Raw genomic sequence first — 116,657 nt, 5'->3', positions numbered from 1 at the left:
TCAAGCCCATACTGATAGTTCATATCATACAACAGCTGATTAACTTAAAGCCAGTGTGTCTCTCTGTAGAATAACACAAAACCTCACCTCTAATTATTTACATAAAGCAACACTAGGTAGACACAGCAGAAAGTGAAGGGGGCTTGACCAGTAAGCAGAGGGCTTTCTTACTATCTCATCTGGCTGGTTCGCACTCAAAGGCAGCAGAGCTGTTGAAAGGACAGAGAAACCCTCCCCTTGAAGATGGCTCCATTTCAACTCTAGGCTCCTTTTTTTGCCAAGAATATATGTGCTATGATTGATATTTAGCTGCTTTTTTTTAGTTAGTTCTTTAGGGCAGAGACTGCCTGTGTTCTGCGTTCACACAGAGCCTAGCTCAATGGGGTCCTAGTCCATGTTTAGAATCCCTATACACGAACAGTCCAAATAAATAATAAGTGGCCTTTGCATACTGTTTCCCCAGAGCAGAGCCTTTAGCTGTGCTTTAAAAAGGTTATGTTACCTGATGAAGAACCAGCGAGCCTGCTTCTCCCAGCTTGATGTTGAAAGAGCCTGGCTCTAGGAACCCATCAGCCGCTCCCTGACCATTACTGCTATTAGGGCGGAGCCAGCCCAGCTGCAGCGCTTTTGAAGCACCTCAGGTGTGGCATGGCGCTCTGGAAATGAGGCCAGGATGACACCGGTACTACAATGATTTAGGGTCTATAACTATATCTATGATAAAGAGAACACTTTGATCAGATATGAATAAAAGCTATGGAGAAGTTACTTATTAGCTCTGACTAGCTTGTCTCCCATTTATTTTTGTATGTGACTTGGCCATCTGTCTGGTGTCATAAAAAAGGGATTATAAGTCAAACAATGATCTTCACTAACTTTTAAATGCCTATTTCTAGGTGATTGTTACCACTGGCACTCATATTCTGCACAACAGGAAACAAATATTAGTGCCATTGCATGCACTGTGCCCAAAAAGACCTGCTTCATTAGGCTCGCATTGAAAGTCAGGTGCCAAACTCCCCTAGGCCTCTTTGAAATCCTAGACTAAATGAGTTGGCCAAAATCACTCAGCAGATCAGAAAGTGCCCTGTCATTACACAAGGCTGCCGCCCCATCTCTTATCTGTCTGTATGCACCACACTTATCCTGTGGTATCTGTGCAGAAACAAAGAATATCGAGAACAGCATGAAAAAAGTGATATTTTGGATATAGTTCACTACTCAGGACTCAGTAGAGTCCTACATAATGGTTAATGCCTGCGTGGATAATTTTATTCTCCTTGTAAAGTGAGGCAAGTCCAGGGCTTTTGCTCAGCTCTACTTATGCAGTGGTACATTAAACCTAAAATAATTAAATTTGTGATTTAGGAAGCCATGGTTAGCAATATAGTTTTCTTTAACTATGTAGCATCATAATAATATGACAACACCTCGCTTAAATAGAGCTTTTCCGCCATATAGCTCATGGCCCTTTCTAACTGAGGGTACGTCTACACTTCCGGAGGGTCCGGCGGCAGGCAATCGATGTTCTGGGATCGATCCCGGAAGTGCTCGCCGTCGACGCCGGTACTCCAGCTCGGCAAGAGGAGTACGCGGCATCGACGGGGGAGCCTCCCTGCCGCGTCTGGACCCGCGGTAAGTTCGGACTAAGGTATTTCGAATTCAGCTACGTTATTAACGTAGCTGAATTTGCGTACCTTAGTCCGAAGTGGGGGCTTAGTGGGGACCAGGCCTGAGGTATGCATCATCATCCTCATTTTACAGAGGGGGAAACTGAGGCTCAGTGAAGTGACTTGCTTAAGCTTATTCAGCAGGCCAGTGGCCAAGCCAGGAATAGAATCTAGATCTCCTGAGTCCCACTCCAGTGCTCTATCCACTAGGCCTCACTGCACCAGTGAACAAATCCTCCATCACTGTATAATTTGGAAGCATATAGAACTTTTTTGGTGGGGAAAATGTCAACGTACTTAGAAGTTTTGAGTATTGAAGTGTGTAAACTAGGAAACAAAAATAATTGGTAACCAGCTGGAGAGTCTGTCAGGCCATCTCAATAAAAACCTATGGTGATATAATGAAAAGTTCCCCCAGAAGGTGTAGGATTTTCAGATTTTGTCAGTTATCACCACTTAAAATACATTTCAGTTACATTTCCCTGATGTTTATTTTTGTACTTTAGTAAGATTTCAAAATGTGTGGAAATTTCCAGAAATGAGAATTGCATCAGCTAAGCCCACCTGATGACAGTGCAACCCCCCTGCCAAAAAAAACAAAACAAAACAAAAAAAAAGCAGTGTTAAGTTTTCAGCCAGCACCTCATTCTAATAAGTAGCAAGAACTCTAGGTCTGTGTAATTCCACTTGGCTCTGCCACGAGGATACTTTAATGGATGGGAGCAGTTAAAGAGCAAGACAAAATTGTGAAGATTATTTATTATGGCAAATCAGTTGGGTGCATAGAAATCTTTTAGTGCAAGCTAAGAGGGGATCCATTTTTGAGCCTTTGGTTTTCTTTAGGTTAGTACAAACCTTTGAAGGGGGAATATTGCAGATGACTGAAGAGCACAGGGTCATGTATAAACATGATTATTTTATGCACTGTACAATGTATTTCACGCTGCTACACATGTAACAATCACTAAAGTTCTCGCTCAGCCAGACTTTGTTATTTCTGGTTTTAGGAACACAGAACTGGAAGGGACCTTTTGGGACATCAAGCCCACTCCCTGCCATCACATAATCAACTGAATGACAATAAAAGACATCTCAATCCTTTTTATCTGTTTCAGTCAGTCCATTTCAGGCTCTGGTCTAGTCTAATCGACTTAAGGTATGTCTAAAGCACCTAACAGTGTGGCATCTAAGTGCCAATCCAGAACCCCTTGATAATAAGAATTAGCAATTTTATAGGTTTACATGTTTGAACTATTTTAAAACTGTTAATTAAGTAATCCTCAGACTATCACTAGGAGGAGGTAGTTAAATATTGGGATGCATTCTATATGATTTTATGAAAATATGCTAATGAGTGTGAATATAAGTATGCTTCATGCAAAAGGTCTCTTGTAAGGTATCATTACACAGCTTATAATCTACTGAGTGCAGTTATCCTATTTGTATAAATGTACCACTCTTGTATCTGAAACTAGAAATATGAATTATAACTCTGAGGGCCTATTGTAATTATGCGAAGTGTGGGCCATTAATGTTGGTTTGGAATCTTGATGACTCCCATCAACCAGGACAATTGACTGCAGATGGCTCTGTTTTACAGTACTTGCAAGTCTTCCTGTATACATGTGTGCTGGCAAGTGGGGAAGTCTTACAGTGGCACGTGATCATATCACCTGAACTGGAATCCATCTTTAACCTGGTGTCTTTCCATTGAGAAGGAGGGGTGAGGGTGGGAACCCAGAGGGACAAAGGATTCCCGCCTTATGCAAAACATATATACATGGGAGGAACAGAACAAAGAGAAGCCATCATGAGGAATCCCCTAGCTCCCACCTGAACTGGAACAAGGGCTGTACCAGGGGGAAGACTATGCCCAGACTAGGAAGGCATCCAGTCTGTGAAAGAGACTTATGGAAACATCTTTCAGGGTGAGATTTTATTTGTATTCAGTTTCTTAGACATAGACTTGCGTGTTCTATTTTATTTTAGTTGGTAATACACTTTGTTCTGTCTGTTACTACTTGAAACCACTTAAATCCTACTTTCTGTATTTAATAAAATCACTTTTTACTTATTAACTCAGAGTGTGCTAATACCTGGGGGGGGGAGCAAACAGCTGTGCATCTCTCTCTATCAGTGTTATAGAGGGCAAACAATTTATGAGTTTACCCTGTATAAGCTTTATACAGGGTAAAATGGATTTATTTGGGTTTAGACCCCATTGGGAGCTGGGCACCTGAGTGTTAAAGACAAGAACACTTCTGTAAGCTGCTTTCAGTTAAGTCTGCAGCTTTAGGGCAAGTAATTCAGACCCTGGGTCTGTGTTGGAGAAGATGGGCGTGTCTGGCTCAGCAAGACAGGGTGCTGGGGTCCCAAGCTGGCAGGGAAAGCCAGGGCAGAAGTAGTCTTGGCATATCACTGGGCAGTTCTCAAGGGGGTTCCTGTGATCCAACCCATCACAAATATTATCATCATTTTACAGATGGAGAAACTGAGGCAGAAAGATGAAGGAACTCATCCCAGGGTGCAGAGCAAATTAATGGGTAAACCAGGATTAAGATTAATAGATTCCTAGGCCAGAAGGGACCATTGTGATCATCTCATCTGGACCTCCTGCATCACACAGGCCACGGAACTTCTTCAAAATAATTCCTAGAACAGATCTTTTAGAAAAACATCCCATTTGAACTCAGAACATCCTGATGCTCAGGCCCCTGATAGTTTCTTCAGAACACACTGTGACGGGTTGGATCACAGAAACCCCCTTGGGAGCTGCCACCCAATGTGCAAAGACTACCCCTGCTTCTGTTTTCCCTGCCAGCTCAGGACTCCAGCACCCCGTCTCGCTGAGTCAGACACTCCTGTCTGGCTCCAACACAGAACAAGGGTCCGAATCAGTTGTCCTGAAGCTGCAAGTTTACCCAAAACAGCTCACAGGAGTGTGCTTGTCTTTAGCACTCAGATGCCCAACTCCCAATGGGGTCTAAACCCAGATAAATCCGTTTTACCCTGCATAAAGCTTATGCAGGGCAAACTCATAAATTGTTCGCCCTCTATAACACTGATAGAGAGATATGCACAGTTGTTTGCTCCCCCAGGTATTAATACATACTCTGAGTAAATTACTAAATAAAAAGTGATTTTATTAAATACAGACAGTAGGATTTAAGTGGTTCAAAGTAGTAACAGACAGAACAAAGTAAGTCACAAGCAAAATAAAATAAAATGCGCAAATCTATGCCTAATCAAACTAAATACAGATAAGTTCCTCACCAGTTCCAGAATGCTCCCTTTTACAGGCTACTCTCCCTTTAGCCTGGGTCCAGCAATCTCTCACAACCCCTGTAGTCTCTGTTCAAGTATCCTGGGGGGGTGGAGAGGCTCCTTCTTTAGCCAGCTGAAGACAAGATGGAGGGGTCTCCCCCAGGCTTAAATAGACTCTCTTTTGTGGGAGGAGACCCCCCTCCCTCCTATGCAAAGTCCAGCTCCAAGATGGAGTTCTGGAGTTACCTGAACAAGTCACATGTCCCTGCATGACTCAGTCTTTACAGGCTGAAGCCATTGTCCACATGGTATCTTGCATGTCTCCAGGAAGACTTCTTATGTGGATTGGAGCATTCCAAGATGCATTGTTCCCCAAGTGTTTCCTGATTAGGTACTTAACCTGGCGAATTCCTTCCTAAAGAAGCTGACCAAATGCCTCCCAAAGCTTACTTAGAAACCAAGCAAGCATACAGCCCATATTCTTAACCTTAAGTAGAAAATGATATATATATATATATATATATATATATATATATATATATGTACAAATAGGATGAATAGATATAGTAGACCATAACCTTAACGGAGATATGTTACCTGGCACAGGCAGCACAAAACATATTCCAGTTATGTCATACATACATTTATCAGCACCCCCTCCCCATAAAGCCTTATGGGGTACACTGTCACACACACTGCCTGCTTCTGCAAAACCCAATGGAGTTCATTGGGAGTGCAGCCTGAGCAAGAACTTCAGAATTGAACCCCAAAAATGACCCCGTGCATGTCGTAGCTTCATGTCTTTTCTCATCTTGTGGGGGGTCAGAATCAGCTTTCAGTTGGTTTTCCTGCAAGAAAAAGGACACATGCAACTGACAAGAGACACCAAGGCCTGGTCTACACTAGGCGTTTATGTCGAATTTAGCGCCGTTAAATCGAATTAACCCTGCACCCGTCCACACCACGAGGCTATTTAGTTCGACATAGAGGGCTCTTAAATTCGACTTCTGTACTCCTCCCCAACGAGGGGAGTAGCGCTAAATTCGACATGGCCATATCGAATTAGGCTTGGTGTGGATGGAAATCGACGGTAATAGCTCCGGGAGCTATCCCACAGTGCACCACTCTGTTGACGCTCTGGACAGCAGTCCGAGCTCGGATGCTCTGACCAACCACACAGGAAAAGCCCCGGGAAAATTTGAATTCCTTTTCCTGTCTGGGCAGTTTGAATCTCATTTCCTGTTTGGACAGCGTGGCGAGCTCAGCAGCACTGGCAACGATGCAGAGCTCTCCAGCAGAGATGGCCGTGCAATCCCAGAATAGAAAGAGGGCCCCAGCATGGACTGATCGGGAAGTCTTGGATCTCATCGCTGTGTGGGGCGATGAGTCCGTGCTTTCCGAGCTGCGCTCCAAAAGACGGAACGCAAAGATCTAGGAGAAGATCTCTAAAGCCATGGCAGAGAGAGGATACAGCCGGGATGCAACGCAGTGCCGCGTGAAAATCAAGGAGCTGAGACAAGGCTACCAGAAGACCAAAGAGGCAAACGGACGATCCGGATCCCAGCCCCACACATCCCGTTTCTACGAGGCACTGCATTCCATCCTAGGTGCAGCCGCCACCACTACCCCACCACTGACCGTGGACTCTGAGGATGGGATATTGTCCACGGCCGCTTCCTCGGACATGTTAGCAGACGGGGGAGATGAGGAGGACGAGGCAGTCGACAGCGCTTTCCAAGCTGATTTCCCCGACAGCCAGGAGCTCTTCATCACCCTTACAGAGATCCCCTACCAACCCTCCCCAGCATGTAACCCGGACACAGATTCAGGGGAAGGATCAAGCGGTAAGTGCTTTAAACATATAAACCTTTATTTTTTACAAAACTGGAATATTAAGACTAAGAACAATGTGTGATTCATGATTTCTTCCCCCTGGGCGCTTAAGTAATCAGTAACAACTATTTAAAAAAAATCAAACAGTGTCCGGTTGTGCATGATTGTGCTGCCCAAGCTGCTCCACTCTTTAGTCCCTGCTACTGCAGCTACATTAGAATCCTGTCTATATGTCCGGGGATAGAGCAGTAATCCTCAACGGACATCTCCACAAAGCTCTCCTGCAGATAATGGGATAGCCTGTTCATCAGGTTCCTGGGGAGAGCGGCCTTACTGGGTCCTCCGAAGTACGAGACGTTCCCGCGCCAGGAGACAAGCAAGTACTCCGGTATCATTGCCTTGCATAGCATGGCGGCATAGGGCCCCGGTCTCTGCAGGCTTTCTCAAAGCATCCGTTGCTTCTCGGTGTCCGGGATCCTCATGAGAGTTATGTCGCTCATGATGACCTGCTTTGAATTAGGTAGGGGACTGTTAGTATTGGGACTGCTTGCAACAAGTTCCTTTACAGAACTGTGACCGCTGGTTTACAGCCACGCGGTGGGGGCGGGAGAGGGGCAGCATACAGGGATCTTTCCCTGGGACATCCGCGAGGGGGTGGGACAGGGCCAGAGTTCCTGCTTGGCCAACTGCTGGCAGCAGAGACTGGCAGTGCTTTCAGTGTGAAAGGAGGCCAGTGGTACTCCTAAAGTTTTAAGCAGCCACAAGTCTACGGCTTACCATGTTTGCCTGCTACAGAGATTACCGTGTCCTGCCCCGGTTCCCAGATCGGCAGTGCAAAAGCCCAGGCACTGAAGGCGAGGTCCGAAAATTCGACCTTGTCCTGAGTGCGCATGTGATAGGTGTAGTTCATGGTCTTGTTCACAGTGAAAGACTATGTTCTTTGTTCACAACTACATTTATCTGTCGGAGGAATTCACTGCCTTTTCCTCATTCCCACAGCCACATCTGCAACTGTCTCCCAATCCAGCCTGGCATCACACTCCCAGAGGCTAGCGCACATTAGGCGGAGGAAGAAGACGACGCGAGAGGACATGTTCTCAGAACTAATGGGTTGCTCCCGAGCCCAGGCAGCCCAGCAGAACCATTGGAGGGAGAATTTGTCCCAAATGCACCGGACACACATGGAACGTGAGGAGAGGTGGCGGCAGGAAGACCAGCAGGCGACTCAAACGCTGCTTGGACTTCTGAGGGAGCAAACGGACACACTCCGGCGCCTTGTTGATGTTCTGCAGGAACGGAGGCAGGAGGACAGAGCCCCGCTGCAGTCTATCAGTAACCGCACTCCCCCGCCACCAAGTCCCATACCCCCCTCGCCCAAAGTCCAAAGAAGGAGGGGCGGCAGAGTCCGTGAAAACTCTCACTCCACCCCTGCAGAGTGCTCAAGCACCAGAAGGCTGTCATTCCCCAAAATTTGAAAAGTCCTTTCCTGCCCGCCTCATCCAAGCCCCTGTCCAACTTTCACCCCCCAGTTTCCTGTCTGGTTGTTAATAAAAAATATGTTTCTGTTCATTACTGTTTCAGTCAGGTTCTTTTGAGGGAGAGTCTGTCTGAAGGGGGGGAAGGGGCTTGGTAATTGGACAGGACAGTCACCTTTAGCAGGGTACAGAGGCGGGGGCAGGTCCAGCAGCAGGGCACATACACAGTGCAGTGACTAGTTACCCTGGTCAGTCTGGGAGGTGGTTTTCATGTTCTGTGGGGGGCGGGGGTGGGGGGGGGTTGGTTGCTCTGTGACTTTGTGGCGGGGGAGGGCAGTTACAGATCTTATGCAGCGGTCCTTGTCCTGGATCACAGAGCCACGCAGCAGGGGATCTGTAACCCTCCTCCCCCTGCCATAAAGTCACATAGCCCCCACATACACGCAGTCCCGCTCAGGAGGGCTGGCAGGCTCCGTTGAAACAACCAGTCCGCCCCTGCGAATCCTGTCATTCCTGGAGTTTAGAAGGATCATTTGCATCAGTACACTACACCCGCTCCCCACCACAGTCTGCGTCCCAGGTTTCAAACATTCCCGCGAAAACAGTACTAAAGACAACGGTGTTCAATAACAAAATAAAACTGATTTTATTTTTTTGGAAGGGGGTGGAGGGGGTCTGTAACTGGAGAGGATAGTCATCCTTAACTGGGTAAAGAAACGGGGGCAGGTTCAGCTTCTCTGTACAGAAACTTAAAAGTCACTGGTTACCCTGCTCACTGTGGAACCTAGCTTTCAAAGCCTCCCGGATGCACAGCGCGTCCCGCTGGGCTCTTCTAATCTCCCGGCTGTCTGGCTGGGCGTAATCAGATGCCAGGCTATTTGCCTCAACCTCCCACCCCACCATAAAGGTCTCCCCCTTGCTCTCACACAGATTGTGGAGCACACAGCAAGCAGCTATAACAATGGGGATATTGGTTTCGCTGAGATCACAGCGAGTCAGTAAGCTTCTCCATCTCCCCTTGAGACGGCCAAAAGCACACTCCACCACCATTCTGCACTTGCTCAGCCGGTAGTTGAACAGTTCTTTTTCAGTGTCCAGGGCGCCAGTGTAGGGCTTCATGAGCCAGGGCATTAGCGGGTAGGCTGGGTCCCCAAGGATCACTGTAGGCATCTCCACATCCCCAAGACTTATTTTGTGGTCCGGGAAGTAAATACCTTCCTGCAGCCGTCTAAACAGACCAGAGTTCCTGAACACGCGAGCGTCATGAACCTTGCCCGGCCATCCGACGTTGATGTTTGTAAAACGTCCCCGATGGTCCACCAGTGCTTGCAGCACCATTGAAAAGTAGCCCTTTCTGTTAATGTACTGGCTGGCCTGGTGGTCCGGTCCCAGGATAGGGATGTGAGTTCCATCTATAGCCCCACCGCAGTTTGGGAATCCCATCGCGGCGAAGCCATCTATGATGACATCCACGTTTCCCAGGGTCACTACCTTTGAGAGCAGTACCTCAACGATTGCGTTGGCTACTTGCATCACAACAACCCCCACGGTAGATTTGCCCACGCCAAACTGGTTCGCGACAGACCGGTAGCTGTCCGGCGTTGCAAGCTTCCAGAGGGCTATGGCCACTCGCTTCTGGACAGTCAGGGCTGCTCGCATCCGGGTGTCATTGCGCTTCAGGGCAGGGGACAGCAACTCACAAAGTTCAAGGAAAGTCCCCTTCCGCATGCGAAAGTGTCGCAGCCACTGGGATTCGTCCCAGACCTGCAGCACTATGCGGTCCCACCAGTCCGTGCTTGTTTCCCGTGCCCAGAATCGCCGTTCCACAACATCCACATGACCCATTGTCACCGTGATGTCCTCGGAGCTGGGTCCCGTGCTTTCTGACAGGCCTGTGCTACTCTCAGACTTCAGGCCCTCACCGCGGTGCCGTAGCCTCCTCGCCTGGTTTATCTGCATCTGCCTCTGGGAAAGGTGGATGATAACCTGCGAGGCATTGAGAACGGCCACAACTGCAGCGATGGTCGCAGCGGGATCCATGCTCGCAGTGCTGTGGCGTCCGCGCTGTCACTGACCCGAAAAGTGCGCGAACTGATTTCCCGCCGGCGTTTTCAGGGAGGGAGGGAGGGCGGTAGTGACAGACGGATGACGACAATTATCCAAAAGCACCCTCGACCCTTTTTTTTTTTACCCAGAAGGCATTGGCGGCTCGACCCAGAATTCCAATGGGCAGCGGGGACTGCGGGAACTGTGGGATAGCTGCCCACAGTGCACCGCTTCCAATGTCGACACTTTCCCCGTTAGTGTGGACTCACAAAGTCGAATTACTGTCCTTAGTGTGGACACACACGTTCGAATTTGCAATATCGATTCCACATATTCGATTTAAGTGAAATCGAAATACCCTCGTAGTGTAGACATACCCCAAGATTGAATAATACCTTAAACCCTACAGTAAAGTATCAAAATGGAGATAAAACCGCTTAAAACTGTATAACTGTTTTACCCAGAATATTTGAAACATCTGATGTGATGGATAGTCTAAAGCCATGTTCTTACACATGGTAGTGAGCCTTAGTTTACAGTTAAAGCTACCTTATATCACTCACTGACAAAAAAAAAAATCCAGACTGAAGAGAATGTGGTATAGGTAATTTCTGTTACTTAATCAGGGCCTAATTCAATGTCCATTGAAATAAATGGAAAGACTCCCATTGTTTTCAGTGGGCACTGGATGTGCTCCTAGCCCAGGGGTGGGCAAACTACAGCCTGGGGGCCACATCTGACCCTTCAGACATTTTAATCTGGCCCTCGAGCTCCCGCCAGCCGGGGAGCAGGGCTGGGGCTCCGCGCGGCTCCCAGAAGCAGTGGCATGTTCCCCCTCTGCCTCCTATGCGTAGGGGCAGCCAGGGGGCTCCACACACTGTCCCCGCCCCAAGCGCCGCCCCCACAGCTCCCATTGGCTGGGAACCATGACCAATGGGAGCTTCAGGGGCAGCGCCTGCAAATGGGGCAGCGCGCCAAGCCTCTTGGCTGTGCCTCTACATAGGAGCTGGAGGGGGGACATGCTGCTGCTTCTGGGAGCTGCTCGAGGTAAGCACCACTGGGAGCCTGCACCCCTGATGCCCTCCCACCCTCCAAACCCCTTGGTCCCAGCCTGGAGCACCCTCCTGCACCCCCAACCCCTCATCCCCAGCCCCACCCCAGAGCCCATACCCTGAGCTGGAGCCCTCCCCCCCCCCCCCCGCACCCCAACCCCCTGCCCCAGCTCGGAGCCCCCTCCCACATCCTGAACTCATTTCTGGCCCCACCTGAGAGCCTGCACCCTCAGCCAGAGCCCTCACCCCCTCCCACAGCCCAACCCCCCAATTTTGTGAGCATTCATGGCCCGCCATACAATTTCCATACCAAGGTGTGGCCCTCAGGCCAAAAAGTTTGCCCACTCCTGTTCTAGCCTAACAATTTCAGCTGCCCCATTTTTATTTTAACTCAAGGGGGTGATTTTTGAAGCCTGTGAAAATGGAGAGAGAAGGCCGGTCATGTTATAGAGAGGACAAGCTTCCCCACAGAGATTTGAAGGATTTCAAAACACTTTAGTAACTTTATATATACACACCTCACCCATTGCCATTGCAATGGAGGGCAGCAGCTAGGCAGGTAAGGTATGAGGGCCGGGAGGGGAAATGCGGGCTTACATCCAAATAAGCAAAGTCAGCCATTTAAAAGGATGACTAAAAAAAGGATTTGGTCTCCTGTCCTTGGAAGGGAGAATGGGAGAGACACCATCCAAGTGCAGGAACAGTGCCCTTCATCAGATCATTCCATACTGCTTGCATTGGCATGGGCCTCCTTTGTTTGAATCTCTCTGAGGCAGAAAATCAATGTCAATAATGCCTGAAGATTTCTCTCCTCTTGAGTGTGCCTGGTGGTGCTCCCACAATACACACACAAGAAAAATGTTGGCATTTTCCACCAAATAATGTAGGGGAATTAAATGCAAACATCATAAAACCAGACAGGTTTCAACATGTCATGGTGTTCAATCTGCTGTATCGCCACCTTGGGCTTGTCTAGACTAGGATAAAAACAATATCTATTTTAAAACATGTTAGCTAACCTACGTTAACTCAACTCTAGTGCAGACAGGGCAAGTTGTTTTTTAACCTGTGTTGGCTGGTTGAGGTGAAGAGAAGGAGTTATAAGCAAGAGAGATGATGTTGGTCTTTGTGGCAAACACAGATTCCGCACAGGTGCGCAGAGTTGACAATCATTGCAACGGAGGCACCGTGATATATTGGAAACTATGCCTGTTTTTATTTTGCTTGGCTTACAGGATGAAAAGTGTACAAATAATAACCTTTTCTTTTTTGGGAGCCTAGAGTTCACCTCAGCCCATTAAAGTGTTAAGTTGCCCTCTCTGCTCTAGAGTTTTAAATCATCTAGCCAAAGGGGTTTTTAAAAATACCCCTTTTAGCTTAGTGTCGACAGGCCCCCTAGTCCTACTGCCAAAAACTTCAACAGTGTATATGGGAAAAAATATTCTTTCCTGACCAACTCTCCTCCAGCTGATCATTTTGTATCCTGAAGCATGTTGTTTAACTACCTGTATAATGTTAGAGACCCTGGTGTCTGGCACCCAACTCCATTTTGATATGTGAAAAAATGCTAAGTCAGCAATGAGCTACTCAAATGCATATAAAGTTCCTGAAAGGGAGGATTCCAGGGAGGCATAACTAAACTTCCTGACCCCTCCTTCCATGTCTTTTGCTCAGGATGCTCTGTGAACCGGGAATAATGTAAAATGACAACACTGTCAACTGTAATAAGTCACTTTGTTTTTTCTACATTCATTCCACAGCGGATTTACTCCTCCCTTCACCAGCACTTCCCCTTCCACATCTGCCACAGTTATTGCAATTCCTTTCCTTCCCCAAGCCACACATCACAAGTACCTGCCAATCCTGATGCATCAGCAACGAACAAAGCATGTCAAGTGTTACAGCCTGCAGGTTTTAGTATCTAAGCTGACAGATGTATTTACAGAGAGAATGGACAATATTAAATGCTCTTCTGTCTCTGGATTTCACAAGTATGCAGGCAAAACTCTTTCCTCCAATTGTGTATTTAGGCATCCGCAAATGCTTATGATATTTTTCTCACCTGTGATTTTTCTCTGAGGCCCTATTACCATTCACAGCCATACCACTTTGGGCTGCGCTTCTCATCAGGTCTCCAGAGCAGGACTAGGCCATGTCAGCAGCTGCATGAGGATTTTAACGGAACCCCTTATTTGAGGAAATAGTGTTGGTAAGCATAAAAGCCATGATGGGAGGTTCCTCCACTGACAGTACAGAATTTAGGAGAAGAGCATGAGTTTTGCATAGAACAAGGTAAACTTGAATCTATAGAGACTGGCAGACTGCCACAGTCAGGAACAGTTGAGAGCTACGCTTAAAGAGACTGCAGATGCTGCACATATGGGGAGAAATTAAAATAACAGTAGAGCTTCTCTTAATTTGTGAGACTAACTGCAACAACCAAAGAGGCAAACCACGTGAAGTGAAATTATGAAGTGGGATTCAATGGCATCACTATCGAAAGTGGAAAGATGTGGTTAGGAAATGTGTTAGCGACCACATGTGAGCATGTTTTTAACACCCAGTTTAGACAGAGACAGCATTTAAAAACATTATCTGGTTGGGGGTCCAACCATTGAGCATAACCAGTAAACACACACTTTTGAAGGTGTTAAGTCTGGCTACATTAGGCACTAGCAACACACATTTTAAACAGCACTTAATACATGCTAGCTAACATGTCTTCAAAATATATTTTGCCTAGTCTAGACAAGGCCATTAGATCCTGACCTCACACAGCTTAATGAAAGGGGGAGGGTCTGGGAAGGTATGAGAAAGTGGTCTTTTCTCTATAATGCTAATTAATCACTGACATTAAATAGCTATTAACAAAAAAAGACAAATTCCCCTTCCCATCTCAATGACTCAGGTTTCAGGCTTCTGTGATATCCTAATTTCATTAATTCTTCAATTATAGAGCTTTCCAAGGCCTGCGTTTCTATCCTTACATATCCATCTCCAAAAGTCAACCTAAAAATCCTTCCAAGTTTCCTTATTCCTCATAAAGAAACCCCATCCCCTTCCCCTTATGCAAGGGACCTTTAACATGGTCAGGGATAATGGTTGTAAATATTCCGTGCCTCAGTTTCCCCAGTTGTAAAATGGGGCTAATACACTCCACGTAGCTCCCAGGTAATCTTTAAAAACCAACACCCCTGCACTGCACTGCACGTCCCCGTGGTGGAACAACAAAGTGTGTGCCACGCATGTCTCTTGTGCTGCTGGCCGCTGCATCGAGCGAAGGCCCCTTTGCAAACAGCCTGGTTTCCATGCAAGGCGGTAGAGATCCCGGAGCTGCCTTGGCAAACAGCGCGGGGGTTCAGCTATCCCCACGCCTCGGCTGGGCTCTGCCCCCTGCTACGCCGCGCGACACCAGCGCTGCTCTCCTACCATACCACGCGCGCAGTTACACCTGCCCCGCACCCCGAGACGCCCTGGCGGCGGCACCGGCCCAGCCCCCGCGCCAGACGTGCAGCCGGGCACGTCCCACTTGGGCTCTGGTGGGCAGTCAGCTGGCCGAGCTCGCTCCGCCCCGCTGGCCGCACGTCAGCCGCGGAGCCCTATTTATATCCCCCCCGCGCCCCCCAGCAGCGGTACTGCAGTGGTGGCGGGGAGCGGGCCGGAGGATTAGTACCGTGCAGTCTTTGCTAGCTAGATCGCCCAGGTAAGCCGCAGGTGGGAGTAAAGCGCTGCAGCGTCCGCTTGGAGCAAGGGCAGTCCTGTGCAGAGACGCGGGGGGCCGCTAGGACGGGGTTTTTTTTGGGGGGGGGGGGCTGTTAGTTGCATAATCCGCTGAGTCATTTTTATTTTTTGTTGGGGGGGGTGAGTTATATACACCACTGGCTCATCGGTTTGTTTTGAGGGAGGGGTAGGAGGGCTCTGTGCTGCGATCCCTGAGTCACAGGGGTGGTGGGGTTTATATAACCCCCGGGGTCACTGATTGTTTTGTGCGGGAGCGTTGAATGGGTTATAATTCTTCAGTGCTCCCTGGGTCACTGCGATTTGGGTGTGAGGTATAGAGAAGGGCTACTAAACCTCTAGTAACTGAATTGCTTTTAGGGCTACATGAGTTACGGGTATATGATCCCTGGCCCACTGTAACTTTGGGGGGTGCAAGGGTTTGTTATACAACCCCTGTGCACTGGGAGGGTTATAGCAGCCCTAGGTAACAATATTTTTGGGGACGTTATGGTGATTTTGGCTGCAGTCTCTGGGTCACTGTGATTTACGAGGTGGATTGGGGCAGTGGGCACCGTGGCTACGTGCCCTGTGTTCTGAGTTCTTCCCCAAGCTGCAATATCCGCTTTAATCATAGATTGAGTCATTGCTGTGGAGCTGTTACATGCAATTATCGTTTTACTGTTGCTGACCTTTGAGCCCAGTCAGGATGCTTCCTTGCTGTGTGATGGGCATGCCCCTGGGGATGATAATGGTGCCCCACACAGATTGCAGGCTCTTGCTTAGTTGATCCCCTTTAGGGGCTTGCTTAGGGTCCCTGAGCTGCAAAGACCTGATCCTGTCTGGGGGGAGAATCCTGCGGTTGCTGGTGGCTTGGTCGCTTAGCGTGGAGGGTTGCAAAACATTCAGTGAGCCTCGTTGCTCCTCTCCAGATTACTGCACCCAGACACACCCGAGCACTTTCCCTTGGGCAACCCAGCATGATGAATTCTGGGGGGTGAAGGTGGGGCTAGCTTCTGCCTGGAGCTGGTGAGGGGAAGTGAAATCCATGTCCAGGATGGGAGTTAGCTTGGCTGGCGCTTGCAGTTCTTCCTGGCATAGGAGGCGGCTCGCCGGCAGATTAGGCATGCGAATGAAAGGAGGGTTACTCTTCCATGGGGCAGCAGACCCTGACCCCTAGTCAGGCAGAGTCAGAACTCAGCTGCTCCTTTAACACACTGTGAGGACTAATCCTCCTCTAGCCACCACCCCCTCTTCTAGTCACCACCCCCTTTTGCTGGAGCAGGACTGAGCACACACAGGACCTGAAACAGCACTGGGCTGCTTGAGGTGGTGCTCGGGCTGATCTTACCTAGATGAAACTAGGGAGCCCCCACCTTGATCAAGCAAAGCTCACTGCAGGCAGGAACACTGCAAGGGCTTGTAGGGAGCAGCCAGGGGGAGGGTGGATGGTGGTGTGTACCTACTCCTAAAATGTCAGAGACCTGTCCAACCTCTGAGCCTGTGCTGGGTGAAATTCGAGGACTCCCACCATCCCCATCTCTGCCTCTGCTCATAGAGCCCTTTGCCATGCTCTGCTTCAACAGCCTTGGCTGGCATTCCAGTTACTGCCCCTTGGTGGTGGTGTGGAGCCCAGCCATGGCCATTTGCACTTGGGTCTGGCAAGGCATTAGGCTCGGCAACCCGACAGCCCGTTCTGTGTTGGATTCCAGCTACAATACAACACCCCACTGTGTTAATCTGATGCTCTGTGAGGAAGAAGTACAGCTACGCAAACATGACACAGTGCAGGGGGAAAAACCCAATTAATATTTGTGGCAACATTTGTTTAAACAAACATGCCCAATGTTTCTACCATTGTGAAAAACAAAACCAAACCCCAACCACTGTGTTTTGGGTCAGTATCTGCTGTCTTAGATAGCTATTTCATTTGATCGGTGAAGAATGGAGCCAGTGCTGTTAGCGAAGTCTGAGTCATAGGAGTCCTCGGTTAGTTCTCTAGAGGTGGGCATTTTATAAATTACCACTGCTTTCTTATTACATGGCATCACTTTTTAAAAAAATTTTTAAACCTCGTGGTGATAGCTCTGCTTTTAGCTCCTAAATATGCCCTAACTTATAATTAATTTGCCTCGTGCTTAAGGAGACCCTTTGAAAAGCTTGTGGTTGTAAAGCACTTCCAGCAAAATCCATCTTGCAAAGCGCAAGTCCTAAAACACAACCTGGGTACAGAACCACATATTAAATAGATACAATCAAGTATTGATTTCACCTGACAATGGATCTATGCACTAGCTTTCATGCTGTGCACAGATGCTTGATTCTTCATGACTATCCCTAACTCCTTGGGTGGAATAATATCCCTGAAACGTATATTTTACAGTTGATGAAATACTTCTATTGGCTCTTGATCCAAACATGATGTATCATTTTCTATCTAAATTTTATCTTATGGAGGACTTGGCCCATGTGGAGATGCTTTAGAGCAGCAGTCCCAATCTTTACTGGTTCATGTACCACCTTTTAAAATTTTTTTTGTTGTGATGTGAAGGGATGGAACATAGCATGGTGTGGGAGCCCCTGCTTTAAAGGACAAATCTGGCCTATGGAGAAAATGTGGGTATCTCATGTTACAGTGCTCTGGGAAGCAGAGATGTTCCATGTCAAAGCCCATGACTCTGATCTCCTTGTCCACTGAGCCATACAGCTAGGGGCAAGAAATAGGAAAACTGGCATTCTTAACTTGTATTGTACTGCATAGAGGCCCTGAGGGGCCTTTCATGCTAGACTCTGTACCCCATGAACTAAAGACAGCCTGGCAGAGCTTACACTTATCATTTATCGAATGCCATAACTGTAACCTACTTTAGACAGAGGAGACAGTGAGACCCTGCTGCTTATGAGATGCAATGTGATAGGAAGATGAAGTGACTCATAGTCCCTGTGTATATGTCATACTCTAAAACACCTAAGTGATGGAGTCTGCTGTTTAGTTAAACAAAAACCCCATTATCTTTCCCTGTTCCTAGATTTCATTGGGCAAAACCTGTCCCACAGGCTTAACACAGCAAGTCCTGTTTTCCCTCCCCATACATCTGGGCAGCTATTTTTACTCACTCCCCTGGCTGCACAGAACTTGGCTACTGGGGCAAATGGCAACAGTGGCTCTCCTGGAACTTAGAGCCTGAAGACAAAGGCTGTTGGGCCACAGGGTGCCATTTCTGATTCTGCTGGGTGGTTCCTCACTCCCACTGGTAACTGCACCCTGCCTCTGTTAGAAGAGCAGCTGGAGCCTACCACACTGTTGGAGGAACTGGGAGCTGGAGTCAGTCCTTGTATCAACACCAGCAAGATTGGATGGGGTCTGAATTTGGGGGGAAAAACACTAAGGTGACTCCAGGCTAGAGTTTGAAGACCAGTACTCCCCACTGGGGTGCCTTCCTCCACAAAGACCAGTTATACTGACACCGAGTGGCAGGGGAGAATTTCCAGTGCCTATCTGTACATACTGAGAACCAGTGAAGTGCCTTTCACTTCACAGGGGTGGTCAGGATTGTCCTTCCTGTCTTTTCCTCCCCTTGGTGGGAGAGAGAAGCAGTTTATTTTGAAGTATATGTAAGTGCCTCTGAAAGGGGCCAGAATCATAGCCCCTAGCTACTGAATCCCTTCATCCACAGGACAAACAGAGCCGTAGCAGTGCAAAGTTGCACCTCTCAGTGCTGACCCTGAGGGACATGCTGTAGCTGGGGCAGGGCCGGCTCTGGCTTTTTGGCCGCCCCAAGCAAAAAAAAAAAAAAAGGGGGGGGGGGGCAGAACGGCAAAGCGCAAAAAAAAAAAAAAAAAAACCCCAAACCTGCGGTGCGGGTGCAGGGGGACTGGCGGGGGGGAGGGAGCGGGCGGTAGAGAGAGAGAGAGAAGGGGGCGGCCAGGGCTATAGCAGGGGCACTGCCATGCGGCCCCTCCCGCTGCACCGCCTCCTGCCACGAGGGCGCTCTGGTTCTCCGCTCTGCCGTCCCCTACAGGGCGGCCGGAGCGGAACAAAAAAAAAAGCGCCCTAGGATTGGGCGGAATGCCGCCTCGAACAATCTGCTGCCCCAAGCACCAGCTTGCTCAGCTGGTGCCTGGAGCCGGCCCTGAGCAGGGGGTTCATTGTTCTGGCCCGTTCTGTGTCCTGTCTTTGAGGGATGATAGTGGCTTTGTACAGCTCGTCAGAAGAAGCGGCACGTCTCTCAGATATCCATGAATAAACATGGGGGAGGGGAACACTTTCAAAAGCTTGTAGGTCACTTAAATGCTTTTGAAAAGCTTTTGCCCTATATGTTACTGCTTATGTCAGTGGAATTTGAAATTGTGTCCTAAGCCTCTTCTAGACTGAGTTCCCACATCCCAGCCAAAGTTATCCCCCATAGCCTTAAACTACTAGCAATTTGCCGGATTGGATTAAAAGTAATGGTAAACATTAAGGTTGTTTTCCAATGGGGATGTTTTACACACTTAAATAAAGGAACCAGCCCCCTAAGCTGTGGCTCAAATTAAGTAATATTTTAAAGACTTTCCCACCAAACAACTGACCATCTTTGTCAATCAAATGACATACGTGGACCATATAGTGCCAGGTACCTAACCAGCAGGTATGTGACTGAAGAACTGGATATATTACTAATGGCATATTTAAAACTCTGTTCATGAATATTCATGCTGCCTCACCAGACCCTAACTCCTATCTCCCTTGTGGTGCAACATGCAGCTGAAATAGTTATGAATGCAGAAGCCATAGCGAAACTATTCTGCTTGTACAGCCAGAGGTGCAGTGTATTCCTCGTGTAAGAATATTTTACCCAGGGGACAAAAATTAACTGGCTCATTAATGAAAATTCCTCAAATGCACCTTAAAACAAATTAACAAGAGAATTTAGGGAGTCTGGTCACCCACTCCCACTTAAATGACTGGGAAGTCTGAAGTGAGCTTTAAGTCTTTCCTGCTCATATCCTAGAACTTAAGATACGGAAAGGCCCTAGTAGGTCATTTAGGCTATGTCTACACTACAGCAGCTGCACCGATGCAACTGTGCCGCTGGAGCACTTCTGGTTAAGACGCCCTAAGCTGCTGGGAGAGAGCGCTCCTGTCAGCTTAACTCCTTCCTTCACAAGCAGCTGTAGCTATGGCTGCAGGAGAACCTCTCCCACCGACGTAACGCTGTCCCGACTGGCGCTTAGGTCGGTATACTTGCATCACTCAGGGGTGTGGATTATTCACACCCCTGAGTGCTGTAAGTTACACCAAAGTAATTTCTAGTGTAGACCTAGCTGGAGTCTAGCTCTAGTACTATGCCTGATCTACACTAGACAATTAGGTCAGCATAACTACGTTGCTCAGGGGTGGGAAAAATCCAGGAGTGGCATAGTTAAGAACTCTTCTGTCAACCTAGCTACTGCCTCCTGGGGAGGTGGATTACCTACGCCCTCCCATCTGCATAGGTAGTGGCAACACAGACCTGCTATTGCCACACAGCTGCAGTGGCACAGATGTAGCATTTTAAGTGAAGACCAGCCCCTTGCTGCTGGTGCAGTAGAATATCCGTTGCCAGACAGTGCTGTATTCTGAAACCCAGAGACGTGACTTTATTTAACTAAAAAATCGTCTATCCTAATATTGGAACATGTTACTGGAGCGCTACACCAACTGTATAATCATTGCTCATAACACCTTATTGGGGCAAATCCTAAACAGCTTGCTTTGTATATTTAAATCAATTTATAGTTATTCGTGACCCACAGGTTCTCAACGGGAATGTACACTTTGGGCCTCGCTCTTGCAAGCGGCATCAACAACTGTCTTAGTTATGTGGTCACTCCTAACTTCCTTGCTTGTGCTACATCTAGTAACAGGGTCCATGATTATATGCACATTGAGTTCACTTCAAAGCTACAGTAATAACTCATATGCTTAGAGAAATTACATGACACTTCAATTCTTTTCAGCACTACAAGATGTCTGTTAAGGAACTTCTCATTCAAAACGTTCACAAAGAGGAGCACAGTCATGCCCACAACAAGATCACTGTGGTTGGGGTTGGCGCAGTCGGCATGGCTTGTGCAATCAGCATCCTGATGAAGGTGAGTGTCAAGGTTTACCCATCCTCCATCTGGGACCAAAGAAAGCTGTGGAGAATAGCTAGAACTATTAATTTATCCGGCTGGCTTTTGCACCTTGTAAATGCCAATTGGAATATAGGTATTCACTCCTCTTTGCTATACATGAGCTAACAAATAACATTTACTATTAGAATGTTTCCCCAACAATTGCCAGCTTTCTGACTTTCATGTACAGAACCCATATTTCTGATCTAATTGGGACTGAGGCCAGATTGGATAATGAAAAAATATAATATGGAGAATAGGAAAGTGTGAGGCTGCAGTGCCGTCTAGTGGCCACAAAGATCACCCGCTTCTGGACCTGTGCGTGCTGATTGTTTGGTTAATACAGAGCCAGATAATGGAAGGTCTGATAAATGGGGTTCTACTGAAATTATCCACCCTGGGCAGATAGCTAGAATAGTTACAGAATAGATTATATCTGGATTCCAAACCTTTATTTGTACTGCTAGAATGCCTAAAGCTGTTTGGCTTTAAACAAGGAGAAAATTGAGCTGGTGAATTGTTTATTCCACTGTGTACTGGAAGTAATTCCAGCTTAGATATGAAAAATGCTGGACTGAATGTAAATGTATGTATTGCACGGAGTATGCAATGTCATTTCTAGAAAGTAATCTTTTCCTGGAACTTTTGGGGGTGGGGGACTGTGGTCTGTTCTAAATCTGAACTGCATTCTCCACACTGAATTACCAAACCATTTATTGATCATACTATGGATTACACCATGCTTGCTTTTCATTATTGTAATGTAGTCATCGTTTATAAACTGCTAGCTGTTGGAATATGCTTCATAAACCATTTGTCTTGTTCAGGTTAACATGCACGGAAACGTGTGCACTCCAGTCTAGTGACACTGTGTGAGGTGCAGTACAGATAAGAAAATTACTGCAAGTTTCAATACTCCTCCCCCCCCCCCCCCAAAAAAAGCTAGCACATTGATAGAAGTTCCAGCTAACTAAAATATTTGGTTTAGAATGAGTTTTCTGATCCTGACCAGCAACAGTTGGCTAACTACACTTAATTTATGCTGTTGCCATCTTTCTGAAGTCTGACTTCACAGATTAGTGAAACATTTTAATTCAGAAACCCAGCACACTGACTTGGTCTTTAATTGTGCTTCTGGCCTCCTGTAGGATTTGGCTGACGAACTTGCCCTTGTTGATGTCATAGAGGACAAGCTGAGAGGAGAGATGCTGGATCTCCAGCATGGCAGTCTCTTTCTTAGAACACCAAAAATTGTCTCTGGCAAAGGTTAGTGTGTTGGGGGTTTATTTTTTAAATATAGTTTCTAAATGGAGACCATCACTTCAGATACACAGTTGCTCATCCAAGTGTTACTCGATCTTCTAGTCCTAGTATTGAACAGCAGGTGTTAATCTGTTTCTGTTCATACAGAACATAAGAATGGCCATATTGGGTCAGACCAGAAGTGTCAGCTGCTTTAGAGGGAATAAGCAGAATAGGGCAACTTCAAGTGATTCTCACCCAGTCCTAGTTTCTGGCAGCTGAAGGCTTAGGCACACCCAGAGAATGGGGTGGTATCCCTAACCATCTTGGCTAATAGCCTCCGACGGACCTATCCTCCATTAACTTGTCTAGTTCTTTTTTTAACCTAATTATATTTTGGCCTTCACCATTCCATGACAACGAGTTCAAGAGGTTGACTCTGCATTGTGTGAAGTACTTTATGGATGTTAACGTGCTGCTTATTAATTAGGAAACAGGGCACAAACTCCAGATTGTGTATCGCAAATCTAAGTATAGCACTCACAACCAATCAAGTGTAAACTCCTCCAGCACCAGAACAGCCTAAACATGGAGTCTCCATTGAAGATCAGCCTTTCACACTAATTAATACGCCTCTCCTGTCTGGTGACTTACAGAGGCTCACAATACAACCACTCAAATATTACCTTACAATATGGACTACAGATGTTAATGCATGCAGCAACTCCCACCCATTTAATAAAGGCTAAACAAACACTCCTGTAATTCTAATACCTATTGTAACCACACTGGTGAGCCAGATTGATTCCAGCTATGCATTTGTCAGTATTCTGTTGACATGGGGACCTTGACACAAGATGCCCAGTCTTCCAGCATCGCGCACACCGGTCATGATTTTATAAACCTCTATCGTATTCCCCTGCCCTTACTTGTCTCTCTTCTTAATTTCTCCTCATAGGCAAGTTGTTCCATATCACTGATTGATTTGTTGCCCTTCACTGTAGCTTTTCGGGGGGAGGGAGAAATGGTTCATAGCTGCCAAATTTGAATTTGTAACTTCTCCTTAAAGCTTGTGGAGGTGAACACTCCTGTGTTCTGGAATTGGCCACTGGGGCTAGAACTTATGTTAAGAACCTTTTATTTAAAAAAAAAAAAAGTGTTTCAGCTTACCTGTATGATCCTCCTAGATCACTTTTTTTCTCTGCAGCTGGCTGATCACCACCATGACTTGTGTTCTTGTCTACCACTCCTATTGGCTATAAACAGCTCAGATCATGCCAGTTTAAATTTCACAGTAACTAGTGACTATGGCAAGTGTTAGTGCATAGTTTACTTATTTCTCAGCCAAGGAGTAATTCCTTCATCCATAGGCAGTCCCTATCAGAACAGAGGCACTTTTTTTTTTTTTTTTTTTAAATTGTAAGATGTCACCCCATACTGACACGAGCCAGAGACGCATGCAAGACCACTACCTAGACCGCCGCTATTGTCCAGATAGGCTTCTCTCTAGGGCTACCATGAGCAGCAGTGCACCCAGTATATTTCCTTTAAAGAAAACACACATTCCATGGGATGTAACATTTGAGTCTTTCCAACAGGGCTTTCTTCTCCCTCCTTCCATTGTTGGAGTCTCCAGTTACAGCTGACATGAGTCCTTGTTTCAGTGAGTGCTCTTGGGTGAATGTAAGCCAATTAAGGGAGCTGCAGACGTGGCCATATGTTTTTGCCACAGCCTGCTTTCTTCACTTGTGCTTCTTTAGCTTTTTGTGTATTGCTATTCTCACTGGCTTTTAACCAGAGACCAACAGGTCTGTCACTAGCCTGATCTATCCGCAGCAGCTTCCCATGTGTTAGGGTTGATTTGAACAGCTGTTAGAGAAGCTTTGGGAGTGTTTTAATATTTTTGTTGGCCTCCCAGTGTACATGCTCCCATTTTCAACCATCCATAAAATGTGGCTGTGAGGAGTTGTGTATCATCCGTCTGTATGAGGTGACCTGCCAAGCGAAGTTGTACATGTATTATCAGGGATTCAATGCTAGTCATTTAGCACTGGTCCAGGACCTTGTTTGGTATCTCATCTGCCCATTTGATGTTACATGGGAGAGACAGACCGGGCATGTGAAAGACAGACCGGGCATGTGAAAATGCTGTAGTTGCTTCAAGTGTCTGCTACAGTGTGTCCATGTTTCATAGCTGTAGAGAAGAGTGCTCAACACCCTCCGCACTCCAATAAAGAGCTAGTCAGGAGAAGTGGTTAGGGCACTAGCCTGAGGCTCAGGAGACCTGTGTTCAATTCTCTGCTCTGCCTCAGACATCCTGTGACCTTGGACAAGGCACTTAGTCTCTCTGCCATCTGTAGCATGGGTATAATGGTGCTTCCCTATCTCACAGGAGTGTTATGTTGATACATACTCATTTATCCCCCCATTACTATAGTATCAGAGAAACTTGTGCAGCAACAAATTGAAGCTGATGTAATTATCTCTGCTTAGCAGAAGATAACTGATTATCAGGAGAGCACTATATTCCATTAACTATGGCCTCTCAGCACCTTCAGACTTGTGAGCTCTAACTTGAGGATGGTAGTTCAGAACAAGCCTAGAGTTCCTATCTGTGGAAAGAATTAATGTTTGACACTTTCTTTGTAGACTACAGCGTGACTGCACACTCCAAGCTGGTTATCATCACAGCTGGCGCACGCCAGCAAGAAGGAGAGAGTCGTCTTAACTTGGTCCAGCGCAACGTGAACATCTTCAAATTCATCATTCCCAATGTTGTCAAGTACAGCCCTAACTGCATGCTGCTTGTCGTATCAAATCCAGGTCAGGCTTGTTAGGACTGCTTAATAAAACCCTCTCGGTTCCCTGGCTCTTATGGAATAGGGAAGCATGTTTCAGAGAGGGGAAAACTGATATAGTTTACTGGGCTGGGGATTTGAGACCACTTGCCTCAAGTTCCCAGTTCGGCCCAGAACTTAGGAAGAGGATGATGCAGTGACCTTCCCCCCCCCCCCCCCCCCCAAATCTTCACATTGCCTATTTGAGAATTAAGCCTCACCCTCCTGTTTAAACTTGCCTATAACTGCTTCTGTAAAGCTCTTGAAGCAGGACTGTGTGTAATGGAGGCTGATATTTCTTTTAGATCAATGAGTGTAATTTAAGCCTCTGTCATGCAGCTAAAAAGGTGGTTTTGCTAATAAGCAACTAGATAGATATTGGGAAGGTGTATCTCAGTTCTGTGCTCTATTCAGCATATTTAGAGTAAAAAACAAAACAACCTCCACTTGCAGATAGAACCCTCACAAGAATCAGTTGGAATAAACTGTTTGTCAAACAAGGCATTAGAATTTTTCATTAGTCTTTCATCACATCCTTTTACTAACCTGGCTATTGTATTAATAGTTGATATTTTGACCTACGTGGCCTGGAAGATCAGTGGCTTTCCTAAACACCGTGTTATTGGTAGCGGCTGCAATCTGGATTCTGCCCGTTTCCGCTACCTCATGGGAGAAAAACTGGGCATCCATTCTCTAAGCTGCCATGGGTGGATAATTGGAGAGCATGGAGATTCTAGTGGTACGTATGAAGCCCTACTTATCTTTAGCCTTATTCTATTAGTGGGTTGGGTTTTTTTTTATTTATTTATTTTTTTAATAAATCACAAATTGTGTAGTAGGGGCTCAAGACTAAAACTCTACCAAGTTCGCAGGAAACACCAATATTAAATTTTTTGCAAAGAATTGCTCATTCAGACCTTCACATGAGGCAATTTTAAGGAAACAAGCATTGCCTTCTTTAACTTAGCTGTGGAATGTGGTAACAGTAGATGATCTATATTTGACTTGGCCTGTTCTGTTAGAAAAGGTCATTACTGTAACCCAAGAAGGGCCAAAACCTGCAGACTCAATTCTCCCCAGAAGTCTCCAGCAGGGAGCTGAAGGAGTGGGAGGGTGAAGCTCTTCCTTGCAAGGGACTATTGAAAAATGCTGTTGTCAGACCGGCACTAGACTCAGTGACTGGAATTAAAATAAAGTCTTCACGTATTTTTTTGCCTCTCTCTCAAAACCTACGTTGAAGAACTTCAGTGCCGGTCTGGGCCAGGAGTACCTAGGAGTATTGTTTTTGTTCAACACACCTTCAAGTGATTGTTGAAACAGCATTGTCTGGGAAGGGGAGACTTCAAAATTCCTTTCCCTTCTCACCTCCCCAACCCCTCATGAAACTATCTAAATAGTCCCTTATTGACAATTCATTCCTTGACCAATAAAAAACCCAAACTGACCACCTTTAACCTTGAGATGCCAAATGTAAAGAAACGGGCTCAGACACTCAAACAGGACTAGGTTCACGAGACTTATTTTAATCCTGTAAGATATATAAACCTTAATTTTAACATTTTAAAAAAAGGAAATTCATACATCCAAGCTGCAATGGCACTTGTATGGCAACAGATTCACTCTACCAAGTGCTACGCTAATTGTCCATTTATATTTGGGTAGAGTGAAATTAGGATTTGTCTGGTGGATTGATAACTGCTCTATACTGTGAAGTAACTCGTTAATTTTGTGTATTTATCTTAGTACCTGTCTGGAGTGGAGTTAATGTTGCTGGTGTCTCCCTGAAGGCTCTGTACCCTGACCTAGGAACTGATGCAGACAAAGAGCATTGGAAAGAGGTCCACAAACAGGTGGTGGACAGGTAAAGAGCAATTTTACACTAGAACAAGTTGCTTTACTCTTAAATGGCACAGAATTATAGTACATAATGTCGAATGGAGCAAATATGTTGTCTCTAACCAGCTGTGCTCAGTTATGGTATAAGTATCTGCTGCAGTATCAGCATAACAGTAACAAATGTGAAGATACGGAAAAGATACAATTTAAAATAGGGATGCCTTGGTGGCTAACATTCACCAGTCTAATGGAGAAAACATGTTAATGATCTCTGGTGAGCTGCAATCTTGTATGCCCAAGAACTCTTACATAGATGGGAGTAATAATGAACCTCTAATTTTTTTTCAGTGCAGAGAACCCAATACTTTAAATCTGGTTAATAGGTACCTTGGTGCTTGACTGATTTTAAACAAAATGGGTGGAATTTTCAGAAGTGCTTAATCCTGTAGAAGGGCACAAGTCCTGCTAAAAGTCAGTGGGACCGGTGCAGCTGAGTTAGGTGATTTTTTTTAAATCATATCCATTGTCTTAAGATTCCATAATCCAAGTTATAACAAACTTCAGTTTAACCATTTTGTTTTTAGAAAATGTAAAGCAAGTTCTTTACCTTTGCAGTGCCTATGAGGTGATCAAGTTGAAGGGATACACATCATGGGCTATTGGTCTCTCTGTGGCAGATCTAGCTGAAACTATTATGAAGAACCTAAAGAGGGTGCACCCAATTTCTACTATGGTAAAGGTAAGCAGCAGCTTGTTAAAATAGAGAAACTTCCACCATTCTTGTGTTAAGAGGTAAACTAATTTACAGCTGTACATATTAATAGCCAGAGCTACCTAATTTCCTGTGAAATTTGGTTAACAGTTTAGACCACTGGCTTAAAGGAAGTAGTAACCTGATGGGCTAATACTTGAAAAAATAAAGTAAACCAAGGTTGTAAAAACCATGTAATCTAGTAATATCCTTCTGTTTCCTTTTCAGGGCATGTATGGAATACATGATGATGTCTTCCTAAGTGTTCCGTGTGTGTTGGGAAATAGTGGCATTACAGATGTAGTAAAGATGACTCTGAAGAGTGAGGAGGAAGAGAAGCTACGGAAGAGTGCAGATACACTTTGGGGAATCCAGAAGGAACTGCAGTTTTAATTCTTCTGTCCTAGCACTTCACTATACAACAGTATAGGGGATTTGTCTGTTGCACTTTTCAAGTAGATCAAGTCCTTTGATGTAGGTTACTGACTAGAAACATTTAAAGCTAAAATCTATGAACAACTCAGTTTCCTGAAATTAGAGTAGGAAACTGTTCTGTGGCTTTTCCTATTCACCAAAACCAGTATTTGTAGCCAGAGGTGGATCACAACCTATCATTTACAGTTACGTGGTGTAAAGTAGATCTAGCACTCCTTGTAAAACACTGCCTAGCAAAATCCTCTGCCTCTTTCTCAGCTTCATGTCAGTTCAGAAGAATATAATTGGTTTCACAACTGTGTAATAAATGTAGACACCAATGTATTTCTTGTATTACAAAAGATGGGGGGAAGAGGGGGGCAAACCAACTCTGACCAACTTTCTGACTGATAGATTAAAGATCTCAACTTGTTGCAGGTCCAAATGTATTTTCTTAACTGCTTTGGAATCTCTGTGCATACCTTTTCTGGAGAACTTAATTTTTGTGTACTATACTGGAATAGCTGTAAATCTGGTTCCTAGAAATGTAAAAACCAGGACTTCTGTATACAACAAGTAAAGGCCACTGCAAGCATTCAACTGTACCAGCCCTAACACCAAATAAACCATGAACTGCTACTTCTGTTTCCTTGTCTAATTTTACTTTAGGGCTCAAACATGGCTTTTGTAAAGGGAATGGATCACACAAAGTTGCCCTGTTCAGAGTTGTCCCTTTAAAACATGGAACTAGCCCCTTTCAGAGGCAGGATACTGGGCGAGATTTAAGTCAGCCTGATGCAGAGAGGAGTACACCTCCACAAAAGCTTGATATTTAAATCCAGCTTCTCAGTATGAACACAGCCTCTGTTTCTATAGCCCCATTATCTCAAACCTTAGCTAGTTAATATTCAGTTAAGGGGGGGGTTCTTTTTTACTAACTCATTAGTTATTACATAAAAAATCTCAGTAAATAGCTGAGCAGAGACTACAGGGGCTCAGTACTCTTGAATAGCATGTTTTCTATATTTTCACATGTAAAATATGGATTTAGTAGCTGAACTTTTGGCACTCGAGGTTAAGACTAAAACACACAAAATACTTCAAGTTTTAGCTTAAATAGCAAGGATACACTTCAAAAATAAACCAATGCAAACTACATTCTAAAAGAAAAACACGGGCATTTTTTCCTTACCTGAAAAACTGAACTGAGACTAATGCTGCAATCTGTGTTAATGGGATCCATCCTCTCTCCACAGGTGATTGACAGGCAAATGAATCAGAACAAAGGTATGCCATAATAGGAGTCTCTGCTGCTAGTGCATACATAGAAGCAGGCTAGCAGCTTCCCTAAAACTTAATGCACTAATAGAAGCTGTTAACAAACCATACAGAACAGCAATAAGAGGGGGGGAATGGATTACTATAGATACTCACTGAAAACCTTATTAAAGGTCGGGAGGGAAAAAGGTCACCTTTTTTGTAGGGAATACCTCCAAGTACTCTACTAATAAGGGCCCTAAATTCTAGTAGCAAGCTGACTTTAGTCAAGATGTATCTTTCTTCCTTCAAGAAAAAAATAAATTGGATTAGTGAGTTACAGCCCTTGGACTGTAATTTAAAGAAACAGACCACAAGTGCAGGATCCTTTGTCCCACTTTAGATCCAGAAAGAAAGTAGGGAGGTATACACAGCTCCTGATTAATGTGAAAGCTGGGCATGTTTCTCAGGACCAGTTAGTTGGAGGAAAAATAATTACTGGAGATTTGGGAAGGGGGGGGGGGGGGGAAAGAAAGCAGTTTCTTGTACTTACCTGACAGTAAAAAAACCTCAACCAAAACTGCAATCTTGAATGAAAGAAAACCTAAAGGACTAGTGGCCATAGATCCAACTCCAGAATAAGCAGCTCATGTCATCTGCATTAAACTCCTCATGGAGGTGTCTTCAGAGTCAGACTCCAATAAGGATGAGGCAATTTCCCTTCATCAGACTCTTTTGGAAGATACACATGGATTTCTTTGGCCTCTTACAAGAGGAAGGTTATTTCATTTAGCATGAAAACAGGGCAGTTTGCTTAGGGAAGTGTGAGTGCTCCTTGTTTTGGGCCCTTTAGAGTATATGACCTCTGCACTTCATCTGAATGAGAAAAGGACAGGGAAAATTTGGTTTCCATGAAGGATTTGTTGAGGTAGCCCACACCAGCCCTAATCTAAGGAAGCAAAGCTAATTAGACACATAGGAAAAGAGCAGGATCCATTAGTGTTGATTATAGAAAGCAATTTGCAGCATAAACAATTTAAAGGAAATAGATTTGTTTCAAGCTTCCATGAGGTGATTATGAGTAAAAGCGTTCTGTATCTCAGCTTAATTTTTCAGGTTAATGTTCCCTATTTTGTCTAGCTGTTTTTACAAACTGCAAGACTACCAGTGAGTGATATTTGATTGTAATATCTAGATAGAATGGAGGAAAAAATCACCACAGTTTTTGCTATGGTCACCCTGCTCTTTCATTAGTTTATATTAAACTTTAAAATGACATACCAGCCATACTTAAAGCAACTGTGTTTATTCTTCCTAGTTCTGGACATCAAAGAAAAGATGTTTCCAGGTCTCAGCAATATATTATTGATATGTATTTTTGTTAGTGAAATAAAAAGTTGCACAAACTAGGAAGATGTATCTGTTTGCAAAGGAAGTATATATTCTACATAAAAACATAAGAAAAAAAAACTATGCAACAAGTTTTATTTAGCATTAATCCACCAACACAATAAAGGTTACAGGGAATAGAAAGTGCATTAATAAAAGCTAGTCTTTACCAAAAAGAAAATATATTATTAATTCAAAATATCTTACACTTGAATGATGTAATAACTTATTCTGGGCACCTACTGATTAAAAGAAAGAGAGAGTGACTGTTTCATAAGAAGCCCTACTTCCCAGTTAAAGTCTGAGAGGTCAGTACAAATCACTGAGTCCAGCAGTCTTTCTTGCCTTCTGCATTAGCGCCCTCAGCTGGAATTGCTTGCGCGACAGAAGACGTACATGCTGGGGAAAGAGAAGATACAATTTAGTGTAGCCATCAACTTTATGCCCTTCATTACAATCAGAGATTATCTGCAATCCAAAATTTTAATACTTTGGATAATCTGAGAGCCAAATGTGATGTTTATTTTTGGAAATGAATATTTAGACTTTCAGGGCCAAATCCTGATTTGAGTAAACCTCAAGATATGTCCCAAAGTAAAATACTTTACACTTTCTGCAAACTGCAACACATAGTTCATTGCTATTTCTTAGCAAATAAATTGCTATCAAATTAAATTATCATTCACTATGGTTTATTTTTAGTGAATTAAGTATCCGGTAAAAATGTATTCAGATGTATGGAGAGTGTCAGAGAAAAACAGAGTTCTCACTCTCTTTGGTTGGGTGCAGCAAAGTCAGATACTTTATTCTCAAGCAATTGCGTAGAGGGAGAGAGTGCACTAGGACACAGGGTTTCCCCCTCCTAGGCAGGTCTCTCTCCAGGTAAACAATTACAGTAAGCATTTATACCTTTTGTTACATACAATAATGAGCAACAGCTGCATTTTGTTTATACATAGGTCATCCTGATATCTTATTTTCACATCTATTTAGACAGTCTACATTCCATACTTATCTACACAAGGTCACAGGAACTTCTCACACAGTTCTTTCCCATTCGCCTCACACAATCCTCGCTTCTACAAATCTCGCATTATTAGGCTAACAGCTAGCCCGACTCTTGCTCACAGAAGACACTGTTTGCATTGAAATCCCCTCAAATTCCTGTCAGTTCTTGCTCTACTTCCACAAGAGTATAACAAATTAAATTGAATCACTGGAGATTATCATTGTGCCTCCCATGAGACAATACTTGTCTGAAGCTGGGGTGAAGACCACACTGGTGAATGCAACAGCCAAGCTGCTCTCTCCATACATGGGATGCTAAAGATGAATCCCAGATTTGAAGTCTCAGCCCAAATTGGAATGTCAGTGAACTTCTATTATTAGAAAAAAGAACCAATAGTATTTATTTCCTGACTGATTGCCTAGGTGCACACTACTAGACTTTTGAGTCCCTTAGGCATTGTATTTGAGAAATATAAAAGGAGTATTAACTAAGATGGGTACACAACAATTAGCTTTAAAAGTTAAATAGTTTTATTGAATCAGTTTAATTTTAATACTTTGTTTCAAAATCACTGGATTTATTCACCTGCAAAATAAAGGTGGGGTATCTTTTTGCCCACCCCATGGCATTTTTTATCCTGATCCTTAATTAAACATTTCGCCTATCAACTTCCCTTTAAATGCTTTGACCTAGAAGTTAAGACAAGACTATGATCAGCAACTCCAAACCCTCTGCTTTTCCTTCCTGCACCCCAAGACAGTCATTAAGTGGGTTGGCAAAATGCCTGGTTGCTCAGTTAACTGGTCAAAATCAAGTCACTCTGAATATCTGCTATATGCCTCCCATCTAATTAGAAGGATTTCTTATGCACAGGGCCAAAAGATGTTTGAAATACTTGTGAATTATAATTCCAAAAAGTTTGGATCAATATTTCCATGCTACCTGTTAGGTTATAAATGAAAACAGACTCATAGGGATGAGGCCTTTTATTGCACTAGCCATTAAAAAATATCTATACTACCATTCCATGCTGGAGATACGTTTTTTAAAAGTAAATCAATGTGGTGTTAGCTACCTTTTTATGGAATGGAAAGCTGGTCAGATTTGTTACAATTCCTGTTTCTAAGTTGAGTGAAGGCTTAAAGGCATACCAAATGCAGAACACTACAATTTAGCGTGCCTTTACACCACTGGAAAGCAGAGAGATACTAAAAAAGAGAAATGACTTCAGTAAACTATTTCCTAGATTTAGGCTTCCCCAGGTATGCAACTGGTTCCACACAGGTGGACCCCTGCATCCTTCACAACTTCACGCCACCCTTCCTAACCTAGTAACTTACTGTGACATATATCACTTCCTTTGCTCTGCCAATGTCGCAAGCCCTTACTGCGAGCCTGTCAGCTTCTCCTGTAAAAAGCCTCCAGGCTTTCTCCCACATGCACCTTGTCTTCCTTCAAATGCCTCCCTTAAGACCCACCTCTGCTGTAATGCCTATAAAACCCAGCCTGATAACCACAGCTAAGCAGATGACAAGCTGCGACTGTCCTCTTCCCCTTCTTTCCCTTTTCTATACCCCACCTATAAAAATAGATCACTGCCACATTGAGCTAATAAGCTATGTCAAATCTTCACCATACTCATAAATAAACAAATCCATAGGCAGGCAGTGGTAATGAGCAGTTTCTCTTTTATAGAAGTGGCTTCTGGGTATCTCTTTGTCTATCCATACATATGGTTTGCTTGCCTCAGAATCAGACAACCTCCAATAGCCAACTGAAGTCAATGCCTAAAACAGTGTTTTTCATTCTGTCCTCTTACTCATCTTTTAGTATCCGGCTATGTCTTGATCCAAAGCCACCCAAGCATTTGAAACTCTGCTTGGAATAGAAAAATCCGATGTAAGGAAGAAAAAGATGAACACAGTGGAGTATTAGGCTATGGGAAATGAGTTGGTGGTCTGCGTCCATTTCTGTATCCACACTACCACAAACTCTTAGTTAGCTGTTTCAGCAAAGGCACCAAGTCTAGAATGAGGGTGGAGACTGACTGAATAACTGCTTACCTTTACACTTAGTTTCTCCACAATCAGGGTGAAGGTATATTGATAAAGCAAGGTGGGCACACTGGCACTGCCACCATTACACCTGGCCTATTAACACAGGACTTTAGTCTACAATGCTGTTAACTAGGGACATTTCACAAGCACTGACATTCCTTTTATTAACTGAAGTTCTCTTTTTAAAAAAATGCAGACATTTTTAGACCTACTGGTTCCCCTTTGGCCAAAAAAGCCCAGCAACACAATCTCGGGACAGACACAGGAATTTTCAGTGCCAAAACATTAGTCAAATACGTAACTTTCAATGCACATTCAAAAGTGTCTTGAGAAACCTACCTTTAGAAAGACATCTAGGTCAATAACCCCACGTCTCAATGCTTCTCCCAAGTAAAAGATGGTGTCTTCAATGGCATTTTCCTCTGCATATAAGTTCAGGATCTGTTTGTAAAGTGGTGCTGTTGGAATGATAACTTCATCTATGTCATTATTTTCTGACTGATTTTCCATTTTCTCCAGTGCAGAACTAAGTTCTTCATCTTTTTTCTTCAGAAGTTCAATGTTCTTATCGACTTCAGCCTAAAAAAATATTTAAAATACTTGTTCTGTTAAAGTTCTTGAGATCCAGAGGACCTCTTACATTTTACTTTGATACACATTTGAAGAACTCTAGTTGGCTCAGTTTCTTTGCTCACTTGTATTAGGGTTTTACTCTGTAAATTCTACCACCACATAGATTGGATATTTCCTCTAATTTAAAGCTGAATGCTTTTTTAAAATGTATAAATAGGAATAAGAGTGATTACTTATTTTATACTATACTGGCTACGGTTATGCCACGATTCATTTACCTGGTAGCAACCCCATAGTTAAGATTGTGTTTGTTTCATACTTAAACAGGACAGAAATTCCTCCATTTTGCACTTTAATGATTGAATTTGGTTTACAATTTTAGCACAATAATCCTTCAGAGGGCAACTGAATTTTTCATATACTTTTAAAGTTTATAATAACTATTACAAAGAAAACACTGAAAAATGCTCCTTCCTTTCTGTAATTTTGTCCTGCTTTCCTCACTTTTTCTTAGGTCCCTCTAGTTAAAGAAGCAAAATCCCCACAAGTTTCAAAATAGGGATTACACATAGATCTGGATAATATCTTGGACATAAGATACTTTTGATCTTGTAAAGTTAACCCACAAAAATAGTTATCCCCCTTCATTCAAGATAACCTACAGTTAAGTTTTGTCAAGATTAGCCTATAATTGTCCAGTTCTAACAGCTACTCCCATTCTCCAGTGCTGCAAGGCTCTCTTGCAGACTTATTGGCTCTGACTCAACACAGAGACCCCGTGGAGGCAAGATGGCAAGCAGGGGATGGGGAAGAGATGTAGTTCAGAAACCAAGATAGGATGAGCAAAAATGTGGGAGGCCAGAATGAGTGCTGCTTGTGGAGACATAATGAGATATTAGCAAGTATGAGGACTAGTTTAACAGGGATATGTGGGCATGAGGGATGGAAGAGGCTTTTTGTTGTTGGGGGTGGGGGCTGTTGGCTTGAGGGTCCAGGGCTATGCAGGGAGACTGAGGTAGGGATGGAGTCCAGTGCCTCTATGCCATGACACTGGAGACTGAAGTGCTTCCCAGTGCTGTTGCCACAGTGCACCAAAGAGCTGAGACAGGGGCAAGGATTGGGAAGTGACTGTTTTTATGCTGAGGTACTGGCACATGAATGGCTCCTTCTGGTGCTGCTGCTGCCACAGCTTCCTAGTATACCAATGCAGCAGTACCAGGAGGAGCCTCTGATGTGCAGAAGTCTCCATGCAGAGGTTCTAGGCCCCATCCCCCACCAGACTACTCTAATCCCCTCCCCTCCTGAAACTCCTGTTCAATCTCCCCGTGCACCATGGACGAGCGCCACAGGCAGTTGAAGGAAGGTGAGCAGCCACACACAGTGAGGGGCATAGTGTGAGTGAGGTTAAGAGCATAGGAACAGCCATACTTGGTCAGACCAATAGTCCATCTAGCCCAGTATCCTGTCTTCCAACAGTGGACAGTGCCTGGTGCTTCAGAGGGAATGAACAGCACAGGCAATTACCGAGTGATCCATCCCCCGTTGTCCACCCCCAGCTTCTGGCAGTCAAAGGCTAGGCGCACACAGAGCGTATGGCTGCATTTCTGACTATCTTTGCGAATAGCCATTGATGGACCTATCCTTCATGAACTTATTGAATTCTTCTTTGACCCCACTTATACTTTTGGCCTTCACAACATCGCTGGCAATGAGTTCCACAGTTGACTGTGCGTTTTGTGAAGAATTACTTCCTTTGGTTTGTTTTAAACTTGCTGCCTATTCATTTCATTGGGTGGCCCCTGCTTCTTGTGTTATGTGAAGGAGTAAATAACACTTATTCACTTTCTCCATACCATTCATGATTTTATAGACTCCCCTTAGTTGTCACTTTTCCAAGCAGCAAAGTCCCAGTCTTTTTAATCTTTCCTCACATAGAAGCTGTTCCATACTCCTAATCATTTTTGTTGCCCATCTCTGTACCTTTTCCAATTCTAATGTATCTTTTTTGAGATGGGGCAACCAGAACTGTGTGCAATATTCCAGGTGTGGATGTACCACGGATTTTTATAGTGGCATTTTTCTGTCTTTTCTATCCCTTTCCTAATGGTTCTTAACATTGTTAGCTTTTTTGACTGCTGCCACACATTGAGTGGTGCCACTTCCCGCAGCTCCCATTGGCTGGGAACGGCAAACCGTGGACACTGGGAGCTGAGGGGCTCCGTGCCTGCAGACGCTCCAAGTAAACAAAACGTCCCGACCCGCCAGCCGCTTACCCTGACGGGCCGGGAGCCAAAGTTTGCTGACCCCTGCTATATTTTAAAAGCTGGCATCACAAGAAATACTCAAAAGTTTTGCTAGAATTATTTTAATGTAATCTAACGAAAAACCTGTTATAATAATAACTGAACAAATATGTATTCACCTTCAAAATTACAGTCATTATTTAAAATCAGTAAATGGATATTTAAAACAAGTAACTTAGAACAATATGAGACTTTAAAAAGTCTTAAAATCCTTCAAAGTCTGAATCAGACTCTGATTCACCAAACAGTTCATTAAACTCGGCTTCAGTCACAGTTGCACCTGCATTGTCATCGTAGGTGTCGGGAGTGTCATCTTCAGAGTCAGATTCCTTCTCATCATCAGCCTCTGTTGTGTCATCGTCAAATATGGCATCATCTTCTGACCCCTCGAGTGCATTGCTGATACAGCATTTCCTAAATGATTTTTCTACCATTTCTGAGGGAATGGACACCCACGCGTCCTTGATCCACTGGATTACCAGATTGATTTTGGGCTTCGTAAGATTCCCGCCTTTTGTCAACTTCGCCATGCCTGAGCACATCCATTCAGACCACATTTTGCGTAGCCTATCTTTAAAGGGTTTGTTCAGGCAGACATCAAGCGGCTGTAGAACTGAAGTTAAGCCTCCAGGTATTACAGCCAAAGTAGTTTTCATATTTTTGGCCACATTTTTCACCTCATCCGTCTTGTGTGCGCTGAACATGTCCCAAACGAGCATAGCAGGTTTCTTGAAAAGTGCTCCTGGTCTCTTATTCCATACTTTTTCCAGCCATTCAATAGTCCCACTTTCATCCATCCAGCCCTTTTCGTGTGCACGTACAATGACACCAGCAGGAAATTTCATGTTTTTAGGCAAAGTTTTTCTTTTAAAAACAACAGGAGTGAGCTTTGATCCATTTGCCAAACACCGTAAAATGAATTTTTTCATGGCCAGTGGTTTTAATTAAAACTGTTTTTTTCATCAACACCAGTTACCATTCTGTTGCTCGGGAGATCAAATGTCACAGGTGTTTCGTCCATATTTCCTATTTGTGACAGTTCAAATGCATATTCCTTTCGATATTTTATAATAAACCTTTGGAAAGATTCGATTTTTTCTTCCAGATCTCTAGGCAGCTTTTGCGCTATCTTTGTTCGCTGACAAAGACAGAGACCATGACGGTTCATGAAGCGAGTACACCAATCCGCTGATGCAACAAACATTGACGGCTTTACTGACTTGTATTTGTCGTCTTTCGACATTTGCAGAGCACGCAGACGAATTCCAGTTCTAGTGACAATGTACCCATTTTGTCTAAATTCAACAACCCAATTATTGAGATCTTTCTCTAGCTCAGGAAATGAAGCGCACCTCATTGGACATTTTTTCTTGCTTCCTGGCATGTCTTTTAGTGTTTTATTTTTTTGCCATTCTCTTACTTGCTTCTCATTGATACAGAATTCACGAGCAGCGGCACAATTATTGTTTGCTTCTGCATATTCAACAACTTTAAGTTTGAACGCTGCATGATAAGAAGACCGTTCTCTTTTGATTTCACCGTTGTTCATTTTAAATACTAGTATGAAAATAGATTATTATTATTATTATTGTAGTTATAGATTTTGTAGGACTTTATACAGGAATGTTACCTGCTTTATCATTGTCAAATTATTATTGTTCTTTGTTTATTTCAAAGCAGCCCTGTAGATTGGCATGTCTGTAGGGATAACAGGCTATTTCAATTTTATTAGAGATTCCATCGATTCTGCACGTTGTATTTTCATATTGGCTCGAGACTTATGAGGTCCACTTCAAGCCAATATAGTCCACTAAACAAAGCCTTTGCAACTTTAAAAGGCGGCAGTATTTACATCAATAAACGGGTCGGCAAACTTTGCCTCCCGGCCTGTCAGGGTAAGCCACTGGCGGGACGTTTTGTTTACCTGGAGCGTCTGCAGGCCTGGAGCCCCTCAGCTCCCTGTAGCCGTGGTTCGCCGTTCCCAGCCGATGGGAGCGGCGAACCGCGGCTACAGGGAGCTGAGGGGCTCCAGGCCTGCAGACGCTCCAGGTAAACAAAGCGACAATGTATTAGATATTCAATTCAATGATTCCATAGAGTTTAAAATCATCAAATTTTGGTGTAGACCCATTTATAAGCCGACCCCCGCTCTTTGATGCATCACTTTTTTACCAAAAATATTTGGCTTATGAACGAGTATATACGATAAATTTTTATTTTTTTGTAATGTCACACACCTGCCAGTTTAGTTGACAAAAATAATAATGTCTTGTATAGCACCTGCTTATTGAAAATGCTATACTAATTAACTAATCTTCACATTCTCTTTGTAAAGATGCGTAAAGTAAAGCAGAAAGGCTAAAGTGACTTGCATAAGATCACGAGTCAGTGGTAGTACCAGGATATAGTAAAAATTGTCTCCATTACTGTTCAGAAGTTGGAGGCAGAAAGTTATACACATCCCTACATCAGCATCATCTTCAGGAGTACACATCCTTCAACAAAATGTATTACAGTTTCCCTACTGCTAAATAAAATAATAAAGTGGATATTCTGGACAGTGAGTTGAATAGTCTTAACTCCATTTCCATCTACTTTTCTTGCTCTCACCCCCATACCCCCTCAAAAAAGGTGACATTTTAAAACTGACATACTGGAAGCCTGGAAACATCCATTATACTCAAAACAGACTTTACACATACATGGTTCAGTTCACTATTGGAAATCAAGACATATGGCATTGCTTTCTCAATCAGCTTACCACTTCCTGATCTAAGCGAGTTACCATCTCTTCCAGCTTTTGGTGACCTTTTTTCAGGTCTTCTTCTGTCCGCTTCAAGGCATTGAGCTCAGCTTGCGCACGATCCATTTCCTCTTTCATCCGCCATCTCAGTTTATCACTCACTGCTGAAATGAGAGAAGCTCGAATGGTATCCTCGCTGATGGTACCATCTCTGCTGGGACCTGCAGAATAAAATTCACAGGCACAAAATTATCTCTCACTCTTTTGGATAGCTTTGTTACAGGGCCATTTGACAGAAAGTGGTTAAATACCTGCACCTTGCTTTAAGAATATAAGATAGGAACATAAAATGAATTTTTCCATGTTAGTTAATTTTCAGAAGCAATGCAGAGACCACAATGAAATGCAGAAAACCATATATGAATTAAATTTAAAGGTGTATCCATGCACTCAGCTCACATTCAAATCTAACCGTGCTTTCAATCCTAATTTTAAAAAGGGGCTGCCCATCTCATCACCAACAAGTGCAGTTGAGATCCACAAACAGTGAGTTTCAGTCTCTAACAGAAGGGTGAATTAATGGCAAACTCTGGAGGAGCTTAGTATAAAAGATAGACAATCATAATAATTACATATTTGAATGTTAACAGCTGGCCTATGAATGTGAATTGGTCTTCAGATATTCTGTAGTTTGAAACTTTCTATCAACAAGGATGGACAAACCTAGTAAACAGCCAGAAGTAAATGGATACACCCTACATGTGATATTTTAAACTTAATTCTGAACAACACACCAGACTGCTTTTCTATCAGAATATAACCTTTGATTGGTGCTTTCAACACTGAAATAAGGAAGAAAGAATGAATGAGCAATAATAGAATAACATCCAAGATAAATGTTGGTTTATTTTTGATACCTTAAATTATACACAGATCATTTCTTGAAACCTTTACGATTCTGTATCAGTCCTTTTAAATTTCCTATACCTGTTACATAGTAGATTCTCATCTCATTCAAATATAAATCCAAATATAACATTTCATTTATGCACAAAAATGTTCCCAATTGAAAAGTCTCTTTCCTTATAGGTAGGTAAAAAGCAGTCCTTAGAACATTAGTGTGACAAACTCCCAAAGTGCTTTCTAATCTGCAGTTTTCCACATTGTCTTCATGCAGGTTAGACGGTCTTGCACATGTCCTTTTGATTTAACATGGAATCTTTATACATACAAATTCTGACACTTGATTTAACTCAAACATTATTTCCATTAACACTACTAAAAATGTTGTTTTCATAAATATTTGTATGCCTTTAGCACCAATTATTCATGTCACACTAACATCAAAACCAACAAAAATTAGTAATAGTACTTTAGTATGAAAATTGTATTTTACCTTAAACATCAACTCAAAGTGCCCCACAGCTTTCATACGCAGCCATCCATCCTTTTTCTTTCTCCCTTGATCTTTAAAATTAAAACTCTTCTTTTTGAATTACAATCTTTTCCAGGTTACTAATCTTTTTTTTCTTTAAGATGATCTGTGTATGATTAACCTATTTGGGTGACAGTGAGCATCCATAAAAGACATCATGACTTTGGTGTGATTGGTCCATTCCCAAGTTCAGCTGTTTTTATAATCTCCAGTCCACTGAACAACAAAGTAAACTGTTGTAAATTTCTGTCTATTCTTCCTAAAGTCTCTCAGCTGTTTTGTTCTATCGGTTGTTGTTTTATTCACTGGTTAGGGTATCTAGTTCCACAATGTCCCTTTGGAACACAGTCTCTGGTCCCAGTCTCTCCTTCCAGTTTCCTCAGATTTCACTTTCTGGTTTCGTTGTCTCTTGTGAGGACATGACTATTTATTTTCTCTAGTGATATATTCGTTTTTCAGGAGTTTTGCATCCCACCTTCCATATTTCTTTACTTGTTCTAGTGGCTAAATCTGACTGAAGGCAGGTGCACACAAGCTTCTTTACTTCAAAACTTGACGGTCAGGTATTGATTCATTCTCTTTCCTCCAGACGATGGAAAAGTCCAGTATCGCTCTTCGACTCGTTGAAGTTTCCTGTTCACTACTGCAGCCAGTTTCTGACAAAGTTAAAATTTAACAGTCCAACATAACATTCACCATGTTCACAGCTCCTCTCCCAAGAGTCTCGCCTCTTCTCTCTAAAAATGTATAGCTGAGCACATGTAAGGAAGACTGGGTAACTACCAACCAGAGTATTCCCTCTGCATAATGAACTACATGTCAGTTAATACTCTTTGATCGATTCTTAACACGCACAGGCATATACACACTCTTCACAAAAGTCTGCACAGCACTGAGTTTTAAAAGTTTTCACAATTCATTTTGTTGATCACTCAAGTATATATCTGAACAAAACTTCCCAAACATTGGCTATATTTAGTTTTTCAAATATCTTAAAAGAAAGCTCTTGAAAATGAAAAAAACTTAATAAAGCAATAATGATTGAGAGAGAGTGTTTCTTTGGGATTACCGACCAGTTGGGAGATATGTTGAGGCACACTTTGACCTCTAAGATCAATGGGTTAATCTCCAGGAAATGCCCTGCATTCACATCATTGCTGTTATTTTATTAGTATTCTTTTCATTAACAATGTTTGTAAACTTAAGCACAAACATATTACAAAAGAGAAAAGCAAAAGCATAACTATATACAATTGTTTGGATTTGAATATAGTGCAAGATAAAAGTTTGTATGTTGCTCCCTCATATTCACCCCAAGCTAAAAGATCAAAACTATTTTAAGTAAATTCTAGAAAGCTACAAAGGGATAGTGAGAGTCAAAACAATAACAAGCAGGAACAAGATCCATAATGTATGGGATATAAAATAAGCAGTAGCCTTTCATAAACTATTAAGTTACTCAGACGTACAGAAGAAGAGGTACAATAGTTTCCTATTTACATAATGTAAAAAGGATTAAATCTTTCATAAAATGTGAATATATAGCTTGAAGTTTATACAGTATTCATTCAAAAGTTGCTATAATTGGAAAAGGATGAAAACAACTGGGCCTGGGATGTTACCTTTCTAACTGCAGGCAACAAATTTAGATATTGCATTAATGCTAGGACCCAGGATTAGACTATTGTTTTTTGTTATTACTGAATGCCATTTGTGTGTGTGGGAAGGGGAATTGTCCAAGATTTCCTTTACACCCTACAGAAATGTTGAGCATACGTGCATTGTGCAACTGCCTTTCAAGATAATTAATACTTAGTACGTGTTCCAGATGGTAGGAAAGCTTCCATTCATCTTAATTAAAAATATAGCTGATTAAAAAAGCCTCTGTTAATTCAGGATTTTGTTATTTAATAATCTTATGGAAGGACTGTTGCTCAGTCATAAGAAAAAAATCATTTTCCAACTGCAGAAGACTGTACAAAAATGTGAAATGTAAAACGTCAGTAGATCTTAGATGAACGTATTTGCAAAAAACAAACCCAAAAAACCTCTAAACCAAAAAACAACATATCATGAAGCACAACTGTACTTTTCATAGTTTCCTCTCATTTAAGTAACAAAAATGAGATGTTGACTGGCCTATTTTGTGTATTTGCAAACAAACATATATGTGAACAATAAACATATATGTGAACCTAGAAACAGGGCATTTGTTGATGACTAATTACTAGATGGGTTAAGAGCCTAAAGTTTTCTCTCAGGTCCTGCTCTTCCCAGGTGATTTCATGATTATTACCATTGTTCAGCTAAAAATGGGGGGGGGGGGGGGGGGAGAGCCTTGAGTCACAGAGGATGCATTTTTAGCTACAACTCTCCTTTGAAAAGCAGCAATTCTTACCGTAATTAACTGTTGTAGATCAGGAGTAATGTTAATCTTATATTTCAGTAGACTAAGAATATGTAGCAGTGTTATAATATGAAGTAACCACTCAGGGTCACACTAGGTATCTATATTAGGCATTTACTAATAATAAAATTACTTAATATCTAGGAAAAGTTTCAGAAGTTTTTCTCCTGGCTAAATTATTTTATTTGGCTTTAGCAGATAATCACTTTTGCTTTATACACACATTTAAAGAGATAAAGTCAGCCAACTGTAAGAAGATTCTGTATAAATTAATTATACAATTAACTTCTATTGTAATTCAGTTAAATGAACCTAACTAATCTGGGCAAACAAAAGAATATGGCTAGCTGCAGCTTGATTGCAGTTACTCTAACTCATAGGTTTCACCTGATACGTATAATGTAAGAAACATTTATAGACTCCTACAGATTACTGGGTAACTACACTCAATTAGATCCAAAACCAATTTCCATATACTTTCCAAAAAGGTTAGATGATATTACATAAAATATATTTTCCTTTGTAGCAAACTGGTAAGTGCTATGTAATAATCATGGTAATTAACTTGGGATGAATAATCAACGTTATTATTATTAAACAATATAAAATGAGATTACCACAGTAAAGTGGTTATTAGCTATGTGTGACTTGTTACAGTTACTAAGCAAATACTATTTTCACATGGGATTCAATACTAGCAAGTGTGATAGAAAAACTAAACAATCATGTAAATCAACTCTCTGCCAAGATTTTCTTAGTCACTTTCTTTGAATGTAACATTAATGCATTAGCCTTTAGGACGATTAATAGATTTTTTTTCTGCAGTTCACACTTTCAGAGTGAGTAGCTATATGTCCTCTGCTAGACTAATGTACATTTTTTTTAAAAAAAAAATGTAAAACCTTTCAATTAGTTGCAGCAAAGTGTTGCATGCCTACAATGCAGGAAACTTCAGTCTCTCCAATTTCATGTTGATATTCCTGCACTGAAAAAATAATCATTCCAGTCTCCATTATAAATCACTTTAATTGTTATCTATCAAAGAATAAAACACAGCTTTGCAATTTCTCTTATACTTCTGGTTTACACGTAATTACTTTGAGATACAGTAAACCTCAACTGCAGCAACAGGAATCACTGTAGTAACCTGCGTGACCAGACTCTGCAACCTTTATATGGCTGAACTTTGTACAGTTTTGAAGTCCTGTCGCTGCAAGGGAAACTTCAGAAAAGAGAGAATACCCAAGGAAGCCATGTACACAGGGATAAAGTCAAGTTGTCATAACATCATCCACATCATACTTTCAGTGTATAGCCAAACCAAATTCTCTCAAAAGCACGCAATCACAAAGCAGAAAGAATTTTGCGAATTAGGCTAACTCCCTCAAGAGTCACATACCTCTAAAGACTAAAACTGAGAATATGTTCGGAAAGAAAGGTATATCTTCAAGATCACTTCCTTTACTTTTTCACTATGGACCTCTTGACTGATGATTGTATATCCTTTCAGATTCAGTCAAGGGATTCCCTAATCAGCTGAAATTCATCTCAGGGAAGCAGTGCAAGGCACATACCTCTCCCTCCTCAGCATTCCCTGCCCCTGTTAGCCAAATCGAGCCAGTAACCAAGACCTAAAATTAAGCCTACTTTTCCAACACAGTGGTCCAGAGGGGAAAACACTGTTTTAAACGTGCAAACTATTAAAAAAACAAACCAATTAAATCTAGCATAAATAAAAATATAGGAAAAACATTAGTAATTTTAATTTGGGGTTAGTGCATATCAAGTTACATCAAAGAAGTTACTGGATTAGCCAACTATAAAATAATTCTTAAATAATTAAGTAAAAGGTGAATAGACTGCAAAAATTTCCATTCTAAAATGCATCAGAAAATTTCTTCCTAAGTGTGCAACACTTTCAATCCCGAATACTTTGTTGTACAGTAACTGCCCCACTCAATATTTCCTTACAGACATTTATTTTTAAAGGCAGAAGTGAAGAGAACATGAGTTCTCTGTGGATGGTCCTAAACTCTGGAATTCATTCTCAACTGTTCTGACAGAGCCTAAGATTGCGGACCTTGAAGGCACACAGCAAAGCCCATCTCCAGTTTCAGGCTTTTGCCTAAGGATAGGGTGGATACATCTGTGGTAGTTTCTTTGAAATTTGATCTATTTTGCATAAATAGTAATTTTTTAAAATTAAAAAACATGTGATTGTAGTCATGTAATTAAATATACTTTTTATGTTTTGATTCACAAGATGTAACAGAGAGACGATTAGGAGAACAAAGAATGGCTGAACTGAAAGGAAAGGAACTGACCCACCATAAAATTTCCAGGTGTTTGAGGAAGAACTGGAGTCAGGATCCTGGACCTACACTGGCAGCACCAAACAGCCACAATGCCATCTAAACTGATTGGTGAAGGATTCTTCCAACATCCCCCCGCTGACATGGAGTCACTGTGGAGTGTCCAATGCCACACACCCCCAGCCCTGCAGTAGGTGTGGGTCAGGGAAAAGGGGGAGTGGCCAGGATATATCTATGCCCCAGAGATCCCCAGCTGCCAGAATAACTGATTAGGGTCACCAGCAGCTGGACATAAATTAGAGCAGTCTTAAGGCTGCTCTAATGTATAACAGGGAATAGCCTGGTCCCTGACTGACCTCGGGTTCAGAGGAGCTGTAAAGGTGACATAAAACCAACTTTCTCTATCCCCAAGCTGTAACGATGGCTAAGTGCATCCTCTTGATTAACACGTTAAATTAATCAAAACATTCCAAACAAAGTTTTACAAGCAACTAAATGGGCTTTCTCTCATACCAGTTTCTAATCTTGACTATTTCTCAGAAGGCTTACCCTCCCATACAAAAACAGCCAATTCTTCCAATCAAGAATGCCATTATACTTCATGCAAATCAGCATGCAGGTTGTGTGCAAAAGGAGTACCATAAAATTATCTGATCTCCTTCATGAGCAAATCCTGTCTCTAAACAATCAGTCTTTGAACTAGTACTTTGTGCTGAACCTTTTAAAATCAGAACTCTTGAGCCTTTATTTCATTTGTCAGCATCTCAGACTTAATAAAATCCTCAAGATAGTGCACATCTTTGTTGCGCAACAGAATGGATCTGTTTCTGAACATATTATGTGTTCAGACTTATTTATTTTTAAAATAGTTGGGTTTTTATAGCATGGTTTTACTTGAAACTGTTTTGGCTATCTTCTCTGCGATAGCATGTGACAGTACCGGAAGAAAGTTTAAAAGCAGAAAATAAACCACACAATCACAAGCTAATAGTCAATGGGCCGATACTTCTGCTGTCAACCATGTACTCCAGATAACACAAGAACAGGAAAGATTGCCCAGATGCAAGATCAAACCTAATCTGAGATTTTGAACTCTGAAATCAAGAGCATCAGAAAATACTCTAAGATGGGTATATCCAGATATTATTTACATCAGGAATCTAATATATTTTTCACATTGGGTTTTGCAGTGCTATAAAGCTGTCTATGTTAACTCCAAATAAGAAGAGACCTGGGTTTAGACCAGCATTGATCTCTACAGCTTCTGTGTCTTAAAGTTATAGATTAATATCTGGAATGTTGTAGGTAAAGACAATGCCACAAGTAATGGGCCAAGAACACCTACTCTGCACCACAATGAATATATCCTGACCAAGTATTCAGTGTATCGCTACCTTTTTGATGCACAAGAGTCTTATAAGGGAATAACTGTAAAAGAAAGTCCTCTTCTGGGATGCATGTATTATTTAAACTTTTGGAAAAGGTTAAGACTGAGCTGCTACATCTGAAAATAACAAAGTTCTACTCTAAAAATGATATGAACTATTAAAATTTAAGCCAACAGAAGTTGGAAGGCTGTTACCACAGATTCTAGCCTTAACAGTGTATATATTAGCTATGCTTTAAATCAGGTATTTGCATCTTTGTGCCTGTGTTAGCTAGATTCATTTGGTTTATGACACTACATCTTCCATAACTGTACTCTAGCACACTTACTTTGAACTTCCTGGTTTTTCTAGTAATTTCAGCTTTAAAACAGCATGCTTTTTACAAGTACTCTGATGTTACTGATCAGTACATTTCTGGGGAGTAAATCAAGCTTAACTAAATTATTAGTATTGGAAATTGTTTTAGAATGTTTCCCGAGAGTTGCTCGATGAAAGTCTACATGGAATTTAGGAGCTCTTCATTAGTCTATGTTGGGCTTAGAAACTATACATTAGGCCTCTGCTGTCTGTCCCCCATTCTGCTGCTACCCTTGCTCCTGTAGATCTTAGAAGCTATAAACCAAAGCCCATGGCTCTCCCTCATCCTGTCCTTTCTTCTGCTCCGAACACAGAATGGCTCCTCCCATCCAGTTATTTCAAAGCCTGAAGCCACCCAACTGAAACAAGGATAACTGTGAAAAAACACATGCAGTACCTATATCGTCAACTCACCAAACTCTGCTAAATGAGCCAAAGGTACACACCCTCATCCACGTCAATGGAATAAAGATGAATCAAGTGTCTTTAAGCCAAGTAATTTTTAGTTACAACAAGCAACAAAAGAGAGTGTAGAAAACTTTTCAAGAAGTAAAAACTTCATTTTTAGAACTCTCTTCCCTTCAATGAATCACCTTATCTACCCTATAAATACTAGAAAGACGTATGGCATATTGTGATGTCTGTTTTACAATCACACAGAAAGTGGTTTAAAACTACTGAAAAACGTACCTTAAACATGTATCACCAGTATTTCTGATCATTAATTTTTCATGATACAAAAATTGTAACAGAACAATGACATATTTTATATTTTTCACCAAGTAGTAATGGACTCATTTAGCATGTGTTGCATGTTAATTGTTCTATGCAGGATATGCAGCACAAAGTTCTAAACCTAATGGCACCTATTCAGAGCCAATAAGTATTACTGTTTTATTTTATATATAAAATATATACAAGCTTCTTGTACAATTCATCTATTAATAGACTAAATACTCCTAGTGTAGAAGCCGATTGATAGATTATTAAAAATATTATGTTGTCTGGTTCATAAAAATGTATATACATTATCAATTTAGGTGTCATTTCTAGCTCATGCCACTCAGGCACTTTACTGGTCCATAAAGACATCTACAATATTTTGTTAAAAGTTGTAAACACTTATCACATGTGGCAATGAAAGCATGTGAAACGGCACATAAACCAAAAGGAATGTCTCAAGGATGCTTCAATGCTGAGGAGACAGGACTAGCACTTTCTATAGGAACACCACATAAACCACGGAGGAGAGGGGAACCAAATCCTTTAATTTACAGTAATTGAATATTAATATTATTTACTGAAGTAATGAGTTATATACATTGTTTTATTATATTGCAAAGATTTTACCATCACTTTTATGTTAAATTATTTGTGAGGTAAGGGATGGGCAGAAGGGGAAGAGAGAAAGCAATGGGTTATGGTAGCCAGGAGAGGTTTAAACATTCTTAGCCCTGTAAAGTTTCCTAAAGGAACAGAAGAGTATACTCACTACCAGACAACTGTAATTATGAGAAGTGAATTGTAACCATCCAGACACTCAGATCACGAATGTGAGAGTTCACAAGATTCTAGTCACTCCTTCTTTTATATACAATATACATTTATAAAGCAAAACCAAAGTCAGTGATCAATACTAGCTGTTTTCTGAAAATCCCTTATTTAGGACACTTTTGTACAAGACATTTTAATAATAAACCAGGAGGGAAATATCAGGGAAGACATCTTAATCTTAAAAATGGAAATTCAGATGACAAAAATGTTAATGCAAGACAGGAAATGGTGGATTTCTACTAACTCCTTGCACAAGTAAGGTTTCATTTTGAAACAATCTCAATGTAGCTCCTTACAGAGAATGAACCCTTAGCATTTTCTGTCACTTCTATAATTAGCCCATCTTTGGGAAGATTTTATGGCACATAGCCATTAATCCCTGGGAGCACTCAGATACTTAACCTTTACTATGCAGAGTCTGGTTTCACAAGTGACCTTACAGCAGCTTCAGACCCGTAACAGAATCAGAAGGATAATGAATGGGACAAGACTGAAAAAAAAAACTTTGAAGAAACAGAAATTAAGCTCACTAATCAAAAAGCCTATTTAAATGTCATGGTATAACAAATAAAATGCTGTACGCTTGATCCCTAATGACAAACTGTATGTTATGCTTATAAATGTGACCTAACAGGACATTTTAATAGTCTTTCATCTCTACAAGCCACAACACTGTAGCAGCAAGAAACAAAAAATTCTTTATGTAAAAACTTAAGATCCGCAGTTGAGAGGAATACCAGTTCCCTCCTAAAAATGACTTGGGACTATTTACTTGAGAGACCACCTCTGTTCCCCTGCCATTTGGCACAACTGTCCCCTCCGGCCTGTGAGAATAAGCTGAGTTAAGTGTTGCTTTGGTTGATATCCAAGCCAAGAGGGGGAAACAGGATGAGTTTAGCAGGGAGGAGCAGGCTACACTCCCTGCCCTGGCAGCTGTGTTCCAAACCCTCCTTAGAGAAGGTGAGGGCTGCAGTGGCCAGTCCCAGGGCAGAAAGCCCTCTTATCTGAGGAATGCAGGAAGAGATTCTTGTGGAATAAGCAACTCCTTTACAGGGAATGGTTTCCCCCAGGGGAGACAGAGACTTGGAGTATCAGAAGACAGTTAGTGGTATCCCAGAAGTATCACCTTAAGATGTTAAACTTCTCCGAAGATATCCCTTTTTCAGGGCATCTGGAGATCCAGCACACAAAACACAGGCTGTTGCATAATTTTTACTGGCCTGGAGTTTTTGAGGCAGTCAAAAAAATACTCAGAACATGTGATTCTTATCAGAAGGTGGAAAAAGCTCAAGAAAGAGTAAAGCAGCCAAGAGGCCACTACTTAGAGTAGAGGAACCTTTTTTGAAGCTGACCATGGATATTGTGGCACTCTGTAGTAAGGAGACCCAGACTGGAAAGAAATTCATAGTAGGGGTGGTAGATTATGCTACTTGCTATCCTGCAGGACTGCAGCTCTGTCTTCCATAGAGGCAGACACAGATGTGATGCTCTTTTGTCAATTTTCAGCTAGGTGGGCTTCCTCCCCAGCAAGTTCCTCAGGGACTCATTTTCATATCAACCCTTCACCAGGGCTTATGGGAGAAACATGGGGTCAGACACTTGTGGGCCTCTGCATATCACCCTCAAGCCAAAGGATTGGTGGAAAGATTTAATAGGACACTTAAAATAATGCTGGAAACTTTTCTAGATCACATGATCGGGACAAGTTACTGTATCTGCTGTTTGCCTATAGAGAAATTCACTAAGAATCCGGTTTTCCCCTTTTGCACTGCTCTTTGGAAGGAGGGTGTGGCACCCTAGAACCAAGTGAGGGATGAGTGGGAGCTTAAGACCTCTCCTGAGGGGGAAGCGGTGGAATATATATTGTCCTTTAGGGAAAGGCTCACAGAACTCCTGGATTTTGCTTAGGAGAACCTATTTAAAGCCTAAGAGAGACTGTCTGGTATGACCACATGGCACAGGCCAGGTCACATGGAATAGGGAACAAAGTTATGGCACTCATTCCAATGTGGCAGAATAAACTCCAAGCTGCCTGGGAGGGGCCCTTTAAAATCATCAAGCAGCTCAGTGAGATAAATTATGTTGTCAAGTTGGTCTATGGCAGGATGCATGCAAGTGATCTGACTGCTCAAAATATCCTACCACCTCATTAAATGGTGGTGCATGTACAGCTACTAGTAACCAATGTAAGTAGTTATCAGTTCATGCATAACCAAACCTGCAATAATCAATCTAGCATAACACCATTCCCATCTCTACTGGCATGAAACAGGCAGATTAACTGTGGATCTACTCAAACTATAGTGGAGCTGGCACTCCACTATAATACAGATGCTGTATAGAGAGTCTGAAAACCCCAGCCTTAAAATGAAGCGCTTTTTCAGCCATAACTATAATGCAGTTAGTACACTGCAATGAAGAGCAAAAATCAAGTGTGATTACTTTGAAGAGCAACGTGAACTAAACTTTTGAACCCTGCCAAAAAATATGATAGAAGATGGAGGGGAGGGCTCAAGGAACCTTTCCTCCCATGGCAAGTCTTGCACAAGTGTCAGGGCAATCTCAGTTCCCATGCTTGGGGAAGCTAAGGGATTGTTGCTTCCCTGCACCCCGGAGGGTGCTTATCACTCCAGAGGAGGTGCAAATCAATGCAACACCCCCTCTTTGCCATGTACTCCAATGGGGAACTTCCCCTTCCTCCCATTTATGCTTATCCCCATGTAGAAAAAACATTGTTCCACTGGGGTGGGCCATGTGGGCCACAGGCTGGGAGAGGAAAACTGGTCACACCATCCTATGGGATAGTGCAGCCTCTGCACTCCTCCCTCTCTGCACCAAGAAGAAACTGTGCATGCATTAGGCATAATCCCCTTCTGAGCTCTCCCTAGGATGGGGCAGCAATGCACTGTCCTGTCCCCTACTAGGGTTTGTGGCTAAATGCCAGAATCTAACTAGAAGGATGCTGTTATGAAGAAAGAACAGGAGTACTTGTGGTACCTTAGAGACTAACAAGAAAGCTTATGCTCAAATAAATTTGTTAGTCTCTAAGGTGCCACAAGTACTCCTGTTCTTTTTGCGGATACAGACTAACACGGCTGCTACTCTGAAACCTGTCGTTATGAAGAAACTATTTGATCACCCTTGGATACGAACATCTCCCAAGCAACAAAGGCTAATGCAAATCAAATGCAAAATTGCAAATACATGTTTCAGCATGTAAATGTCAGCAAATTTCCAATGACTATCTTCTATCCCCAGATCAGCTTCAAGGGTACACATTTACAAAAAGAATATATCAGAAAACAGACACTTATTGAGACAACTACATATCTTCATTAACATGAACAGAAAACTTAGACCACCTATTTTTGATAAAACCAATAAAAATAAGAAAATATGCTAAAGAAACTAATCCCAACAATCAATATATTAGCACCATCTTTTGAGATATTGTCTCCCTTGATTAGATAAAAGGGTTACTTACCTACAGACCAGAACAGGAACTCCAACAGAATTCTACAAACTAAAACTGATCCCGCAGAAGATGTTTACATGCAGTGTGCATACAAGCACTCTCAGGCAAACCTGAGCAAAAACACCCGACAAGACAATGGTTTCTGCAAACCAATCTCAGTAACTCCATGAATATCACCAAATGGAGAGAATACGAAAGAGAAGAAATCCTGACAACATACATTCACCACTGCTATCGCTTAACAGCAAACAACAAAATTTACAGTTAATGCTATGCACCTTAATTACTACATTTTGACCAAAGGTTGAAATATATAAACCAACAGATACTCAACCGCAGCGATTACCAAATACCGACTGACAGCCTTAACAAAAACTATAGCAACAAAGTCATATTCAGTCACAAATGTGTGTTGATCAGGCTGAACTATTTGTATTATGAGCTACTGCCTTTTTAAAAAAAAAAGTCTTAAGTGAGGTATTTAACTTTCATGTGCTTTTAAACTTTTTGAACTATACAGACTAAGTTAGAAACGGTTATGAAAGTATTTTTAGTATGTTTTAGTACCGACTAACATTTCAACAGGCTGGAGTTAATAGTCACAAAGACACTTTATCTCAAAAAGGAATTTGTAAACTCACATCCTTCCATGTCATGTGTTTATTAAAACACCACAAGATGACTAGAAAGTAAAGGCTACAACTTTATTTGTAAAACACAATCACCAAGTTATACAAATTAAATGCATTAATCATCAACATCGTCCAACATCAAAAAGGTATAAATATGACTGTAGACCTCGCCAGAGTGTAGGTATTTCCACCGGGGAACATTCTAATCCAAGTGTAGGGTACAAAATGTACCCATGCCATACGTGCTGGAAGTGCTTCTAAGTCCTTGATATGTACGTATTGAGCAGAACCTTTCCCAGTGCGTGAGGGAGTCAACCCCAGTTCCTCTAAAGGCTACAAATTTGCCCTGTACATGAGGGAAACCTTCAGAGGTATTCAAGAACAGAGATGAATACTCAAATAAATCTTTTCCAATGTCCCTACTGCAAGCTTCACCAAACTAACTTTTAGGCTGCACACGGTCCTATATTCTATTACTTTTGCCTTAGAGTCCTGTATACAGACTGTGGTGTTTTCTATTAAACTGCGGCTTCCTTATTCCGCCTCCAAAAAGTTGGCGAGGCTGGGAATTTGAGTAACGTAAGGCCAGAATAGTGGAGAATGAACACTCCTCTACTCCTAATACTCACCTCTCCCCTGCCTCTGACAAGTGTCCTTTTGCAGGCAGTTCCCTGCATAACCAATATCTTTCTGGATGAAGACTTGATTAAAGACAAAAGGGGGAGAAGGGGCACCTGGTAAGGTTAAAGCAGTTCCTTTCTCAAGTCCTGTCAAAAAGGGATTTCCAAATGAAAATTGCTGCATCAAGGAGCTATCAAAATACTGACAGGAGTCTTCATTTAAGAAAATAAAACTGGTTCCTTGAGTCCACTGACCAAAACTACTTTAAATTCAAATTAATGAACGTTATGTAACACATATCTTGACAATGGGAACTGAGACAGGAGAGAAGATGGAGATTTTTGAAATATTAAAATTCTTTTCTACAAAATTTAATTTTTTAAATCTTAACTACATGGAATAATAGATTTGCTAACACGTTTCACAATATTTTGATTTTTTGTAGCTCAGCACTCCCAACTAACAAAATTAAATTATAGTGCTAGTTGGCTATATGCAAAAAGTAAACTGTAAACCAGGCCCAAAGCTTTTTCCCTACAACAAAAATATAAATATACTGCAACAATTACTGGAAGGAAAATGCTGCAGTTTTCTACATGGTCACTAAGTTAAAGAGACACTGTCAAGTAGTTTATAGCAATTTAACGTTAGAAAAACCTGAGTTTCAAGTGAATCAGTAAAGCAGTTTCAAAGAAGAAGAAAATCCACAATATGAGAAAGTTTTAAAAGGCCTCAATTCTGAAAGAGCAAAATAAAAGCAAGAATGCCTCTTACTGGTTCTGGAGCATCAGACACTTTTGCCAGGGCTACGCTGAAAACATCAAAGACATTGGGGAAAGCACAAAATTGTTAATTTTATGCTCTGTTAGAAAGAGGAAAACTGTTGGAAAGATGGAAAAGGACAAAATTGGTAAGGAAAGGATGTGTTTTCAATCACCTTTAAAAAAACCAAAAATACTATAACAAATTCAAGTCTATAAAAATAGTGTGTTATTTAAAAAGGACATTATGTCAAGAGTCTATACCTTCACAGTAACAAGACTGAACTTCTATAGTAACTGTCATCAGAACTGTCAAATACCCCTCTGAGGTAATTATTATGTATTTTACAGACAGGTAAACAGAGGTATGGCGAAGTTAACTGACTTATTTCCATAATAAATCAGTGGCAGAGCTGGGAATAGAACCCAGAAGTCTCAACTCACAGCGTCCTGCTCTGCCAGACAACCTACCTTCCGATTTTACATACCTTTAAAGTTGCATACTGTGTCAGAAAATGTCATCGTGAATATGTCCATATAGTTCATATTACTGTATCTCTGATAATGAAATGCTTCAAAAAGTTCACCTATTATACGTTAGGTCCTATAACAAAGCTACCTACTATTGAATGATTTTACACAGAGAAGATAGTGTATTTAAAAAAGAGGTAAAAATTATTTGGCAGTGTCCCTTTAAACAAGTTACATAAATTAATCAAATTAAGCTCAAAATAAAATGTTAAATAGACCTTGCAGAACAACAAAGCTTAGCATCTGGGAATAACATTTCATTTTAATAGTGGGGTAACAAATATTATGTGCCAGAAACACTATTATCAACCTCCGAAATGTATTCAGCAACCAGTACTGCTTCCCCCACATGAGAGATGGCAACTCCAAACACTACCAAAGTATCCCCATATCATTGGGAATCCTCCTATGGTGTATTCCCTACCCCTGGTGAGGTTCCTACTTGTCAAAAACATGGCCAATAATGTCAAACTTCCTCCAAAGTCATATCAAAGTCTCCAAAACACTCAGTAAATCCAGGTTGAAGACATCAGTACCACTTTGAGATAAGAGGACACCATCTAGATGGAATAAACCCGGAGACTCCGGTACAAGGGAATCGTGTCTGATCACACACCCTCCGATAAACTTCATAAAGTTGCCAATTTCCCTATTGACTTTTTTTCTGTTCTTATCCATGAATCTATAGGTCTCTTCTTGGTTCCATGCCTTTCGGGGCACAATGTTTGACCAGACCAGAATGACATTCTTGAATGTGTGCTTGATAAATCCTAAATCTTTCTTAATTCGGATGATAAGATCCACAAATTTTGTTGTCCCCAGATCATTTCCTCCCAGGTGTATCACCAGCACATCAGGATCTGGCAGACGCCTTCGTGCATGAAACAGAGTGGGTATTAACTGATCCCACATCATGCCGCTCTTTCCTATCCAGTGCAATTTAGCATCCTCCACTCGAATGCCCAGTTGTGGGCCAAAGCTTCTTACGAGTGCCCGTTTTTCTGCCCAGAAAACATACGAATGACCACAAATCCATACCTGCTTCTGCTTTCTTCTGGCATCTGCTATTAAGAGAACACAAACAAATATTAATGCTTTGGTCTGGACTCCACCTTTATAAACTATGTGGCCTAACAGCCCCTCAGCTCCCTTAAACATGGCTCACTCTGCCATACTCCATACTTTGGAAAAGCCAAGACCACAAGTGAGGCAGATGCATAAATCCTAAATGTGTCATACTCAACCATAATCTGGGAGCCCAAGTCTTCTTCCAGTATCTGTTTAGACAAACATGTTCCCTCCACATGCATGAAGAAAAATTTACCTTCCTTCAGACGTCTTTGCTGGTAATTAGTGCCTGTACTGGATATAAAAATCTATAGAAGGTAATCCATGTTCATGTCTCTTTGGAATGGTCCCACAGTGGCAAATATATATTCTTTGTCTCCTATAGGGATGAAGTCCTGAAATACACTAGGTCAGAGGTTCTCAAACTGTGGTCCGTGGACCACCAGTGGTCCGCGAGCTCCATTCAGATGGTCCACGGATAGTTCCCTCTAAGATGCACGCCTGGGCAGCCACACACGAGAGACTGAAGGGCCACCCACCTAATTAGTGGAGCCGCAAGGCGTGGCTCCACTAATTAGGTGCCTGGACCCTGGAGAAGACGCACATGTAAGGCGAGGTGGTGGCCTTGGGGGACTAAGGGGTAGGTGGGAGGGGGCAGTGGGGTGAGAAGAGGGGGTGGGGGGAATTTGGGATGTGCAGAACTGCAGCGGCCAGAGAAAGAGGCAACTTTCCCCAGTTCCAGGGCTGTGGCTGCTGGGGAGAAACAGCCCTCCTTCCCAGCCCCAGCTCTGTGGCTGCTGTGGCAGGGGAGAGACCCCCCTCCTTCCCAGCCCCAGCTCGGGGGCTGCTGCGGCGGGGGAGAAAGGGCACATCCAACACATTAGAAAGGTAAAACTACTGACATGAAAATATGAGTTGTGTGCTTTTATTTGTAGAACAAAATTATTATTACGGTTTTTTTTTAATATAGCGTTTTTACCCAAAGCGCTTTACAATAGTTAGTTAATGGTACAAACAACATTTGGAAAGATCATTAAGTGGTCAGCCGAGACCCTCAGCAATTTTCAAGTGGTCCACGAAAAAAAAAATGTTTGAGAACCACTGCACTAGGTCTTGCCAGAGCTTGAGAACTTCGCAGACTTACTAAACCCCAGAACACCCTCCACCCCAAAATAAATACTAACTTCATTGTTATTTTGGGAATACTCTTGCAAACTTTCCCCACAACTAACAGAGCGCCCAAAACAACAGATGTAAGGCGACCACTCCTATCAGACAGCTCTCTTTTTCATGGAGCTCATCCCCTCTTGCTAACCTATGAGACTAATATCAAATACTGGAAGTCACTCAGCTTTTCAAAGAACTGTAGTCCAGATACCTGAGGAAGTACAAACATATAAGCATAAGAGCCAGCCTCCTGGGTACTGCTGCTCAAAAAGTGCAGTGCAAGAAAAGACAATCAAGTAGCCTGTGCATTAAATCCCATGCCGACTTGTACAGATCCACCCCACCCCCATCTCTCTCTTCATTCATTTGGCTGATGGACTGCATTACCTTCAGTTGCCACATCATCCCATAGTTTCTGAGTCTCCTGGTAACCAAAGTGAGCACTTTTGGTGCTGCCAATGCAGTCTGGCATTTAAAGCGGTAATTGCTAGATCTACTTCAGAGGCCAGCAATACTGCAACAAGGATGTAGATTGGCATATGGTGCCTTCGGAAAGAGATACAGTTTGAGCCCGCCATTTAAATGAAATATGCCCCCCCCAGAATGAGACTGCTGATTCTCAAAAAGTAGGCCTCAAAAACACCACAGTCCCAATCCTTCACCATGACTCATATAGTTCCCAAAACAAAGTGAAGAGCACAAAAGATTGTACAGTGCAAACAAATACACATCTTGTGTTGCAAGAAAATAAAGTCAATTGTTTACCCTGAGTTGTCAGATTAGATTTACATTTTCCTCAGGTACCTCATTCAAACCAGTTTCAAGATATAATTTTGTTTGCCCAATACATAATTAATATACTAGGGATATACTAAAAGATACTGCATTTCTAAATAAGAAAGAGCACAAACACACTTAAAACTTGTTTGTCGTTTCTTGTTTTTACTTATGGTACTTATTTTGCAGGAGACAAAGGCTGTAAACATATTACAAGTGATTGCTACTTCACACACAATGTTTGGAAGGGACTGCTATCAAATTAGAGTTATAGCTCTGTATCTCCATTTACTAGATGGTTCTCTTGGATCAAATTAAATGAATCCAACAGATAACTAAAATAAGGACAACAACAATTTTTTAAAACAAACAACAAATACACAGAGCAGTGCACATGCAATAAAAATGTCACATTTTATCAAATGGGGAAAGAAAAATGTAGGGTGGCTATATGCATTGTTCTTCAGAAAGTTCACAAATCAGAGACTATGGATAGAAGGAAGGCAATTTACCAAGTTCCTGATTGGAGGAAACAAAATACAACGGATATTTTTAAATACATGTTAAATGGTATCGCTGCTTAAAAGTTCAGGTTTTAACTACCATACGAGTACGATGCAATTTACATCTGCTTCATAAATGTGATTTTTTTCCCCTCTCTACTTACGGCTGGAACCTTCGCTTTCTCTAGAACTCAGAAAGAGAGATACTTTCAAAAGTTACTCACCAACAGTAGTCACAGGAGGCTGAGAAGGGTAGTGCTGACCACTTGTTGTTGCTGGAAATGGACCACCAGGTGGATAAGGATAGCCCGGGTAGCCACTTGGTAAAGAAAGTTATATTAAGATTACTCAAGAATTTGCAGAACATCCACGTACATCAACTTTACATTAAGTTTTCCAGTGCTAAACTTTTGATTCCAAAACTTTTTACAAAGTTATCATACTAAAAGAAAGAGCAAGTTTCCTTTTCAAATACAATAAGCCACTTTTACAAGTAAAGGTAACAAACTGCTTCAAACTACAGGCCAGTAGAGACTTTACTTTCTTCTTCTTCACAGGATACGCTACTAATTTAGCTTAAAGATGTCTTTCACAATTTCTTGTATAATTTAAAATTATATCATTATATTTGTATCTCTGACAAGTTATTTGCTGGTCAAATGTCCTGAATGTTTCAAGTTCCCTTCAATTGGATTAATTTATTTTATCATCTTGACGAACCACTCTTGGAACCATAAATATTTAAAGAAAAAGTATTTACATACTAAATTGCATTAGAGTTTTGATTGACACAATGATAGTAACTGACCATCGTACAGCTGTTAAACACAAAATAAAAAGTTAGTGTTTTTGTTGTGTAAAAAGCTAGTGTTAAAAGTTTATTTATCATGTAATAAAATTATTATTATAAGTAAGGTAAAAAAAGTCTTCTGTCACAGTACCATTAAGAATTTTTGTGGAAGGAGAGGGAGAGAATAAATACACAGATATTAACAAATTCATTCATCAAGGCAATTGACAGTTTGGGCAGATGCCATTTAATCTGTTTTCATTTACCCTCAAAATTGAAACTAACTATCATCATGGGAAGTGTAAATCTTATGCACTAACTGCCAGGATTAGGGCTTACAGTTACTATACTGATCTGTACCTATCACTTACTTGTAGTAAACAGTATATTAATTATAATTTAAAAAATAATATTAGAGACTATTTCCCCAAAATAATTTATGGCTGTTGACCAAGAGGGACTTTTAAAACTGGGTAATAAATGAACATTTAATAAAAAGAGGCACAAAAGATATTCATAATGATGTATTACAAGAGGAATTTAGCACATTTATTTTCTGAGACTGAATTATCTTTTAGGTCTTTTTAACATGCATTAAGCCAGGGGTGGCCAACCTGTGGCTCCGGAGTTAATGTGTGTCTCCTTGTATAGGCACCGACTCCGGGGCTGGAGCTACAGGCGCCAACTTTCCAATGTGCCAGGGGGTGATCGCTGCTCAACCCCTGGCTCTGCCACAGGCCCTGCCCTCACTCCACCCCTTCCCGCCCCCTCCCCTCAGCCTGCTGTGCCCTCGTTCCTCCCCCTCACCCCCAGAGCCTCCTGCACGCCACAAAACAGCTAATTGGGAGGTGCGAGGAGGGAGGGGGAGCCGCTGATTGGCGGGCTGCTGGTGGGCGGGAGGCACTGGGAGCTGATGATGGGGGACTGCTGACGTATTACTGTGGCTCTTTAGTAATGTACATTGGTAAATTCTGGCTCCTTTTCAGGCTCAGGTTGGCAACCCCATATTAAGCGCTCATTGGAGAAGAGCATTATATCAGTCAGAAAAATAAAAGTCCAGTCTGCCAGAAGCAGTGACACTTGTGCTGCTCCTCCTAACAAGACCCTACACTGTACTCTCTGCAGCACAATTTTTTTCATACAGCTATTCTATACTATAGGAGCCCATCACTTGCTCCAAGACAGAAGTGAAATATGAGCAGAGCAATAATAAAAATAAACAAGTATTTCCCACCCAAACAGATGCAAGATAAATGACTGCATGGCATACTTATCAAAAGGTTTACATACAGTGCCACCCCATGCTCAAAAAGGGAGTGAATGAAAGCCCTCTCAAGTCAAAGTGAGTCTAAATTTACTTCAATGGGCTTTGGATCATACCCAAAGTGCAGATTTTATATCAATACAATGAACTATTTCCTAGTCCCTGAATTTAATTAAAATATTTAAATATTTTAAAATGTTTTGCATAACAATGAATAATTAAAAAGAAAGTTCAATTCTGATAACAGTTTGGAATACAGAAATCGCAGCCCTTCATATGAAATCATGAGAAAGGCAGGAGACACTAAAAATTGTAAGGCTAGACTGTTAATTGTTTATCAAATATGTAAGTATTAGATTACAAATTTCAAACAATAAAATGGACTTTACAACAACTATGAAAGCCTCCTGTCTGTGTCATACCCTCACAATACTGAAATGCACTTATTGAATCAAACTTGACTTTCTACATTAAGTTTATTAATACCAGCACCATTCTCAATTAGGGACATATAGAAACACTGACATATTTCTTACAATGAATTGTCAAAACAATTTTAACACATACATTTATCTAGCTTAATATTTATTCTTTAGGTTAACAGAAGTAATCACTTCAATTTTCTTTTAAAATTCAGTAACCAAATCCCTCTGGTATCAAGTTTACTTATACTGGGTAGCAACATAACAAGAAAAAGGCACCATAAGATAGCCAGAGAGACCTCTGTTAGCAGAACTTTTAGAGTACAGATTGTGGCAGAGGTGATGTTAAACAGACTTACTTGAAAATTGGAATTTGACTGTTTAGCACATTTTCAGAATACTGAATTAATGTGCAAACTACTTTTTCCTCCAACACTTAAAAGTTATTAAAAACATTACAGACATTTCTTATCTGGAACAATGTTATTCATGGCTCATTTTGATTTTATATTGTTTGTGGATTGAGGGGAAAGAGAAGAGAACAAGGGGTATTCCATATTTGCCTAGAAGAGAGGTTTAAACAAAAAATGATTTCTTACTTGAGCAATCAATTGCATGAATTCATATTGGGCAATACCTTTAAAAAGAAATAGGGGGACCTATCCCGTAAAAACTGATCTTTTATATAGTGCAACAAGAGGAGCAATAATCCAGCAAGGAACACTTTGCAGTAAGCAAATTTTTCTAACCAAACCTAACAATTGTATATTGGGATCAATTAGCACTAAAAGGCTTAGCCCTATTCAAACTTTCCCTCTGCTATTGACAAGGATTGAATCCTCGATTTCTGAATAATACACTACCATAATAATTTAAAAATAAATCCAAGAACTCAATCTCCATCAAAAGAAGATACAAACGGGGTGTGGGATTCTCAGAAGCAGCACCAGCACAGCATATCCCCTTCAGTGACTGGATTTAAAGCATAACTTACCTTGGGTTAGGAGGGTGTCCTGGTGGATAGGAAGAGATTCCACTTGGCATGCCTGGCATGTAGGATGCTAAACAAAATAACAATTTTGTAGTTTTACTTTTCAAGATTTTGTTAAATGAGGTAGACATATTTATGCTATGAGGAGAGATATTTCAATACACTGTTCAACCATGAACATAGTACAATGCCAGAATCAAATGTCAGTAACAAAGAAAAAAATGCGACTAGATTTTTTTCATGTTGTTCAACATTTATAGATCACATTGGCTTAAAAAAATTCATTGTTTAATAAAACAAAGCCTGGCCAGGTTATCTAGTGGCAATGCAACCTGCTGCTGTGGGGAACCCTCTCAGAATCAGCAGGGGCTGGGAGGCCTGAAAACGCAGTCTCACACACCACTCTGGCACTTTCCTTTAGCTGATGTTCAAAGCTGTGGTGGCAGAATCTAGAGGCAGTCACATACAACTCTCATCAATCAATGAAAACCCGAGGCATCATTTTTCTTTCCATCATTTAGTCATAATTTGATTTCATACTAACTAGGGAAATACTCATCCCTGTGCTTTTTTGCTTATACAGAACTCCAACAATGCAAATTAGGATATACACGAATTTAAGTACATTCTTACACCGTATTTGTTTTAAAAAATCACTAACTCATTTCTACAAGTCTACTTATAATATGAGCTATTATAGGGATGATAAAGAGTTTGTGCCTTCAGATGCTCTCCAGACAGGCTCCCTCTAGTAATTATATTCATACAATTAGGCATTAAGATACCTGAATACACTTTTCTCTTTAAATTAGGGATGATCTTGCACAACTATTTTAATTTTGCAGACACCTCTTTAGTACTGAGAATACCTTCAGCACAGAATTATTCAATAGCCTTTGCTACTATCAAAGTCTGTCAGCCACCATTTCCATTATAAATCCCTATTTTCAAGTTCATACAACTGTGCCATAAAGAAATTGAAAAACACTGCATAAGATTTGTCATTTGTTTTCACTTCATTTCACCAAGTGGGAATTAACAGCGGTCTAAGGAAAATGATATTATGCTTACGAGATGAGTTATGAAAATTTGTAGTCTTATATGTACTCTATTTCACTAGCGACAAACAGAAAACATAATACATGAAAATGTCTATTTTAGTTCTAACCTGTTCATTTTAGCTATGCCTAGTACTTTCCTTTCCTAATAATCATTACATGATTGCAAGTGAAGCAATTATTTATGTTATGAAATGATGCACTTCTCACTGTTTGATCCTAATTTAAGAATGAAGAATCTGTACTCCCATTCTTGTTTGCTATGGCTTGTGTAGCCAGATTCTCAGACACTGTTTTCATCTACACTGGAGTATGGATAAGCACAGAGCCGCACCTTTCAGCATGGTTTTCCCTTAGCTTCCTTCTCATAGCTTGAAAAATACCCACACACTTAACAGCACTCAGGTAATTAATCCCTTTATCTGCATCTTAATTAGGAGTCCCTTCCACCAGTCTATGAGGAACATAATTAGTTGTGATGTAGTATACAAACAGCTATGTTTCTTGGGACAATACATTTGGATAGCGGATGTGAAAAATACTAGAGAATTCCTATTAGGTATAGTCATACTAGAAGCAAGGGAATTTGAATCATCATCAACCAACACAAACATTCCTTAGTAGAAAGAACGAAAAGTACTTGTGGCACCTTAGAGACTAACAAATTTATATGAGCATAAGCTTTCGTGGGCTAAAACCCACTTCATCGGATGCATGGAGTGGAAAATACAGTAGTAAGATATATACATAGAGAACATGAAAAAATGGGTGCTGCCATACCAACTCTAATGAGAGTAATCAATTAAGGTGAGCTATTATCAGCAGGAGGATACAGACTAACACAGCTACCACTCTGATTCCTTAGTAGAAATACTTTTCCAATAGAAGAGAAAATTTATTCCAGTATCCCTTTCCCATCCATTTGCTGCATCTTTTTAAGTTACTTAATAGAAAGTAAAGCTAATTCAACATCTGCAGTTGAGTTGCTGTCTCAGAGAATTCAAGAAGTAGGTGTTTCTCTTGGCCACATTGAAATCCATGGTTGCTTTATCCTTCATGGTTGTCTGCACAGAGTTTAACACATTTTTATTAATGAATATCAGAGTTAACACAGGAAAAGAAGGTAAGATATTAGAAATTATGCTCACAATGAAGTTACGAAAAAACAAATACATGTGTAGATAGAGATTTTCAAAGCAAACTAGGGAATTTAGACACTGTCAATAGACTGCTTTGAAAATGTCAATCACATTTTCTTATTTACTTGTCCTAGTATTATTGATATGATGTTAGATCATTTAAGAGCAAAAAGCAATTTTCTTCTTTATAAAAATCTATCCACTGTATAATACCAATTTTTCACTAAAAAGGTTATATTTATTTCATAGTTAGATTATAGTTTTAAAAGTTATAATTTTTTCAAATGTTTCCTTAAAAGGAAGTTGTATCCAGCACACCCAGGGCAGCATACTAGCACTGTCTGATTTATTTTTTTAAAGTCAGAATTCACATCCTCCAAATATTTCAGAACCTCTTGCATGCAACTAGTATACTACAAGATGACAACAGCAGTATAAGGAAAATACAAATCAAATTTCCAACCTTTTAAATACTGTTTCAATTAAGAACTTATATGTTTAAATGTTTAAGCAGCACTTTTCTGAACGCTGGAAACATTGCACTAAATAGCTTACTACTAAATAAGCCAAGATTAGAAGCGCATCACCAATTTAAATGATTTGAAATTATCTAATTTTCAAAAACTCTGGTCCTTATACAGCACCTCTTAAATAATAAGCCCAGATTTTAAAAAAGTTTTATGAAGTTTCTCACAGTCCCCTGGTGAGAAACTGACTGGCTGCCCCAGTGAAACAGACTATTACAAAGGGGCTGTTAAAGGCACACAAAAAACAAACCTGAAAAATATATTTTGCTAGTTTATTAAATTATAGTAGCCCGAGGTATTATTTGCAACTATAGCAGGTAGTTTTCAGCTAAATTTGACTTTCAAGTTAACAATTGCCCCTTTAAGCATAGTGACAGGTTTCAGAGTAGCAGCCGTGTTAGTCTGTAAGCATAGTATAGTTCATACTCTTCAGTAACTCTATACCTGCACTGACACCTACTGTTAAAAATTAAAATAGTTCATGCGGTTTGCTGAGTTATTGAACATTCTTACTACAGGTAGATCAATGATGCCAACTGACCTAGGAGAAATCCAATCTCACAACTAAAAAAAAACCCCAAAACTTTTGCAGAAGGAAGAATGAGAAGGGGGTAGGGGAATGACTGATTTATGCTATCTTGAAAACAGGTTTCTAATATCTTAACAGATCTAGCAGTGTCTGATTTAAGGCATGGAGAAACAAGAAAGAAGTAAATATACTGTATTCTCTAATCTTATCTCAAATACCTTTACTGAACTTTTATATTTATGCAAAAATCAAAACAATGTGTTAAAAATACTCCAAAAATGCAAAATGTAACATTGATAAAGTCTATTCCTGTCCAAGTCAGATACTACGAATACAACAAAACATTAAAAAATATGCTCTTGAATCAACATAGCTTCACTTATTCAGACTTGAGAACGCATCTTTAACCGTGAATTAAAATATCTATTGTCAAGTTATGTTTAAGAGAAACATTCTGTTTTTAACTGCATCGGGGGATGTCCTAATGAAGCTAAATTATAAACTCAGACCTGCGTTGTCACTAAGTCTTGAAGCTGATGAAAAATTCAGAGCAAGAGATACAGTTGGGATGGAATGAGAGAAAAGAACAGCAGAGAAGTCAGTTCATCAATTCATCTAATTTTATGAATATCTTCCCTGCTACTTGAGTCAGTTCTGGAACAGTCGCACCTACAGAAGAGAAACTGCCAAGGAATTCAGGTCCCCCAAATGCAGTATTTTCAAGGAGTCTGCTAATCCTAGTGGTGCTACTATAACTCCTCACTTCAAGCTAGGGGAGCCCATCTATACATTCACATTCCTTCGTTAAGTTGATGGCACAAAGGGATAATTTCCAGTATGACTTGAGACTTCAGAATCCCAAACATTCTATAAATTGCACGGGCATAACTCCCACTGTAGCAAATGAGAGTTGTACATGCAAATGGTGATGAGATAATCAGCCCCCTTGCAATCAGAATGACACAATACAAATAATTTTAATGTCTTATGATAATTGTCTCCATGGGTGAAACTCAGCAATGACCTGTGCTACTTGGATCCTATTTAAACATGAAATCTTAATTCCCAAAATTCAAATGTTGGAAAACCAGGAAATGCAGAATGAGAGTTTGGGGAATTAATCTCTTGCACCCAGGAAGGGTATAAGCAGCACAAAACACTGTGGAGTGCCTGCAACCTTATGTTAACTAAAGTTTATACATTTTAATTTTTCAGACGAGGGTGCCAATGAGGGAAAGGTGGTCTAAGTGGGATGGCAGGGGGAAAAGGACGTTACCGGAGACATGAATGGCCAAGTGAAGGCCAAAGATACGAGAGCAGGTCTGTGAAAAGGCACCCATCCCCCATTAAACGATCTCAAAATACTGCCCCAACAAGATACTCCAAACTGCTGCCCTTTCATGCCCCTACCACAGGCCTTTTTCAGCAGCAGTCCAACAACAATGGAGACTATGATCTCTGCTGATATGAACCTTGTCAGAAAGAGAGAGAAGCTGATTCAGGGCTGGAGCTTCTAGCGACAATCCTAAACCTGCAGTGTCAGGCTCTTCCTTTCTACTGTAGCAGGCAGTAGGTAGGGGGCAGATGATGGGAAATGGCAAGGAGTGGAGCACAGCAGAGCAGCAGATGAAGCTGGTCTGGTAGAAGTTTGGTCCCTGAAGCAGCTTCCCTTTTTGGTAAAGATAATGGTCTTTGAGAGAGTGGATGCTTTGCAGGCAGATACTGTTATCCTTAAAATACTTATATGACCCCATTACCATAGTATCCTGAGTGCCTGACAATCTTTAAGGTATTTATCTTAGCACCACCCCTGTGAAGTAAGGGACTGCTATCCTCACATTAGAGATGGGACACAGGCAGAGAGAGACTAAGTGACTTGCTCAAGGTCACACAGGAAGTCTGTGACAGAGCAGGGAGACCTGGGTTCAATTTCCAAGCTAATGTCCTAACCACTGTATCATCCCATCTCTCTAATAACACCAACCAGCTGCTGGAGAAGAACACTTTTCCTAGGGCATGGTGAGGAGGGAAGTGGGTTTCCTTTGAGCAGGCAGGTGGGTTTCCTTTGAGCAGGCTGGGACAGGGAAGGCATTTAGAGCAAGGCTATCTTGAAATGCTGTCACTACCCCCACCCCATCTGTAATGCTCCTATTTTGTTCCCTCTGCACTAGAAATGTCCTTCCCCACTCTGCATTGCTGCCCTATTATCTCCACAGCCTTCCATAGCAAGCCTGGTCCCACAAACCAGGAATCTGACCTGTTAAACTGCAGATTGTTTGTTGGTTGGGGCAGCTGCAAGCAGAAGGGACCTGATCACTGTGCTTCCTCCTGGCAGTGCTTCAACTACCAGGTCCCCAGCTAGGTGTGGAGGGGAGCTGGTTCCTTAGAGGCCGTGAGGAATGTAGCTCCATGCTTTCTTTGCTTATCTGACAACAGTCCAAGCCGGTGAACTCCCTGGTTGACCAACTAAGAGTCCCAGTTTGGTGAACCAGAAGGTTCTTCAAACAAGGGCTCACCGCAGAGGACCTGCAAGCAAGCAACCATAGAGGCTGGTGGAGTAATGGAGGTAGGTGGTAGAGACAGATCCCATCCCCTAACAATAATCTCTCCCAGCTCACCTGCACATCCCCCTTTCCTCCTCTGGTCATGCAAAGTTCTGCACAACCTCCCTACAACCCACCACATCAGACCTATGAACACGATCCCCTATTAATATCCCTAGCAATTTATTTTGAATGATTTTTTTATATTCCCCCTTCCAATGAGATTTTATGCATTTCTGTGTTCCTATAGTCTCTAAATTTCTTCCACTTGTGTTTCTTGCTCTGTTTTCGTGTGTGTTTAAGGTCCTTACAGGTCTGAATCCCTTCCCCTCCCCACCCAAAAAACATAAATATGGCTGAAATCATCAATATACTCTTCTAGTTGTGTGGAGGAATCACTGGAGTGTGATATGAACCATGGTATTTCCACAGAAGCTAGGTTCATTCCTAGTTCCATATGAGCCCTAAAAGTATTAGACTGAATTTGGCCCAGAATTCTTATACTGCCACTCGATGAACAAGTATGGGTCTGGTTTGTTAACCTCTTCCCCTCAAACCTGCTTTTGGTTTGACTCTTCTTTAGTTGGTCTAATCTAGCTTCTCCATCCTCTGCTTGATCCTCTGCTTGTGCAATCTTTTTGCATTCATACTCCCCACCCCATCCTTCTGACATAGTGTAACAAAACAGTTTAGAAAGCCTTTTAAAAAAAAAAAATACAGACAGTGCTTAAGGTAAGAGTTTAAAAGGAGGCTGCAAAAGTAAAAAAAAAAAAAAAAAAATGGTGTGTGAAAGGAAAAAAACCCTCAAAATTGAAGGGGAAAATCAACAGAGTCTGAAAATCTACAAGGCAATTCTGAATTTGATTAACCAATGATTAAGAAGCCAACAAATAGAGAAAGGACACAGGTACTGTTGTCCTGGATCCTGGAGCAAAAGTTTTTAGAAAAATTATAACAAAAAGAATTGCAATTGTCAAGTCAGAAAATGAGTAGGGCACAAATAAGGTTATCAGAGGAAGCCGGTATAAGGTAAGAATGAATGCTGGCAATGTCTACAGATGGCAATAAACAGTCAAACTTAATAGTTTAATATGATAATACATTTCCTTCTATTAAAATATTATGAGAGCCAAAAGCCAAATGGTATTATGGCACAAAACAAAAACCTTTCAGTACTACAGAAACTGGGCCATCAGCTTTCAACACTACACAGTACAATAAATCATTTGTCAAAATATTGCACAGGGCAGAAAAAACACTTGATAATGAATTGAAAATACTTTAAAATATATATACGTGCACATCACTTACTATTTGGTGGCCCTGTTGCTTGGTATGGTTGGTAGGATGATGAAATGGTAGGCCGAGAAAAGACTGGAGGTTCCTCTCCGAACACCACGATCATAATTTGAATCAATCCTATCAAGTCTGACTGGGGCTATGAGGGAAAGCAGATCAAAAGCTGTTGATTTTTTTTTTTTTTTTTTGTACTAAAGACAGCTTAGTTGACTACGAACAATAATGACTGAGTACCATCTCATCACATACCACTGGTCAGCTGAATATTTCCCCCCCTCCTATTTATAGACCCAATCTAGTAGATTCCAATTTAGTCAGCTGGTCCTACTAGCATGATGTTAAATAGTCAAGAGGGAACACACAGCTGGAGTAGTGCTGATACAGAGCTAAACTCTGGACAATGTACGATTCCACATGAATTACAGTACTACAATGACTGAAGAAAGTCTAAAACTACCATAAAAGTTTAGTTATTTTAAAAACCTAACCAACACTGAGTCATGAAAATTAAGTACAGAGGACTAAACATTCTAATGGTTCCAGCCCACATAAGGTGCAGTCTTTCCTCAGTTTGACCCACAGCACAATAGTTAGATTGTTGCAGGTCATTAAGGAGGCCAATAAAGATCACTCTTGGAGTAGCAGTGCACTGTATTCAATAGCCTGATTTTCACTGCAAACAGTATAAAAAGATGATCAATTACATTCAATTTACAGCTCAGTGTCAGGCAAACTTCAAATCCAGAGTTACCATAATTGTGATTTGGAGGTAAAATTGTATCTTATTCCTAAAAGTATGCTTACCCTTATTGTTTCAATGGCAGTATAAAAAGCAGTGTTTATTCACATTATAGTACAGAGAGACCAGCTAAAAGTTTCAATTTTAAGTGAAGTCTTTTCCCTAACGGAGGCAGAATACCAAATAGCAGAGAGGGACAAATATTCACAAGAGGTATCAGAGGAATGAGCAGAGATGTGAGGATATGCTAAATTTTGCCCTCCCTTTTACACATAAAGCAGGAAGTTCCCAGAGTGCCTTTGCTGCTGTTTCTTAAATTAAAACTTTCAACATGAAAATACACTCTTTGCTTTTCAGGCCATGTCTATAAAATAGTGAGTGCTCTCTGAAGGAGAGTTCAGAATATAAACAAGTTATAAAAACAAAGCCATTTCAAATGCCATTTGTTATCATCTTTTCAATAGGTTTTGCTAAGGTTTAAAAATTTAGACTGTTCTACAAACAGTTCATCTTCATAGTTTCATCTTAAGTTTGTCACAGTACTATAATTTTGTCCCAGGGACATCCCTGAAAATCCCTAAATTGCCTTCAATAACTACGCTCTCCCTACTGCTCTCTTAAGGACCTATATCCAATCAAACCTGTCAGGAAAGGAAGCTTACATGGATTCCCCTTCTGAAACCACCAATGCTGTGCTCCTTAATTAGCCAGAAGAGTTGTCGTTAAGCAGGCATAGCTAGCTGGCCAACAGTGAAAGTGATATACTGAATTTATTAATTTAAGGTAATAAAAGTGACATTCAGACAACAGTTTTTGATTAAAAGTTCCAATCCAATGTCCATTCAGTGTCAATTATCTTTCTGGTAATGTGGTGTTTGATGAAAAGATCACCACTGTTTTATTGTTCAAAGCCAAAATGACCAGAATTAGTTAAGAAACTTGAAATAATAATATAATGGAATTCAAGAGTAATCAGTTTGAAGGATTTCAGATTAATCATACTTACATGTTTCCACTCATGCAGATAAGGAAGATATATCTTTCCATTTGCATCAACATGCTTCCCAGTTTTAATTGTCATTGAACTAGTTGGTTTAACAAAACAGATTGGGGGATTGAAAGGGTAGGTATCCAGTAGCCACAGACATATTGGGATATTGTATGTGTTACCTAAAGAAAAGTTTAAAAAGGTCTGAATTTATTCTTCCTCCTCAACTCATTCTGACCTGAGATTTTTAAAATAAACTACTAATAATTACTCATGACTAGATTACACCATTATCTTGAGATCACAAAATTAATGCATGAACCAAGATTTTAATCACACTGAAGTATGGGTATGTAGAGTAAATTGAACTTCACCACATACATATTTAATGAAGAGTTCCTGGTTTAGCCATAAGCTCCGCCACTATAATTTACCACTAATAAGGTGTTTTGCACAAATGCCGCCCCCCAACATGAAACACAGAGTTCCTATCTCTAAATTATCCTTAGTCCCACTTGTGAATTGTTTGCAGCCCTCCCCCTCAGTGGGCTGACAGCAAAAAACTTTTTAAAAATAAAAATGTTGTTGAGTAGTGACAATAGCACTACTGTGAAATAATGATGTTGCTTCCCACACTATCAGATAGGTAGAGGCTTCCTGGAATAATCAAACAGCCATGAGACAAATACAACTTGTACATTATGTTGGAATTCCATAACACAGCAGAACAAACATCTTTTAAAATGTTACATAACACAGTAAAGTTTTTTTTTAAGAGAATACTGATGATTAAAACTGAACAATCTACAAGCCAAAATAATCTTCCAGATGATTTGAAAACAAAAGAAAGATATGATGCATACCTCTATAAGGCACAGGAATGGTTCCAGTGAGGCTCATCAGGTCCCTGGATGAGCCATCATTAAAAACTGAAAGACAATACACAGTATTAAATAATTTTTTGCTGAGTTAGCTTTGTGTTCCAGTTACCTAAACCTTTTTCAGCCTGTGTGACCTAGAAAAATATTTATGCTGTTCTTAAAGAGTGTCTCTTTCTTGACTATTACATATCTATAAATTGGTAAAATATTTATTCATAGCTGATTAACACCTAAAAATAAAGATTTTTAGAGATGGGGAAGACATATTAGAAAATAAGATCTCCTATCCCTACAAATGTAGGACTGTCTCCTACACTCAAAGGCCCCATGTGAAGATGCATCCACATAAATTACCACATAACCCTGTTCTGAATCTAAGCTCTCATTTGAGGGGAAAAAGCCCACACTAGTTCTTATGATTGCAAAGATGTCCTTCAAAATATGAACTGAATGCAAATTCAATGCACGGTTGTCTGCATGTGTCTACAGACATCCTGAAACAACAGTTCTGAAAGACAAACTGCTTATGCATCTCAGTAGGGTGGTAAATCTGAAGCACACTGAGGATACCTTATATGTCAACAGTGTTAACTATTTCACTGTGGGTAATTTTAACAGAAATATCAAGCTAATGTACTTAATCATGGTTGGACACTGGCAGATACTGGCATGCTGAAGAGGAGCAAAAACAGCGGAACAGTTAGCTGGTGTCAAGGTTTGCTGAGGAGTGAGGAATTCAGCCCCTCCTCCCCCTTTCAAATTTAAAGTCACTTTCATGCCTGCCCAAAAGGTGTGGAGGGAGATGCCTCTTCCTCCCCAGTCAAAAGCTTCAACTGTACCCTGATTGCCAAAAAACTAAATTGCCTCGCATGTCTTCCCATGTGCCCAAAGTGACAAATGCCCGTCCCAAGCTTTCCCCCGAAAACTTCTACAATACACATATATTTTTTCAATACATAAACCTGCAGCAGACTGAAAATTTGGGGACAGCATACATTTAATTTGCTATACAACCAACAAGGGATACTATACCACTTATATGGAGGAGGGAGTATGAGAGAGGTCTTGGGCAAAGCAGCACTGAGTAATTCTTGGGTTGCTGCCCCATAATTTAGCCTTAACTCTCAACGTAGACAGAAGCCTTGGCTACGCTGTGTCTTCACTCTTAATAGGTTATCAAAAATGAATCTCTCCAGTGTCAATTATCTTTCCGGTAAAGTGATGTTTAGAATTGAACACAAGAAATTCCACAGGTGCAGTCTCACCAGAGCAGTTTAGAAAGGAACAAGTACCTTTATGCTTCAGGATATAAGCCTTTCCATTTGCAGCTCAAAATGGAATTGACATTTTGAGTACCATATCACAATACAAAATCATGTCTAGAGTTCTGTTCACTTTTCTCCCTTCAGTCTCTTTCAGGGTTATTTCAGGTTCTCTCTCACGGTAAATGTTTTAGATTACTTCCCCCCAGCTGTTGGTTTGTATTTTTTTTTTTTTTCAATTTAAAACTCAGTTATTTTCTACCTGTTTTTAATTACTCTAGGTCTCTTTGAATATTTCTCCCAAATTAGAGTTATCTGTGAATCTGTTTACTCCCTCATTTGGATCTTGAGCAAAGAAGCTAACTAAACCCAAACCTCAAACTACACCTCTACCCCGATATAACACGACCTGATAGAACACGAATTCGGATATAACGCAGTAAAACAGTGCTCCAGGGGGGCGGGGCTGCGCACTCCGGTGGATCAAAGCAAGTTCGATATATCGCGGTTTCACCTATAACGCGGAAAGATTTTTTGGCTCCCGAGGACAGCGTTATATCGAGGTAGAGGTGTAGTTCCTGAAGTGCTCCCTGGAACTCTCTCACACTTAATACATTGCCATTTATTGCCACAATTTAAAAAAAAAAAAAAAAAAGTTAACGTGACAGCAGTTAAACCACTGATAGGTTAAGCAATTAAAAAATATTTATAACGTGCATTACAAAAACTCTGAAACTGCTTTCCTACACACATGAATGTAGACTATTTTATGCCTACCCTAACAAATGTCAAGATGTTTCACTGTTAACAAGACACTTTTGGAAGGCGGGGTCGATTTACTGTTCTTTATAAATAAATATAACAATCAGAATATCTTATACTACAATGGAGCTGAATTTTCCATCTTCCCATAGATTCCAATAGGGCAACAGACTGACTATTGAGCAATACACAACAGTACAACTCTGTAGGATCAACCAAAACTAAGCTGAGAGGAACAAAGCACTTATTGTCAACATTAAAGGGGAAAAAAATTCCTGTGTACATTTCTTTTTGAATAAGTGTTCTCTATCTAAGTTTTTTCCCCAAGGAAGATGTGATCCCGTCAATAGAATTTATTTAACAGAACCTCACATTCTATACTCTAGTTTCAGCCCTCTCCCATAAAAAACTATTGAAAGGAGTATAAAACAACAAAAATAAAAACTTATTACCAGATATAGGCACCAGTTGCCAACTAAATTTTACTAATTGCAAACTTTAAAGCTGAGCAAATGCCATGCAAATACACTACACATTTAAATCAGAAACAAGAGAAGATTTTCTTATGCACAAACTCACCATATGCATCCATTACAGGTTTGAGGTCTTTGTACTGGGTAATAACACTGGAGGTTTCCTGCACCGTCAGATCTCTATACTTATACTGAAAAACAAAAGCATTTAATGCCTGTGTAGCCTTTAAGATGCAAAGCATAAATTCTATAAAGTTCTGTCTTACATTGGTTTTCTTGGAGACAAGCAAATTGGTCAAAAATTGTATTTGCAAGGCTCTAAGTGAAGCACTTATCTACAAAAGTCAAATCCTTAAAAAAAAAAAAAAAAAAAATCACCTTTTTAGTTTGCAAAAATCATGTAGGTAATGTTATGGTTAAAGTTCAGACTAGTTGTAAATCAGAAGAGTAGAATCAAAGCTGTCCCATGTGGAAAAGACCTAGCGAGTCATCAAACCTATTTTCCCACTATATGATGTAACCATACAAAAGTTTACAACATGTCTTCCCATTAAGGTCTTTTTATTTATACTACAAAGCCAAAACAGAACAAAAGCAAAGGAAAATTAATCGGAAAAATGCTAAAAAGCATTTTTGGGGCTGGTGATATTTGTGGTTTTAAGAAATCTCTCTCAACCTGCATAACAAGCATGATGGATATAGCAATCCGATGCAGTGTCTTTGGGGACCATGCTGTTATAAATGTTTTGTATTACAGTGGGCTAGGGCGATTGTATGCTACTCCTGAGGGAATTTTGGGCCAAAAAAATTAAAAATTCTGCAAAATTCTGCATATTTTGTCAAAACAACACAATGTAATCACGCGAGTTTCAATTATTTTGGTAATTTATTTCAAAATACCTAGCAGCAACTATGTCTGTAACAATACAGACAACAAAAAAATTCAGGAAATGTTTTTGACAAATAGATTTCTTACTAGGAATATTAATACAGAACTCTGAATAATAATTCATTTAAACTACAATACAGAAGGGTATTTCCTGCACCCCTCAGAAGCAGTGCAAAGGCTTGGGGAAGTCAGGGGTAATGGAGGAGCTGAGCAAGAGGGAAATAATTGTTGGGAAGGAGCCTGAGTGTGAACTTGGAGGGTTGTTGGGTGTGGGAAAAGTATGGAACAGGGTTTTTGGTTTGTTTTTTGAGGGGGCGGGGGGCTGTTAGGGAGCCTCCCCATGCAGACCCTGGCTGACTCCTAGCTTCTCTCATTCAGTCAGGCACATCTGCCCCATCCCCATGTGCCCTGGCACCCCCCTCAGCCACCCCCACCCCTATCCCCATGTCTCTTTGGTCTACTAGGTTGCCATAAGACAGAGGGTGATCTTTGGTAAGTTTTTATCATGTGTCTAGGAACTTTTATTATTTTTTATATCATCATCTCTGTGGTGCTGTTACTTTAAAGGTGCTTGCTTAAAAAGGGCTGTGTGGTAACTTGTAACTTCTGGCAATACACTGTTCATTGCACTTGGAGAGAAAGCAATTCACAGGCACTGGGCTTTAGGTGGACTGGCTTTCTGGGGATACCACAGTGTAAGGCAGGGAGATGTGCAGCCTTAAAACCCTCAGTCACACAGGAGTGGGAACAGGGCCCCTACCCAAGAGAGATCATGTCTGGGAGCTGGAAACATTAAGTGGGTGCCCTCAATGAACCTGGCAGGAGGAATACAGGGTGCAGTTAACCATGACAAGTACTTAAACTTTTTTTGATACTCAGCTATATAACATTTGTAACTCATAAAATATGTAAATGAAGCGCAGTGTGATATGAAATATTTGTTCAACATACAAACTTATGTAGAAAGTAACCATATTCACAATTCCTACTGGGACAGCAGATGCTCTTTGCTGCTAGAACATACGTATGTGCAGGGACACAGTGGTGAAGGCCACAAGAAACATGGTGCCACCCATTTCATGTTGTGCCAGTGAGAGCACGATTTTCAACCAGTGCTAGGGTGCATGGATTCAGGGGCACTGCATATACTGACGGTTCAAACTGAGCTAGAGGCAAGTATTTTTATGTTTAAGTTCAATTTTTATTTGAAGTGTGTAAGTGGCATTTGTGAGGAATACAGGGTGAGGAATCCCCCTTTAGAGAGGGGATAATGTGGAGACAGGGTGACGTCAGTCTAATGGTGAGTGGAGGCAGGGATGTCTTCTCCTCATAAAAAAGTCAAGCAGAAGAGATGTCTACAAAGAGTTGTGGGCCTGGAAAGGGTACAGGTAGTCCCAGGCTCCAGGAGCACACCAAGTCAGCATAACAGCAGCAGTACTGCTGTCTCATGGCCCATCCCTTTTGTACGGTCTGAACCTACTCCCATAGCAGCAGGGAGAAGCTGATGTCATGGAGATCTGTAAAAATAGGCAGTCTACCATATAATTCAATAGTTCTCAAACTAGGGTTCATGAATCACCAACTGTCCACAAATCATCTGCTCATGGGCAGCAGAAAGCTAGCTTGGCATATGATCGTGTCTTGTCTCCAACTGCTAACCTATACCAAGAAAGGTATACACTACTTTTCTAATATTCTTCCATGTGAACAGTAGTTAGTGTTCATATAACATCCCTGTAGCAATGTGAGGGAGGTATGCATGCAACTATAAATGGAAGGGAAGAGTCCAACACTACGAAAAAGTTTCAGAACCCATGTGTAAACACCACAAAGCACTTACTGAATACTATTGATGTTTAGCAGTCTCAAATTAGTTCAAATGTAGTCCCTGAGTAACAAACTTGTTATCTAAACCAAAGGGATATCGCTGGTCCTATAACTGCTCATACAAGTAACTACACTGAAGGGCTACCTTTTTCTTAAAAAGAACAGGGGTACTTGTGGCACCTTAGAGACTAACAAATTTATTTGAGCATAAGCTTTCGTGGGCTACAGCCCACTTCATCAGATGCTTAGAATGGAACATATAGTAAGAAGATATATATACATACAGAGAACATGAAAAGGTGGAAGTTGCCATACCAACTCTAAGAGGCTAATTAATTAAGATGAGCTATTATCAGCAGGAGAAAAAAAACTTTTGTAGTGATAATCAAGATGGCCCATTCCAGACAGTTGACAAGAAGGTGTGAGGATACTTAACGTGGGGAAATAGATTCAATTTGTGTAATGACCCAGCCACTCCCAGTCTCTATTCAAGCCCAAGTTAATGTCTAGTTCGCAAATTAATTCTAGTTCAGCAGTTTCTCGTTGGAGTCTGTTTTTGAAGCTTTTCTGTTGCAAAATTGCCACCTTTAAGTCTGGCCGTGGCTACACTCGAAACTTCAAAGTGCTGCTGCAGGAGCGCTCCCGCGGCAGCGCTTTGAAGTGCGAGTGTGGTCGCATGCGAGCGCTGCAGGTACTCCACCTCCATGAGGGGATTAGCACTGTTTACACTGGCGCTTTACAGCGCTGTAACTTGCTGCGCTCAGGGAGGTGTTTTTTCACACCCCTGAGCGAGAAAGTTGCAGTGCTGTAAAGCACCAGTGTAGCCATAGTCTCTGTTACTGAGTGACCAGAGAGGCTGAAGTGTTCTCCTACTGGTTTTTGAATGTTATAATTCTTGACGTCTGATTTGTGTCCATTTATTCTTTTGCGTAGAGACTGTGCGGTTTGGCCAATGTACATGGCAGAGGGGCATTGCTGGCACATGATGGCATAGATCACATTGGTAGATGTGTAGGTGAACGAGCCCCTGATGGCGTGGCTGATGTGATTAGGTCCTATGACGGTGTCACTTGAATAGATATGTGGACAGAGTTGGCATCGGGCTTTGTTGCAAGGATAGACAGAGACAAACACCTACAAGAACTTCAAAAAGATCTCACAAAACTAAGTGAGATTGGGCAATAAAATGGCAAATGAAATTTAATGTGGATAAATGTAAAGTAATGCACACTGGAAAAAATAACCCCAACTATACATACAATATGATGGGAGCTAATTTAGCTACAGCAAATCAGAAAAAAGATCTTGGAGTCATCGTGGACAGTTCTCTGAAGATGTCCACGCAGTGTGCAGAGGCGGTCAAAAAAGCAAACAGGATGTTAGGAATCATTAAAAAGGGGATAGAGAATAAGACAGAGAATATATTATTGCCCTTATATAAACCAATGGTAAGCCCACATCTTGATTACTGCGTACAGATGTGGTCTCCTCATCTCAAAAAAGATATACTGGCACTAGAAAAGGTTCAGAGAAGGGCAACTAAAATGATTAGGGGTTTGGAACGGGTCCCATATGAGAAGAGATTAAAGAAGCTAGGACTTTTCAGCATGGAAAAGAGGAGACTGGGGGGGATATGATAGAGGTATATAAAATCATGAGTGACGTGGAGAAAGTAGATAAGGAAGTTATTTACTTATTCCCATAATACAAGAACTAGGGGCCACCAAATGAAATTAAAGGGCAGCAGGTTTAAAACAAATAAAAGGAAGTTCTTCTTCACACAGCACACAGTCAATCTGTGGAACTCCTTGCCTGAGGAGGCTGTGAAGGCTAGGACTATCACAGGGTTGAAAAGGGAACTAGATAAATTCATGGAGGTTAAATCCATTAATGGCTATTAGCCAGGATGGGTAAGGAATGGTGTCCCTAGCCTCTGTTTGTCAGAGGGTGGAGATGGATGGCAGGAGAGAGATCACTTGATCATTACCTGTTATGTTCACTCCCTCTGGGGCACCTGGCACTGGCCACTGTTGGTAGACAGGATACTGGGCTAGATGGACCCTTGGTCTGACCCAGTACGGCCGTTCTTATGATCTCTATCAAGCATTCTTAAAACTACAATACCCACCTGCTGAAGTGAAAAAACAGACTGACAGAGCCAGAAGAATACCCAGAAGTCACCTACTACAGGACAGGCCCAACAAAGAAAATAACAGAACGCCACTAGCCATCACCTTCAGCCCCCAACTAAAACCTCTCCAGCGCATCATCAAAGATCTACAACCTATCCTGAAAGACAATCCCTCACTCTCACAGATCCTGGGAGACAGACCAGTCCTCGCTTACAGACAGCCCCCCAACCTGAAGCAAATACTCACCGGAAACCACACAACAAAAACACTAACCCAGGAACCTAGACTTTATATTATTTTTATTACAAATGTGCACTGTAAAAATTATTAACAAAAGAAATAGTATTTTTCAATTCACCTCAGACAAGCATCTTACTGCAATCTCTTTATCATGAAAGCGCAACTTACAAATGTAGATTTTGTTTGTTTGTTACATAACTACACTCAAAAACAAAACAAAGTCCACTCAGTCCTACTTCTTGTTCAGCCAATCGCTAAGAGAAACCAGTTTGTTTACATTTATGGGAGATATTGCTGCCCGCTTATTTATAATGTCACCTGAAAGTGAGAACAGACGTTCGCATAGCACTTTTGTAGCCGGCATTGCAAGGTATTTATGTGCCAGATATGCTAAATATTCATATGCCCCTTCATGCTTTGGCCACCATTCCACAGGACATGCTTCCATGCTGATTACACTCGTTAAAAAACTAACGTGCTAATTAAATTTGTGACTGAACTTCTCAGGGGAGAACTGAATGTCTCCTGCTCTGTTTTACCCGCATTCTGCCATATATTTCATGTTATAGCAGTCTCGGATGATGACAGAACATGTTGTTCGTTTTAAGAACACTTTCACTGCAGATTTGACAAAACGCAAAGTAGGTACCAATGTAAGATTTTTAAAGATAGCTACAGCACTCGACCCAAGGTTTAAGAATCTGAAGTGCCTTCCAAAATCTGATTGGGATGGGGTGTGGCACATGCTTTCAGAAGTCTTAAAAGACCAACACTTCGATGTGGAAACTATAGAACCTGAACCACAAAAAATAAAATCAACCTTCTGCTGGTGGCATCTGACTCAGATGATGGAAAAGAACATGCACTGGTCCACACTGCTTTGGATCCTTACCGAGCAGAACCCATCATCAACATGGATGCATGTCCTCTGGAATGGTGGTTGAAGCATGAAGGGACATATGAATCTTTAGCACATCTAGCACGCAAATATCTTGCAATGCCGGCTACAACAGTGCCGTGCGAATGCCTGTTCTCACTTTCAGGTGACATTGTAAATAAGAAATGGGCAGCATTATCTCCTGCAAATGTAAACAAACTAGTTTGTCTGAGCGACTGGCTGAACAAGAAGTAGGACTGAGTGGACTTGCAGGCACTAAAGTTTTACATTGCTTTATTTTTGAATGCAGTTATTTTTTGTACATAATTCTACATTTGTAAGTTCAACTTTCATGATAAAGAGACTGCACTACAGTACTTGTATTAAGTGAATTGAAAAATACTATTTCTTTTATTTTTACAGTGCAAATATTTATAATAAAAAATAAATATAAAGTAAGCACTGTACACTTTATATTCTGTGTTATAATTGAAGTCAATATATTTAAAAATGTGGAAAACATCCAAAAATATTTATATAAATAGTATTCTATTATTGTTTAGCAGGGAAATTAATCACACGATTAATTTTTTTAATCGCTTGACAGCCCCAGTTATGCTTGTCAGATAAACATGAATGTTGCGAGACTTGTGTTTGCAGCGTGCTGAAAGGTGTTGCATGTGTACAGTATTATTTCAATCCTACTTTTTTCTATGGCGACGGAGAAGAAAGCATTTATTATCACGAAGAAATCTAAAACATCTTAATGACACACTGCTTAGCTGACTTGGAATGGTGCATTTAAAACTATGAAGTCTGGTTGAAGACTTTTATAATTTAATTCAGAGTGTTATATCACTCCAATATATATTTCTCTTTATAGTAATTTCAAATTTCTGGATTGACATTTTCAGATACTTGGGGGGGAAATTTTATTTTTTTTTAAGCAGCACACAGAAAAGTGAGCTTTGGCAATAGTTTGATTTTTTTCTTAGATTTAAAAAAATATTGTTGCAGTGACTGCTTTATTATCCTGGTTGTTCAATAATTTATTATTCCTTACTTTCAAGAGATATGCAAATAATGAGTTTGACTGTTGCAGCATTTGCTCTGTTTATAGCAACATCAGTAGCCATTCTCATGTGATTTTTAAGATTATTCAAACAACTATGGAATACCGACAGACTGAAAAATACTGCATAGAAAATGATATTTGAGGGAATATTTTTTCTTGTTTCTGAAATGGACTTTCTCCAATTTAAGAGTTATTTTCAACTACACTGTCAAATTTAAAATAACTTATTTCAGCTACATCTCTGCAATTATGTAATATGTCTGTGCCCTTTATTTTCCTTTTCATTCCAATTTATATTAAATAAGCAAACAGTTTTTGATCTAATATTTTATGTCCTTTGAATAATGGTTCAAAATATAAACTGTCAGTTTGAATAAGGGTTCAGAAAGAGTCTCCAAAATCCCTATGAGAAAATAAGCAGCTATTGACTTCTAAATGTATTAAGCTGAGCAAATATTTAGCTCTTATATATATAGCGCTTTTTCAGTCAAGATTTCAAGCCACTTTACAACCAACATATAAATACTTCCATTTTATAGATCAGGAAACAGAGGCACAGAGCCTAAGTGATTTGCCCAAGCTCACACAGTAAGTCAATGACAGAAGTAAATACTTACTTGCAGAGGAAATAAATCTTTATGTTCACTTAAATTAGATGTCATTTACTGTTACAGTTTTTGAATATTTCTCATTAGAAATACCTAAAAGTCTCCTCCTTATAGCCACACATTTAAGAAGTATAATATCTTTTCTGTGAAAGCAAGTCCAAAGAAGTGGAGAGAGGTTAAGAAGCCTCTATTTTCATCTGCTAGTAGGTGAACAGCAGTTTTCACTGAAGTCATATGTAGCAAATTAGGATGAATTTCTTTTATATATATGATCTGATTAACACTGTTCCAATCCTCTGCATGGACCTCCAAAGTGAAAAACAGAAACTCACTACCTCTCCCATCACAACTTCTTTCTCAGAAAGTAAAACAGATTACTTTCCTGTTTTTTTTATATACAGTCAAATTAGATCTAATTTTGTAGAAAGCTCATAAGCGTAACTTCAAAGATGAAACCCTGCCCAGACCCCTCTGAAACATGAAGTAATCAATACTGTACACCCAATATGAAAAGCCTTTAAATATTACAATACAGTGCAACGTTCTAATGACAGTAGCTGGTGGCAGGGACTAGCTCAGTAGGATTTTAGCGTGGGCCTCAGCTTCAACATTTAGGTGGAGCAGCTTTTCTTGCAGACACGTCAGTAGGTTTTCTTCACTGTTACTGAAGGCACGGAGCAAGTCCTTGTGTGGCTGCTAATGTGTTTGTCAGGTGACCACTTAAATGTTGCAAGTTAACATAGGAAAACAATCTCAGAGATTGAGTTTTCATCAGTCAATTTGATTGACCATGGGTAGTAAGTGACCACAAATACAGGTTTACTACATGTGAATGAATAAAGGTTGTCTCACAAATCTGAGTGTTAATTACTGGCAGTCTCTGGTTTCTACAAATTTACAACTGCCAAGTTTATTAGCACTATTTTCTCAATTTTTGCACATCTGAAAGATGCACAACTATTACAACCCATTAATTATTGGTTCAATCATAACTGTAAAATCAATTTCTAAACATAAATGTTTTATTTTCTTACTAAATATGGATGGTACAGAGGAAACCTACCACAGTAGCCAATGTAATACAGAAATAAGTGAGTACAGTATTTTAATGTTAATATGTAAAGCGCTAACACTGCAGTGCAAATATCCCACTCAGTATAGTTTTGTTCCATTTTTTGTGTAATGACAGCCTCTGCTGTACAAGTGGTTTTTGCTGGTCCCTAGCTAAATCCAACCACTATTTAAAAAGACCTCTTAGAAATGGTGATACCACCACACTTACTAGACTGGTTACTATAATACTTTATATTTATATAGGATCTTTCAGCCAAGGAACAAAATAAAACACTTAAACACATTATGGGGAAATGGAAGCACAAAGGTAAAAACGATTTGTCCAAGGTCACAAAGAAAGTTAGTAGAACTAAATAGTCCTGACTCCTCAACACCAGTTTAAGCCTATGGCTTGTTCAGCAGGTTAACAGGAGGGCAGCCGCCGGACGGATGTCAAACTGAAGTGCTCAGAGCCAGCGAAGAACGACGGGGACCTACAATTATTTTCTCTCAATGACTCTGAGATCAGGTTTTCTTGAGCCACAAACAAAGGGGGTGGTTTTTCCAGCTACCGGCGATGGACGAAGGCAGCTAAATTTAAATTCTACTGACTCCTACATCACCCCCGTCCCAGGGGCGAAGACCAGGCAGGGCCGGCTCCTGTCCCAGAGACACCTATGCGGCCCCTTACCCCCCGTGGGGTGGTGGCAGAGGCAGGACTCGGCGCTGCATCTCCGCACGGTGGGTTCGCTGTACGCGTCGGCTGGGGACACACCAGGGCGGTGGGAGACGAAGCCCCGCAAGCAGGAATCCGTGCACCGCCCCCCAAAGAGGGGCGAAGCTCCCAGTTCCCTGGCTCAGGGCTCCCTACACAATAGCGTCCCAGGGGCGAGGGCGGGTCTCGTCTGGCTGCTCCGGGCTCCACCCCAGCGAGACGCCCAGGACGGGAAGCCCCGGGGAAAGGGTAGGAGGGGAACGGACCCCGGCTTAGAGGCGGGTCGGGAAAAGCAGCCAGCTCTAGGAGATATCCGGGGGGGCGGGGGCAGAACAGACCAAGCCGCCCGCTGCCGGGGGTGCGGCGAAGCGCCCGGGGTGTAGGGGGGGCGACCGCTTCCCAGGCGGCAGAGTCTCGGGAGCGGCCGCTTACCTTGGCGAGCATCTTCTTCAGCTGGGGCTCGGACAGCGCCATGGCAGCCTCGCCCCCCTGACTCGCCGCCGTTACCGTTGCCGCGGCGCAGACGAGAGAGCGGCCTAGCGCGCGCCTCCGGCTCCTCCTCCTGCATAAACAGGAAGCTCACCGCGCTCTACGCTTCCGGCAAGACCCATGTCCGCCGGCTCACACGTCACTTCCGAACTCGGGGGCGCTTGCCCTCGTCACGTGACAGAGGGGAGTTCAGGCACTACTGGGCCGCGGCCGGGGACTGAGCGCTTCGAAAAGGTCATGTGACATGCAGGGGGGGGGTCACACACTTTTAGGCCTGGGGCGTGGCAGGGCCGCGACAGCTGCGCCTGCGCCCGCAAGACGTGGAAAGTGGTTCATGGGCAGCACGTCTACAAGCAGCTCCAACCAGTTTAAAAGTGGTTTAGCTGAACCGGTTCTGAACGTTTCCCTTGCAGGGACCTTGCCTTAAAGAGTGTGTCCACCCTTCAGCTGAAGCAAACTGGGCCTCACCCACAGGGGCAGCACCACCCCAGCTGCAAGGGGACCAATGCCACCAGCAAGTCCAGTTCACCTTCATCCATGCACCTGAGAACCCAAGGGCTCCTCCGCATCGTACTCACCAGCCCTTGCTGGCCACAGCACTACTACATGACTGCAGAGCAGCATATGGGCCCTGCTCTTACTGGGGTAGTCTATTTTTTGTCAAGGTGCAAATTTCTTGGAGAAGAAGAGACAAAAATAATAATAATAAAAAAAGATAAGTATATACAAAGATTTTAGGGTCTGTTCCAAAGTATCTGGTGGACTAGATTTGGCCCACAGTTCACCTCTTGACTACCCCCGCCTTAAGCCACAGGAGCAAACCAGGAGAGCAGCCCCCTCTGTAAACACGTGTGCATGCTAAATTTTACACCCAGAAATGAGTCCATAAGATAGAATAGACTAATACATAGACAGCATAGGTATCAAGTTCTGTATCCTTTATTACTACCACTTCATAACAGCGTACGGCCAAAGCTTATTGCTGACAGCTGTAATGTAAATAACAAGACGTTTCTCCCATTCCCTACAAGGGTAGTTACAAATGGCATTTTGTTTGATTTGTGATTAATATTTTAATACAAGAGCATACTTACCATAACATAGTATTAGAGTTAATGAGCATCTCCTATTATCTTGGTGCCTGATGCTTTTCTTTAGTTGAGACCCTTTGATATGGTACCTTGGACAGCACATGATCACTACTCCAGACCACCTATTGTCTACTGCATTTTTGATTCATTTTTCTAAGAACAACCTTCGCATAAGTAATTCATTTAGAGGCATAACAAGAATCATTATGAGAACCACAAGGCATGAGAACCATGATTTAAAACAGAATTGAATGAAAGTACGACGACTCAATACTTCATGACACCCTCAACGCATAAGAACCATACTTTAAATACAGAATAGTAGGAAAATAGTGCAATGTACAAGTTACATGAATTCAGTATATCTGAACCTAGATATCAACATTAAGAGTTTTGCAGCAACACACCAACTGTTTAATATACTGGAAATGGCTGGCCAACTAAAATCCCCATTTTAGAGGCCCTTAATAGGAAGCCATGTCTTACAAGTACTTTGTGCATCTAAAACACTATTTTTCCCACTAAAAGAACAGGAGTACTTGTGGCACCTTAGAGACTAACAAATTTATTAGAGCATAAGCTTTCGTGGGCTACAACCCACTTCTTCGGATGCATATAGCTTTGTGTGGAATATTGGTGTAGGGGGCTTCTACGTCCATAGTGGCCAGGATGGTGTTTTCTGGAAGATCACCGATGGATTGTAGTTTCCTCAGGAAGTCAGTGGTGTCTCGAAGATAGCTAGGAGTGCTAGTAGCGTAGGGTCTGAGGAGAGAGTCCACATAACCAGACAAGCCTGATGTTAGGGTGCCAATGCCTGAGATGATGGGGCGTCCAGGATTTCCAGGTTTATGGATCTTGGGTAGCAAATAGAATGTCCCTGGTCGGGGTTCTAGGCATGTGTCTGTACAGATTTGTTCCTGTGCTTTGTCAGGGAGTTTTTTTAGCAGATGGTGCTATATGCATCCGAAGAAGTGGGTTGTAGCCCATGAAAGCTTATGCTCTAATAAATTTGTTAGTCTCTAAGGTGCCACAAGTACTCCTGTTCTTTTTGCGGATTCAGACTAACACGGCTGCTACTCTGAAACCTATTTTTCCCACTGTTTCTGAAGAACAAGAATAAGTGTCATACAACAGATGCCTTTTAGTGCCATTAGTCTAAAAGTGACTTTAGACAATTTCCTTCCTACGACAATGTAAAGTGCCATATAATGTATTTCTAAAGCTGCAATCCCTTATTTTTAAATAAAAATTGGAAACTTCTGAACAATGGCATTTAATAGATTTAAAAATTAGATCAGATTTCTGAATTATTATGAGCGCTAAGTACCATTTATCCCAAAAAGTGCCAATTATAAGAGGACTGCAGCTTTTAACAAAATAAGATACAACATTAAGGTACAAAAACGATCTATTCTAGCTAAGTGTAGCCCTCTTTATGAACAATTTTAAATGCACACTTTAAGGAAAAGTTAGTTATTGCTCATTCAGGATGATTTTAATAAGTTAAAAAGAAAACCAGTCCAGCTAGAGACTAGAGCTCAATTATGTTTAAACAACCAGCTCAACTGTTCCATCATAATAATCACTATTTACAAAACATCACTGATTAAAACGTTAAAAAAATTCTCAGGCAATAAGAATGGTGATCCCATTAAAGAAAATGTAGTTTTCCTATTTTTGGTCTCAATCCTGAGATCACTCAGCATATCACAACTCCCACTGAAGTCAATGGGCTAAATCTTGCTCCCATCGATCACAATGGAAACTGGACTTGTAAATGATACATATCAGGCCCAAAAGGTTGTTGAGGGTACTAAGCCTCTTCAAGACTGGGCCCTTTCTGAGGTATAAGTGTAAGGCACAAGCAAGTGTATCAATCTAATTCCTTCATATATTGTATCTTTACCAACGTAAAGCTTCAATGGTATTTTAAGAAATACATACCAGCACTTTTAAGAGTTTTCTCCTTTACTGTATTTGGTATCATTAGTATTCAATTTAATACTAAAGTCTACACACAAGATGAATATGCTACTTTTCTTTTAGGAGTGTAACATAATGAACAAGCAAAGATTATTTAAGAAGTCGATAAAACCACTTGTACCAACATGCATTCTTTTTTGGTTTATTTTAAACACTAGTATCCTGCTTTTTCTGTACACCCCTCACCCTCATCAGCCAGGGGTGTCTCCCTACTCAGATTCAGTTGCCTTTCCTCACTTTATTCCTTATGAACCTGATCCAAAGCCCACTGACATCAATGGGCTTTGAATCATATATTTCCATGAATTAATTATGCCCCCAAGCCTTATTTACTTCTATATTACTCAACTGTCAGATCGTCCTTTATTCCCACCTCCCCTCACACAAACACCTCACCACTGTGTACAGTATCTGTACCAATGCTGTACTTGTTGGAATACCTCTAGTGTTTAAAACAAAAAAGTTATTTCTAAAACATAGCATAAAAGCACCTAAAGTGTCTGTAAAACATACAAAACAATTCAAATAGAGAAAAATTCTAGGAAAAAAAGCTCAGACAATTAAATGAACATACAACAGCATTCATACACAGTGCCCAAAAGCTCAAGCTCAAAGGTGTATCATTAAAAAAATATTTTCCATTTTTCCTAGCAGTGTTCTAGTGTCAAGTTCAATTACATGAAAACAATAAAGTGCTCTACCTTTATCGTGTCTGTTAAGCATGAGGATCATTTTAGTCAATGCTTTACTGCACTGAATAGCTGGAGTGCAATGGTGTTCTAGTCATGCCCCCTACACTGAAGGTTACAAGGAAGATGACATACTGCTTCTGTAGTGGCTCTACACCACGCAAGGATTCTCCCTACACTAGAGACACTTCCAAATAGATTGTTAAGTCAGCTTTATAACCTATTTGTCCCAGCAGAGGGCACAACGGAAACATAGTGAATGTGAAAATCAGGTCTACATGGTGCATATCTTAGTAACAAAGACTGCAGGCAAAGCTACTTAAATTTTGACAAAAAAAACATAGTTGTACATTATCCTCTTCATTTTGACTACAAAAGCTACAGCATAAAAAAAAAAGCTTTCAATTTTGAGATGTTCTCTTTGTTACATAGTTTAACTAATGCTTTGAAGGAGTGACACAGTTGTGAAAGGAAATGATAATTCTTCTGTTTGCAGAAACCTATATCTACCAAGGAAACATTTTTCCTTAGCAAACCCAGCATTTTCATGAGCAGATATTGCATGATTCCATTGTGTTTAAAGTTTCAATTGCTGTTGAAGATCATGAATTGATGCTGCACTGCTTTGCAGTTTTTTTGCCACCAACTTATCCTCCTTCAGTGGTTTGATAATTTCAGTCACTCCACTGGTTCCAAGAATACATGGCATACTTAAAAATACTTCACTGTTTATATTGCAACACCCCTGAAATAGTGAAGACAAAAAGAATGTACATAAAAACAACTCTAAGATCATTAATCTCCATTCCCCATGCCCACTATAAAATACAAAATTATGTACGTTAACAAATTTAAATAAGCAAGGATAATTCATCACAAGACATGCTTTGTTTAGCTGACAAGCATAGCTTAGGTTTGTTATTTATAATACTGTATAGTAGATTAAATATTCTGTTTTTTTAAAAATCTTAGTAATAGGACATCAACATTTTGCAACTAAAATTAGTTGGAATTTTATAAGTCTTGTTTAAAATAAAATTAGATTTTTGTTCAAATCTTGCCTAGTGTCTGTACAATTTATGTTCCTCTCAAGACACTATTAGTCACTCCCATACCCGAGTAGCTATTTCACATAACAAGTGCTAAAATGTTCCCATGATGAGAGGAAGAAATTAAGTTTATGTACATAATGAAACACAAATAAGCCTTTGTAATCTCAAGCACAAAATGGATCAGTCACCAATGTAGGAAGTTCACAGACCTTGTAAAGCAAAGAAAAATGTTTCCACGCTGTGTTCTAATATAAACAACCTATTGCTTTAATTAAGCCTTTTAGAACAAAGTTTAATTAAAATCTAGTCTGAGATTCTGTTTAGTCAAATATAAGCATATCCTCTCTTCCCTGATCAGAAAGTGAGAAACTAGAAAAGTTTGCCTCCTGATTTGACAAATATAGTAGTGAGAAAATCTACATCAGATTCTTCTAAATGGAGTTGAAGACGTTTAGCCTTTGGGGAGATTTGCATTCAACATCAAGCACTTTGAACCATGACACGTCTGCCTGTTATTTTGCCAAAACTAACTGTGTTAATAACCTTGATCAGTGGTGAGCTGGACACCAGCACTGCACATGTTGCATCTCTCAACTCCTATATTTTGAAAGTCCACTACAGAGTGCAGTAATTGATTTTTGCTCATTTTCAGATGGATCCTAAAAGCTAGGTGCCTGTTGTAGGAAGAAAGTAACTAAAATAGTTTGTCTGCAGAATGGCTGGTCAGGACTAAGGTCTATATATGGCTACAATTAACATGAGTAATAGGATTAAAGGCACAATAGAAAAATATATGAAATTAATACCATATTTACCTTTGCCAGCGTTGATATGGAATGAACCTTTCTTTTATTTTTCAGTATACTTTCAATCAGATCAGCTATTGACAGCCCAACAGACCAGGACTTTTGACCTTTTCCCTTAAGAACTTCCATGGCTCTATATAACAGAGAAAAATGTGGTTTTAGAAATTTCTTCAGTTACCTATGTTTTGTTCGACACACAGTATTCCATAAACACACAAAAAGTATTGCATAGCATATGAACACCACTGTCTACTTCTCTATAACTTGCTTTCTAAAGCAATGCTTTATTTCCCAATTCTACAAAGATCACCATTTTTAAAATTCCTCCATGCAAATGGTAAAATTTTGCTAACTTAATAAAAGTTATCCTGGCAGACATTTTCCTAATGTCTATGAAAAGCAATGTTAAATATATACCCTGTTCACTACAGTGTATTCTTGATTAAGAAGTGCTTTGAAAACCTCAGAGGGAAGGTACTAAATAAGTGTCATGTATTAGGATTATGAACAGCCTAGCCTACTGCATCAAATAAATGCTGATGCAAGGTATTTTAGTGTTAGTGTTGCAAACAGTTTAGAGGAGCACACACTTATTCTATTAACATTACCACTTAACTATATTTAGCTACTGGAAAAACAAAATTCAGAATTAAAAAATAGTCTTTTCCTATTTTCTCTAGGTATACCGATGACCTGAAAGCTTCAAAGCAGAATTGCTCATAGTAATAAAGAAAAGTCATATTATTCAGAGATTCTGAACTCTGCGGATTGGGAAAAAACACCTCTACTATTCTGGTAACAGGTTGGTGTGAATTTAAGTTTACTGTTGTAACAGTGTTACCTGTTCGCCAACTGCTCCTGAGAGTTATCATTCACTACTCCTTCAGTTTGATGACATGTTACTAAGTTAGAACCACTCCATGCAGGCACTAAATAAAATTAAAAACAAACTTTCGTTAATGTTATAATATATTGGAATGATAAAATTTTAAACTGATTTTCTGAAGTGCATACTGGTACTGAGCCCTGAGCTCAGTTTGGTGTCTTTCTGAGGTTCTAAATTCCATGGCAGAACTGGCCTAGAGAAACTGTTGTTCAAAAAAATGTTCCACATAAAGATTTAACAGAATTTGTTGTTACGCATTACTAAGTACACTATGTAGAATGGTGCAATGTGGCTCCTGTTGTCAAAGTTAGACACATATGGTAAAAGATTGTCTCATAAGTGTTGGTGCAAAGAGAGAAGGGCTACAGGGAAAAAACCATAAGTTTTATCTTAAAATTTCTCAGCATTCCGCTGTTTGTTTTTAAACAGCTTCAGCAGTCTTATTTTTTTCACTCCCATCTCCTTTCTTAAATTTTAATATGCTTTTACAACCTTACCTACAACTTAAACTTTTGGATTTCATGTCTTTCCCCGCCCCCTTAATGCATGATGCTGCTACCAGTGTGGGTGGGTATGCGTATGCGCAAAGCTGATGATTATTATTGGGATGACAGCCTTATATGGCACAGGAAATAGCTATGCAAGATTGCTCACACTGTCCTGCCAGCATGTCTAAACCCTCTAAAGGGACTAACTTTAAGGGCAAGAGGCTAGTTCAGTCTCCATTTCCATTTTATCTCTGTTTAAACCGCACACAAGGGGGACGGTAAGTGTCACGAAAAAAGATCACATTTGGTACGGAAACTTATCTACCAAGAACAGGACTGAACCCACCCATTCATTTTACATATGCTGCCAGACAGCTGTCAGATAGTAGTTTTCTGTCAACTCAAGTTTGATCTGAAGTAACTTAGAGGTGAAAGGTCCATACTCTATTACCAATTCCCTTAAAATCAACCAGGCCCCACTATCATAATTTCAAATAGGAATATTGTCGAAAGAAAAATAAATTTTTGGGTAACACTTTTATGTTCAGTCCAATTATTGCAGAATTTGGGTATAAATATTTTCCTTCAGACTTTGCTGTAAAGTAACAGTGGAACAGTGGTAGAGTGCATTTGATTTGGCAAGCATGATGAAAGGCAATCCTAAACTCAAGATCTGAATATTAGGTTCTTAGCAGACAGTTATCCAAACTACAAAAAAATTATCACAGAAACTACTATATTCACTTTCAGCAGAGACCCTCAGGAATGAATGGACCATGGAGACCGAGCTACTCTCTCACCCTTAGATGTATCCTGCAGATCAGAACTGGCAGAGAATAGAGGGAGCCAATGTGCCTCAATGTGTAATGCATCTGATGTGGTATAATGTTTTCAGTTCTTTTCAACTCAAAGACAAATATATTATTGTTTAGCCTAACATATAGAAGGAAAGCTGGGAATGACAAGTCAGTTGAAAAGCCACCTGCTACAATAAGCTATCAAGGATAGTTTGAAGTGTGACAGAGATCAAATTCATGAAGACTGACAAACCTACTGTACAAATTAAATCTATTATTGCTTCCTTATAAATCAGTCTTTTGTATTTCAACTGGAAGTCATGACTTAAATGAGCCATACAATGAAAACACTGACTCATAGAACAACTTTCACCATCAAAGGTATACTAAAAAAGCATTACTGACATTTTTAAACAGACTTCTCATTAAAAGATACTCTAAAGACAGTACATTGTTTTCTATCTCCCCTCCATGAAACACCATGGCCTATCAATATCTTTAACATCCAGGCAACCTAGTTCACCCCAAAGTTTAGCTGCAATTTCCATTCTTCATATATACTCAAATCTCTATTACAGAATGCTTCACAGTTTACATTTATGATATGCCCATATTAGTTTTTTGGTTTTTTTTTTAACCTAACTGCTTTTTCAAAAAATTGATTTCATTCTTTTGAGGACAACTTTTGGAAGGGGAAAGGGAGGTAACCCTCCTCTGAAGAAAAGACCACCTCTGCAGGGTTTTCAATTTAAGAGGAAAAAAACCTGACACTTAACAGAAAGGTAGCAGTAGCTGTGTTGCGTAGGAGCAGATGCCGCACAATCGTGAATTAAAGTTTGATGTTTCTATTTGGAGTAGCAGTTTAAGCAGATGTGATAAAGAGCCTAGTTTGTTTGTTTTTTTAATTACTTTATCCTTCATATGTCACCTTTTTTAAATGTAGGGAGAAGCTAAATCTCACTGTATCCAGTTCTGTAAAGAGCACTCAACTCAATTCTATCTTCCTCCTCTAGACCCAAAACTCCTGGGTTCCATTCTTGTCTCTGCTGTGCACTTTGGGAAGTCAATTACAGCCAGTTTGCAAAGGTGTTGAGCAACCACAGCTACTGTGAACGTCCATATGAGTCGGGGGTCAGCATCTCTGAAAACATGGTATTCTCTGAAGTACTGACAGCCCTCCACATACTTTTACCCCCATGCATTCCCTTCCCTGAAAAAGAGACCTCCCTCTTCAATATCTTGAATGTAATTTAGTGTTATACCAAATAAACAATCAAAGCTGTACTTCTGTACACTTCTCCCCATTTGGGGACACACAGAGAACATATTTGTTTGCTCCCATCCTGCTCTAGAATCTTGGGGGGGACACCCTGTAAACACTCTCCATAGGTTGTGTCTTTTCCCCCCTTTCTAGAACAGTTCAAACTCTAAGTCAAAATCGTGTATCTGTTTACCTTTGTCTTCCCCTCGTTCGCCGATAATCCAAGCCTCTTTTCCTATGGTCTGTGCTTTCAACAAGTTTGTGATAATATATTGGAATCTCTCAGTGTCTAGATTACAACCAATTCCGATAACTCTGCTTTTAGGAAATGCACTCAGCTTCCATGAGACATATGTCATTATTTCCACTAAACATGGGACAAAAGTATGTTGAAAACAAAGAATTACTCCCAAAATTCAACACAACAGCAAACTATAATTCACACTCAAGAAACAAGAGCCAGAACATTTTATAACTCAAAGTATAAGCATACAGGACTATCAGCAGCTTACTCATTTCTAAGACGAGTCAGGCTTTGAAAATAATCAGGTCATAGCTCGAGTAAAATATTAAGAAAACATCAGAAATTCAAATAATTTCTCTCACCACCACCACCCCCAAAAACCCAAGCCCCCACCTTAAAGTTTAGTTCTCTTTCCATTTGGCAAATGTCTCCCCTCCTTCCCTGTTTTGAATGGAGCAAAAGGTAATCTTGCCAATTGCTCTAACATGTTATAGTAACATGTTTTAAGTGTGTGCGGATGGGTAGGTTCACGTCTACTTCTTCCTTCCCTACTTACTTAGTGTTCTGACACAAGATCATGGAATTATGGTAGTTTTAACATTATGAATGTGTTTCCAAAGAAACAATGGGCTAAGAATTTACTGGTAACATAAGGAGCTATCAACCAGAAGTTTTGATCATATTGTGTGTATATATCCTTACACCATAGGGGAAGAGAGAGAGAGAGAGAGAGAGATCTTGTCACTAACACATTTGCAAGCTGCTCTGACTACAGTAGATGGGCATATCATAAGACTCTAGATAAAATGAGGTTTAAACAATAGACAAAATCAAAACATATGCAAGAAGACTTTTGATAGAAAAAATACTATCATTTCCCCCCCCTTATCTAAACTATGACTAAGACAACATCTTACCAACAGCCTTTCCATATAAAGAAACACATGGATATAGTGGTTTGCCCAAGTCTGAAGAGGGAGTCCATCTCAGAACTGGGATTAGAATTTAGGAGTGCTGACTCCCTGCTCAGTAGAGTACGTCAGGCAATAGGATATTCTTTAAATAGATCAGAACAAAAAACAGATACATGTAAAATACCAACAAACCTGGATGAGATGCAACAAGCAGCACACTATTTTGACTATAATGTGCTACTGCTGGGACTATTCCTCTGAATAGATCCACGTTGCTCTGTATGACACCAAGATACGACTGAGCATTACCCAGAGAATTAACGGTGAGCACTACCACTTTTGAATCAGCAGAAGTAGAAAAATCTGATAAACATAAAAAAATTATTTGAGGGTTTTTTAAAGTCTCATTTTATCAAATTATAGATATGTCAAGATAGACTTGGCACAAAAATGTTTTAAATGACCCATACTAAAACCAGTATATGTACGTTCAATTCAACACACAACTACTTTGTTTGCCTTTCCGCAAGAACTTTTAAGTTAACAGCTTTTTTCCTGCCGTAGAATTGAACTAGAAAGATATTTTTATGTATCATAATCCCCGATCTACTGTGTTGAAAGTGTATACAGAGCTTTGTTTTGGAGCTGCTTTGCCTATTATATAAGGGTACTTTGCACCCTTCTACAGTACCTTTAATCCAAGGATCTCAAAGTATCTTACAAATAGTTACGCCCCATAGAACCCATGCGAGGTTGACATTATCCCCATTTATAGATGGAAACCTGAGAAACAGGCTGCAATTTGCCCACGATCATACAGAGCTTGCTGCACAGCTTGGAAGACAACCAGGAATCTGGACCCCCAGGCTCCTACTCTAACAAATGGACATTGCTACCATATATTACATTAGCTTTTTGATATTTATTTCTTTATACCTTGCTAAGAAACTAAGAAGTAAAAACTAGCATCCTTCTCCTGCCATTATTTATTTGGCTCTCTAAAAAAGAAGTTCTCTCCTTTTTCCAACCCCCATCTAGCTAGGTATTTATATTGGGGCCATCGCTATAGTATCAGAGCACTGCATCCTGATAATCCTGGATTCTTGAAGATCTTTATCCTCATTTCTTTCTTTCACATAGGGGCTTCTGTTCTTTTTGTCCTTCTAGCTCAGAGTCAAAGATGCTGACACTGTATCAAAGAGTTCTGGTGGCTTGGCATGAGGTGGAACATGGACAGCCACTAAAAAAAAAAAAGTATCTTACAAAATATATCTAGTAAATGAACTGAATGCAGCTAGAAGGTGCCTGACTGATAGCACAAGAAATATAAGCCTCTAAAAACAAAACAGATTAGAGTATTGGACAGGAGCAGTACCAGCTTCCCTAGACCATGCCACCAGTATATCACAGTCTTAATCTGCAGCCACCACTTCAGGAGGCGAGAAACTATCAGAAGATAATGGGTGTTTAAAGACCCAGAATGAATTTAAATTAATGACCCAGAGGTGAAAGTTTCTATCACTCCCGAGGGTGATCTAGTTCCCATAAAGTAAATAAATATATAAGTATACAGCAAAATAAAAATATAGAGCATACAGTAATATGTTCCACTACACAGGGCCGGCTCCAGGGTTTTTGCCGCCCCAAGCAGAAACAAAACAAACAAACAAAAAAGCCGCGATCGCGATCAGCTCTACCGCCGCCGCTTCAGTCTTCGGCGGTAATTCGGCGGCTGGTTCTTTGCTCTGAGAGGGAGTGAGGGACCCGCCACCGAAGAGCCAGACGTGCCGCCCCTCTCTGCTGGCCGCCCCAAGCACCTGCTTGCTGGGCTAGTGCCTGGAGCCGGCCCTGCCACTACAATATAAAAAATTAGTACCTTTGCTGATCTCTACATTTGGCAGAGCAAAGATATCCAGGTCCATTGTTCCTCCTTTTGCTGCACCTTCTGAGAGGTCCAAGAGAACTACCTGGTCTGCAGCACCCTGTACAAATAAATATATTTCAGCTCTGCAACAAAATAAAATGCAGTTTATTCTGATAAAAAGATGCTTCTGAGATTCGATCTCACTTAAAAAGGATGTTAATTGTGTTGCAAAAAAACCCCGAAACAGCCCACACCCAAATCACCAATGATTGTGTAATGTTAAATGGAAAATTGGACATCTGTGTTAGTAGTTCCATTGCCAAATAGTATATTAAACCACATACACAAAACCCACCTTACGAGGGTTACACTCAGACATTCAAAGTGAAGGCCAAAACTCTGACTATTGTGCTCAAATACTGAGCACATATAGAAATAGCCTATATTGTGAGAACTCAACAATATCTAGGGCACAACCTTGACAATATCCCTTAACTACAAATTTATGTGTTTTGAAGAATCTGTGCTCAAAATTAAGATTTTTTTACAGCCAACAGCTGACTGTCGGACCCAATAAAGGATTACATTTGAAATGTGTAAAAGTTATGTTTTTAATTTAATATCTTTAAATAGGAAAAAGGTAAACTAGAGAAGCAACATCACAAATCATTAAAAGTACTTAAAATGAAATCATTGTTTTTGTATTTTAAACACTAAGATCTAGGTTGGAGATCGTTATAGGAATAGCACTAGACAATATTAATAGCTATTCTATTAAAAACGAGAAAGTACCTTTGCTGCAATTGCTAGTACACAAGCAATGCCAAGATCTCCTGCTCCAATCACAGTAACTTTGTTAAAGCCTCCATCTTTTTTCTGTCCACCCACCATAGTCTTTGAATTCATGTCAGTTTCACCTAAAATTAAAACAAACAAACAAACAAACAAACAATCACAGCTGGTGGTTTTATAAGACAGTGTAAACACATGTACTGTATGTGAAAGATAATGCCCGGGTCTAATCAATCAAATTACTTTGTTTTCTCCAATATGCTGGTCAGGCTATGGAAACTAATTTTTCAAGGCTTCCATTGAGTAAGACATTTTTTTCCACAGAATTATATTCTTACAATTTACATTTAAATTAAGTTTTACATCAGCAAGAAAAAAAATTCAAATAGATGCCTTCTCTACTAACCATCCTCCCCCAGTTCTGTACTCAGCTCTACCACTGAAATGCACTGTGACCTTGGGCAACTCACTTAATTTCTGTACACCTTCCATTTCCCCTGCTACTCTTTGTCCATCTTGTTTGTTTAGACTAAGATCTTTGGGACAAAAACTATCTCTGAACTAGTTTGTACAGTGTCTGGCCTTGAATACATGGAGCAGTAATGTGGGTTACAGTGGGGGGTTATTTCTAAAGCACAATAAAGTGTTGCACATTAATTGGTCCATGTAGACCCCTGGTGGTGTGCACTAGGATTCCCTAGTGCTATGTTAGCGCTGTTTGAAACAGTACTAACATTAAAGCTCACTAAGCAATATTTAGTGAGCTCCATATAGGTAAGCCCTCTAGTACAATCTTGGTTGGCAACTGTAGGCATTACCACCAGGGCCAGCGCAACCCATTAGGCGACTTAGGCGGTCGCCTAGGGCGCTAACATTTGGGGGGCGGTGACCGCGGCGGCCGGATCTTCGGCCGCCCCGGTCGTCGTCGGTATTTCGGGGGCAGGACCTTCCGCCGCCTCTGTCGGGAGCGGGACCTTCCACCGCCTAGGGCGGCAAAAAAGCTGGCAGCGCTCCTGATTACCACAATACAAATAATAATAATCCCTTTGATGCTACTACATGCACCAATCTATAATACTGCAGAAAGTGTTTTTGAAAGATTGAAAGACGGTTTTAAATTGCATTATCCGTAAGAGAACATGTAAATCAGCTATGCCCTCAGAAAGGGTACATTTAAGGTAAAGGAAAAATAATGAGTTTTAGGAAAATGTAACCACTACAAGTTATAAGTAATATTTATTGTCCACCTTGAAAAGATAAAATAAAAATAGCTAAAAGCATAGATAAAACTGATATTGATTCAGATCTGCTGAAAAATTACACACCTGTAGTTATCTTTGCAATATAGGATAGCAGTTCTAGCTGCTTGGCTTCATCAGAAGATGATACTGAATACAGAGGTAGCTCTTCCTCAAACTTTTCAATCATTTCTTTGATTAATCCAATGATAATTGACTTTGGCTGGAATGCATACGTATAGGAGAAGACTTACAATCTTTACTAGCTATCATGATAAAACAGCATGCCCATAAACTGCAGTAATTTATTAGCAGGTATCAAGAATCACTGTATACATTTAGCTAAACTATAAATATCCACCTTTCAAACCAACTTTTAAGATAGAGGAAAAGTAGCACTGCCAGTTAGTATATTTCTATTTTATTTTTAATACCTTATTAATACAAATATAAATATGTAACTATGGGAGTATGGATTAGAATAGTGGAGAATATAGAGACTGAATTAAAGATACCAAACACCAACTCAATTGGTTGCTTGAAGCATTATTGGACATATGAAAGCCTCTGATACAGTAGCATCTATTACTAAATACAGGTTAAGGCTATATCTACACGGAGCACTTTATTGGTATAGGATTAACCTTACTGGCAAAGCACTCCCAGTGTGGACGCAGTAAACCAGAAAAGCCTTTGTACCAGAATAGTAAAACTAACCCCTGCAAGCAAAACAAGCTATACCATTAAAAGAGTTTTGTCAGTATAATTGTGCCTACACTAGCAGCTTCTGCTGGCACAGCTCTGTCGGTCACAAATCACAGATATTCGCACCCAGACCAGCAGAAGCCTGTAGCAAAAACATAGCCTACTTCGCAGCAAGAAGAAAAACAAAATTCATTAGAGAAGATTCAGACTAGCTGCATCACAGCCTGATCTTGCATTCTTTATTTGGACAAAGCTTTCATTGAGGTCAATGGACCTTTTAGCTAAGTAAGGACTGGGCATGAATCAGTAATTACCAGGTACAGATTCCCAACTCATTAAGTAGGAAAATGACACCCATCACCCCCACTCCTCCCCCTCCAAAACTCAACTCAACAGCTTTGTTTTACTTATCTTAAAAAGTTAGCTGAAAAAAACAAAACAAAAAAGATTTAATTAAATTATTTTTGTGGCTTGTCAACCGCACGTTTAAAGTAACCTATGTACTGTGTTTCATAAAAGACATCCACTTGGCAACTAAAGTTGCTTTTGGACCTTCTATACTAGTCACCCCCAGAAAAACAAACAATCTCCATTTTGCAATAATGTCCATACCAGAGACAAAGCTACTATATTAGTTAGTGTAATTTTACTGAAAAACTGCACTTGCTAAATATAACCTCAGCTTACACAGTTACTGGACATTGTTCACAGCACTAACAGATGTTTGACACATTTTCTTTATCTGGTTTATCCTTCTCTCTAACAGAAACAAGTTTAATCCCCTTTTTCCCCTCAGTTTAAAATTATATCCTTATAATAATATCTGACAGGCTGAAGGCTACTACTTAAAGGGAAACAACCTTCTGCTTCTGTCTGTATAGTCATTGACTGTACGTTTAAGATTAACAAATGTAGGAGAAGAGAAAAAAATGAGCGTTAATTTGTATGTAATATGTATGTAATATTGTATGTATTCTTCCTGGAATTTGTTTTTCCTTACGTGGCTCCAGTTTTGTAGATAGGGTAAGTATATCCTGCCATGTGCATCTACATGTTTTCCCACAGAGATTTCCATGTTTATAGTTGGTTTCAGAAAGCAAATGGGAGGAGCAAAAGGATGAGAATCCAAAATCCACAAACAAATTGGTATGTTATAGGAATTACCTGTTAGACACAAAACAAAAAACATTATGATCTCCACATTTCGAAGGTATGCTGAAATCATGATTGTGTGTTCCGTTTTCCTTAAAATATAGCACTTTATTTGCTTTGATTATTTATGCTATTGATTTATACTATTCGTACCAAACCTGCTATATTAAGTATCATTGATTGAAATCCTGTCAAATATAAAGCATTTCTGTTACAGAGCTCTGCCAGCAAATAAGTCTGTCAGATCAAAGGAACTTCTTAGAGCAATCTATTTACTTTTCTAGGGTTTATATAACCTTGGAAACAAAGAGCTAATGAGGAGGAGACTCTATTAAGTGCTTTATGTTTAGACTTCAAAGACAGCAAGTTCAAGGAAGAGTCCTAATTATCTGGGGACATTGTATATCCAAGTACTGGGCATGAAGACTTTACCCAACACCCACCAGCCTGAGGACTAAGGGCTCATCTACACAGTCTTGCACCTAGTTAACTAAATCACTTTTCTAATATGTAGTTAGTTATTTCAGGGCAAGTCTATGTGAGGGCACTCTTATTTTGGAATAGAAGTGGCTAATGTTGATTTAGGTAAATTGAGGGCTTGTCTACATGGTTAGTGTGTGGCAAGCTAGGGTATGAAACTGGGAGTATGTCAACTTTTAGGGCATCCACACTGCCCTGCAGTTTGGACTACAAAGGTTGTAACTCCTCTGTGTAGACGCTCCAGGCACAAACTAAAAGGTTTCTGGTTCACATTAATGTAATCCTGTTTGAAGGTGGCCACGTTGCCATCCCCACTACTAAAGCCAATCTGAGCAATTTAACCCCAGAAATTTAAATGAATAAAACATTGGTGTACAGAATTTAACTGTCAATCAACTTTACTTAAAATATTTTTAGAAGTGAGTTCACACTCCAATCCTTTGGCTGATGGTAAGGAGAAGAGCACTCTTACTTTCCATTTTCTCCCCTCTCACCTCATGGCCTCCTGCCTACTGCAAGAGTGAGGAGAGATCTCTGCTACTCTATCCTTTCCTCAGCCTTTGTTCAAGTTGTTCCCTCCACCCCAGACAATGGCTCTAGGGCCAGCCGCTGCTGTTCCTCATAGCTTCTTCCTTCCCCCAAGACTCTGGACCAGGGGTAGTCTATTTTTTGTCAAGGTCCAAATTTCTTGGTCAAAGTATAGCCCAGACTCCAGAGAAAATTAAAAAAAAAAAATAATGATGATAATAAGTAAATAAGATTTTGGGGTCTGTTCAAAAGAGTCTGGCAGTCCAGATTTGGCCCAGAATCTCCCTATTGACTACCCCTGCTCTGGTGATTAGCAACTGCTGCAGCTTGACCAGCTATGAACAGCAGCAGAGGCACTGGAGCGGTCTATCTGCAGATTTAGGAAGACAGCACTGGATCATTTTACACTATGTTCACATATGGACATTACCCTAAAAAAACAAAACAAAAAAGTTATAGCTTTGACCCCAGACACTGATGACCAAAGCAAGTGGATTTTTCAAGCCCAGTCCAAGTTATCCAGAGAGAGATCTTAATCCAACTCTTGTGTGGCACATGGAGACTCTCCAGGTCACCCATCTTTGCAAAGGAAATAATGATATTTCTGCCTTCTTGGCTGTACTAAATTAGAAGCCTTTTCCAAGACTCTACGTGACTAATCAGGAAGATATACTGTTAAATGTACACAATGTCTTACCATTGTATTTGGCATTGGTATAGAAAATACAATCTATGAGTTGTTAACCTTACCCCGATATTTCACTGGAATAGTGCCACTAAAATTCAAGAGGTCTTTAAGGGATCCGTCTTTGAAAGCTGAAATTGAGAACAAGTTTTTTGTTTTTTTTTTAGTGGTTAGAGGATTTTTTTTTTTAAATTACAAAATTCTAAGTATTACCCATACTGCTTCATTCCACATTTAAATAACTACTGATTCCAACTCTAAGATGTATGCTGAAAATGGACATGTACCAGTGAAATGTGACTGCAAAGATTATTTCCTTGTACTTAGATCAGGGGTGGGAAACTTTTTGGACCGAGGGCCACATCTGGGTATGGAAATTGTATTGTGGGCCATGAATGCTCACAAAATTGGGGGTTGAGGTGTGGGAGGGGATGAGGGCTCTGAGGTGGGGCCAGAAATGAGGAGTTCAGGGTGTGGCAGGGGGTTGGAGTGCGGGGGCAGTGAAGGCTCCAGCTGGGAGTGTGGGCTCTGGTGTGGGGCTGGGGGTGCAGGAGAGTGCTCTGGGTTGGGACCGAGGGGCTCAGAGGGCAGGAGGGGAATCAGGGGTAGGACAGGGGGTTGGGGTGCAGGAGGGAGTCAGGGATGCAGGCTCCGGGTGACGCTTACCTCAAGCAGCTCCTGGAAGCAGCAGCATGTCCCCCCTCTGGCTCCTATGTGGAGGCACAGCCAGGCAACTCTGCATGCTGCCCCGTCCGCAGGCGCCACCCCTGCAGCTCCCATTGGCTGCAGTTCCTGGCCAATGGGAGCTGCGGAGCCGGCGCTTGGGGTGGGGGCAGCATACAGAGCCCCCTGGCTGCCCCTACACGTAGGAGCCGGAGGGTGGACATGCAGCTGCTTCTGGGAGCCGCGGAGAGCCACAGCACGCGTGGAGCAGGGCAAGCCCCAGATCCCGCCCCCCGGCGGGAGCTTGAGGGCTGGATTAAAACATCTGAAGGGCCGGATGTGGCCCCCGGGCCATAGTTTGGCCACCCCTGACTTAGATACTACACATAGTAATTAAATTCACACAGCTGACCATCCCTCCTCCTCTTTTTTTTTTTTTTTAAACAGAATGTTACTTTATTTGTTTATTCCTTTGGTATCACTCTTTATTGGAAGCTTAATGACAGTTGCACAACTAAGGAAACTTTATGTGCATCTTGTTGACCTTCTCCATTGTGGTCTCAAGTTACAGTGCTTTATCAGCTTGCATATCCCTCCCAAAAGGGGCCTCTGCTCTTCTTCCTTCTCTGTAAGGCTGGTGTCAATAGGACTTTTCTTCTAGCTGCGGGGGATTCAGGAAGGCAACTCCCATCTTTTCATGTACTGCATATATATACCTGCTACTGTATTTTCCACTCCATGCATCTGATGAAGTGGGTTTTAGCCCACAAAAACTTATGCCAAAATAAATTTGTTAGTCTCTACGGTGCCACAAGGACTCCTCTTTGTTTTTACTTTTAACAATGTAAATCCATCAAACTACCATATATACTCGTTCATAAGCCGAATATTTTTGGTAAAAAAGTGACGCATCAAAGAGTGGGGGTCGGCTTATAAATGGGTCTACACCAAAATTTGATAATTTTAAACTCTATGGAATCATTGAATTGAATATCTAATACATTGTCATTTTGTTTACCTGGAGCGTCTGCAGGCATGAAGCCCCTCAGCTCCCTATGGCCGCGGTTCGCCGTTCCCAGCCAATGGGAGCTGTGGCGAACCGCGGCCACAGGAAGCTGAGGGGCTCCATGCCTGCAGATTGTTATGCAGACAAAACTACACAGGATCGTTTCAGGGGGCAAGAGAAAGATGCCACATTTATTATGATAACACAATTTGATTTATGACCAATAACTAATATCTAATACCTACACACACACACACACATCCATCAGCTGTTCTGCAGCTGCTGTATAGTTAATTGTAATGGTTTTAGTTATATTCACCTGGTTATAATTGTTTGGTTTGTTTGCAACAGATCACCTGTGCCCTACAATGACAACAACTACTGTAATGATCATAGATCAAGGGGCAGAGTGTTGTAGGAGCAGCCCACCTGGTCAGCAGTTCTAAATATAATTTTTCATCCCACATTGTTCTATTAGTAATCCTGTTATGTTAATTCTAACGCTCTGCATATGCTGCTGGATAAAATAGATGCATTCTAAATTAAAACCACAGGCTCACATTGTTTCACAATATATAGCCTTAAAACAATTACATAAAGTGTGACCCATTCAATACCCCTGGATTGAAGGGTCAAAAGGGGGACAATGTAGAACTAATAAATGAAATTGTTCATAAGTAAAGTTTTATGAATGAAACAACATTCATTCATAAAACCAGTTACCCCAATAACTGGCTAATTGACAATTAAGATGCTTGTTAAGAGCCATAGCTGTTCAGCCAGTTGCCCTTGTAAGTTGCACTGTCAATCCAATTCCTGCTTACATCACTGAGACTTGCACTGTTTCAGTATTGTAACTTCTGTTCATTGTTTGCCATTCATTACACTTGTCTACTTCTGTTCAATATTTGCCATATTGTAATTCAAACTCCATTTTACAACGCTTACTCCATTTTGTAAAAGCTTGCTGCAACCTTCATTTATGCAAAACCCTGCTGTAATCTTATTAGTTTAGTTTAAATGTGTGAATGAGGTATGTATGGATGATGGAATCAACCTCCAGCGCCAGCCTGTCCTGATGAAATAGAGTTCAAACACCAACGGCTGAAGATGCAGACAACAGCCATAACAAAGTAAGAAGAATCCACCCTAAAAAGAAAAGAACAAAGGTACAATAGAAGGAAGATCAAAGCCAGGTCCGAGGCTGAAAGTCACGTCTGCAATTGACGGGTGAACCCAGAGGCAGCTTGACACAGCAAGACCTATAGACTCTGGATTCAAACTAAAACCTACAAAAAGGATGGGTGAGATGGAAGACTTTGAAGGGTAACATTCTGCTGCCAACATGGGAGGGCAGACCCAGCCCTTCCTTGTGCCCGGCTTTCCTGGCCAGTTAGCCGCCACAAGCTATGAACCCAAGCCGCGGACTCAAGCTATGTTCAGGACTGGTAACTATACAGCAGCTGCAGAACATCTGATGGATGTGTGTGTGTGTGGATGTAGGTATTAGTTATTAGTCATAAATCAAATTGTGTTATCATAATAAATGTGGCATCTTTGTCTTGCCCCCTGAAACGATCCGGTGTAGTTTTGTCTGCATAACAAGATGCTCCAGGTAAACAAAACATCCTGACCCGCCAGCGGCTTACCCTGACAAGCCGGGAGCCAAAGTTTTCCAACCCCTGAAATATAGGGTCGGCTTATGAAAGGGTCATACAGTTTTTGCTATTTTTACCTATCCATTTTGGGGGGTCGGCTTATAAACGAACGGGCTAATGAACGAGTATGTATGGTATGTTTAAATTTGCTTAAGGGAACTGGAACAGTAACATGGAATCCATTAAATTATCAATTTGTATAATCACTGATGTTACAATTTATTCATTTTTTTAAAAAAAGATACTGATTAGTTTGGTGAAGGTAACTTACAACAAGTACTGTAGGAAATGAACTACTGGGGAAAAAAATCACACGATATCACATGATATAAAGTTAGGAAAACAAATTGAAAATGACAGTAATTTAGACAAATTTCATTGTAGATAGAGAACCTATGAAATGTCAGAGTTCCACATAATCATCAACTGTTGAAAAACACAATCAAAGTAACTAGATCAGATTCTTACTGTATGTATCCATGGAGAATCTGAAGTTTGGGTAGATCTTAACAACATTCTTCAATTCTTCTATGGTCAGGTCCCGGAATTTATACTGTACACAAATAAAAGAATGTTTCAACTCGAAAGGACTAACTCTTTGGTTCCACGGGATAGGTGGGGAAGAATAAGAGACGAGAAGGCAGAAGGAGGCAGCTAATAATTACCTATAACAAACAGTTTTGCCATTAAATTAATTCTCAAACAGATTGCTCCATGGAATGCATAATCTTATCTGCATACCAACATCTGCAATTATATATTTGTAAAATATATTTGAAAAAGTTGAAGCCAAATAATTACATTGTTTGGTAACAGCAAACTCTATAATGGCTTTCACATTTTAAAGGATTTTCATAACCATTTTTTCACAAACATATTAAAGTGTCTGAAAAATTCACCTTTTGGATTGAAATGTTATGTGCTTTAGTCTCTGTCCATAAGTGAATTATTTTGGAGAGGTCAAGCAAAATCCATATAGTGGTTGAGTTGGGGGAGGGTAGAGGAAAAACCCAATCATTTATTTAAAAAAATAAATTTTAAGGTAGACTTACAGCAGGAACTGCTGAATAGGGTTACCATACATCCGGATTTTCCCGGACATGTCCGGCTTTTTGGGCCTCAAATCCCCGTCCGGGAGGAAATCCCCAAAAGCCGGACATGTCCGGGAAAATAGGGAGGGAGGGCCCGGGAAAATAGGGAGGTGCCGGGCCAGGGCAAGCAGTGCTCGGCCGGGGGCCGGGTCCGGGCCGGGTCCAGCAGTGCTGGGACGGGGATGGGCCGTGGCCGTGGCCGGCGGTGCTCGGCCGGGGCCGGGGTGGGGCCGGCGGTGCTCGGAAGGGGACGGGGCCCGGCGGTGCTCGGACGGGGACGGGCCAGGGCCGGGGACGGCGGTGCTCGGATGGGGGCCGGCGCCCCAGGGCCTGAGCCGAGCCGGGCGGGAGACGCCGGGGCCAGAGCCTCTTGGCCTGGGCCGGCCCGCCGCCGGAAGGAGCCGCTCGGCCAGGGGGGCCGGACTGGGCCGCGTCGCACCCCGCCCCAGCCCCAGCTTACCTGCTGCCTCCCTGTTTCAGGCTTCCCGCAAACATTTGATTCGCAGGAAGCAGGGGAGGAGGAGGAGCAGGGGGCGATGCGTTCAGAGGAGGGGGCAGAGTTGGGGCGGGGACTTTGGGGAAGGGGCGGAGTTGAGGCGGGGCTGGGGGCGGAGAAGGGGCGGAGTTGGGGGCAGGGCCAGAGCCCCGTGGAGTGTCCTCCTTTTTAAAACTAAAATATGGTAACCCTGCTGCTGAAGTTTGAAATGTGGTATGAATATAGTTATTGGTGAGGGCTAATACCTTTGCAAAACCAGACTTCAGATATTTCCTTTGGACCATTCCCTCTCCACAAGCTGCCCTCCAGATTCTTTATCCTCCCCAACAATTTTGCAAATCTGGGACTGTTCACACTTCCAGGATTTAGATATTGTGCTCCAGATCATGGGAAATTTGAACTGACACCCCAACATTGGCACCTAAGCATCATACAACTGCAGCCCAACTTTGGTTCAATGAACTAGCAGCTACATTGGAAAAATAAAGAGAAAATAGTACACTTGGGCATTTGAGCAGGGGGGCGCATGTGGACAGGGGCTGGATGGAGGGTGCACAGGGATGCAGATGCACTAGGGCAGCAGCTCTCAAACTGGGGGTTGGGATCCCACAGAGGGTCACAAGGTTATTACATGGAGGGGTCGCGAGCGGTCAACCTCCACCCCAAACCCCGCTTTACCTCCAGCGTTTATAATGGTGTTAAATATATAAAAAAGTGTTTTTAATTTATAAGGGGGGGGGGTCACACTCAGAGACTTGCTATGTGAAAGGGGTCACCAGTAAAAAAGTTTGAGTACCACTGCACTAGGGGGACCGGGAGGTGGATGCACTGGCGGGGGCGGTGCGTGTGCACTCGGGGGTGGGGGTGACCCCCGGAGTTCCCCACCCACTGTTGCCCGCTGGCTCCCAGAGCTGCAAAGGCCTTTACCCCTTCGCCTCCCACAGGCGTGGCAGGGAGCCACGCTCCCCCACCCAGCCCAACGAAGGGCCGGGCGGGGACAGCGCGTGGCTGCCGAGGGCCAGACCCTGCCGCCGGGGGAGGCGGGAGCCCGGCGCGCGCGCACCTTAACCAGCTGCGTCCTCAGCGTCTCCTCGGAGAACTCCATCGCGGCGGCACCTCCCCGCGCTTCCTGCTGCGCCCGGCCTGGACGGCAGCCGCCAGGAACCAAACCCTGCCCCACCCCTGGGAGGCGCGCGCGCCGCGGCGCCGGCCGGTCACCTTATGTCCCCGGGCGGGAGCGACCGGCTGGTCCGGGCCAGCGACCCCGCCCCTGCCCCGGCCCGTGCCAGGCTACCGCGGCTCTTCCCACGCAGGCTGAGTTCTGCCCACTCGTGCCAGGCTACGTGGACACGTGCTGTCCAGTCCACATCCTAAGGGCCCAGCGCTGCCAGCCTTGACCTGGGATGCAGCCCCGGGCTGCCAGCTCTAAGGAGTGTGGATGCATGCAGCTTTCTGTTCCTGGGACACTGCCTAGTTCTGGGTTCCCTCTCTGCTGCTCAGCGAGTTGAACTCTGCCCACACTAGGCTACTGGACACAGCTTAACCGGAGAACGGTAACTGGCACACTGAAGCCAGCCTAATAGTCCTCCACCTAACAGCAGGTGTCAGAATACAGGCAACAAACTGATCACCAAAGGACAGCAAATACCACCTTTGCCAGTGTTCAAGGATATATAGCAGGGGTGGGCAAACTATGGCCAATATCACTGGCCTGCCAGCTGGTTTAATCCAGCCCTCAAGCTCCCTCTGGGGAGCGGGGTCTGGGACTTGCCCCGCTCCAGCCAGAGAGCAGGGTCAGGGGCCACACCTTGTGGCTCCCGGAAGCAGCGGCATGGACCTCCTCCGGCTCCTACACCATAGGGGCAGCGTGGGGGATTCTGCTCTGCACTCTGCCCCCGCCCCAAGTGCCGCCCCTGCAGCTCCCAGTGGCCGGGAACCGAAGCCAACGGAAGCTGCGGGGGCGGTGCCTGCGGACAGGTCAGCACGCAGAGCCACCTGGCCGTGCCTCACGTAGGAGCCAGGGAGCTGGGAGACGCATGAGCAAAGTGCCACCTGGAGCCTGCACCCCTGAGCCTCTCCCCATGCCCTAACCCCCTGCCCCAGCCCTGATCCCCCTCCCACCCTCCGAACCCAGCCCAGAGCACCCTCCTGCACCCCAAACCCCTCATCCCTAGCCCCACCCCAGAGCCCGCACCCCCAGCCGAAGCCTGCACCCCACTCTCCCAGCCCCAAGTCCCCACCCACACCCTGAACTCATTTCTGGCCCCACCCCAGAGCCTGCACCCCCAACCAGAGCCCTCACTTGCTCCTGCACCCCAAGCCCAATTTTGTGAGCATTCATGGCCCGCCATACAATTTCTATTTCCAGATGTGACCCTCGGGCCAAAAAGTTTGCCCACCCCTGATATATAGGATGCACACCCTGCAAGCCACCAACTGCATAGCAGAAATCCTGTCTAGACAGTGCTGAACACTCTCTACCCAACTAATCCCATTAGCTCACTGTGGTAGACAGGAAAGAGTCTCTACCATTATCAAGAACTCCCACATCATCATCAGGAGGAATGTCTAGATGCCTTTGGGCTCCCACATCGTCTTGGGAACCAGCTTAATAGATCCAGGTGTGGTATGGGTCCCTGCACCAAAACAGACCATGCCTGGGGCATCCAGGACAGGGCAGGCCACTGTGCATCTGTGGAGGATGCTGCACACAAACTGGATGGTTGTTCCCTTTGTGTTGGGCTCCTGGAAAATCTTTCCCAAGCTGAACACTGCTGACTCAGAGGCTATTGCCTGGCTCAAGACCATTTAGCTGTGTTTTTTAAAAAAAACAAAACAACAAGCTTGCCTTGCTTGTCTTGCCCCCATGCGATTGATTTTTTTGTTACTTTGGCTGGTGAGAAACAGATAACCAAGCAAGTATTATTTATCTAGCAAAGACGATACAAGTATTGTGGGTTTGAGCATTCCAGTTTGATTTTTAAATGTATTTTTAGGCCTCATGCTCTTGAGAAGTATCCAGTGCGGCCCTCAGTGTTACCAAGTTTGTGCACTCCTTAGATAACTAATGGTGAAGGGGTCATTCTGGAAGTCCTTGGGCTCACCATCGGAAATTTATTAAAGGGGAACAATGAAGGGCAGCTCCCAGGGGTTGTTAGCTTTCTGCTCCAGGAGATAATCCAGAATATACACTTTGCTACTGCACTCACACCTATCTTTCATCATTACTGCAGCTGGGAGTCTGTTTATGGGGACAAAGTACATTCCCTCTCTCCAATAATATCATGATTATGTAGGGTATAAAATAGGAATATTGCAAATCTTACAGAAGTTACAAAATGAAATTGGTGTGGGGTATGTGGAATTCACTAGGTAGAAGTCCTGACTGCAGCACTAAATGCACCCCAGCGCTGGAATCTCTCTGATGGTTATGAAACTTGTATCTAGAGACCTTGCAGACTTTATAAACGCCACTAAGGAATCTGTGGAATAATCAGAGGTTCAAATATTCATAGTGAAGTTCTCCAGATTAACAACCCAACCTTCCCACTCCATCCCCCCACACCCTCCGCCAAAGTATTCAAGGCTGTAGTAGTCATTAAGGCCAAATGAATAAAACCGTGTTTGGAATTTTTAGACCAAGCTGTATTTCATATTTCATGTTAAAAATAGAAGACTGTTCATAGATTTTAGACTTGCATATCTCAAAAATGCCTTGACCCAATTAACCTCAAACTGTCCAGAAAGTATTGTCCTCTATCTAGAGGCCACATGATCAACATTTCAGATTAAAAGGGGTTGGGGTTATTTGTGTTATTTGTGTTTTTTGTAGAATTGTACCTATAATGGAAAGGAAACATTCCCAAAACAAACAACAAACAGACACCCTACCAGAAAATACAGTGCTGCATACACATCTCCCCCTGGGGACAGGGAAAGAGAACAAACAATTAATGACAGATGCTAGTCATGTCCCTTAATGCAATACTGGAAGATGCTCAGATATGATGGTACTAAGAATGTGGAATAAGAACCTATCTGGAATAGAATCGAATAATGATTGTGGTATTAAAGCACTTGAATACTCAAAAGAGCAACAGTCTCAAATCTTTTCCCAGTGGGTGTTTTCCCCTATAGAGATGCTAACGTGGATCCATAATATCACCATAATCCATCCATTCCTCCCTGTCACCACTGTTAAATTAATCCAAAGGCTGGTCAAGTCTTGTATTGACTATTGCTACTTTGTCCACTCTGGTGCCAGAGCGAATCCTATATTCTATTCCTAACCTCATCATCTTCACTGGCTGCTTCAGCCATGTTACTTTTTCCTTGTATCTCTTCACTATTATTCTCCTCTTACTGCTTTAAATTCAAGTCCCTTACATTCAAGGCCCTGGAAAAATGCAGGCCATTTTACCTGACATAGCTAATTTCTTCTTCCTCTCCTTCATGCTTATTGTTCCATTCATCTCTTTCTCAAGCCACACCTTCTCCCATGTTGCTATGCTTTGAACAGGCTCCCACTTCCTTATTTGCTAAGCAACCTGTCATTTCTCGTTCATATCTTTACATAAAACCTACTTCCTTCTTCCAGGAACCCTTTCTAGTGATAAAGTGTTTTGTTCTGCCTGTGTCAGAGTAAGCTTTTGGAGGAAAGGACAGTGATATTGTCAGTAGAGCACTGTATAACAGCTCTATGTAAATTACAATAATGCCCTTTTGTCATCCCTACTACCATCAGTAAAAAACAGAACACATCATTCCTAGCAGGTGCAGAATCTGCATCTCTCTCAGTGAGTAAGTACAGGCATTTGTTAGCAGGGTCAAATGCTTTAGGGACTACTCAGAGATTAGTAGTAGAGGAATATATCTTAAAATAACATGACGGAGTTCTTGATATGAATAGCCTAGGGCAGAATCAAATAATTTAGATGTCTCAGGACGCAATCAGGATGAAGATCTCTCTCTCTTTTCAGAAATCTTTTTTTTTTTTTTTTACAAAATATTTCTTCTGGTGCCTTCCTGTTTAGTGATAAAACTCTGGAGCAGAGTTGCTGTAGCCCTGGCACCTGTAACTGAACTCTACTCCTTCTCATTGCTGTCTGAGCTGTTAGCAAGAGTGCTACTTATCAGACTGTTTTATCTCTAAGCAATGCTCTCTTTTTAATGCTGACAGAAGCCATTTCATAGAATCATAAAAACATACATGGAATGAACATATTGGATCTTCTAGTCCATCTCCCTGCCAGTGCATTTGCCCACTGGACATAAGTTCAAGGTTCAGCATGTTTGCAACCAGAATAAATCCAGTTATCAGCAATTTGAAGGAAAATACAGTAAATATAAAGCTCTCTGAATAGGTATTTGCCACCTCCCCATTTATTTTCTACAGTTGCCACTTTTCTCTGTTGTAGACTATCTTGGAGGCAGGACCATGGGCCTGATCCAAAGGACATTGTAATCAGTGGAAAGACTCTCATTGACCTTAAGCTCCTAGTCAGACTCTCCCTAATAGCCTGCATAAGACTCCTTGCAATTTCCAGCCAAGAATATGTTGCACAGGAAGCACCCGTTATACATAACCCAGATACCATAGATAGGTCTTGGGGGGTGGGGGGGGGGGCACAGATCATGTAAGCTACAGAGAATCCACATTCAGACACCTGCTGGCTGATAACAGATGCATCCAAGAATAGCAAATGCCTACTTCTAAGCATACATTGAAATTTCCTATGCTATAAAGAGCAAACTTGAGGAAGATCGTCAGTCCTTGGGATGAAAGAATGTTCTCCCCCAAAAGACAGGCCCTGAGAAAATTAATACTTCTCTTGCTGCTCTTCTGCTTTCCAGTCCTTAGACATGCTGCTAGACGAAGCCTTTCAGTTATATCTGACTGTGTAATGAAAAGAAAGCATAGAATACCAGATACTAGGCCACATTTAAAAAATACTTGGAGTTTAGGAAGTTCTTTCCTTTTGTGTTGATGGTACCATAGCATATAATGGGTTTTTAAACAACTATACAATATTATTAGGGTTACAAATATGTAAATAAAAATGAATGGACTCCTTTCCAAGTATTGATCTGCCTCTTTTGTTCTAAGCCTTTGATTGATAGTACACCACCATGGATCTTTTAGCTATCAGAGCAGCATGCCTTTCGGAAAGCCAGTCCCCTGAGTCTGAGCACAAAGTACAGACTTAAAGCCAGTTTTGGGAATCTGCATGGAGTCCTGCAATATAAATGCCAACAAATTCCATTCCCTGTCTGATGGCATATACTGTACATCCCCCCTTATCTACTAGTAAACGGCAAGATGGATCAGAGTGCAACAATGAATCAAACTAAGTAATTTCATAGTAACACATTCCTGCAGGGAACAGAATCTCCTTGCAAATCAGACATTTTGTGCATCCATCGTGGCAGTTGGGAAGGGCTGTAGCCAAGATCAAAGGAAATGAGGAAAAAAGACCAATTCAGTTTTACAGCATATACAAAATTAGCCATCACAGCTGTTATTTTGCTGATGTTATTCTGTTTTCATGCCCTTTGGGCAATTGTTATGTAATGAATGATGTCACAATTTACTCCAGTGTACAATTCCCTTCAATGCAAAGTCCACAACTGTACAGCCACCAAGTAAAACCCAACATGCTGGACTGTGTAAAGTCAGTTCTTTGAGAACTGGCATTTCAGCTTCAACCACTTGGCACATAACACTTGTCTGGCAAAAACAGTGCATCTTTAGTAGGGAACCCCTGTGAGGAATTGTACAATGATTGTAGTTTTCTGGATGGTTTTTGTTTTGGGAACATCACTGAAGAAGAAGTTGCACCTGCCATCAGGTTGGGTGAGTATAAAACCAAGTGTGAACCTGTAGTGAAATGTTAGCCATCCCATACTAAAACAGATCACAGTGGTGCTAACAGCATTCCATATTTTCAGATATTAAGCATTTCTGGCGCATTTCACTAGATGACAATTCAAGCCTTGGTTTTGGCAGACCAGGAAGCAGAGCTCTTCAGCTGGTATAAATTTCCATAGTTCAATGGAGCAATGATAACTTACACCAGCTGAAGATCTGCTTCCTGGTCCCTCCAATTTTCTCCATGAATCAAGTCCAAGTCCAGATGGAAAGGAGAAATAATAATCCATTTTAGAGCCAATCTTGAATGTGAAGCTTATTCTTGAATAGGACCAGCAGCTTTGAACATCTGCCCCTCATACACAATGCAGCAATGAATTAAAGGAGTTGCCTGAAATACCAACTACTATGTACAAGTATATCAGGAGAATTAATGTAACAGTTTGATTAGTTTCTAACATGGGTTTGAAGAATGGTGGCCTTTGGCTAGCCCCCAAGACTTTGTTGGGGAATTGCCTTAGAAGCATAGTGTGGTTCGGAGAGCCTCAGATAGCTTTTACTTAGTGGCTAATATCAGCAGATAGGTAGCAGTTGGTGAGTAGGGCAGATCAGATCAGTCTGCAGCCATATCTCTCTCTCATGTACTGTTCTGACCACCATGATGCATGAGGCCTTTGTGACATTGATGTAAGATTGCGTCAAAGCATTCCACTGTGGGCAACAAAAAAAACTAGTGCAGAATATAGAAGCTTGATTGTGATTGTCAGTGGCTGATGGCATTCTGTCTGTGTTAGTTTCACTGTCTGTTTACATGGACACTTATTGAGTTTAGGATTCTGGTTTTAACTTTTAAGGCATTTAGCAGCTCGAGTCTCAGCTATTTTAGTTTCCAGCTCTCTCAATTCAACTCCACTCTTTAAGGCCCAAGAGCTGAAGGACAGCTGCATTTAAAAAATAGGTACTGTCTGTATCTTTGTCTCGGTAGCTAGTGTTACGGAATGCCTCATTTTTGACTTGAGAATGACTATGAAATTCATTCCTTTTAAGGAAGGTTTCAAAACCTTTTGTTTCAGAAGGACCCTTAGCTCAGAGCAATAGCATATTGATTTTATTAATGTTCCCTACTGATTGTTTTAACCTTGTACAATTTAAATAATGTAATCTTTGCTTCACAATAAAAGTGGCCAGGAAGCTTTGATAGATATAAATACCCTTATTACTATGTTAGCAGGCTTTGAAATGCCCATTTTTGAGTTATATGCATAGGCTTCCAGGACATTCTGAACTTAAGTGATCATAGAGAACAGAGTAGTAATACTATAGTCTACTATTTGCACAGTTTATTTCCTGAAAAGGCAGTATGTGAATGAAAGGAAAGATCCTGTTCTGGATAAGGCTGCTAGGCTATCATTGAATAAATCTGTAGTGAAACTTCAATTTGCATTGACTTTGAACTCCAGCCAAACCTTCCTTGAACTTTGGGGATGTTCAAAACCCACCTGAGCTTTGTGGCTCAAGACTTTATCTAGATATCATTGATGAGCAGTATCCTAATACTTACTCAACAGGTCATAATCCCATCCAAACTCTCTTATCCACTCCTTAATATTGATTATCTTGCAATCAGACTAACATTGTTCTTAAAATATGACATGAGGATCCTCATCTTTTCTACTATACAGTAGAATACTTGATTAATTTATTTTTATTTCTCACATCATCTCATTGGCTAGCTATCATTGCTAATAGCCCCATTCTGGCAATTAGAGCAGATGCAGATTTAGGGAGAGGAGCGCCTTTGGAGCAAATGCCAGAAACATGTATGTTGCTTTCTGAAATAACCATTTTAGGGAGAGGGCAAATTAAAATTGCAGGCTTGACCCTCAACTGGTATAAATATGTGCAGCACCATTGAAATCAACAGAGCAATGCCAATTTACCCCATCTGAGGATCTGGCTGTTCCTTTGTAGCAAAAATTTTCATTTGGATTCCACAGTCTCTGAAGCTGGTTCCAGGTTAGTTTGACAGATCCAGCATTCCCCCTGTATTAAGCAAAATAACTCCTAGTACAGTGGTTTTCAACCTGGGGTCCGCCGACCCCTGGGGAATCTGCAGACTATGTCTAAGATTTCCAAAGGGGTCCACATCTCCGTTTGAAATTTTTTTAGCGGTCCGCCAATGTAAAAAGGTTGAAAACCACTGTCCTAATAGAATATATGACTATTCATTTCTGAGGGCATTCACTATTTTGTATGTGTTTGTTTATAGACTCATTGTGGCTGGAAAAAGAAAGATGATTCACACAAGAAGTAATGGATGCAGTCCTGCCACTGACAACTAAATGCAGAGTTATTATTGGTATCAAGAGTGACAAGGGTGTTCTATTACAAATGCAGCTCTGCAGCTAAACACACACCAATGTACAACACCTGTTGGTGGTTTAAAGAAAAACTGTCCAGGCTGTGTCCAGTGACTAGCACCTAACAGTCCTCAACATGGTCAAGCATATCGTTCATGTTGTTGGTTTCACATAAAGCAATTGAATGCCACTATGTCATAATTTATGTAAAAGTTGCTCAAGCCCTTAGATTTACACCCCAGCACTCCTTGACCCACAGAGCCTGGGAGATTTGGGGCTTCATACTGACTGGACATATTCAGAGGGTATAGCCAACCGTAACCTGCTATAGAAAGGAGAGTGGAAAAGATTCCTCTCATATCCAATTTCTGGGGGAATATTTAGCTTTGTATTATGGTACGAGCCATGATAGCAAGTGAAAGTTCATATATGGTTTGTAAATGTAGCAAATAGAATGGGGTGGGGAAAACTTACTCTGCAGGATAGAATCCTAAGCTACCAAACACACTGGTCCCAATCCAGCAAAGCACTTAAGCAGGAGTAGTCCTGATGAAGTCAGTAGACCAGAGGTGGGCAAACTACGGCCCGCGGGCCACATCCAGCTCGCGGGACCGGCCTGCCCGGCCCTTAAGCTCCCCGGCCTCTCCCCTGCTGTCCCCCCTCCCACGCAGCCTCAGCTCGCCATGCCACC

At 41.4% G+C, this 116,657-nt stretch overlaps 3 protein-coding genes across 3 annotated transcripts; 1 reads left to right on the top strand and 2 right to left on the bottom strand.

Annotated features, from left to right (window-relative positions):
- Positions 1-14,954: 14,954 nt before the first annotated feature.
- Positions 14,955-28,916, top strand: LOC135877182 (L-lactate dehydrogenase A chain). Its single transcript, XM_065402561.1, has 8 exons — positions 14,955-15,043; positions 21,040-21,174; positions 22,347-22,464; positions 25,090-25,263; positions 25,843-26,016; positions 27,021-27,138; positions 27,729-27,852; positions 28,093-28,916. Exons 2-8 carry the CDS (start codon positions 21,049-21,051, stop codon positions 28,255-28,257), a joined length of 999 nt encoding a protein of 332 aa, XP_065258633.1. The 5' UTR covers positions 14,955-15,043; positions 21,040-21,048; the 3' UTR covers positions 28,258-28,916.
- Positions 28,917-31,003: 2,087 nt separating this feature from the next.
- TSG101 (tumor susceptibility 101) lies at positions 31,004-84,297 on the bottom strand. Its single transcript, XM_065402736.1, has 10 exons — positions 84,113-84,297; positions 74,371-74,455; positions 71,750-71,815; positions 70,905-71,068; positions 69,172-69,298; positions 62,068-62,134; positions 58,822-58,916; positions 39,628-39,830; positions 34,330-34,569; positions 31,004-31,323 (listed from the first exon to the last, which is right to left on the bottom strand). Exons 1-10 carry the CDS (start codon positions 84,152-84,154, stop codon positions 31,234-31,236), a joined length of 1,179 nt encoding a protein of 392 aa, XP_065258808.1. The 5' UTR covers positions 84,155-84,297; the 3' UTR covers positions 31,004-31,233.
- A 4,092-nt stretch (positions 84,298-88,389) lies between these two features.
- On the bottom strand, positions 88,390-107,896 carry UEVLD (UEV and lactate/malate dehyrogenase domains). Its single transcript, XM_065403064.1, has 12 exons — positions 107,802-107,896; positions 105,620-105,704; positions 101,890-101,955; positions 99,980-100,143; positions 98,362-98,497; positions 97,037-97,161; positions 96,257-96,362; positions 94,573-94,743; positions 93,416-93,589; positions 90,632-90,719; positions 89,800-89,923; positions 88,390-88,677 (listed from the first exon to the last, which is right to left on the bottom strand). The coding sequence occupies exons 1-12, from the start codon at positions 107,841-107,843 to the stop codon at positions 88,510-88,512; spliced, it is 1,449 nt and encodes a 482-aa protein (XP_065259136.1). The 5' UTR covers positions 107,844-107,896; the 3' UTR covers positions 88,390-88,509.
- Positions 107,897-116,657: the final 8,761 nt, after the last annotated feature.

This window comes from Emys orbicularis, chromosome 4 (assembly GCF_028017835.1).
Source record: "Emys orbicularis isolate rEmyOrb1 chromosome 4, rEmyOrb1.hap1, whole genome shotgun sequence".
In the NCBI taxonomy this organism is placed as follows: Eukaryota; Metazoa; Chordata; order Testudines; family Emydidae; genus Emys; species Emys orbicularis.
Note: the sequence above shows the minus strand (reverse complement) of the source record. Positions and strands in the feature narration are given on the sequence as shown.

What these genes read in the sequence shown, in the direction of transcription:
- LOC135877182 (XM_065402561.1), top strand. Translation starts at nt 21,049, where the DNA reads ATGTCTGTTAAGGAACTTCTCATTCAAAACGTTCACAAAGAGGAGCAC. An exon ending in GCTTGTCGTATCAAATCCAG is followed by an intron (nt 25,264 to 25,842) that starts GTCAGGCTTGTT and finishes TTGTATTAATAG; the next exon opens with TTGATATTTTGACCTACGTG. An exon ending in CACAAACAGGTGGTGGACAG is followed by an intron (nt 27,139 to 27,728) that starts GTAAAGAGCAAT and finishes TTACCTTTGCAG; the next exon opens with TGCCTATGAGGTGATCAAGT.
- TSG101 (XM_065402736.1), bottom strand. Translation starts at nt 84,154, where the DNA reads ATGGCGCTGTCCGAGCCCCAGCTGAAGAAGATGCTCGCCAAG. An exon ending in GGACACCCTCCTAACCCAAG is followed by an intron (nt 58,917 to 62,067) that starts GTAAGTTATGCT and finishes TTCTTTACCAAG; the next exon opens with TGGCTACCCGGGCTATCCTT. An exon ending in GCCTCCTGTGACTACTGTTG is followed by an intron (nt 39,831 to 58,821) that starts GTGAGTAACTTT and finishes TTTATTCTGCAG; the next exon opens with GTCCCAGCAGAGATGGTACC.
- UEVLD (XM_065403064.1), bottom strand. Translation starts at nt 107,843, where the DNA reads ATGGAGTTCTCCGAGGAGACGCTGAGGACGCAGCTGGTTAAG. An exon ending in TGAGGACGCAGCTGGTTAAG is followed by an intron (nt 105,705 to 107,801) that starts GTGCGCGCGCGC and finishes ATTTGTGTACAG; the next exon opens with TATAAATTCCGGGACCTGAC. An exon ending in CGAACGAGGGGAAGACAAAG is followed by an intron (nt 90,720 to 93,415) that starts GTAAACAGATAC and finishes AATTTTATTTAG; the next exon opens with TGCCTGCATGGAGTGGTTCT.